This window comes from Hylobates moloch, unplaced genomic scaffold (genome assembly GCF_009828535.3).
Source record: "Hylobates moloch isolate HMO894 unplaced genomic scaffold, HMol_V3 SCAFFOLD_12, whole genome shotgun sequence".
NCBI classification, from domain to species: Eukaryota; Metazoa; Chordata; class Mammalia; order Primates; family Hylobatidae; genus Hylobates; species Hylobates moloch.
The window spans coordinates 26,802,577-26,946,755 of record NW_026652287.1 but is presented as its reverse complement, the minus strand read 5'-3'; the positions used below and the strand labels follow the sequence as shown (position 1 = coordinate 26,946,755).

Genomic DNA, 144,179 nt, shown 5'->3' with positions numbered 1-144,179 from the left:
TTGGTGTTTGGTCTTCTACTTAGAAAAAGTTTATCTTGTAGTATTCATCTTCATATTCTGAAGATAATAAGGTTTGAATTAAATTGATATACACAGAGGGGGACCAATTTTTTTGATCCAATATGAATTATAAATGAGATAATCAACAGTTATTCATTGTGGAGCTGTTGAGACTATGAAAGACTCATTGTCTTTGTATTCAGCTCTTCCTTAAATAGTGTAACCATACCCCCACCTCTGCTTGCTTTCTTTCCCTCCCCTCCAGTGATAAAGAAAATGATAAATTTTCTGTTGTGCAAAAAAATACTCTGGGAATTTCCTGAGTGATAGGAAAGTCTTTGTTATGCTAATGAGGTGGCTCCTGGCAGTTTCCCTAGATAGATTCAGGATGGGAGCTGCTCACCAGTAAGGCCAATCCTGTGATTATAGAGCTGGAACTTTCAGCACTCTCTTCCCCAACCTCTGGAGAGGAGAGAGGCACTGGAGACAGAGTTCAATCCCCAATCCCTTGACCACTGATTCAATCAATCATGCCTACAGAATTGAGACTTCAATAAAAACTTTGAACAACGAGGCTCTAGGAGCTTCCTGGTTGGTGAACATGTTCCCTGGATGCCACAGAGCAGAGGCTTCTGTGGTTTGGACCCTTCCAGACCTTGCCCTATGTGCCACCTCATCTGGCTATTCATTGTGTCCTTTATAATAAAATGGTAATCATAAATATCATGCTTTCCTGAGTTGTGTGTTGTCCTAGTGAATTATCACACCTGAGAAGGGGTCATGAGAGTCCCCACGTTTGTAGCCAAGTTGGACAAAATTGTGAGTCCCTGGGGACCCCAAGTGCAGCTGACATCTGAACTCCAGGTAGTTAGTGTCAGAATTAAATTGAATTGTTGAACACCCAGTTGTGGGATAATTGGTGTTGAAATGCAGTTATGTAATCATATGATAACAGCTTTATCAAGGAGATCATTATTCCCATTTTACAGATGAGAAGCTGAGACTGAGAGTGGTTTTGCATTCCCATGATCACATAGGAGGAAGCAATAGAGCTCAAATTGACAGACATACTTGTTTAACTTGAGAGCCTGAGCTCTTAAGCTAGGGTGACAGTTTAGTAAACATCAGGGAGGAGCACTCACATTTTGTGTAAGTGAATGACACTCCTGTTGTTGTTGTGTAATGCAGAGCCCTATAATCACTTCCTTAGCATTTGCCAAACTTGCCTGATCAGACTCACCTGGGGCATTTATTAAAAAGAGGGATTCCCAGGCCTCTCCCATGAAGATTCTGATCCAGTATGTTTGGGGTGGAGCCTGGGAATTTTTATTTTTAACAAGCTCTCCTGGTGATTCTGACAATCAGACAACTTTTGCAAACGCTGCACTATGCTGCCTCGACCAGCTTCCTTGCTTGAATGTTATCAATCTACCCTATAACCCAGCCCTTCTCTTTCCCAATTTCTTGTAGCATCTGACACACTCCTGTGCAGAGACTCTGAAGAGCTGGATATAACCTTTTCCAATTTCCACACTGTCACTCAGTCCTATACTTGGAAGAGTTTTAATGAATCATGCAATATGAATCCAACTCACCATGTCCAAGGCAAAATCCATTAACAGCCACACTCCTGCTTCCTTGCTCTTCCTCCTACATTCTCTAACTTAGTGAATGACCCACCATCCACCCAAACCACCATGCCAACAATCTTTGGTATATCTGTGTCCATGTTCTCCTTCACTCTTCACATTCTGGTCACCATTTCCTAGTGATTTCTACCTCCTAAATAATACAAACCAGCTTCTCCTCTTCTTTTCCACTGCTTATATAATATCCCATTCCATTTTCACCTAGACCAGCTTTCTAAAAGGCTTTCTGCCTTCATTCTTTGCTCCCCACCCCCAGCCCATATGTATACCACCCCACCAGAGGAGACAGATCATATATTCCAAAGGCGATTGCAACAATATCTCTCATCTCACCTGTTCTTCTAGAATCTTGCTACCTCCATCAAGAAGAGAGATGTATTTCCCCTTCCCTTGAATATGGGTTCACTTTTGTGACTATCTCAACCAATAGAGTATTCAAAGTGATGCTCCATGACTGCTTAGGCCAGTCCCTAGAAGATGACTCGCATACCATCTTGCCTACTAGGACACTCACTCTTGACATCTAAGCCCTCATGTAAACAGTCAGCTTCCCTGAGATTGCCATGCTAGGAGGAAATCCAAGCTAGCCTATACAGAGAGACAACATGGAACAGCCCTGAGACTACACAAAGAGAGAGATGTCCAATCAGCCCCCTACTTCCCCAGCCCTGCATTAGTCCAACTCCAGCCACTGGGTGCAACCATATGACAGATCCCAAACCAGAATTGACCAGATGAGCCTTTTTCTAATTCCTGACCCAAATACATTATCTGAGATAATAAAATAGTTGTTGTTTGAAGCGAGAAAGTTTTGTGACTCATTTTTTTTTAATGCAGCAATAGCTAAACGAACCATATTCAATACATACAAATGGCCAGAATTGTACCAAGCAATACTATTCAAAGTGTAGTCCCTGGGGAGAATGAACTGTGTTACCAATGTTAAGTGGAAAACTTTAGAAAAAATAAATTTAACAATGTTTATCTGAGCATAGAACAAGTCATGAATGGGACAGCACTCAGAACCAAAAGAGGTTTTGAGAGCTGCGCTCTGCAGCATAGGGAGGGAGCTTTTATAGGATGAACACAGAAGTAAAGTGCAGAAATAACTTGATTCATTACAGATAGGCATTTGCCTTACAGGGGCATGGTCTGATCAGTTGGATGTCTGTGATTGGCTGAAATTCAGCTATTTGTTACAAAAATATACTCCTAAAATAGGTTTTAGCTTGTTCGAGTACTAAGTTAGGTTGCAGTTTGTTACAGAAACATAGGGACAGCCCCGGGCTGATGGCCTCTGGTTTATTTGCTTTCACAACAGTCAGTATGGAAACTGGGAGTATTTAGAATCTTTCAACAGGGTGAATGTATGCTTCTTGAATCTAATCATTAAAAAATGAACAGACCTGGGTTCAAAGAGCAGTCAACTTTTGACTGGTTGTTCAGACACAGCCGCACTGAAGGGATGAAAAGGGGCTGTAGGAGGAGAAAGAACACCAGACAGAGGCAAGAGTATGAAAGGGGTCCCTGCCTAATGCAAAAAACAGGCAGCATGTCCACAGGACTGAAAGAAAGTAAGGTGTCCTTAGACGAGAGCTCGTCTTAGGAATCCCTTTAACTGCAAGCAACAGAAAACCCTACTCCAGTGGCTTAAACAAACTGTGATTTATTTTTCTCATTGTATAAGAATAGCGTCAGTGACATTCTCATAGCCACTTGGCACTGGGCAGTTCTGTGCACATTAGCCAGTTTTCCAATTGCCAAAACTTGCAACTTTTAGACTGCTTTCTCCAAAGTCACAGAAGACCTACCTGCCCTCAGGTGGCATGACTCTGACGTGTGTGTCCTACACTGGCCCTGGAGTCCCCAGCAGGACTAAGCTGCAGTTGCCCACAAGAGATTGTACTTAATAACTGACTTGATATTGGCTTACTTCCCCCCTTTGTCTCATGTTCTCTCTCCCTTATCAGTGTTTCCTGAGAACACTTACCAAATAAACTAATTGCATCCTGTGAAGCTAATGCAGCATGAGCGAGATAGAAAGTGGTAGGTGATAATGCTGGAGAAAGAAACAGTGAACGGAGAGGCAGAGAGGCAGGGACTTGTCCGAAGAAAACACAAACTCCCATGGCAGAGCTGGAATGAGACCCTGCTCTTGGGATAGCAAAAACAGTCTTGGTGACTCTTCCTACAATGGCTTTACCTGAATTCTTACTTCTCAGGACTTCCTCTCATCAGGCAGCACCCACCAGAGAGCAGTTCTGAAACTGAGATTACCAGATCAAAAACAAACAAGCAAACGAATAAAGACCCATGGGAGCTGGGAGTGCCCATACAAGTACATCCACATCATCCAGTAAAAGAAACAGAACCCTTGAAGTCAAACAGACTGGTTAGCACACACCTCCTCCATTTGCTAGTTGTGTGACTAAGGGCAGTTTCTTAACTACTCTGTGCCTCCTCTGTAAATATCAATGTGCTAATAATCCCACCTCACTGGATCATTTCAAAATAAAATGCATAACATTGATAAGTGCCTCGGTCTTGCCTGACACACAGTAAGTGTTCAATAATGGCCAGTCTACCCTGCAATTGCTCCACACACTCTCTCTTTCACAACCAAATGGAAGATCAAGCAAAGATGTATTGGCCAAATAATTGACTCCATTTGTCTGGCATGCCTCAGCCACTTGCTTCACATGACTATTTCTATGAGGCTAATACCTCATTACAATAACATTGTACTCTAATACCAGTGGGCCCATAAACAGAGGCCCAGCTAAAATAAAACCATTGTAATCATGGCCCAGATTTAATCACTGGCTAGTGGGCTCCCCAGTGGTTTCACCAAGAGCCGGGCAATAGTCAAATAATCACACTGCAGATGCTGGGATAGCAAATCGGCTTAAATTTAAACAGTGGCAGAAACCCAAACTACAGCAGGGAGAAAAGAGAGATGAAGAGGGGGAGATGTAGACTTGCACAATGTTGGAATTTCCCTTCCATGGCCTCCCTAGTTAATTGGCCCATAAAATAACCAGGCTTGTTAATGAATAATAGCCTCATTCCCAAGAGGCACCTAGGTTAGGTGGTCGCTCTGGGCCTGCTTACTGTGGACCCTGCTGTAAGAGCTGAAAGAGATCCCAAGGGCAACGTGAAGGCAGAGGCATTATGATCTCCATCCTACTGAGAGCTCACAGGCACTCAGCTACTTAGAAAGAGGATCCTGAGTCACAGAATTAACAGTGAGAGGGAAGCAGAGGCAGGTCCCTTCTAGAGGGTTGAGGAAGCTGAAGCTTATACAACTGGGGGACCGTCTTTGAGAAAAACCAAACAAAGCTGCATAGAAAATATGCTCAACCATCCAGCACCACCTCGTATGAAAGCATGGTCAAACCTTCAGACGAGACCTCAGACCTGGCTGACATGTTGATGACAGCCTTGTGAGAGACACAAGCAGAGAACCCAGCTAAACCATGCCCAGATTCCTGACCTCAAAAACTGTGAATAATAAATGTGTGTTTAAGCCACTGTTTGCTGTAATTTGTTACGTTGCAGCAGATGACTGGTAGAAGGAAGAGGATAAAAAAGGAAGATACCAAGGTCATTTTGCTAACTGGGTGGGGCAAACCTAGAAATGTTATTTTATTATGCACTCAAATTTTTATAGAATTATTGGAAAGGTACCTTGGAGGTCATTTCATCAAATTCTTTGAATTTTAACTAAAATTGTAACTAGACTAAACCAATCTGCTTCAATTTTTATGTAACAAAGTTGTGAGGTTTTTTACATGCCATGGACTCCCAGGTGGAAGGTCATATAACCACAGCATGGCCAGATGAACCAAGTGTACAACCATGAGGGGAACCTAAGTGCTTGGGCAGAGGAGCAGGGACTGAATTAAGAGGTAGACACCAATGGCAGGATTCAATCACATCAAACCCTGGCATTACCCCATGGCAGGATCCAGTCAGATCATGTCTCCTGGCATCACCTCATTGCAAGATCCAATCAGATCATACCTAATTACCCTATGCTTATAAAACCCACCCAAGCCCTTAGCTCAAGGAGACAGATTTGAGCATTTCCCCCTGTCTCCTTGCCAGTTATCTCAAAATAAAGCTTTTCTTTTCGCAAAAGCTGGTGCCATGGTATTGTCTTCTATGCACATCTGGAAGCCCATCCATTGATTGCTCAGTAACAAAATGAAAGCTTAGGAGACCTGCTTTGATCAGTAGATGAGATTATTTTCTACTTTGTCTACCAACTATTCTTGAGTCCGTGACTCCTTGAGTTGTGCTTGAAAATGTTTTTCTTTCAAAATATTAATCATCTCACTACATTCTAACTTCTCCTTTGCTTACGAAAGAAGTTTATTTCATTTCTGCTCCTGCCTAAAATTATCACAAGTTTTGAGTCAGTGATGTTAAAACGGAGTCTGTATCATGAGTCAATAATCAGACCCTCACAGTGAGTCCTCCATTCACTCTTAGGAGGCATAATAGAACTGTAGACTTGGAAGTCACTTTGGCAGTCATTTAATCCAAGTTAGCTCAGTGTAGGAGTTCTGGCAAAGGAGACATAAAAGGAAATTACATGCGCAACATCCAGAAAAAATACTTAAATAAAATAGGCATACTCTTCTTCATCTTTGTCCTCTTTCTTGATGGCTGAAACGTTTTGGGCATGGAACTCAAACTGCCGTCTTGGATTATGAAGTAGACGTTGCGCATTGAAGATAGAACAATAAAATGAAGAACCTGGCTGGACGCAGTGGTTCACACCTGTAATCCCAGCACTTTGGGAGGCTGAGGAGGGTAGATCACCTGAGGTCAGGAGTTCAAGACCAGCCTGGTCAACATGGCAAAACCTTGTCTCTACTAAAAACACAAAAATTAGGTGGGTGTGGTGGCACACAACTGTAGTCCCAGCTACTTGGGAGGCTGAGGTGGGAGAATTGCTTGAATCAGGGAGGTAGAAGATGCAGTGAGCTGAGATAGCACCACTGCACTCTAGCCTGGGTGACAGAACGAGACTCTGTCTCAAAAAAAAAAAAAAAAGAAGAAGAAGAAGAATCTGGAATTCCTTATAATCATAGAGCTGCCGAACTACCCCTCCCTGCTCCCTTCTAGACTTCTTTGTATTAGAAAGAATTAAACTTCTATCTTGTTTAAGCAACTATTAATTTAAATTTGAATTTTGGGTCACTCAAAGCTGAGCTAATCTTAATATATTCTTTTTCTCCATTTTTAAGATCAGGAAAACGAGCTTCACACCAGGATTAAGAATAAATCTACTGTTCCTTCCTATTATAAACTAAACGCCCTCCCCCACCAAATTCATATGTTGAAACCCCAATCCCCAATGTGACTGTATTTACAGACAGGACCTTTATGTAATAAGAAGTACTTGAGGTTAAATGAAATCATAAGTAGGGGTAGCTGGGGAGACCTGATCCAATAGGATGAGTGTTCTTATAAGAAGAGACACCAGGGAGCTCGCTTGCTCTCTCTTCACCATGTGAGGACACAGCAAGAAGGCAGCCACCTGCAAGCCAGGAAGGGAGCCCTCACCAGAAACCAGCCCTGCCAGACTTTGATCTGGGACTTCTAGCCTCCAGAACTGTGAGAAAATAAATTTCTGTTGCTTAAGTCATTCAGTCTATGGTATTTTGTTGAGCAGACTAATATACTTGCACAGATTAGTCCTCCCTATGATAAAATTACTGGCCAGAATCTACTGTCAGTAATTTTGTCTACAGGGAGGACTAATCTGTGGAAATATACTAGGGTCTATAAGGATCCTAAACATTGACCCATGACACAGACTCATTTTAACATCACTGACTCAAAACTTGTGATAATTTCAGGCAATTTAATAACAGTATGTCTTCTATTTTTCAAGATAAATAATACCTCTAGTTTTCTTAATGATTCTTCATAAGAATAAAATGTCTAGGACTTATACCAGCTGGGTGGGTCTCTCCAGAATCTAATGAAATAGATTGGCTCTACTACATTTATAAACTATATCAATGATCCTCTCAGGCATTTTCTCCAAACATTGAACTTCCTCTTCCCAAAAATGATCAGAGCAGAAGGAAGGTAACATCCACGGAATCTTTAGGCTCGTATTTCCAATCTGGGTTCTCGAGATTTCAGGAAAGAGATAGACATGCATAAATAACTTCCAATGATGACACTGCAAGCAGCCTTAGAAATGTAAGATGTTGGGGGAAATCACCATACTCTTAATAAACAGTAAGGACAATAACCCCATGTTATTCCTTTTACTATCAGATGGTTTGAAAGCAATGGAAAATGTTGCCTACAAAGACTCAGGAAGTAACTTAAGTCAAGGAACCCATCTTCTCTCAATTGAACCAGCATTTGTTCTTTCTGTAGGAAAGAAAATTTTGATTGTCCAGCATCCCTTCCATTTGGGGATGCATGGATCCCCCACTCCAAGCGCTATCATGGAACTGTTAATCCCCCTACTCCAGCCACAGGGGTGGGCCAGTGATCCACAATAGCCAGTCAGATTTTGTCTCTCCAGCCACAGTGATTGGACCACAATAGACATATGACCCAAGTCAGGCAAATTAGTCTTCACTGAGACTTTTCTGCTAAAGCGGTCTGGGAAGATTATCTGTTTGGGGGGGTCTTGGGAAGATGTGAAGTCAGAACTTCTAGTGGCCATCTTCCTCCATCACAGAGAGTTAACCTGTCTATAGGAGGAGGGAATGCAGAGGGGAAAAGAGCAAAGAGATGGAGAGAGAGAGAGAGAGAGAGTATACTCTGAAGATGGTTGATTCCTGGATTCAGCTATGCCTGAAACTTACATTTTGACTTCCCAGTTACTTAAGCCAATAAATTTTGCCTTTTCCTTAAGTTAATTTGGTATGGGTGTTTTGTTTTGCTTTTCTGTCATTTGTATCAGAAAGAGTGCTAATACACTCCCCATAAAATATGATCTGACTGGATGTTTTGGTACCATTTGTTCAGGTGGGCCACTGTAAGGCAGCACTCTCCCACATTACCCCACACTCACATGTGACAGGTCTTCCTTGCTGCCCTCATCTTCTGGCTGCCTGACCCTCAGCTGCCAGACAGCGTGGGTGACCTCACTCCTGCAGACCCCTGCAGAGCACAATGACCATGCCATAGCGTTTAAGGCAGGAGAACCACAGTTGGGACCACTTTGCTGAAGTCTAGCCCAGGCACCTTTAAACTGACAAATACAGTTATCTAAGGGAAAGTGAGCAGACAGTGCAGGGCAGGTTCAGCAAGAGGGAGTTGTTGAAGTTTTCCTGTTGCCCTGACAGGCAGCTTCCAAAGCTGGTTCTGCATGTCTAGCATTTGCTCCAGAGAGAGATGCAGCTTGTCTGTCTTGGCTCATCTGTGTGTCAAGGGGAGGGTTGGGAAGGAAGAATAAGCACTGATATCCACAGACAAAGAGAAGTGAAGCTGGCTTGCATTTGAAGTATCCAAGCCCTGTGACATGCCACTGAGGGTACCGGCTCCTGGGGGAATGCACATTCCTACGTGTTTGTTTGACAGCCCAGCACTAGGGTCACCATGTCACTGCCCCAGCCTTGTTAGTGACAGCACATCTGGGGAAAAAAAAAAAAAAAAAAAAACACAGACCTTGATGGCATTTCCTTCCGCTTTGACCTGTGAGGGGCTTTCACAGATGTCAACTCATCTGAGTCGCACACCGAGCATGAGGGCAGGAGGGGACAGGGCAGGGTGAGTCTCTCCTAGTTTATGTGAGGAGACTGAGGTTGAGAGAAATTAAATCACTTTTGCAAAGCCATATTGGAAGCCCTGGGCCTTACTTCCCCTGCTTTGGCTTTTCCCAGTTGTATCTCACCTTCACCATTTGATCCACCCACTCCCAAAATCCATGAAGGCCAAAGCAATCCCTGCATTATCTTGCCCAGCCCTGGAATGAGGCAGGAACTTCATCAATACACACACAAGCAAGCCACCCCAACACACAGGTATTCATACACACATACATCTACTCACAGGCATGCAGACTCATTCACATGTTCACATATTATACCTACATATATACGCTATACATTCATGCATATAGGCTTAACACAAACACATATGCAAATACTCATGCATACACATAGCATGAAGACACAAGACACACACACACACACGGTGGAGTTAATACCCTGCCACCCTCCTTAGGCAAGTTCACAATACTCTTAGAACTGATGCCTGGATTCCTCCACTAAGCCAAGCCATCCAGTCTGCAACACCCCCCAGATTCCAGCAATCTTATCCAAGATCAAGATCTGAGTTTTTCTTTAGTTATATTCTCTCGCGGATGCTCCAGAGCTATAGTACTGTCACAACAGCTGAAATAAAATCTGTCACTAACATATGTAGAAATTCAATAAAAAGGAGTTGTGATCCGGTGAAAGACCATGGGACTCGTTCACTGCTACCAAAGCCAGACAAGGAGAGCACGCAAATAAAAAAACATAGTCCAGCTTCACCAAACCAGTGCAAAATAGTCCACTGTTACCAAACCAATGCAAAACTCCAAATAAATATTGACAGGTCAGATTAGAACACTATAGTCCAATGCCACAAATCCAATGCAAAATTCCAAATAAATATTGACAGGTTAGATTTAGAAAACTACAGTCCATCTTTACCAAACTAATGCAAAATTCCAAATAAATATTAACAGATAAGATTTAGAAAACCATAGTCCATCTTCACCAAACTAACGCAAAATTCAACATAAATATTGACAGGTCGATTTAGAAAACCATAGTCCATCTTCACCAAATTAACGCAGAACTCCAAATAAATATTAACAGGTCAGATTTAGAAAACTATAGTTCATCTTTATCAAACTAATGCAAAATTCCAAATAAATATTTGCAGATAAGATTTCAGAAACCATAGTCCATCTTCACCAAACTAATGAAAATCCCAAATAAATATTAACAGATCAGATTTAGGAGCATAATCAAAGAAATACGAGAATCATGAAGTAAGGCATCTATTTAATTCACTACATTAATTCAGTCAAAAATATTTAGCATTATTTGAACACTTATTTTCTGCCAATATAGTATTGGCTCAAGTATAGAACAATGGAACAGAATAAATGATTAATATAACTAAGCCTATACATATACATATATATAAATGGATATACATATAAATGGAAGAGATTTCAGAAATAGACCCATAATAATGGTGACCATTTAAATTAGAAGAGAAAGGAAAGACTATCCAATACATGGTATTGACAAAACTGCCCTCTTACAAAAGAAAAAATAAAATTAGATCCTACACCACACCATTCAAAACAATAAATCCTAGATGCACTAGAGTTCAACATAGAAACCAAAACTACGAAGTATGCTCCATAACAAATGAATTCAGACACAACATGACCAGTGGCTGGCAATTAGTTCTCATCTTCAACAGCTCGATAACACTGACCCCACACTTTAAGTGACAAAGTATGTTTTGGGTTTCACTTCTAGCATTATGGTGTGATTTTTAGCATTCTAGAAGAAAACATAGGAGAACGTTTTTACAACCTCGAGATGGGGAGAAGACCTTCCTAAGTAAGACACAAAATGCAGTAGCTGTAACAAGAAAGATTGACAGATGTGAACTACATCAGAATCAAGTCCTGTCAAATTAAAGCCAGCAAGTGAAGTTAAAAAGTAAAACACTGCACACAATCCAAACATTTTTCAATAGATAAATCATTAACACCTGATTACAATAATTAAACTTGATTACATAATTTATCATACAATCATTTTACAGACTCTTAAATAGTGGTTACAAAGAATGATGCAAAGTTACATGTACTGGTATGAAAAAGTCTCCACGACATAGAGCTACATGTCAAAAATGAGACACAAAACTGGTTAAATAGATAGGTAGATAGATTAGATAGGTAGATAGATAGGTATGTAGACAAACAGAGAAAGAGTGAAAGAGAGAGAGAGATGATAGATATAGATCCCATTCCTTTTTAAAAAGTGTTTAAAAATTATGAAGCGTCATAGAAAAGGAACTATACTCATAATGAACTGTTAATGGTGATTATATTTAAGGAGGAGAATGGAGTCAATAGATGAGGGATGAATTTAACTTTTCACTCTATATTCTTATGAATTGTTGAGTTTTGACAAAGAGAATGTATTCATGGATTTCTTTTTGTGATATATAAAAGGCAAAACCATAACATTTGGAATTAGACTGTTCAGCTGCCATCCAGGCTCAAATGTTTATTAGCTTCCTAACCTGCAGCAATTTGCCTATCAAGAATACCTACCTCGTAAACATTGTATGAGCAATGAATAAAGTAAGTTAAAACTACTGCTTATTGAGCATCCACTGTATACCAAGTTTTTAAAATGCACTATTGCCTTTTAAATACACTATCCTACTGAACTACAGTGTAGTAAAAGCCTCGTAAGGTTGCTATAGTGTTTTGCATGTCAGGAAACTGAGACCAAGAGAAGTGAAGTAAATTGCCCAAGATCGCAGAGTTGGTAAGTAGCAGAGCTAGCATGAGACCTGTGTCTTTTCTGCTCCAAGACTGGTGCCAGTTCCTCCCATGTTCACCACTCCAGGTCCTTTTTTTTTTTTCCTAAGAGGAGTGGTGCTTACACTGGGCTTAGGCAACACCCCAGAATAAACTTCAGATCAGCTGCATTACAGCCCCCAGCCTAGACCCTGCAGAGAGGGGACCAGGAATTACTGACTCAAAGCCGCAGCCGATTACTCACAGACGACGTATGCAATCTCCCATCTCCCACTTCCTCTGAAATAGATAACAACAGCTATTTTAGCCTGAAATGCCACTGGCATAAACGCATGAAAAGTCATAAATCTGGAATGATAAAAACTCATTGTAAAATAGCAGTCAGGGATTTGGATGATAAAACCCCATACCCTGCTCCGGCCAGCTGGGACCTCCACTCTGGAGACGCCCAGCCAAAGAAGGGAGAAGAAGATAAAAGGGGGACATAGGGGAGATCAGTACCACATACAGTAGGAGGCTAATCAGAACTTTCCTTGCCGGAAGCTGAACAGACATTTAACACCAGGAATGGCTAACTGCATATTTCGAATTGTTTACAGCAGTGTACACAGTCTGATTTCTCTCTGTCGACTCCAAATTTTCAGTGAAATCCGATATACCTACAAATATTGACTAACCCTTTTTAAAGGGTTATTATGTGCTAGGAACTGTTCTAGGATTTTCCACAAATTAATCCATCTAATTCTTACAATAACTCAATTATTATTCCAATTTCCCAGATGAGGAAACTGAGGCACAGAGAAGTTTGGTAAGTTGCCCAAGGTCCCAAAGCTAGTAGTAAGTGACAGGCCCAGGCAGTGTGACTTCAGAGTCCTCACTGTTCACCATCATTCCATATTTCCTCTCAAATATTTGGCATGGGGGATAGGAGGGGGGGTGAATCAAAATCAAAGAAGGGGCTGAAAGTCAGGTCTGGGTTGATGTAGTGCAGATAGAGGTCAGTCTCAAGCAGAAAAGGACCCTGAGAATGTCAAGAATACTCAGAAATCTGGAGAAGAGTTCAGGCACAGTCGCTCGCGCCTATAATCCCAGCACTTTGGGAAGCCAAGGCTGGTGGATCACCTGAGGTCACAAGTTGGAGACCAACCTGGCCAACATGGTAAAATCCCAGCTCTACTAAAAAAACACAAAAATTAGCTGGGCAGATGACATGCACCTGTAGTCCCAGATACTTGGGAGGCTGAGGCAGGAGAATCACTGGAACCCTGGAGGCAGAGGTTGCAGTGAGCTGGGATCACACCACTGCACTCCAGCATGGGCAACAGAGCGAGACGCCATCTCCAGAAACCTGGAGAAAAGAGTCAAAATGCTGAGGGGATGGAATGAGCTTTCAAGACAATCTGATCTGGATCTCAAGGGTTCTGGAGCTGTTGTCTGGGTTATGTTTCCGAAAGACTTTACCACTTTCCCTCCCTCAGATCTGTCTTGGTGGTCAGTCCTAACGTGTGCTGGGTATGGCATCCTCAAGTCCCTTGGCAGCTGGGCCCCTCCCTTTCAGTGCCTGTTTTAGGGCTCAGTTCTATTATACCTTTGTCCTTACTTGGTTGTGTTAGGGTTTAAAGGGATTAATCTTACCTCTGCCTCACTGCCCCCAGGGCAAAATACATCTAGAATTATAAATACAGAAGTGCGACGGAGGATAAACTATCACCTGTAATCTTGGTACTGCTTAATTAGAGAACACAGCTGATTTCCCCTGGTTAAATAGGTTCTTGCAACTTTCCCCTAAATCTAGCCCAAAGTTCTTCAGTGGAAATTTCTGTGATGATGAAAATGTCCCACATCTGATCCTGAGGTGTTTACACCTTGGCAGGAGGCTGAAGTTGCAGGAGAATACAGGGCCTGCACTCTGCACTCTAGAGGGTGCCATTTGCTCCCTGTCTGCAAATGGCAACTCATGGAGTTTTGCAGTGTACCACCTGAGCAGTTGTCTATGGGAGCTCGGGAAGAAAGCCTGCATCTTGCAGACAGGCCACTATGAAAGGAGAAAGAGAGGAAGAGGTGAACATCAATCAGATTAAGCTCTCCTCATCTCTTGATGGAAGATTCAGCAAGAAAAAAGTAGGAAGTGCCTTACTTCCAAATTCTTTACCTCCTGGAAAGTGGGGCAAAATTTCCTCATGAAAACATGAGAATAGGGGAAGAAATTTCTCCTAAAGAACTGTCTGGGTCAAAGCATCCAGCTACTAGTGGGCTGGAGGGAAGATTCCTCTCCACACCACAACATACCCAACACCCCCACCCCGCCACCACCACCACCAAATGCTCTCAGGACTGACGCAGCCAGAAGACTGATAAGACCAAAAGTCTTTCACTGGCTAAGATCACCCTTAGCCCACAAAAATGTTGTATGGGGCTGCTGTGGAAGGCTAAGTGAAATCAGCATTCTTTACCTCTCTCTCTGCCTTAGTCCAGTTAGCCATGCCCCTCCTCCCTTAAAGAAGAAGAGTCATAATTTTAGCCACAATTTTCCACACTACCTAGTGCCTTAAACAGAATTTATCTGGCTTCATCCTCACACAGTAGGGAAGCTCCAACTCCAATCACATTCCTTCCAGTGAATTTGAGGAGTTGGGCGTGGCAGGGGCTCAACAATGCTCACCAATGTCCCCTCCCAGCCAAGAGGCAGCAGCCGCTGCTGCTTTTCTCTCCTGTGCCCGCCGTGACATCTCCTGCCCTCCTCACATCCTACCCAGGTTGGGTGAGCTCACGGCTTGACTTATTCTTCATTCAAGCCCCTCTGAAATGCTACAGAGCTGAGCCACCTGGAGCCACCAGTGTCTGACAAGAGTCACTGGCAGTGTTCCCTTGACTTTCCCACCTACTTTGTGACCATGGCCTCTGCCTGGGGCTCTGCCTTGGACAATAAGCAGTGTTAGGCAGATGGCGAGACACAGAGATGACACGCATGTGGCTTGAGGGCAAGGAGAGGGAAGCTTTGATGGGCTGAGCATGATGTCTTCCCTGAGGAATAAGATTCAATCCAAGACCTGAACAGTGAGAAGAGGCAGCCATGCAAAGGGGTTGAGGCAAGAGCAGTCCAGGCAAAGGGAACTTTGTGCAAACAGCCCGGGGCCAGGACAGGCTGGCTTGTGTCTGAGTAACAGAAAGGAGACCAGTGTGACTGGAGCTAAGTGAGCAAGGACAAGATTGAGATAATGTCTCTAAAGTACCTGAGATTTCTTAAGTGCTTAAATAAATGGCAGCTGCTTGCAAAGGCAAGTAGTGCACAGAGAAACAAATGTTTGTCTCTGTTTAGTATCTTTTGATGAGGGCCTACTCCATGCCAGCCGCTGGGCTAGGGACTGCCTTGAGTAATTGTGGTGATCATATTCTGGTCATGAGAGAGGGATTGCTTTTATTCCCATTGCACAAACGGATTTTGCCAAATTGAGCAAATAAAAACACAAAATGCCTACTTAAATTTGAATTTCAAACAATACTCTTTCAGTTCAAGTATATCCCATGCAATATTTGACATATACTAATGGAGAAATGAAATACAATGAAGAAATTGTGTTTTACATTGAAATATGTATTGCACACTAATAGATGCCAGGTATGGCCCAGTAAACAAAGATAATAAAGCCTGACGTCAGCCCTTAAGGAACACCTACTATCGCTCTAACGGGAAGCATTACAGCTCAGTCTTTCTGGAGGAAATTAGGTGATGAAAATCAAAATCCTTAAAAATATTCTTATTTTTTGGCCTAGAAATTCCACTGTATATGACTTTCTGATACATTAGCTAATTTTGTAAGTTCCTAACATACATCATTATTTTTTTGCAGTGCAGGCTACAATTGCAAAACATCATTTCTTCCATCAAAACAAATAACAAGCCAGGTGTAATGGCTCACTCCCATAATCTTAACACTTTGGGAGGCCAAGGCAGGTAGATCACTTTGAGCTCAGGGGTTTAAGAACAGCCTGGGCAACATGGTGAAACCCCATCTCTACAAAAAATACATAAATTACCAGAGTGTAGTGGCCTGTGTCTGCAATCCCAGCTATTCAGGTGGCTGAGGCATGAGAATCATTTGAACCCAGGAGGCAGAGGTTGCAGAGAGCCAAGATTGCACCATTGCACTCCAGCTGGAGCAACAGAGTGAGACCATCTCAAAAACAAAACAAAACAAAAACACAAACACACAAATCATGTGGACTAATATCCTCTTTTTAAAAAATGTTTTATTTCCATTGGTTTTGGGGAACAGGTGGTATTTGGTTTCATGAGTAAGTTCTTTAGTGGTGATTTGTGAGATTTTGGTGCACCCATCACCGGAGCAGTATACACTGCACCAAATTTGTACTTTTTTATCCCTTACCCGCTCCCACCCTTTCCCCCAAGTCCCCAAAGTCCATTGTATCATTCCTATGCCTTTGCATCTTCATAGCTTAGCTCCCACTTATGAGTGAGAACATACGATGTTTGGTTGTTTTCCATTCCTGAGTTACTTCACTTAGAATAATAGTCTCCAGTTCCATCCAGGTTGTGGCAAAGGCCATCAATTCATTCCTTTTTATGGCTGAGTAGTATTCGATGGTGTATGTATACACCAGAATTTCCTTATCCACTCATTGATTGATGGGCATTTGGGCTGGTTCGATATTTTTGCAACTGCGAATTGTGCTGCTATAAACATGTGTGTGCAAGTATCTTTTTCATATAATGACTTTTCTTCCTCTGGGTAGATACCCAGTAGTGGGATTGCTGGATCAAATGGTATTTCTAATTTAGTGTGGAGATTCCTAATGTCTTTTTGGTCATGATTAGGAACTGTTATGGTTTGACTTGTGTCCTCCCTCAAAAGAAATTATGTTAAAGGCCTAACCCTCAGTACAACCAGCTGAGATGAAGCCAGACATTTGAGGATGAAAAGCAATTCCAGTCCCACAAAACTCAAGCGTTCCCTTTTTTTTTGATGCAGGTATACTCCTGCCAGTTTAATAACTAATCGTTAATTTTTTTTAAGTTTGTAATGTTCTTTGCAAATTTGATTAAAGGATTGTAAAAGATCCTGGCCAACATTGAATGACATGTAAATGTCCCATAACAAACAATCGTAACTGGCTAGCATTCTATAAACTCACTGCGGTGTCTCAGGCCACAGGCCAAGAAAACTCTGCTGTTTCACGTCTCTCTCTTTAATGGGCCCTGTCTTCCTCCCAAAGGCTGTGTCGTCTCCTCATCCCATGGGCTCTGTTCTTTACAGCCGGCACTGCCTGTGACCCACCAAACTCCTGTGAGACACAGGGAGAAGCTCTGAAGCTGAGGCAGGTTAGAAAAGAAAAAATTTCAGCCGGGCGCGGTGGCTCACGCCTGTAATCTCAGCACTTTGGGAGGTCGAGGTGGGTGGATCACAAGGTCAGGAGATCGAGACCATCCTGGCTAACATGGTGAAACCCCGTCTCTACTAAAAATACAAAATTAGCCAGGCGTGGTGGCGGGTGCCTGTAGTCCCAGCTACTGGGGAGACTGAGGCAGGTGAATGGCGTGAACCTGGGAGGCGGAGTTTGCAGTGAGCCGAGATCGCGCCACTGCACTCCAGCCTGGGCGACAGAGCGAGACACTGTCTCAAAAAAAAAAAAAAAGAAAAGAAAAGAAAAAATTTCTGAAGGCTGGGAAAGAGGAGATTATTGAGTCCACATAGTCAATGTCACTATCACCATCACCATGGTCATTGTCTCCTTCAGAAGAGTTTATTGAGCATCTACTAGGCCCTGATACTGGAAATACAGCATGAGAAGCACAGTGGAAGTTTCTGTCCTCCTGGAAGTTCCATCCTAGTGGAAGAGAGACCATCAAAAAACCCCAAGCCATTTCAGACAATGATACATGTTGTAAGAGATGCAACAGGGTGGTGTGGTAGGGAGGAACTTCAATGAATTAAGGAGATAAGATAAGGAAATGAGAGAAAGCACCATTGCAGGTGAGATAAGGAAGAGCTGTGAGGCTGGAGATTCATGAGGAGAGTTCTCCAGGCAAAGGGAACAGCACAGGCCAAGGCCTGACATGAGAATGGGCTTGGCGTGTTTGAGGGGCTAAAAGATTAGTGCGTTTGTGCTGTGTGCAACGTACAGCAGGGAAAGGGTGGGAGACGGGGTGGGAGAGAAAGGAGGGGCTTGTAGACCTTGAGGAGGAGGTAGGATTTTGCTCATAGCTATTATTTATTGAGCACCTATTATGTTCCAGGCATTTTACACTTTAAATTATCTTTATAACCACACAAGGTTGATAAAATGACTGCCATTCTATGCATAAGTACAGTAACATACAGAGAGGTTCCAGCATGTGTTTATGTCCCACAGTAAATGGCAGAGCTGGAATTTACAGCCATATTCATCCAACTCCAAAGCCATGCACCTCACCACGACAGCACACTTGGTGAAAGGTTAGGAGTTTAGTAGTTATGGTGCCTCTGCAGGCTCCCCTTTCCTCCTTCCTCTGCCTACCCCCAACTGCTTGTGCCTCCTCATTTGCTCTGTTCTTTCTCTCAAACACCTGTGGTATGTGAACAATCTGAGCGCCAGGGCAAGACAGCCTCCCTAGAACGTGAGTCTCAGAGCCCGGGACTGTGTCAGCAAGCAATGTTGGAAGGGAAACCTTTGTTCTCCTCTTGATGTGTCTTTCCATGCAGTAGCAGGAGCTCTCCTGGGGTGACACTCTTAGCTTCTTTCTGCCCCCTTTCTCACCCCCTTTATTAGTCCATTTTCATACTGCTATCAAGAATTGCCCAAGACTGGGTGATTTATAAAGGAAAGAGGTTTTTAATTAATTCAGATCAGCATGGCTGGGGAGGCCTTGGGAAACTTACGGTGGAAGGTGAAGGGAAGGAAGGAAGACACCTTCTTCGCAAAGCAGCAGGAAGGAGAAGTGCCGAGAGAAGGGGGCAGAGCCCCTTACAAGACCATCAGATCTTGTGGAAACTCACTCTCTATCATGAGAACAGCATGGGGGAAACTGCCCCCAAGATGTGATCAACTCCACCTGCTCTCTCCCTTGACACATGGGGATTATGGGGATTACAATTCAGGAAGAGATTTAGTTCAGGACACAAAGCCTAACCATACCATCCCCCAGGGAAGAGGGAAGACTTAACCTGATTGGTGAAGTTGAAAAGCAAGTTCTTTTGCCTTCCCTTACTTCCTATCCCCTCTCCTCCCCACCCCTTCTGTCCCAACCTCTTTCTTTCCCTCCTCTCCCCTCCTTTTCCTTTCTCTTTCTTTCTTTTCCTCCCCTCTTGTCCTCTCCCTTCCCCTTTCCTCCCCTCTCCTTCTCTTCCTTTCCTTCCCCTCCCTTCCCCTCCTCTCCCCTCTCTTTCTCTTTCTTTGCCTCCCCTCCCTTCCTCTTCTCTCCCCTTCCCTTCACTTCCTTTCCCTCCCCTCTCCTTCTCTTCCTTCCCCTCCCCCACTCCCCACTCTTTATCTTCCTTTCTCTCTTCTCCCCTCCTCTCTCCTCCCCTCCTATCTCTTTCTCTTCCTTTTCTCCCCTCCCTTTCCCCCCTCTCCCCTTCCCTTCTCTTTCTGTCGTCTCCCCTCCCATCTCTTTCCTTTCCTCCCCTCCCCTTCTTTCTCACCTCCCTTCCCCTCCTCTCCCCTTCCCTTCTCTTCCTTTCCCTCCTCTCCCCTCCTATCTCTTCCCTTTCCTACCCTCTCCTCCCCTGCCCTCCTCTCTCCTTCTCTTTCACCTCCTCCCCTCTCCTCCTCTCTCCTTCTCTTTCACCTCCTCCCCTCTCCTCCCTTTTTCTGCTCTTCCTTTCCCTCCCCTTTCTTTCCTTTTTCTTCTTCTTGGCACCTTGCTGCCCACATGCTCTGCTCTGCTCCCTACCTCACACTAAGGGTGTCCTAGGGGCAGGCTTTAACCTCACTGGCACAGGAGGTCCAGAGCTGCCTACTGCCTAGTCAGCAAGTCCATCTGTTCCAGGGTTAGTATTAACACATCCACTAGCCCACAATATGATCCACAGCTAACTCACCTCCTGCTGTTTTTTGAGGAACTAACAGTGGGAGAAACACTTGTAGGGGAACAATTTATGTTCAAGTGTGTGTCACCATTATTAGGCACCCACTGCATACCACCATAAAGCTGTAGTTTTTATTCTACTAACAGGCAATAGTCTTAGCCCAGTGTAACGCCCTAGATTACTATGAGAACCAGCTGAGATAAGGCAGTGAATGACAAGGTGGTCCAAAGCCATAAAATCCTGTTAATTAGAATGGAGGGTGGAGGACATGATTAAGACAGAGATGGAGACACCCTGATAGTACAAGTAGGATCTCAGAACCAGGAAGAGCCAGAGAGTGTGAGGTCACAGAAAGGGACATAAGCCACAGCCTGCCCTCAGCAGTACACAGCAGAAGAAGCGGGGGCCGTGGAGTTAGAACTGGGTCAGAATCTTGGCAGCCCCATTTACTGGCTGTGACGTGAGCCTGTTCCTAGCTTTTGGGCCTAAATTCACCTCAGTTTTCCCATCTGTGAAATGGACGGGGCATCTGCTCCTCTGCATGCCAGCATCCATGCCCCTCTTCTGGCCATGGCCTCCCAGTTTTCCTTGAGGAGCCGCCTTCCCCCACTGTCAGGTGATGTTGTGAAACAGACCCCTCCCCCAGGTCCAGCATAGGCATTTGACATAGATCTGTGCAGTCTGAGCATCAAACTCCCGCAGCCCGGTGGGTTGTTCTGAAATGGACAGATAAATCTCTCCTCATTCTGACACTTCTATTGAAACTCTCAGGAAAAGAGAATCTCTTCTATTCAGATTGTGAAGTGGGTAAATTATAAAACTGGAGTTGTCATGAGAAAAGTTGCCACAACAAGCAGCCTGATTGAGGAGGAAATACAAGAAGATAGGACTAGGACTTGATATCTTCTGAACCCTGGATCCAGCCAGACCTGAAATCCTAGACTTTTGGGATATAAATAAATAAGTTACTTTAATTTTGATGAAGCTAATTTAAGGTGCCACCTGTAAACAAAAGTAATAGAGCATTTAATTTAATAACAAATTCCAAGTGCTTATATCACAGGATCCTTGGGGTGTCACTTCGCCAGCCGGAAACCTCTGCAGCCAGCAGTGCCTTCTGCCTGAGTATTGTTTGTGCCCACTGGACTCAATTCCACCCACTCGGCCCAGCAGGCTGCACTTGGCTTGCACTACTAGCCCAGATTCCACACCTGCCAAGGGCGAGCCAGGCATGAAGCAGCAAGGGGTGTGTGAGCAAGCAAGGGCAGGGGCTGGCCACTGCACACAGCCAGGCACACCAGTTGCTGCAGTGGGGCAGGCAGCTCCAGGCACTGGCACAGGCACCGGCTCCATGCCAGGCTGCAGCTGGACCAGACATACCGCAAGTGGCTTCTGCTGCAGGCACCAGTGTCTGGGCAGGGGGAACATGATAGTGCCTGAAAGCTCAAAGATGCCAGAAACCGCAGAGCCCCAAAGAGAGTGTTACAGCTCTGGCTTGGGGAGCCCCTCAGTCTAGGCTCCCTGAAGGGCCACAGCTCTACTCTCCTTCTTGTCACCTGCAATGTGGCAAGCAGGGGAATGTGTTTCAGCCCTGTTTGTGTTACAGGTCTTTCAGTCCCACCATTCAGCAGGTCCTGAGTTCTTGTCCCACATTCAGGAAGGATGAGGTATGCGGACAACTAGAGGGTGAACAAGGCAAAGAGGTCCTTTATTGAGCAATAGTACAGCTCTCAGGAGATCCAAAGTGGTTAGCTCCTATCTGCAGGCAGGTCATCCCAATGAAGGTGAAACCCTCAGCAGAGAGAAGACCTGCAGTGGGTAGCTCCTATCTGCAGGCAGGTTGTTCACACATCCCAACATCTGTGTGAGTCTGGCTGAATCTGGGGGTTTTATGGGCTCAGAAGGGAGGAAGTGCATGCTGATTGGCCCATGGGCAGCCCAGAAAAAGCACCATCTGGGCCACAGACTCCACCCAGAACTGGCAGCCCAGCCCCCAGGCTTCAGGCCCTCCCTGGCTTGAAGGTGTTTCACCGAAGACCCACCCCTTTCTGCCCAGGAACCTGTCTGCCTCCTGCCATCAACATGCTGTCCAAAGCACCCAGGCTGTTCCTGCCAAGGGGCACCTGCAGGCCCACACAGAGCTGCCCTCAGTCCCCCACCTCAGCCTCCCTCCCATGCTCATCGGTGCCCAAAGTCCACAAGGGGCCAAGGCAGCAGAGGGTTGGTGTATCAGCTCCACCCCTAGTATGCACACACCCAGCAGGGTTGTGACAGCACTCGGGCTTGGCCACAACTTTGCTTCACCCCAGGGTGGGCACCAGGAGCAGGGAGAGGCCAGGCAGTGGGAGCAGGCACTTTCAACCCTGTGGGGGCAAGAAGCTTCCTGGGCCCCCAAGAGCACAGGGATGCCCAGGTCTGTAGCATGCACCCAGGGAGCACGGGGCTCCCACCCCACCCACTCAGCAGGGGGGCAGGGCTCCCACCAGTTCCCGGCTCCTGCTGGCTCTTTCGCACGGACTCTTTCACACAGAGTCCACAGCCCGAGCCGCACCTCCCCCACTGCAGCTGGTGTCTTCACAGCGGCCACTACAGATAGGCCACTGCTGCCATCACTTTAGAGCCATGCCTGGCACACAGTAGTTACTCGGTACCTGAAAGCAAGAGCCATATCTGGGATCGAACATAGGCAATCTGACCTCACAGCCCATACGTTTAACACAATGTAAGATTTTTTTCTGAGATTCCATCAATGGAGTGCTGAACTCATTGGATGATAATCATAGGTGACATCAGAGGAATTCCTGAGATGCAATTCTCTCACTCTCTCTGTATGTATACACACTCACACAAACACATACATATACAGAGAGAGATAATCAGAGATATGGAGCCCAAAACTGGGTGATTTATAAAGAGAAGAGGTTTAATTGACTCACAGTTTCACATGGCTGGGGAGGCCTCAGAAAATTTATAATCATGGTGGAAGGTGAAGGAGAAGCAAGCACCTTCTTCATAAGGCAGCAGGAGAGAGAGCATGCAGGGGAAACTGCCCTTTTTAAAACCATCAGATCTCGTGAGAACTCTCTCACTATCATGAGAACAGCATGGAGGAAACCACCCTCATGATCCAATTACCTCCCACCAGGTCCCTCCCTTGACATGAGGGTATTACAATTTGAGATGAGATTTGAGTGGGGACACAGAGCCAAACCATATGACCAGGCGCCAATTAGAAGCTCTGATTGGCTATCGGGGCCATCATAAGAAATTCTAAAATGTAATTTTATTGCATAATCAAACATATCTGAATCATAAATAGCAGAAAAATAACAGTAGTCATTAGCAAATGATATATTCAGAAGATAATGTCTTTGAAAACATGGATAGAAAAGGAATAAGAGGTCGGGCATGCTGGCTCATGCTTGTAATCCCAGCACTTTGGGAGACCGAGGCAGGAGGATCACTTGAGGCCAGGAGTTTGAGACCAGCCTGGGCAACATAGAAAAATCTCATCTCTACTAAAAATAAAAGATAAAAATTTTAAAATTAGCCCAGCATGGTGGTGCATGCCTGTAGTCCCGCCTACTTTAAGGCTGAAGTGGGATAATTGCTTGAGCCCAGGAGTTTGAGGTTACGGTGAGCTATGATTACACCACTGTACTCAGCCTAGGCAGCAGAGCAAGAATCTGTCTCAAGAAAATAAAGGCCCAGGCATTGAAAAGTGTGGGACACTGCTGCAGCCCAAACTAGTTGCTTTTAACAGACGTGAGAAATGACGGGAGCCTAATTAGATAAAACCACAAAAGGAGAAACTCGATTTCTCTAAATTCTCATCAGAAATTCATAGTCCTGAGGACAAAACCAGAGGATGATGTACCCATCCAAATATATTTCTTTTGCTCTAACTGCATGTGATTGAGCTTTCCAAAGAACTTATTAACATGGCAGACTAGTTGGCCAACATTTCTAGATGTGGAAACATTCCCACAAAGCCTTATAAAATGAGCCTGTGACCAGCAGAGGAATCTGGTGAAGCAAAAGAGCAAAATTACTCTTCATCCTGTTCAGACTTGGCCAAGAGTCAGAAGAAAGGCTGGCTTGGCCACTTCACACAGACCACCCACGTGACATATGCACACTTGCAGATGGAGATACACAAATCTTGACTGTTGCTATTTGATTATTTACTGACCTCCCCGCTCCACACCTTAAGACTATAATCTCCTCCTTATATCTCCAGTACCCAGAACCTTTCTTGCTGTACAGTGAGCACTCCATAAATGTTTGTTGAATTAATTCATTTTTATTGAATATGACATTAGTCAACAATGATTAATGTAGACTGAAGGATCAAGGTTCAAATCTTGGCTCTTACTGGCTAAATTTATGATCCATCTAGGCCACACTGCCTTATCTGTAACATGAGTAAATTTGAAGTAAAAATTCTTATGCCATGTTGGTGGAAGGGTAGACGGTTACAGACATTTCAGAAACATCTGTCAGCCCTGAGTGAAATTAAATGTGCATATGTCCTCCTAGATGCATATCCCAGAGAAATTATCTCTCCCCATGCTTTATGGTAATGGTTTATGGTAATGGAAGATGCTAGGAAAAATAACCAACTTAAAGTTATATGTAATGAATGTAGTCTATGGAATGCAATGGAGCAAAAGGCAAAACAAACCATATATCCACAGAGCAATGTGGATAGATTTCAAAGGTGCAGTATTAACATGCAAAACAAGCAAGCAATCCAGAAACACATGAAAAGATGTACAACCTCTCTTGTAATGAGAAAAAAATGCAAATTAAATCTGTACTGAAATACTATTTCTCACCTATTCAATTGTTAAAAATATAAAAGTTCAACTTCACTGTTGGCAGAACTATGGATTAACAGGCATCTTATACATTGCTGAGGAGATGCAAATGACACATCCCCTATAGAGGGGAATTTGAAAATATCTCTGTATTAGTCCATTCTCATGCTGCTATGAAGAAATATCCAAGACTGGGTAATTTATAAAGAAAGGAGGTTTAATTGACTCACAGTTCCATATGGCTGGGGAGGCCTCAGGAAACTTACAGGCGGAAGATACCTCTTCACAGGGCAGCAGGAGAGAGAATGAGTGCCAGCAGGGGAAATGCCAGATGCCTATAAAACCATCAGATCTTGTGAGAACTCACTCACTATCATGAGAACAGCACAGGGGAAACATCCCCATGATTCAGTTGCCTCCCACCATGGCCCTCCCACAACACGTGGGGATTACAGGGATTAAGATTCAAGATGAAATTGGAAGGGGACACAACAAAACCATATTAATTTCATAAAGTGAGGTAGCATTTGTGCTTTGACCCTGCAAGTCCATCACCAGGAATCCACCCTGGAAATGCATCTCCACAAATACAACATGCATCCAGGGTTATCCACAATGGTATTGTCTGTAATAAAAGAATGGAAGCAACTTAAATTTCAAACAATAGGAAATTAGTTGAAGAAACTATTGTACATTGTCACAATGGAGTACTACGCAAATGTAAAAAGAATTTTAAAAATTTCTATTTACTGATTTGGAATAATTTCAGCATATATTCTTGGTAATAATTCCAGCATATATGTTTGGAGTAACTCCAGCATATATATGCCCAGGTATAGAACACTGTTTATATGTGCACTATATTTCATGAAATAAGAAAGAGAAATGAGAATACGAATGTGCTTACTTTTGATCCAAAAAAAGCCAGAAAGATAAACCAGAATCCAGTAATAATGATTATGTTTCTGGTTATGAGGGGAAAGAAATAGGAAGGAGGGGTAGGGATGGGAAGAAGCCATCTCTGAGTAGAATTTTTAATTTAGTTTTGTGTTTTGAACTATGTTTATTTACGTTTATTTATTTAAAATAAATTAAACCAAAAAGAGGGGAGAAAAGACTAACTCCAAAATTAAAAACAAATGTTTGAACACAATATCCTAACTATTCATCCTTAGTGGGATATACTCTACAAACCAACACAACAAAAATTTTTGCAGAGAAATCTTAAACTTCATTCAGTAGTTTTATTGTTAGTAATATATTTGTATTAGAAAAATAGTATTAAGTGAAAAAAATTAAAAAGAATTAGGTTTATAGCATATCATTTGTGAAAATTACAGACTTATAGACTCTTAATATTTTACAAGAACACAACTTATTGTTTATATGTGTGTGTGTGTATATATATATGTACATATATACACTTTAGGGTTAGTACTTATTGAAGGGAGAGAGGGACACAGAAGTCAGAAAAAAGGGAAAAAATAAAATGAGGAAGAGCCTTTACAGGGACTAATGATGACTATGTGCTATGAGCTGAGAAAAATGACTTACGAAATTTTCTGAGGCAAAAAGCAGTACAGATATTAAATATATAAAATGAATGAATTGATTTGAGAAGTTGCTGAGGTTGCTCCTGGCTCTGATCTAAATTTTAAATAAAGAAAGTTTGAAAAGACCTTGAGCTACATAATGGCATTCTTTTACTTCCACAATCCATTACAATGTCTGGCTTATAATAGGTACACATGAAATATTTACTGGATAATGCATATCAGTTATGAATTACATTTGACTGCTACTAACAGAGATCAGACTTCATAAGAAGAAGGCTGTTTCTGTCATGCACAAAAGATATCTAGAGATAGGCAGTCCCTGGCAAGGATAGTGGCTCCATGGTCATTAGGAAGGGATACAGGCATCTGTCTTTCTGCTTCACTGACCTCATGCAATGGCTTCATCCTCAAGGTCAACTTATGGTCCAAGATGACTGGCCAGATGCCAGTCATTCCATGTACATTACATTACAGGCAAGATAAAGGGAGAAATGGGAAAGACCAAAAGAAGGAAGACAAGTTTGTCCCCTCCCTTTTAAGGAAACTTTCTAACTTTCTAAAAGCTTTCTGAACTTTCTAAAACTCTAAGTCACACTTGTGATTGCATTTCATTTAAAATAACTTAGTCACTTGGCTGCACCTAGTTATAAGGAAGCAATAAGGGAGGCTGGTAAACATAATCAAAGGATGTACCCGGCTGGAAATAAGGATTTTATACTGAAGAGTCATAGATATCGGAGTTGGGTAGGAATTAGCAGTCTGACATAAGAGAAGGAAATGAGGCTTTTTGAACACCAACTATATGCCTGGTGTTTAACAGACTCTACACACATTATCACATGGCCATGTCTCATGGGAGACTCTTATACTAAAAAAATTACTTGTCATTTATGTAAATCCAAGTTTAATTAGGCATTCTATACTTTTATGAGTGAAGTCTAGCAATCCTACACATTTGCTGAAATGTGACTAAGGCTGGTGGTAGAGCAATGAGCTCATTGGCTTAGTGATAAAGCCAGCAGGCTCCGAAGTCTGCCAGGGTGCAAATCTCCATTGACTATATGAACTTGAACAACTGCCTACTGTTTTTCTCCAGGTCAATTTCTTCCGTTGTAAAAGAAGAATGATTGTCTCTATCTCTTATGGCAGTTGTAGGATCAGATGAGTTATATGAGCAAAATACCTAGGACTGAGTGTGCCTAAATAGATACAGGGAGTGAGTTTTGGTCTCACTTGGACAGGAATGACCCTGTCCTTCAACTTTCAGTCCCTCCTGACTGACACCCTGGTTGGCTGTGGCCTAGTAACATGGGTTAACATCAACCCTCTCTATTTCAGTAATTATTAAAACTAATAATAATGATTAATCATAATAGCAGTAATTGTAGTCAACCATCCCACTGTACTTTATAATGTATGAAAACAATCTCCCTTACATTATCTCTGCTATTATTTTCCATTTTGCTACCTGTAAAATATCAGTGATATTCACAATGATATCCTCTTCGGAGAATGATGTGAACACTAAGTGAGATCATGTGTGTCAGATGCCTAGCACACAGTAGGTGATCAAGAGTTCACGTGCCTAATTCCTAAACTCTACTGCATAGGCCTACATGTGTGCAAAACTAGTGACTATTTATATATCGAATATTTATTTTCTATATTTGAATATTGAATGTATATCTATATTGAGTATACGTATATACTGCATATTTATCATAAATAATGTCTAAATGAACCAATTCTTGTCAGTGCTCATAAGTCACCCTCACAGATGGTTTTTGTTGGAGGTCATCCCAGGGAACTTTTGAATTGGGGTTTCCTCTCTGTGGAGCCTGAGCTTGGCTTGTTTCCATTGAGCCTGGTCCTCACACCAGTGACAGTAACTAAACCACTTTTAATCAGTGGCCTATGACTGGACCTGCTCCAGATATCTCAAATCAGGAAATAGATTACAAACGAGGTCTTCTTTTTGTTCTTTCTGTCACTGGCCTGGCTCAGAGCTGGGAGGATAACGGGGCAGGAGAAGGAAGAGAGCTGTGTCAAGGATGCTAGATAGGGCTCAGAGTACTGGGTGCACTGGGTGGAGCCCCTAACCCACAGACTGATCTCTATGATTAGCGTCCATAATACCCAGGCAGAGTCCCCGGTGGGTGGGATTCCGTCTCATTTCTTTTGCAATGCTTGGTGGAGGAGGACAGTAAAGAGGGCAAGGAGAGGCAAGACAGAAGATGAGGTTCCCCAGTGGTGGTCTCATCAGCAGAGCCTCAACGTCCCTTGTCTAAATTTCAAGTTGAGAGAGAGTAGGCCATGCCACACAATATATACTAACAAAAGGGGACCAACTCAGAACAGATGTCTGAAAGCATATTTCACTAAATAGGGAAAAATAATTAAAGTTCTGCCATGCCCAAGCCTCAAAAGCAAATGGGTCAGAGCTGTTTGGCCAGCTACTGCTCCCATTGAACCTGTCTCCCCAGAGTTCTCTGAACCACGCACCAGATAGAATCCACCTGCCTCTTCTTTCCTCAGAAAGGATCTGAACCTTGACTGTCACTGCAAGAAGAGGCCACAGGATGTGCATATAAAGTAGGTGACCTGAGTTCAAATTTTAGCTCTGCCCTGTACAAGCTCAGGATCTTGGGAAAGGAGTTTCACCTCCCTGGCGGCCTTGGTTTCCTTATCTATTAAGTGGGGATAATAGTAGTTCCCTGCTGGGTTGTTATTGGATTAAATGAGATGGTACAGGATGATTTGCCATTTTCTGTGAGTCATTTTTTGGCTGCACAGCAGTTGAACCTTCTGAGCCTGTGACCCAGCCAGACTCACCTGCTCAGAGTGTCAAAGTAACGATCCACAGACACAGGGACGAGGCAGGATCCATTTTGGCAATACTGTATTCACCAGAACCATCCCATTTTCTAGAGCAGTGGTACCCCTAGCAATGCCCAATGGCCAAAGGCCAGAGCTGGCTGTGGTAGCAAAGCAGCCACAATGCCAGGGGACAGCCAGGGTAGCTGTGATCTACCCAACACCCTGGCTCTATGGTCCAATTTTGGCTGAGTTCTGACCACCTTGCTTCCTTTATATTCCCAACTATTTCCCAAGCCTTGTTTTCCAGCCTTCTTGGAGTTTCTGGGAGATGCCTTATATTCTTTCATAAATTTTCTTTCTGGCTTAGATTAGCCAAAGACCCTTTCTATTCCTTACAACTCAGATCCCGGTCTGGTATACCAGTCAAAGGACTTGGCATGGTGTCTGGTCCGCAGCAAATGTTCAGTGTATGCTAATTTCCCTGTGTGTCAGTGATGTCTCTTTCCTATTTCTGTCCCCTCATAACCATAAACATAATCATTATTATTGGTTTCTGATTTATCTTTCTGGCTTTTTTGTGTGTGTTAGTTTTCTATTTGTATTAGTTTGTATTGGGGCTGCCACAACAAAGTACCACAAATTTAGGGGCTTACAAACAAAAACCATTCATTATATCAGGGTTCTGTAGCTCAGATGTCTGGCATGGCATGGCTGAACTCTGCTCAGGATCTAACAAGGCTGAAAAGGTGCCTGCAGAGCTGCATTCTCTTCCAGAGGCTCTAGGCTGAAGCCCCTTCCAAGCTCATTCGGGTTGCTGAAAGAATTCAGCTCCTTCCAGCTGTAGCACTGAGGTTCCCATTTCCTTGACCTGGGACCCCCTCCATCTTCAAGCCAGCAACAGAGCTTTGAATCCTTCCCATTCTTAAAATCTCTCTGACTTTCCCTTCTGCATTCCCCTTCTGCAATTAAGGGCTTGCGTGATTACACTGAGCCTACCTGGCTAATCCAGGATAATGTCCCTATCTTAAGTCAACTCATTGCTAACCTAGATTTCCTCTGCAAAGTCCCTTTTGCCATGGAAGTAACTAACATGCAATGCCCCCAGAATTAGGGCTGGAGTCTTGTGGGGGCTGTGAGCCTGCCCACTACACCCTCCTTCCCAAATGCACCTGGAAAATGCCTCCATTTTCTCTTCTTGCTAAAACTGTTAGTATCACCTGGACAATGTTTTCAAGTGATATTGTGGCAATGTGCTGGAGGAAGCAGAGAAGAGACCAAGCAGTCGGCGCTCGGCTCCAAAAATATCTAAAGAGCTTCGGTGAAAGATGAAGAGGGTGGAAACCAGGCAGAGGAAGCAGAAGGGGCACCAAGAGCGATGGGGAAACCAACTGGAGATGGAGGGAGGGAAAGGAGAGGGGAGGCAGGAAGCAAAGCTGGCTCTTCCCAGCTTTCCGTCCGGGCATCCGGTGCCAGAAGGCAAAATGCAAAACCAGCAATGAGGAGAGGCAGATTTGCTAAGTGAGAAGAAAGGGATCTTTACTTGAACACATTGAATTTGAGAGGCCTGAAGAACAAAGTGAAGATGTGTCTCCATGTCCAGGAAAGAGGCAGAGGAAACTTGAGAAAACTCAAGCTAAAATAAAATAAAAAAATATACAAAATAAAATTTTAATAGTGAAAGCAAAAGAGAGAGAGGGAGGAGAAACTCAGAGTGGAAAGGACAGGCAGGGGAGGAAGGACGAGAAGCAGTGTCTCAGACATACTGACAGCGCCGCATGGGAGTCAGAGCTCCTGGCTCTGGCTGCTCACAACACGTGATTTCAAATTCCCATCTGCTGCAGAATGCCTTTATGCTTTCATGTGAGTCTGCGGCCCAGCACAGGCCTGCAGATAGAAAGGCTGCTTAGGGATGTTCTGGAACTCCAGATGGCACTCTGGGATTCCTGCCTACATGCCTTATGCTTCCTGGGCCCAAGAAAGATGCTGCCACCTGAATTCTCCCCCGTTCCTACCCACCGTCTTGAAATGACTCGCACGACAGCCTCTCCCTCCCTCCCTCTCCTTTCCCCTTTCTGCTCCTTAGGTCTCTGCCCCAGGATATAATGGAAAGATCATGCATTCTGGAATCTGACCTCTGGAACCTAGGTCAGTATCTTCACCAGCTGTGTACCCTTGAGCAAGTTACTTAACCTCTCTGAGGCTCAGATTGTCCACATATGGAATGGAATCAGCAACACCTATCTCAGTAGGCCTGTTGTGGGTTAAATGCCTAGCACTGTGCCTGGCAAGAAGGAGAAGCCCAATTAATGTCCGTCCCCATCCTCCAGCCTGGCACACAGGCCTGTGGGTCTCTTTTCAGAGGCAAACAGGTCCAGCCAAAAGCCCCAGGGCCAGGATGACTGCAGTGAGCACAGCTTTATGGTCAGGGGAACTGAGTTGCCGTCTGTCTTTGCCACTGATTGATACAATCTTTGGCCCGTTATCACTGTGGCCTCACTGAGGCCTGATTTCCTCATCTATAATATAGGGACAGTGACAGCATGCACCTCCACTGAGGATCTCTTATTTGCCCTCTATTAGTCTGTTCTCATGCTGCTAATAAGGACATACCCATGACTGTTTAATTTATAAAGGAAAGAGGTTTAATTGACTCACAGTTCCATATGGCCGGGGAGGTCTCACAATCATGGCAGAAGGCAAGGAGGAGTAAGGTCTCATCTCACATGGTGGCAGGCAAGAAGAGAGCGTACGCAGGGGAACTCCCCTTTATAAAACCATCAGCTCAGCTCTCGTGAGACTTACTCACTATCACCAGAACATCATGGGAAAAACCTGTGCCCATTATTCAATTACCTTCCACCAAGTTCCTCCCAGACATGTGAGAACTATAAGAGCTACAATTCAAGATGAGATTTGGGTGGAGACACAGCCAAACCATATCATGCCCCTTCAGGTGCATTCTCCACCTGCTCTGAGCCTTGGAAGCTGACCCCTGTCAACTACAGGAAGGGATATCCTCCCTCTGACTTCAGCAGAGGTTCAGCAGTCATTTCCCAGGCTCCCTCCCTGCAAGGTCACCTCTGGCTGGCTGCTTTCCCTGGTGACAGCTCCTCTTGACAGAGCTCTCTCCTTCTAGAGTCCAGCAACTGCTGCCTTCATCACACTGTCATTACTATCTGTGTAGGGAAAAACTCTCTCAAACTTTGCTTTTCTTCTGCTTTCACACCACCACAACAATCATCAACACAGAAGACTTTTGTAACAAAGATGTGGAGATTTGTCCCCACACACCAAGCAGCAGACACCAGTTGGGCATCCCCCAATTCAATTCCAACACTATCTACCTGGAGATAGGGTCAGTCCCCAAGACTCCCTTTCTCTCCTGCACCAAGACACCAGTCAGAAGTCTGGACCTCTAGAAGTTCTGACCAAGCAGCTTCAAGTTGGGGTTCCCACGACCCCTGTTTTGGGTTTAATTAATTTGTTAAGGCAGCTCCTAGAACTCAGGGAAATAACTTAAGTTGACTGGTTTATTATAAAGGATATTGCAAAGGATACAGATGTAGAGATACTAGGGTGAGGAATGAGGGGAAGGGGTGCAGAGTTTCCATGCTTTCTCCTGCTTGGAACATGTGGAAGTTCCTGGGTGCACCACCCTCTAGGAACTTCCACATGTTCAGGTATCCAGAAGCTGTTCTTCTGTTGCAAGTGACAGAAACCCAAATCAAACTAATTCAGCCCAAAAAAGGAGAGTAACTCTCATCATTGTGAAGTCTCAGGTTAGTGTTTGCTTTGAGGGCAACCTGGCTCAGAAGATCAAATGATGCTACAATACACATTTCACTTACTCTCTTAGTTCTGTGGTGCTCTTTCTTGGCTTCATTCTCAGGCCATCTCTGTTATCACTTGGTGATAAAATTGGCCACCAGTAGTATCTCTAGGTTTACATCATCCTCATGGTGATTCCAGAAGAAAAAAAGAAAAAGAGAAAGAAAGAAAGAGAAGATGATGACAACAGTCATCACAAATCCCTCCCCCTCAACATTCATACTTGATCACCCAAATGGCATTGATTGGTCCTGTCTGGGCTTTAGAATGAACACTGAACCAATTATCAGGTCCAGAAGAAAAAGAAATTGAACTAGTCAGAGTGAGTGAAGAGCTTGTGCCTATAGTGTGAAAGGTAATTACAGCCAGGTGAGGTCCCACTGAATCACATTGGGCCTTGGGAGAAACAGAATCTCAAAAGAAGTGATGCAGAACTGACACAAAGCAGATTTCCATACAGGATCATATAGATTTCCACTACAGGACCATTAGGGGCACAGACTATATAGTCAATAAATGCGATCAGAATGGAAACTAAGAGTTCTATGAGATTAATACTTTCTCCTCTCTCTGCCCCCTCACCCCCATCTCTTTCTCCCTCTCCCCCAAGTTTCTCTGTCTCACATATATATTCACACACACACACAAAGAAGTAGTTTCAAATAGTCCCTGGGGCACTAACAGAGGAAAATGGCCATAAGGATGAATTCCAGTATTACTCACAGGATAAATTCTCTTGTTACATCAAGAGGAAAAGAAAAACCATTAACTGAGGCATAAACTTCCTAATTGTGAAGACCATGATTGGCAGGCAGTGAATACCTCATCGTTATCAAATAGACCATAAGCTTCAGGAAGCCTTCAATAATAACCTATTATATTGACATGAATAAGGTTGAGATGGAGCAGGCTATGCTGAAGTAGTAGAGGCTGAAAGAGAAAGAGAGAAAAAAAGATTGTTCCTGATGTCCCTTTGTATCTCACCCTTATCCAGATACTGAAATTGAACCACCATAATGAGCCAAGTATCATATTCCAAAAAATCTGCCAGACATTCTTGCCATTTCAGCTTTATTGAATTACTATGTAGTGCAGCCTTAGAAATATAAATCATGGAGAAGCAGGAAATGCATTTATTTCATTAACCCATCTAGACTTCATTGAATGCCTGCTAGTGCCTCTCTTGAAAATAGCCTTAGAGTCTCACCCTGCAAATACATTTGAATTCTGTTTACCAGCAGCAGTAAACCTGACGATAGACTATTGTTTAATTCCTGTTTCTCCTCAAAAGCCCTTTCATTCCCATTTAGTTGGCCGCATGTTGTACAGAGCTTTAACGAAGAACATCCTTGTGTCCTTTGTCATTTCTTGGTCTTCCATGAAGTAGCTGGCCAGACTTGCTTTTTTGCTCCCATTCCAATCAACCAGCCACAAAGAGGAAGAAATAGTTCCTGAGGTTGGCAACAGATATCTGGATGCATGCAAAAACCCCAGATCACCTTGGACACCAAACTTGGTGCTCTGTGAAGGAGTTGCACAGGAAAATGCTGAACTGATAGAACCAGTGATGAAGACAGAGATGATTTGGGCACAGCAAGCAGCTTTGCAAGCTTAGATGGCAGAGCAGAATTAGGACCAGAAGCTCTGGAGTTAGATGGCCTGGGTTCAAATTCAGACCAGAGCACTTATCAGCTGAGCAACTTGAGCCAGTGAATTTCCTTCTTCCAATTTCCATTTCATCAACAGTACTAATGTTTACCTCCAAGAGCTATTGAGAGGTGGCTTCAAGAAAAACAAATGAGTGGGCAGGGGGAACCTGTAACCTACAAAGCGTCACTCAACTTTGTTATCATTATGACACTCAGACCAAAGAAGACAAGGGACATATATGTCTCAGCTTGAGACAAAATTTCAGAGTTTATCCTTGCCACCTTTCCTGTGAGAATTCCTTTGCTTTCTCATCCTGTCCCATTTCCCAAGGGGCATATGTTGTTCTCCATGCTTACTCTTAATTAACACTTAATAAATCTCTCCTGAAACATTAATAGCTGGCCAAGGTTTAGCTGACAATGGCTTAATGTATGATACCTCCCAGGGGTGTTGGCATTTATTTTAATTTGAAAGGAGACCCTAACTTCTCTCCTAACCACCCAGAAACTCCACTAGGGTCCAGGGAGACATCCCTAAAATGTCACCGTCTGGGCCTTTCCCACATGATCATATTGAAAGTTTGGGAGAGAGTAAAAGAATGAAGAGGAAGAAAGCAAAGGAAAACCCACTGGAAGCTACATTTCCCTCCCAAAACAACAACAACAAAAACCTAGTGCCTGATACACAGTAGGTTTTCCATTAATAATCTTACATGGAGGAATAAATGATAGAATTAATGAACCAGCAAACAAATAAATGAAGAACTGCCCCATACTTTCTCCATTCACTCACAAGGAAGAAAATAAATAAAAGCTAACTTAGTCAGGGTACCTCTGAGAAGTCGCCGACTATAACAGCAAACTCCCTGCCTAATCCTTCCTACTGGAATTGTAGCACTAACAATAGCCAGTTTGCTTTTTACTGACTGGGTTCTTACCTGCCTTCTTTCTGGAATGTGGTCCAAAAAAGGGAAGAATGGGATCTTGATCATGATGAAGGGCACAGGCTTTGAAGTCTATCATATTTGGATTTTAGACCCAGTTCTGCTAACATCTATTTGTAATTGGGCAAAAGACTTAATCTCAACTTTTGCTTCTACCCATGAAGGAGAAACTCCTATGGGATACACCCTGACCCACTGAAAAAACAATCTACAAACAGAACAAAATATATTCAAGAAGTGTTTTCAGACATTAAACAACAAGTAACACAGGACCATAATCACCAATAAAAGGAAAAAGTAAAGTAAACCAGGCAATTGCACCATCTTAACCTGGAATTAATTTCTGGACTGAATCACCAGGAGGATGAACCCAAACAGAGCAAGTCACAGAGATCAGGGAGGCCAGGGTAAATAGGTTTGGAAGGCACAGAGTACTGGAGTGAAGGGAACTATACAAAGAAAGAGCTCCAGAAATTTGCATAGGGGCACTCTGGATCTTTAGCTAAACACTAATCTCCATGTGCAAATGAGGCTGGGCAAAGAATATTAACAGAAAAAAAAAAAAAATCGCTAGAGAGCTGCAAGCCAAACAATTCTCAGAGCTCACCTAGGGCTGAAAATATTCAACTTCCCACCAGCCAGAGCACAGAGACATTGCTAAATACACAGGAAATTTAGTAACACCACGGAAGCTTTATGCCTTAATAGTGGGACTAAATAAGCCCTTCAGTAAAGGGATTAAATTCACCATTTAAAAATATCAAAATTGAGCCTCAAAAGAATCAAGCTGAATTGCATCCAAGTCACTCGACCCACCAATACAAAGCATAACACTCTTCAAAGGGACATAACAAAATCCAGCAATAACCAATATAAAATACACAATGCCCAGCCTCCAATTAAAAAATTAGTAATTATGATGAGAGAATATGATTTGTAAAAGAAGAAAAGTCAATCAGTAGAAACATCTATACATTTTAAAGATGAATGAATTATCAACAAAGGACTTTAAAATCTTTCAGATATGCAAGCTCAAGTATTTAAAGAAAAACATGAGTATAATGAAAGAATATATATATATATAAAGGAACATATATATACACTATATATGTAGTGTGTGCACATATAGATAGATAGATCTATCTATAGTGTATATAGTGTGTGTGCGTGTGTGTGACACACACCATACACACACACACACACCAAATGGAACTTTCAGAAATGAAAGAAATTCGAGAGGAGCCACAAAGAAAAAGAAAAAGACTGAAAAATATAAACAGAGACTCTCTAAGCTGTAAGACAATATCAAATGGTATAACATATATGTTGCTGGAGTTCCAGAAAGAGAAAGACGAACAGAAAAAATATTGAATTTATAATGACAATTTTAAAATCTAAATTTTTTATGACATCTATAAACTTACAGATGCAAGAAGGTCAATGAGCTCAAGGAAAGATAAACACATAGAAAACCATACCAAGAGAAATCACAATCAATTGCTAAAGAAATAAGTAATAAATGAAAAATATGCAAAGCTGCACAGAAAAACAGACATGATAAACCCAGAGAACAAAGAGAAAAATTATCTTAGATGTCTCAACAGAAGCTATGCAAACCAGAAGACAGGGGACTGATATCTTTGAGGGATAAAGATGTAAAATGTCATGTAAATTTTGCTAACCAGAAAAAATATCTTTCAAAATTAGAGTTGAAATAAAGATTTTTTTTTCAGACAAACAAAAGCTGAGAGAAGTCACTAACTGATCTTCACAAGAAGACATATTCATGGAAGTTCTTCATGAGGAAGAAAACTCATACCAGAGGGAGACTTGGAACACAAAAGAGTGAAAACACAGCAACCATAAGATTATAAGTAAATATGAAAAGAAGAAATCAACAAGGAAATCTGAAAATATTTTGAACCAAATGAAAATGAAAACACACCATGTCAATATTTGTGGGATGCTTCAGCAATTATTAGACAAAACCATACAGCTTTCAATGCTTATATTTGAAAAGAAGAAAGGATCAAAAATAATGACATTAAACCTTTCCACAAAGGAAATTCCAGGTCCAAATACCTTCATTGGTATACTAAATCAAATATTTAATGAAGAAATAATGCCAATTGTACACAAACACTTACAGACAATAGAAAGGAAGACAAGATTTTCTAACACAGTTTAAGGTCACCATTGCCCTGATGACAAAACCAGACAAAGACATTAAAGAGAGAGAGAGAGAAACTATAAACCAATGTCTTGCATGAAAAGAACATCTTTTACAAAATATCAGCAAAACGAATTTGGCAATATATTTAAAGAACAATACAACATGAAGTGAAAATTATCCCAGGAAGGCAAGGTTGGTTTAATATTCAAAATTCATTCAATACAATCACCATATTAACATAGTAAAGAAGAAAAAACATAATTATCTTAATAAATTTAAGAAAAGTATTTAACAAATTTCTTTACCCATTTATAACTTTAAAGAAATCTCTCAGCAAACTAGGAATGTAAAGAAACTACTGGCCCGGCACAGTGGCTTATGCCTGTAATCCCAGCATTTTGGGAGGCCAAGAGGTGGGTGGATAACCTGAGGTCAGGAGTTCGAGATCAGCCTGGCCATCATGGTGAAACCCCATCTCTACTAAAAATACAAAAAAAAGCTGGGCATACTGGTGGGCCCCTGTAATCCCAGCTGCTTGGGAGCCTGATGCAGGAGAATCCCTTGACCCTGGGAGGTGGAGGTTTCAGTGAGCCAAGAGCTCACCACTGCACTCCAGCCTGGGTGACAGAGCCAGACTCCGTTTCGAAAAGAAAAGAAACTTCCTCTACTTGGTAGAAGACATTTATAACTAACATTATACATAATCGTGAAAGACTGAATATTTCTCACTAAGTTCAGAATGAGGAAAGACATTTGCCCATTCTATGTCTATTCAACATCATACTGGATATCCTAGCGCTAGGTGTGTTTTGTTGTAATGAGGCGAGGAAAAGAAATGCAAACATACAAATTAAAAAGGAAGAAGTAGAACAGATTTTATACACAGAGAACCTAAAATGGAAAATCCACACACATGGAAAATCCTACTAGATCTTTAAAAACAACTACTAGGTAGGACTACTAAGTGAATTTAACCAATTCATAAAATTCAACTATATTTCTAAATACTAGCCACAAAAAAACTCAGAAAATAAATTTGTAAAGAATTCCATTTATAATAGTTCTAAAGTATAACATACATAGGAATAAATTTAACAAAAACTGTGTAATTCCTGCATACTGAAAATAAAAAATAGTGCTGAGAGAAATAAAAGAAGACCTAAATAAATACATACACTCTGTCCATGAGTTGGGAGACTTAGTATTGTTAACATGTCAGTTCTCCCCAGATGATTTATAGATTTATTGTAATTGCAATCAAAATCTTAGCAGTCTGCTTTGTTGAAATGCACAACTGATTCTAAAATTTATTTGGAAATGCAAAGGACCCAAAATATCCAAAATAATTTTTAAAATAGGAACAAAGTTATATGATTTCAAAAGTTACTAAAAGCTACAATAATCAAGGCAGTGCGATTTTGGCAAAATGATTGACCAATTAATGGGAAGGAATACAGGGTCAGAAATAGATCCACACATCCATAATTAATTTTTTTACAAGAGTGCTATGTCAATTTAACAGAGAAAGAATGATGTTTTCAACAAATAGCATTCCAACAACTAACATCTCATATAGAAAAAAATAAGTAAAATTCAATCTTTCCCCACATAGTAAACAAAAATTACCTTAAAATAGATCATACACCTAAATGCAAAAACTTAAACATAAAGCTTTTAAAAGACAACATAAAGAAAATATTTGCAATGCAAATGTAGGCAGAAATTTCTGAGATAGGACACAAAAAGCTTAACCATTAAAAAATGTATAAAATTGACTTTATCAAAATTCAAAGCCTCTGCTTTTCAAAGCACTCTATTAATCAAAAATAAAAGGCAAATTAAACAACTGGGGAAATATTTATAAAAATGTATCTCACGAAATCCCTGTGTCTGGTATATACAAAAAACTCTTAGAACTCAATAATGTGAAGATGACTATCTTAGTCCATTTTCTGTTGCTATAATTGAATACAGCAACACTATATTCAATGAGTGAATATATTATATTACCCAGTCTCAGTGTAATTCAATATTACACTGAGACTGGGTAACTTACAACAAAAATAAATGTATTTCTTACTCTTCTGGGGCAAGAATAGCAAAAATCTCAGATGAAACTAGTCAAAGCACTGACATGCCATGACTGCACTGCAAACTTGAAGGATAACTCACCTCTTTCAATCTGTTTCTTCACTTTGAAATCCCCTTCTCAATAGGGAGCACTCCTATTAGCTCCAACGCAGCTTCATGGGCAACATGATCCCACCACTCTAGATCCCCAAAGGACCTGAGAATGTGATTGTAAGTTATTTCTCTAAAATGGGAGGCAACTTTTCCCCAGCCAGCCATGTCTCTCTCCTTCATCAAAATAGTGCTCAGCTACACGTGTTTATAAGAAGCCAGTCTAAGCAGAGCCCATTTCCAGGGACCATCTGTACTTCGTAGCAACTGAACCCACAACCATGCCTTTGGAGATGACCAGCAGGACTGGGTAAGAGGTCTGCATCTGGCTTTCTGCTCCGCACACATGCTTTTGTCCGGACTCCAAAGCCTGACAGCTGAAACTTCTGGAACGCCCTAGGCACTGCTGAATCAGATGTTTTTCAGCTTCAGTGATTCACAACTTCCAACTTGCAGAACATTCTCAAGCTAGCTATTTGTTGGAGTCCCTTTTCTCCAGCTGCCTCCAAAATGAACTGTCCCCAACCCTGAATTTCACTGACACTGAGGTGTTTCTCTGAAAGTCTGGTTGGGGGCCATGCCAGCGTCATCGCCCTGTACTGGGCTTTGAAGACATGATGACCCACAGATTTTTATGTGATGAAGTTGCTCTTGCGGTGCCTGACCCCAGGCAAGTCCTTGCAACATAGCCTGGCATCCTGTGTTTCAATATAGCCCCAACCAGGTTGCTTTGAGCTCTCAGTCCTCTAGAAGCAGGGTCCCCTGAGGCACCACAACACAGAAGAGACCATATTGAGCCCTGTTGGAATATGTGTATGCACAGTTTTGGACAGCCACTGGAGGTCTGCTGTCTCCTTTACTGAATTCTGAGCCATTGCACGTGCTCAAGATGGAGTCACCTCCATCCCATCCCACAGTAGAGTAGTCAAGAAACATGAATCATTCTATTAATCACATCTGCTGAGACTGGAGCTTCTAGAACTTCACATCAATGGGGAATTGGGGACAGCTGCTCTCTTCTCCATGTTTGTTTGGAGAATGCATTGATTTGGGAAACTGTCTTTGTTCCTGATATCTGCTCAGCTCCTACAGGAAAATGCTGTTTGTATCAACAGAGATGGCAATAGACTGGGCTTACTGTCAAGGAGACTGAGTTGCAGAATCATCATCCCTGATTCCCAACAGAGCAACTAAGAGCTTGGGCTTGAAAGTCAGTCACCCACACCCATATCTGAATCCAGATGCATATTTAGCAGTTGGTTGACTTGGGCAAGTTACTGCACTTTTCCAAAAGTGTTTCCTCATCTGTAAAAATGGAGATAAAGGAACATGAGGAACATTCAAAGAGATATGCAAAGGGTAGGCACACAGACTGCTGCCTGGTAAGCACTTGGTTAATACTAACAATAATTATTTTTCTTAATGATGAGAGTTCCCCCGGGGAAGCAAAAATAAGCTGTGGCAAAAACATTGCTGAGTGTTCATCTGATTCCATCTTACTTTTCACTTTTTATAGACTTGAGGACTGTCTATGATTAGGTCGAGGTCAGATGGCTGAATTTTGACCAACGGGAGGTGGGCACAAATGATTCACACCACATCTAGGCCTGATCTTTAAAAGGTTCCAACTTCTGCTCTCTCCTTCATTTGCACAGCTAGAAATGAAGAACCTGAAGATGTCAGAACCACAGAATAGAAGAAGCTCAGGTGTTTGAGCACCTGCTTGAAGGTGACATGAAAAGAGAACAGCCCTGTACTGGACTTAGTGGGAGTGAGAAATTGTTGTTTATTATATTGAGCCATTGACATTTCAGGGTTTATTTGTTACTTCAGCATAACATAGTATCTCCAGACTAATTCACAAACAAACACTAGTACAGGGAGTGGATGGGGAACCAGCTGGTCAAGATACAATGGATATTCCCAGTCAGGTAGAGAAGCGCAGTGTAAATTTTTCATCAGGACGAAAATAACTCACAACTTTACAACAAAGTTGATTGCAAATTTCCCAGGCAACCCCCCCATTGGAACCAGACAGTCAGACAGTTGTGCCAGAAGGAGACAAGGCTTGTGACGTGAAAACCCTTTCGTCTGCACTTTCTGGTCTTCATATAGCAACACTGCTGTTCCACTTCCATACCCCAAACTTTGCATGATTCTGTAGATTAAAAACATCCTCTCCATAAATTTCAATAAATTGGCAGTGAATTTCTGCAGCAGAAACACATTCTTATTTAAAACTGCACATCATGGCATGTATATTTGTCTAGGAACCACCTGTTGAAGGAAGCAGCCATCTGTACACAAAGTCACAAATGATCACATTCAGTCCATGTTAGAATGTGGCCACACATGTTTAACAAAACATCACGTTCCCTGGATCGTGGCTGTCCTATGCCAATGGAACCAGAAACTAATCCTGTAAAGCTCTCATGTGAAGACCCCAGGGCCTTTGCAGATACTGTTCTTTCTGCCCAGAATGCTCACTTTACATATGGCTAGTCTTCGTCTTCAGATCTCTGCCCAAAAGTCACCTCTTTAGAGATGCCTTCCCTGAATGCTCTTTCTGCAGGAGGTAGCTCCCACCCTTACTTCTCTATCTCTGCACCATATCCATTTCTTCCACAGAACTTACTATATGTAATTGTGGGGGGTGTATATGTAACTTCTTTCACTAGACCCAAGTAACTGGGAAACTCCCCAACCTCTAGAATTCCAAGTGTATGAGCTGATCAAGCCCTTGTAGTGTTTAAGCCAATTTCAGCTGAATTTTCTGATATTATAGCTGATTTTACATCTAAAATCTTCATAACAAATATATCTGCTCTCTAATGTATTACTATTGTTGTCTTTCCTGAGATTATCTGTATAAATTAAAAATCCACTATGTGCCAGGCACCGCATTAGGTACTTTATTTCATTTAATCTTCACAATAACTCTGAAAATTAGCGATTATTTAATGCTGTTATATGGGTGAGGGAATTGAAGCCCAAAAAGTGTAACTAACATCGTTGGCTCTGCATTCCTTCCTTTGGGGAGCTGTCCTCCCACATTCTGTGTGATTCCGTGTCATTCAAATGTACCACAAGGTGCATACATGATTCCAGGCTGGCCAATCAGAGCACATCTCCACCCAGACTCTTTGATGGGCCAGAAGGAGACACATGATCTAAACAAAGCCAATCACAGTCCTTCCTTGTTACATAAATGCTAGGACATTAAGAACCTCTCTGGTTCGAGGATCACACTCTAAAATAACGTCATAACCCTGCTTTGGCCAGGAGCTATCTTGCTGCCATGTGGAGAGGGCCTGCCTAAGAATAAAGCCTCATCCAGGGAGAGTGAGTGAAAAAGAGGCCAATGAGATCCCTTGAACTCCTGGATCCTACTGTGCCTGAGACACACACTCGGGCTTCTCAGTTCCATGAAGCAGTAGATTAATCATTACTTAACATGGTCTGAGTGGATTTCTGCCATTTGCTACTGAATAAAGATGGAGCGGGCATTATGTAGAAGTTAAATACGTGTTAGTTCTCTCAGCTTTCCTCCTTAAAGTGACCACTGCCCATTAACCCCACAATAGTTGACAACATGTCAATTGCTGCCACTACAGGCACCCCTATTTTTTCGCTACCCTTACTATGTCACATTTGGTCCAGCCTCTAGGCCACGCACAGGCTATTCTTTCTGCCTGGATACAGAATTATGTCTTTTCCAAGGGCCACACTTCTAAGCAAATGCACTCCACAAATGACCTACAGCCCCTCTAACTGCAACTTACTGCCCATTTGCTAGCGGTGGCAGGGGCTGTAGCAAGAATTAAAAGCCCACGGGCCTTTAAATGTCCTACTTTAAGTCAGTGAATATTGCCCTGCACAGAAAGAACTATTGTTTCTCATTCATATTGAGTTTTATACTTAAGGTAACTTCACAGAATTTCTCTCATTCCTTCTTTTTCGTAGCCGTGTTAGAGTTGGATAAGAGAGCAATTAATGTACCCATTAGACAGCTGAGAAAGCTGAGTTCCAAAAAGGTGTAGCAACTTAATTGCAATTATCAAGTCCAGACTGAACTTGGAATTCTTCCCACCTCAGCCCAACCTGAGAGGCACCAACATGTTCTAATTTGGCAAGCCACAATTATAAGCATCCATTCCCCAACCTCCTACTTTAGTGAGCACCTGGTCAATTTGGACAACTAAGCCCTATCAGATTAGGTTGCCAGATAGTATACAGTATGCCTAGCTCAATTTGAATTTCAAATTTTTTTTTTTAGTATAAGCATGACCCAAATATTGTCTGGAACACACTTATATTGAAAAATTATTCATAGTATATGTGAAGTTCAAATGTAACTAGGCATTCTACAGTTTTATTTGCTAAATGTGACAGTGCTACATCAGATGTTCTTCCTGTAAACTAGAAAAGCAGTGCAAGTTGTAATTTCTTTGGAAAGTCATACTTTCTGGCATGGATCCTGTAACACTACTATTCTGTGCATAGCATCACTCTCTAATGTTTGATACTAGGGTAGGGTTTGATGTCACTTGATATTATGGCCAGGATCCAGGAACTCTTCAATCTTGCTCTATGATGCACCTCTCCTTCCAAGAGCTTTCTGGAGGGTCTATTCGTACAAGAAACAGTGGCAAAATGGGACTCAAGATACTGTCATTCTAGGCAGAGCCGTGAGTGGCCTTCCCCATTAGGAAATCATGACCCACGGATTTCGGACTCAGATTAATCCCAATCAGATTAGCAACTTCCTGCCCTTGGGATAGAGGGGAGTGCCTAGGGAAACGGCAGGCACAGGAAACTGCAATGTGGGGAAAGAGCGTGGCTGAGTGTTAGCCTTTGATGACGTCTCCAGTTCAGAACTAAGGAACCTGGTGTGTAGCCTTTTTTGGAAACCAAGACCGAAAACATGTAAATTTGGAAGCTACGGGATAAGCCAAGGTGGGTTCCACAATCAGGGAGTGGAAGCCAGGCTATGAAAGGAGAAGAAAGCTGATATGCAAAGAGAAGCAGAAAAGAGGGTATACTGTCCTCTTCAATCCACCACTCCAATTCTTAATTCCAGCTGCACTGCAAGCTGCATTTCCTCTTCTGAGAACTTCGAATAAATTCCTTTTGTGCTTAAGCTCATTTGGGTAGGTCTCTGTTAACTTACATTGATTCTGTCACTTACTTGACTCAGAAAAACCACCAAATAAAGAAGCAAGGTCTCTGGTTCAGTTCATTGCAATTTATTTAATTTAAAAATAAAAACAGAAACAAAAACCAAAATGAAACAAAAATCAGTTTCCAACAAAAATACAAACACTTTGGGTGGTTATCCAGCTTGTTTTTCCCCTGTAGGCTGTTCTGGGCTCAAACCAATCAAATGAGTGAAAACCAATTTTGACAGGAGCCATAAAGCATGTTGCACCAATTAAATTACACCAATATATTATTATAATACCTTTGAAATGCCTTTCAGACCAATAAATAAAAAAGACAAATTCAAATAAAAAAGTCAACTTTTTATTACCAAAAAAAAAAAAAAATAGAAATTAAATAAAAGTCACAACATGGATTTTTTTTTTTTTTTAAATGTGCAGTCAAGTTTCTCTCTTTTTTTCTTCTAGGAATGATACCATGCCAGTAAATCCCTACAGAACATTTCCAGTTTGGCAACAAGCAGTTAGTCGATCATTCACATTTGTACTCAAGACAGCAGGCCTGGGCAAAACTCACCTGAATTTCACCCTGAAAAGTGCTCCCCATCATCTGAAGAAGCAGCACCTGGTAACAGGGATGGCAATTCAGAGGGTACTTAGCATTTTCATTTCACCTGGGGTCTTGAAGCACTTCCTGAAAACTGATTGTGCCTTGAAATTTACCTGTAAAAAGAAATGTAATTCTACCCCTTTGGCAGATGTGTAAACTAAGACGGTGCAAGGCCCACAGAAGCAAGGAGAGGACCAGGAAAACTGACAGTGAATCTCCTGCTTTGTCGATCAGGTCCTAAAAGTGTCTCTCACTTGTAATTCCACAGAAGCGAATAAAGCATAACTTCTTTGACTGGGATTGGCTGGTAGGGATGACAGGACTTAATGATGAAGCAGGGAGCTGCTTTAATGGCTTTTCCCTCTATTGCAAGTTTTTCCTTGAAAGGACAGTCAACATCACACCTAGAATCAGAGGATGTTGGCAGAGTGTCAGAGCTAAGCACGGCTTCAGTCACCAGCTAATTCATCCCTCCAGCCCTCACTGGAAGGAAAACTTAATCCCATAATGCAGATGCCTAAGGCCACCTATGACTTAACTCAGTCTCTGCCTCTGAGTGGAGGACTTTCTCTGCCACAGTCCACTGGCTGAGTTTCCTGACAAAAGAAAACACATGTTTGGGGGGAGGAAGAAGGGAGTAGACTGACTTTCCTCAATAGTGTCATTTTTACTTAAAGGCTAGAACGATGGAAACTACTAAACAGACTCAATCACTTGGCAAAAGGAAAAAACACATCAACCAGTAGGTAGGAGCTAGATCTAAGTCATACTGACAGCTACGGACACGGCCAGCTGCCATGTGCAAGGGGCCAGCAGGGCAGCAGCATAGGCTGTTCAGAAAAGACTGCGTGAAATGAGGCAGGAAGTAGGGAGCTCAGAGTTGCAGGTTGCCCTCCATGCACCCACACCCCCACCCCCCCACACACACAATTTGCTATCTACAGATTTTTTTTTTTTTCCCTTTTAACCTCTATTAGAGTTCAGGAAGGAGGTGGAATTGAATGAAAGGAAATTGAGCAGCTTCCCATAACACACTGCTCAGCTCAACCTGAAGGAATGCATAAGCCAAAACACCAGAGCCGGTGGCAAGGGGAGAAACCAAACTGTCTCCTTAAGGAAAGGGCAATTCCATTCTAATGCACTTTCTTAGCACTGTAAGGTTAACTTTTTCTCATCTCCCTAGAACTATTGTTTATTGGTTTTTCCAAAGATGTTCCCAAGACCAGTCCTCCTTTCTATCTACACGGCTACCAGTGGTGGCCATCTTGAAATGAGTTCAATTTGCCTTGGCCAGCAGAATCTGAAGTCATCCCAAAGAGACCAGGAAGTCCAAACCTAGTATCCTGAAGGTGTCCCATGGTTGGAGTGGCATCTTGTCATTGTGATCTGGGTGTTTAGAAATTACATATCTAGTGTGTGTGTGTGTTTTTGTTTTGTTTTGTTTTGTTTTGTTTTGTTTTTTACTTTTTAAGAGTCCTGCTGCACCTCTTTTCTGCCTCCCCCAGAACCATCTGGGTGACATCTAAGGAAATGTTCCCCCTCTCTTACATGCTTCCTCCCAACCCCCTGCACTCTTTCAACACCTTATTCATTTAAATGAATGAAACTTTCTTTTCCCCCAAAGCCCAGGAGTTCATGTCAAAGTTTAAAACCATGACACAGAATACTTAGATTTGGGGGAAAAAACACCATCTACCTGATTTTCCTTTCCTCATCCCAATATCCCATCTATGTGCTAACTCCCTAGAAGCAAACTTGTCTACCTCTGAGGATGCTACACTCAGTGGTTGGGGAAACCATTTGTCACTGGTGAACAGAGCCAATGGTTGAGCCAGGTAATCCTCTGGAGAATATGGACAGTATCACGTCCAACTCAAAGCATCCATGCAGGTGAGAACCCAAGAGGCAGCATTCCAGTTAATATTGAGAAAGAAAGTGACAAGTTGCCTCTTGTTGGTGCGCATCAACTTCCATTCATCTGCGCAAAGATCACAGACCATCTTGTGCCCTGTCATATATAATAGTTTTGACCTCTGACACCATCATCTTTCTCCCTGTCCACCCTCAAGAGGTTGTGCTGTAGAGCAAGGCAGACATCAGGAAAGAGGAGGTGAACAGCAAGGAGCTAAATCACCATGAGCTGACTCTATGTCCTTAGCAGAGTTCAGAGCATTCTCTCTCTGACCAAGGCCCTGTCTTTCCTCAAAGTTGAGTAGCAAATTAACAAATGCCTCACCAGTGGCATGAAAGAGTTAACACAGATCCCACAGGATGACTAAACCCAATTCCCAGGGCCTAGCCAGATCAAAGATGACAACTACATAGCATTAGTGCTACTGCTTCCCCTTCCCTTTCCTGTGGTAGCCATTACTAGTCAATCACAGGACTCCTTCCCCATGAGTTGGGCCACTTACACCAGCACAACTGGCAGCCACTATTAATTGATCATCAACTCAAGCTCAAGTTGCTGAAATCTACTTGCCAGCTCCATGCAGCCAGACCTAGCTTGCTAATGCAAGGATAAAAGGGGCAAGTTCTTTGGGCTCACCCAAGGCAAACAGGCCAAGTGTCTCCTGCCCCTCCTCCAGAAGCATTTGGATGACTTCTAAGGAAATGCTCCTTCCCCATACGCTTCCTCTCCACCCACTGAGTGCCAGTCAACACCACCTCCCCTGGGCAGCTGGTCCTCTAGGAGGTGCCATAAAGCAAATGCCAAATAGGGCCCAAATTCTGACTGACAATTGGCAGAACTGGCAGAAGAGCCCACCTCTCCCTTTTAGGTGTTGGCTCAAGGCTGCAAACTTGGCCAAGTGAGACAGTGCCAATCCTTTTTCAGTCTGTTGTCATGGCCAGCAAAGAGGTAACCAGCCTGTGAGTTCAAGTCTTGCTCCCCTTCCTCCCTCGTACCCCTGCCCGCCCCCAGCACCCTGGAGTGCTAGTTAAGCTTGCTGCAGATCTCCAGCGCTTGCTTGTAGACCTGAGTCACATCATCCATGTCTGTGAGGAGGGAGAAGCTGCTGTCTGCCAGCCGGTTCCGGTACCGCTTCAGGTACTGGGGCCGGGGTCGGTTCTGGAGCCCCTCAAAGTCCTGGATCTGGAGGAAGTTTTCTGCAGAGACACAGCTGCGGATGCGCTGGCGGGCAGGGCGATTCTCCTGTAAATCCAGCAAGTCGAAAGAGTCGCTGGACAGCACGCTGTCATCGCTGATGACACTGGAAGGACGGCTGTAGCTCCGGGAGAGGCCCTCGGCAGGGACACCAGGCTCTGACAGGGATTCCAGTGTGGGCATTTCAGGGCTGACCAGGGCCGGGTCCATGGCACCCCCTGAGTATTTGCTGCTGTGTTTCAAGATGCCCTTCCTCCGGCAGGAGAGGCTGTGGGAGGTCACCCTAGCTGGGTCCGGGGGGCTGGGGGAGGGGATGCTGCTGCCCATCACATCATTACTGTCCAATAGCTCTGAAGACTCACTGCGCTCTGGGGAAGAGTAGTAACCTGATTCTCTCTGCTGGGTCTTTTTCAAGATGCCTTTCTTGGGCATCGTGGCCGACTGCTTGGGGCTGAGTTTTCCCGGCACCTCTGCCTCTGGTGAGCTTGGGAGGAGCACACCAGTCCTGCACAAGTCCTGTTCCATCTTGAAAGTAGAGGGTAAGGCAGGACCAACTACACCTTCAATGAAGCCAGTGCTGTGAGAGCGATGCTCGCTGTTGCTTCGCTTCTTCAGGATCCCCTTGGGCCTCTTAGAACTCAACTTGGATGGGCTTTCAGGCACTGAGTCCTGACCAGACTGAGCAAAGTCATTCTCTTTCTTGGATTTCTTCAGTGACCGCTGCCGCTCTAGCATGACCTCAGAGGTCGTGGGTTTGGCCAGGCCCTTCATTTTGGCTTCAGTGTCAGTCTGCAGCCCTGTGGAACGGTGGTGCCAGTCAATGATCCGAGCCAGGAGTGGGGACTCAGAGTCATGGAGGGCATCGCAGTCACACACGCTGCTCTTATAGCCCCAGTTCACCCACCAGTGGTTGGCAATGTCCTCAATAGTGGCCCGGCGATCGGGGTTCACCATCAGCATCCACCGTATGAGTCCTCGAGCATCTAAGGGACAAGGGACAAAAAGAATCGGGCATTATGTGGGAGCTTCTGGCTTTGCGATAGTGGGACCCTCCAGGAGTGATGAAAGACACACACTCCCTCTAGGAAAAATCCATCTGGAGACCTGGTCCAGCCACATTATGGAGCAGGAAGCCCCAGCCTTTCAGACCATCCATCAAAAGCATAATCAAGACTTGGAACCACAGGCCAGGGTGCCATCGCATCATGGCATGTTTTCCCTGTAAGTGGGGAAACGTCATAGAACTACTAAGCTTTTCATCATCTTGAATCTTTAGAAAATGTGGAAGGTCAGGTAACCAAGAAAAAATCCAGACTTGACCCTAAGAGGTACCCCAGCATTCCTTTGGCGAATATCATTTTACCAGAGGAAAAACAGGTGTAGATGACCGTGGCTTTCTTTATTCCTCCAAAGGTGGGCTTGTATAAACACACAGCACCTGCAGTCACTGGGAAAGCATGCCAGAGGCAGAACATGGAGTGTGGCTCGGAGGCACTTACCTGACACACCTGGGCAGTAAGCGTGGCTGTCTCCGAAGCTGGCCTCGCCCCAAGGTCCTGGCCAGGTTCTGAGACCAACACTCAGTGAGCTTGCCTCCTTTCCCTCTCTGACATAAGCCACCTTCTACTGAGCTGTCAGATCAGAGAAGTGATCTATATCTGCTTCCCATTCACAGCCTGTCTGAAAATTCTACTTGCAAATTTCTGCTGCCAGAGAATTACGGAAAACCCCTAAAGGGATGCTGAGAAGGCCACAGGAACCAACTGACTCTCAAAGCTTATAAACTGACTTTTAGATTCAAACTGTGTTCCCCCAATTGGGGTGAATTATATTCTTGGAAGCTGCCACCTCCCCTCAGCTGCTTATGTAGGCGAATGAGAAGCTGGCAAAGGCCTGGTAATAGGGACTGGGGCAAGAAACACCCCTGAAAAGTACCAAGATGATCATCCTCAGTCATTCAGTAAATATTTCTTGAACGCCTACAATGTGCCAGGAACCGCATTGGCATCAGTTAGCTGGTGAGGCAAAGAAGACCACTTTAGAGGTCACTCTGAATTTCTCCAAAAAGAACAGGCTGGCTTGTTGAATAAATTATATATATAGAGAGAGATAATGCATATCTATATATATATATATATACATACAACAGTCTAGCCTCATTATCCATAGAGTCTGTATTTGCAAATTTGCCTACTTGCTAAAATTTATTGGTAACCTCAAAATCAATATTCACAGCTCTTTTGCAGTCATTTTTGCATATACACAGAGCAGCAAAAAATTTGAGTCACCCCAACACACATATGTATTCACAGCTGAGGTCAAACAAGGCAACACTCTGCCTTCTTATTTCAGTTCTCATACTATTATACAAATTGTCCTTTTCTCAGTCTATTTAGTGCTGTATTTCTCACATTTTTTGGAATTTTTATTGGTGATTCCTCTTTTTAAATACCCCCCCAAAACAGTGCTGAAGCACTGTTCAGTGTTCCTAAGCTCAAGAAGGCTGTGATGTGCCTTATGGAGAAGATAATTGTGTTAGATCAGTTTTGTTCAGGCATGAGTTACAGTGCTGTTGGCTGTTGAGTTTGATGTTAATGAATTAATAATACAGATTAAATAAGGTGTCTTTAAACAGAGACACACATAAAACAAAGTTATCTATCAATCAGTTAACAAAAATATTGTGAGCAGAGGCTCTCAGGAACCTAACCCTCTATTTCCCCTAGGAGCAATAGTTCAGTATTCACAAATTCAGTGTTTGTAGCAACTTTGTAAAACATAACTACTATGAATGGGAATCAACTGTGTATGTGTAGGTATACAGATAAACATATATATATATATATATATATATATAGTATGTATATAAATGAAGTGCCAATGTTAACTTTATTTGTTAACAAAAATGACCAATGATGGCCAGCTGTACAGACTCTCTATACACGCATGATGTTCCCCATCAAGAGATGAAGCTCATGACCGTGGTTGTCTTGACCAATAGAACACAGCAGATGTGACACAATCTGGGTACAAGCATGGACATGGCACTGGCACTCCAGCCTGGGCAACAGAGCGAGACATTCTCTCAAGAAAAATTTTAAAAAAAGAAAGAAAGCTTGGCAACTTTTTATTCCTCCTTCTTAGAACCCCAAGCTGCCACTGTGGGGTGGCACCTCAGAGAGCACCAAGGAAGGTCCACTGTTCAGCCCCAGCAGCAGCCCCAGCTGCCAGCTGCTTACAACTGTAGGAGAGGAAGGCCATAAGAGCACTTCCCAACCCACAGAGGTGAAAGAGATGATTTCATGGTTGTGTAAGCCACTGAGTTTGTTTTGTAGGGGCAGATGGGGTAGAGTTGTTATGCAGAAATCAATAATGAGACAGTACCCATGAGCCGTGTCCCATGCCAGTGGCACAGTAATGAGAGACACAGCAGTGGCCACCCTCACAGTATTTACATTCTCAGGTGGGTGGTTTCTATGTCTACTCAGACTGGGAGAGACCTCATCTAATACCTTTTCCAAAGTATTTATGGTGGGAATCTGAATCCAAAGAGATTAAGTGACTTGCCCAGATCCACACAGCAAGCAAACAGGACTCCTAGAACGTGTGCTCTGAAAATTTCCTTTGGGAAGGTTTGGGGAAAGCAGCCTAATAAGCCAGCTTTGCCAAGGATGACACTTCTGGAAAGAAGGAAGAGGAAAACCCGGTGACTCCAGATAGACATACTAAAACAAAAGCAGAAAATCAGAGCTGGGTAAACAGATCTCTCTCCCCTCCACCTCTGACCCTCCCTCCACAGGGCACTCACCTGAGGGCTGCGTGGGCTCCCGGTACTCTCCGCTGCTGATCTGCCGAATGAGGTTTTTGTGATCGAAACCATCGAAGGGCATTGTTCCATAAACAAGAGTGTAAAGCAACACACCCAGGGCCCAGCTGTCCACCTAGAGCAGAGAGACAGCACATATAGGAGAGCTGGGAAACAGATCCCAAGATGCCTTCCAAACCATTAGCATCACAGCCCGTGAGCAGCCACCCCCAACACCCCCAGGAACTGACTTTAGCACCTGGAAGACAGGTTCCCAGTGCAGCCTGACACCTGATAGCAATGCAGCTGGGACCTGCTATAGGGCCTGACCTTTCCATTCTGAACAGAGGCCAGTGGTCCCAACTAGTAAAGAACTTTCTTAAACAGATTATCTTCTTTAATTCTCACTACAATTTTGTGAAGCAGTTAGGGCCAGGACTATTTTCAGCTCCATTTAACAGATGAGAATACTGAGGCAGGAAGAACCTAAATGGTTTCTCCAGGGCCCCTGCCCCAGTGACAGAGGTTAAAACTGGGATGTGGGGCTCATCATTCCTAATCCAGGAATCAATTCCTTCCTGCACTTTCTTCAAATGAATCAGGAATTACAAACTGAAATCTTGTGAGAGCCAAGCAAACAACAGATATACACAAAGCAAGAAAGAATTGGGGTTATGACATAGAGTGTTGGGGATGGAGACAAACTGTACAGTACATTCACCCATCTTAGGCAGACAGCCTCTCCTTAGCCAATTGCTGCCATGTAGTAATGTGGGCCCAGCACTGCTCAATTCTTTGGTTTTACAAGATAAGTCAGAAACCAAATTTTTACATGAAATCTCCCAATTAATACATGTTTGTTCAATTTTTTTAATAAAAACTAAGGTGGCCAAATAAAGGAGTTTGCTGACCAGATCACAGACTGCCAGCCTGGAACCTCAAAAACAGGTCATCAAAGACCAAAATATTCATTATCTATGAGAAATTTAGTGTCGAGTTTCTACAAGTTTGTAAATTGAGTTCTAGGCTCCTCCCTCACATTCTTATTTTAGAAAGACTTTCTCTTCATTGCAGTTAATAGATGGTCTTGGCATCCTTCTCTTTAGCCTTCAGCCCTGCCCCCAAACACTCTCAAACACATAAATATTTGAAAGAAAACATTTCAACACACTGAGCAGCTGCTATTTAAAGGATACTGAGTGGATGAACTTCTCTGAAAAGAGAACCATCTTTCAAAAAGAGAATCATCACTCACAACTCACTCATTTTCAAAATAAAATTTCCACATACCCATATCTTACAGTGGCCCTTGAAAGCGCTAGCATGTAAGGAAGTGTATTTCTCATGAATTAGAAGATGTCATTAAAATGTATTTCCTTAGTCAGATATGCATGCTGCCACAAATATATACCAAAAAGATATTTACTCCAGAGCGAGGCAATTTTTTGTTTGTTTGTTTTGTCTGTTTTGATATAATAGGGAAAAAACTAAATGTTCACATCTAGACATTATTAAACAAATTTTGGTGTATTCATCGATAAAATGTCATTAAAATCATGTTTTTAATAACGAATTTGGAAATTGTCACAAGATAGTTTTGACGGTAAAGGGCAAGATATACGTGTGTGTCACATACATATGTATATCTTGCCTTTTATTAACTTGATCTCAATTATTTTCAAAATGCAGAGATCTACACTGGGAAAAGTTTAAAAGTCACAGAAGTATTAAGTGATTACCTTTTCTAGGGGGATGGTGGGTACCTTTATTTTCTCTTTTAGGCTTTTCTGGGTTTCCCAAATTTCCTCCCAGGAGTATATATTACTGCTTTTATAATTGTACGAGGAAACGTTTTCCTTGCTTGCTTTTTTAGGCTCTGTTTTTTTAAGCATTTCTCGAATCCAGTTTTTGCCCTTCCTCCCTCTTCTCCCTCCCCTCCCCTGCCCTATACACATTGGGCAAGTTGCTCACCTCTGGCCCTCGGTAAGGTCTCCCATTGACAATCTCAGGAGATGCATAGAGTGGACTCCCACAAAACGTCTGTAAGAACTTATCCTTCTGGTACAGGTTGGAAAGCCCAAAGTCAGCAATCTACAAAGAGAAGCAAGACCCAGGGAGACTTGTTAGCATTCCGGATTATGTCTGTATTGGTTCAATTCACACCACACAGCACACAGAGTGGATGAAGGGCACCTGGGTGGGTCTGCTGGCTGGATCGCCATTTTCTCTCCAGCCCTGAGTCTTCATAAAGGACCACTCAGCCCAAGCAGGTCAGTGTTTCCTAGCTGCAGTCCTTGGCATCCATCACAAGTTCTACCAAATCTGCAGACTACAAGCTCTGTGACTTACTTAGAAATTACTCTTTAAATGGACGCTCTATTTAAACTTTAATTTAGACTTGCTCTGAGAAATAACATTCACAAAATCACTGGCTTGATGTTTCTGATGAACATTAAAGTGTGTAACTATTAATTTAAGAATTCTCCCTCTGTGCTCTACCCAATTATACTGCATCTGCGGTGGTGTGCATATCACACTGCAGAAAAACCCTGACCTACGCAACTGGTGATACCACCTCTGTATCCACTCACACACTGATCGGAACTGTATTTTGCCTGTCTCGTGACTCAAGATGAAAAGGACTAATTGACTCACAGCATTGGGTTTTGAGTCATCATATTTCAGCCCCAACTCTGCTCCTATCTGTTACTTAATGACCTTGAGCCTCAGTTTACCCACGAGAAAATGGAAATCCATGATCCCTTTCCTGTTCTAGCTCACAGGATTATCATGAGAATAATAAGAAAAAGAAATCAATCGACATCAGACCTTGGCTGGGCGGATCATTTGAGGTCAAGAATTCGAGACCAGCCTGGCCAACATGGAGAAACCCTGTCTCTACTAAAAATATAAAAATTAGCCGGGCGTGGTGGTGCGTGCCTGTAATCTCAGCTACTCAGGAGGCTGCAGCATGAGAATCACTTGAACCCGAGAGGCGGAGATTGCAGTGAGCCAAAATCACACCACTGCACTCCAGCCTGGGCGACAGAGCGAGACTCAATCTCAAAAAAAAAAAAAAAAAAGATGAGACCATGAGTGTAACAGTGCTTCATAACCTTCAAGTCTGATGCAAGTGTTTCACCTAGCCTTGTTTCCATTGTACTCCACACTCCTTGGAATCATTCTCTTCTCCTTTGGTTTCTTGAAGTGTTTTATGTGTTATCTTTTATGACAGCACTTTTACATATATATGTATATGTACACATATGTACATATATACACATATACACATATATACATGCATATACATATATATATTTGCTTTCCCTACCAGACTCTGAGTTTCCTGAGGCAGTTGGCAGGTTCCACATCCTCCCCTTATCTTTGTATCATCCACTGCTTAGCACCTGCCTACACCCAAGAAACACTTGTCACTGGAACAGGCATTATATTTTGAAAAGCACAAGATAATTAATATATAATGCAAAATAATATTAAGAATAATAAACTTAGTTGCCACTTTTTGAACAACTTCCAATTATCAGGTACTGCTCCAAACATTTTACGTTCTTTAATCTAATCTTAACAAAAACCTGGTTTACACAGCAATGTGAATGCATTTCATGCCTAAAAAAGGTTAAAATAGTCCGTTTTATGTTATGTCCACTTTACCACAAATTTTTTGAAAAACTCATTTAACAGATGAGGAAATTGAGGTTTAAAGAGTTGAGGTTACTCATTTAAGGAGATGAGTAACTAATATGCAGCAATATAAACCCCCGTGTCTCTAAAGCTTCAAACCACAGTGCCACCCTGCCCCTGGGTCACCTGCATATTTCACTCCACTCTAAGTCAGCCTTGCAAGCTGAGCCCCTGTAGGTTTCCGTCATTCTCCAAGCTGATTTCCATTTGAGGCTTGGAAATGAGCTGCATGATTCGCATGCCCAGAGAGAGCCCAGCCTGAATACCACTGAGGCTCTGTGGTGGTCACAGCCCCTAGAAGCAGCCTATTTTGTAAAAGTCATCCCTGAATGAATGGAATGTCATTGAAAGCAGCTGGTGTACAACCAGCCTCAGAAAATGCATTCTCCGGGCTCAGACTGCACTTCATTGCCCTGAATTCCATTTTCTTATCAAGGCCCCTGACTTGCTTGCAGGAAGTTGGTTGGAAGCTTTATGAAGTGTGCCCTGTCAATCAGAAGAGGCATGGAATGGCTACACACAGGAAAATGCATTCTCTTCCCTCCTGGCAGTGCCTGGGGCCCCATATGAGCTTCCAAATACATGTGCATGTGAGAGGCACCCACTGCACATGCGCACACTTATGCCAGGAGTTTTCACTCTGAGTCTGGGCAGCCTCGTTTGCTCTGTAGCCATTCTGGAGAAGTGTGTTTATGTTATGGCCCACTCCTATCCTCGCAGACTGATGTTTATCAGCCTCTCCCAGTAAAACTGTCATTGCCACTGACACAAGATTAATAGAAATCTAGATTAGCCTGTGTTCTTGGCACTTCGATGGGAAAGCAGTATTAACACACACACACACACACACACACACACACACACAGAGAGAGAGAGAGAGAGAAAGAGAGAGAGAGCGTTCTCAAATCTTGAGCCATTCAAACTTAGGCTTCAGCTCTAAGATTTAATGCCATATGGAACTTATATCAACTATTGATAAGAGGGGAAATGGCCACTGGTTATGAAACCTCTCTGAAGCTTCAGTTTTCTTATCTGTAAAATAGCGTTAGGAAGAGTGTCTATCCCTACTGTGTCATGGTGGAGATTAAATGACATAAAGTATGTAAAGTCCTTACAACAGTAATTGGCCCAGAGTTGGAGCTCAATATATATTTGCTTTCCAACTTTAAATCCAGGGAGTTAATTACCTTCATTAGACTAGAAGCAGAGTTTATCCCAATGCCAGGGACTCTTGACGGTGAAGAAATGGAGAAATTTTAGATGCCAAATAATAATGGAATTAAATAACTTTCAATAATAAAATGCAAAATTCATTCCTTTCTGGATTCACCTTCAGTTCTTTGGATTAAGTCAAGAAGAAGGTCTCAGTTGGGCACTGGCGTGTCTTCAGTATCTCTTTAGTATTTACCAAAGAGAGCAGGCCTCGGGCCTAGCCTGCAGCAGCAACCAACATCAAGCTGGAACTTCATAATGCTATTTGGTTTCCATTATACTTAGTTTTGAGCTTATCTTCTATTCATGGTAAGTGATACTGGTTTTCCACACAAGGTAATTATTTAGGGCTTCTTTTTCAAATAGACAGAACTTTAAAAAGTGACCTGAACTCAACAAAAATATTAAGTAAAATAGCAGTGAGGATACTGCGGAAAGGCAAAAACCCATGAAAAGGATGACAAACTGAAATTTGAGAAATATTGATTTTAAACACCATAAAACAAAAATAATCGCATCTCAGAATTACTTTGACCTGAAAGAGCCCCGAGAGATGTTAATCCTGCCCCCTCACTCTAAAAGTGAAGCAGCTGAAGGTTCCAGGGCATAAGAAGTTTTGCTGAAGGTTGCAAAGAACGGCAGCAAGTACATGAAGGAGCACATGGGTCTTCCCAAGCCATACAGTTTCTCCAACGGAACATCAGCTGCAAATGGAGAGGATGACTCTCCAGCAAGGAGGCAACTGGGCTGCAGAATTTTACTGACACACTAGCAGGCAAGCTTTGGAGGAAGGTACCTAGCTGGCATTTTTGCTCGATGTTTTGACTGCTCCCCTGCCCCGTACTGATTCAGAACCACCTTCTGCCCCTGCCCTGTGCTCTTCAGTTCAGCCTCAGTTCTCGAAAGAAGCCCTGGAACTCAAGGCTCGGGTCTTTAATATTTGGAGTTTTTATTGTTATCAAGCCTTTCCAGAGGTGTTCCCCACTGCATGAAAACTGGGGTTAGAAAGACAAATGAGGAAGTAATTATTCATTCACATTTCAAAAGGATTAACCTCACTACAACACGGATGAACCCTGAAGATGTTATGCTAAGTGAAATAAGCCAGACACAAAAGGACATACATGATTCCATGTACATGAGGTTCCTAGAGTAGTCGAATTCACAGAGATGGAAAATAGAATGGAGGTTGCCAGTGGCTGGGAGGAGAGGGAAAGGGGAGTTACTGTTCAGTGGGGACAGAGTTTCAGCTGGGGAAGGTGAAAACATTCTAGAGATGGATGATGGTAATGCTTACACAATATAAGTATACTCAATGCCACTGAACGGTGTACCTAAAACTGGTAAGTTTGATGTTACATATATTTTACCACCATAAAAGGATTAACTCCAGAACACTGTTTATAATGAGCTCATCTGGTGAAAACTGAAGTGTCACCTTGCTGACATTAACTGATAGGAAAGGATGCTGATGGCAATGATAATAATTAGTGATGGTCTAACAGTCATCTGCAGTGTTTAAGAGAAGTGTGGTGCACTCCACAGATCAGACATTTTGGGTCCAGGAGAACCTGGGGCTAACCGTGGCTTTGTCGTTGCTAGGTGATGGGTGGGACCTGCCAAATCACTCGAGTTTCTCATCTGCAAAATGGAACTCAGACTAGAACCCACCTCACGTAGGTAAGAAGAGTAGAGAATACGTATGTAAAGCTCCTGGAATAGTCCTGGGACCAGCTGACGCTATAAATTACAGCCATTATGGTAAGGCTGATGGTTTGGCCGACTTAACAGTCGTTTGTTAGACCAGGCAAACAGGGAACCAAAAGCATTAAAGCCACTGCCCATTAAAGAGCCAGGAGATCTTATCACTCATTTATAATACAGGCATGTTCAGAGTGAGAAGCTGCATCACAGGATGGGAAAAGGAAAGGATTCAGGGTTTGAGTACTTGAGTTCAAATCTCAGCCTCACCTCTTAACCACCATCTAACCCAAGGCACTTTAGTTAATCCCACCCCACTCCAATCTGGCCCACGGACCAGCAGCATTAGCATCACCTGGGAACATTTCAGAACCTGAAGAACTCAGGCCCTGCCCCAGATCCACTAAAACTGCATTTTCACAAGAGCCCCAGTGTATAATACGCACTTGCACATTAGCCATTCAGAGCCTGCATTTCTTCATCTGTAAAGTGGGGTTGATGATAATAACGTCACCTACCTGGAAGTGCTGGTATCAAACCAAATAAACTGCTTCATAGAAGTGCTTACACCATGCCTACCTAGCACACAGTAGGCCTTCAGTAAATGTTAGCTATGACTACTTTATTTAACCTCTCTGAGTCTCAGATTCCTTTGTTGGAAAATGGAATTGCAATACCGCCAATCACTTGGCGCTGTGAACATCAAAGCCAGATTAAACAAGAAAAGAATTAAAATAGGCCGGGTGTGGTGGCTCATGCCTGCAATCCCAGTGTTTTTCAACGTTAAGGCAGGGGGACTGCTTGAGGCCAGGAGTTTAAGGCTGCTGTGAGCTATGATGGTGCCACTGCACTCCAGTCTATGCGACAGAGCAAGACCCTGTCTCTAAAAATAAAAGTAACAGTAGCAGCATTGCTATGTGCCAGACACGGTTCTGTGAGTGCTACATATATTGATGTAGTAAATTCTCACAACCACCCTATCTGGAAGATTGCAGATAGTGGAATTCTAAAATTATCCTTATTTTGCAGGTAAGAAAACTGAGGCACAGGGTGGTGAAGTGGCTTGCCTGAGACATTGGTGAACAGCTGCCTTAGCTGTAAAGTGCTACATAAAGGGGAGTTATTGCTGTCAGGTGGCTGACGAGGAAATGCACTTTCTGCGTAACTCTTCGGGAAGACAGCAATTCCATCCAGGAGGGTACACTCCATAACTCCTTTCCGGCCTTGGAGTTGATCACTGTGGCTTCACTCAAGATGGCCTCACTCCTGAGTTACCAGGAAGTGAAGGCAGGGAGTGGAACAAGGAGCAGAAGTGAGTGGGGTCGGCTTCTGTCTTCAGAGGATCTAAGCTCATGCTGCCTCTCTTAAAAGAAAAGAAATTCCCACCAGGAACAATGTGAGGAGGCTCTTAAAAGAGGGCGCGTCCAAGCAGCAGCTCCCATGGATGCTAATGAGCAGCCAGTGCCAGCTCACAGCACACAGCCCTGGCATCCCCGCATGGCTACTCTGGCCACCATGACTCAGCCTGGCCATCAGCCACCATTAGCACTTGGAGAGTCTCCCACAGGGATAGCTGTCCGCAAGCTTGCCTGCAGACAAGGTAAGGCTGACCAAAGCATGGACCAAACAGTGCCCTCATTTGATGTGCTCTTAGAGGTAGGGCAAATTTGGATAGTAAGAGTAGAGGGTAGAATTCATCAGGTGTCTGGTCTTTAGAGTCAAATAGCCATAGGTTTGTAGCCAGTCCCATCACTTATTAGCTGCAAGAGCTTCCTCGTCTGTAAAATGATGTAATCACACCCACCCCGGTGGAGACATTCTGAGGACCAAATGAAATAGGTGTGGAAGGTCTGGCATGGGGCTCTAGCTTCTAGCAGGGGCTCAGTAAGCATTACTTTCCTTTTCTAGTCGTCATGCTGTGTTCCTGTGCTTGCTGTTTCTTCCTCTTGAAAAGCCGTCATCATGTTCCTTACTATCAAACTCCTACCCATCCCTCAAAACCCAATTCAATCCCTCTTCCTCCATGAAAGCTTTCTGGTCCATCCAGCCAGACAGACCCACTGCTTCCTGCTCAGCACTTCCAGAATACATTACACAGGGCCATTTGGCCCTGCCAAGGGAGGAGGATCAGGGAAGGCTTCCTGGAAGAAGAGGCATTCAAGCAGAGACCCCAAAGAAGGAGCGGGCAAAAAGGAATGAGCAGAGCATTCCAGACAGTGTGAACCATGTGTGCCAAGGTCAAGAAGCCAGAGAGAGCTTGGTGGATGACAGGAATTCAAGTCCTATACCAGGGGCCTTCCCTGACCACTCTAGCTAAAAGAGTAACTCTATTCTTCATTCTCATCCTGCATGGATTTTCTTCACTACCAGCCAATCACAGTATGTGTTTATTTATTTACTGCTGTGTCTCCAACTGGAATTTTAAGCTTATTAGAGCAGGTACCTTCTCTTCTTCACTGACTTCTGTATCCTCCTCACGGCTCATTATCACTGCTAGTTTAACAACTGCTAGATCCTGAGTTCCAAGACAGAAATTTGGCCAGCTAGTTCACTGTTAAATCCCCAGCACAGGGCCAAGTACACAGTAGGACCTTAATGAATATTTCTGATCAAATAAATATTGCCCAGAAAAGATGTTCAATTCCTCAGTGAATAAATGCAGGAATGGATGAGCGACTGCAGGTATGCATGGATATATACACACAACACATGAATTGATTAATTCATGCATGAACACAGAGCTCTCCCATTCATATCATCAAAGCCCAGAGGCTGACTCTCAGCTGCCCCACTTGGTCTTGTTAAGCTTCAGAGGTTTCTATCTCATCTTGGCCCTGGCCATTCAAAGCTTCTTTTCTTATCCACAGCAGCTGCGTTTCCATTGTCATAAGGGGCAGCAGGCCATTTCCCCTATGCCCCTCTACTCTGAGCCCTGGGAGCTCACCAGATTCCCAGCCCTCTTGGAGGAGGTCAGCTGACCCTGGTGCCTGGACCTCTTCTCATTGTAAGACATTTTTACAGGAGCCTTCTATGGGAATTGTCAGCATTCCATTCTCCCAGAGAGTGGGCTGTGAATTTGGCCCGTTTTGTATTAATTGCAAATTAGTGCTGTTCTGGGTGTCTATTTTAGTAGACATGCTTCCAGAGTACGGAATGCAGCCCAAAGCAGCACATTGCTCTCATTCTTTCTGCTGACCGACTGTGTGAATATTTTTAGAAGCCACACCCTCTCGCAGTGGCCAGATAAATAATTTCCAATGCCAGATGTGCTCTCTGCAAATCAACATCAGGCAGGGAAGGGGAGAGGAATGAGCTACATGGCTCTCCCCACCACTGCAGCGACATGTGACAAGTTTAAATCAGTAGCATTTATATAGGCTTCCTAGGCCAAAGTCCTCCACCCTTGAAACGTGGAAAATGGATCCACATTTAGAGAGGCACCAGAGGGGGCTCCAACAGAGGACCTTGCTGCTCATGTCCCGCTGGTTGGTGGCTCTTGTGTCCGTGGTCCCCCAGGTCCAGACACGGATGGCAGGGGCTCTCTTGAGCACAGAGGCCAGCTTGTGGCCATGTGTCTGCCTGCCTTTGTCAGCAAGGGTCCTTTCTAAATATGTTTCAGCAAAATGCTGAGTCAGGAAGAGTTGAGAATATACCAGAAGACAAATCAAGACCAGCTGAATCACATTTTTTTAAAACCTTGCAAGTGGATGGGAGATGATGAAAAGATAATTTGCCTGGAAGTCAAACACATGAGTTCTAATCCTGGCTCGTCATTCCTTTATTCCAAAGTCAAACCATTTTGAAGTACCTACTGTGTGCCAAGCACTAGTCTACACTCTGGGGATGCAAAGACACAGTAATTTAGTCTAGACTGATTCACTGTGTGATCGTAGGCATTATTCTCTAGACTTTCTGGGTCTAATCATTAAAACAAGGGGTTGGAAAATGACCCCCAAAGTTCTTTAAAGATGTAGGATTCTCAGATCTGAGTAAGGATTCCTTGAACAAAGAGGAAAGGAATTTAAAAGTGTTGATAATGGGAAGATCTGGTTTCTCTTTGGGACGTATGTGTGCATGCGCATCCGTGCTTTACCTTGGGAAATGCCAGGATTAGAAATTCTTAAGGAAAGGTATATGCCTAAGCCTTAATTGATAATACTGTTTTGTGTGTGTGCTGTTCCCCTCCATCATGCACAGGGACCCTAGGCTGAAGAACTTGGTGCAGGGGAACTGTCAGGCCCAACATCATTGCCCTTTTGCTTACACAAATGAAGCCATTCTCCTGGGCTCCTGCCTCACTGTTGCCCTGCACAATTGCTTTCAGAATTCTAATCATTCTGTTCCTCCATTAGGGAATTCTATGATTTCATAGAAAGCTATGTGTCTTATCACTTCTGGGAATACATCATGGGACCAAGAGGTCACACTGCACCATAGAACCCAACCCCTAGGCAAGAGGCTCACATTCCAGGCCTTGTAAAGGCGACATTTAGTTTTGAGCTCTGAGGGCAGGTGGCAGGAAGAATCTGGAGAGGAAGTCAATAAGGTTGATGACACAAACCCTTAGAAAAACGTGGCGGCCCTCAAACCAGGACCAATTTTTCAGCCATGGCCTGACCACCACTCCCCAGGACCTAGGTAGGCACCTTCAGAGCAGCTGACTTCCAGTTCAATTCCCTCTCCAGTGGCCAGCCACTTAAGAAGGTTCCCAGTATAGTAATAGTTAAGCATGAATTGCTTTGATTGTAGTATTGTCTAAAATCTTCACATTTATTATTGACTCCCCAGGACTGGGCACAGGGCATTGCACACAGTAACAGTTCAGAAAATACTCATTGAAAAAGAAATGAACAAATAAACAATAATCTGCAGAGACAGGAACCAGCATCCCTACTTGACAGATGAGGAAACTAAAGCCTAAGTCATCAAGAAACTTACCCCAAATCCTGCCATTACTAAGGGGCAGGGTTGCAATATCTAACTCCAAAGCCACTGCTTTTAACTTTGACTCATTTGGACATGAGTGCTTAGCAGTTTACAAAACTAAACACAGAGTGTCTCATTCACTACTCTAAGCAGGCCTATGAGTAGTACTGTTACCCCATTTTACAGTTGGGGAAACAGGGTTAAGTGGTTTTCCCAGTGTCAAGAAGCTAGTAAGCCATACAGCCCAGAATTTCCTAACTGTACAACCAGTGCTCCTTCTAGAATAATCCAACCACTTTGCCAGAAATAGACCCTAAGGTTCCACTTCCTATTCCCATGGAGAACTACTTTGACCAACTATTTCCTGCTTATTCTATGGACTACATGTGACTACAGTCAACCACTCTGCAAGAGCAAGAGGTCACTGGGTCATGGCTTCCAGGGGCCTCTCAAAGGATGATGGTGACTAACAGTTGCCGCCATGATCTGTACAGAGAATCCCAACACCAAAGCAACTCCATCCTTCCAAGCAAGGAAACAAGTCTCATCATACGCTCCTCCACTGATAGCAGCGACAACAAAAAAATCATTCCCATGCTTTGTCCAGGGACCAGGGATAAGCCACTAACGTCACCAGCGGCCAATTGGAGGGCTCCTGCTGGTGCCGGGAGTACTAAGGCTGTTTCATAATGAAACCCATGCAGCGAGCTCCGTTTATTTTGAAACCGTATTTGCTTATTTTGTAGACGTGGTCAAAAGGACATTCAGAGGGCTCCCCTGGAGGCACTTGAACCCTGTGGGCCAGGAGAGCTTTCTCCAGCTCCAGCAGCAGCCAGCAATAATACTCTCCGTGCGAGTAAACTCCAGCACTTGCTATTTCCCAACAGCAAGCACCATCCCCATTTTGGTCAGCTTCCCAGGTCCATGGCTGGTTTCAGGGGTGGGAAGGTAGAGAGGGAGAAGTAGGAGACAGGGTGGAGAGTGACAAAGAAATATCCAGGAAAAGAGTTCCAGCTCTAAAATAATTTAGGATCCTGCTAGCAAATCAAGCAAAGCAACTTGAATTTGGGCTCGTGAAATCAGACAGACATGGGTTCAAATCCCAACTCCACTCCTTACCACTGGATTACCTTGGGCAAATTACTTAGTTTTTCTGTGCCTCAGTTTCCCTATCTGTGAAATTATGTAACTAACAGTACCTACCTTGTAGGGTTGTTGTAAAGATTGAATTCAAGTGATATCAGGCAAAAATACAAAATACATATGAAATTTGTATTGGTTGCTGAAAGTATTGTTATGGTGATGATTTTAGACTATGAGCTTCCTGAGGAGAGACACTGTATCTTAGTCATCTCATCTTACCCAGGGAGGAAGAACAATGCCCAGCATATAATAGGAGGTCAATAACTGCTTGTCGAATTTAATTGTTTGAACTGGACTTAGAGCTCAAGCAAAGAGACTCTTCCCCACCGGCCTGCCAGGTAGGAAGTGGCTGCCTTATTTCCAGGCTGCGGCTTGGAGCAGGTTAAGCCTCCATCCAGCTGCAAGACCCAGGCCCTGCATATCAATCAATGAGGCAAGAGCTTTACCTTAATATTGCAGTTGTCATCGAGCAGTATATTTTCCAGCTTCAAGTCCCGGTGGACCACACCATTCTGAAATGAGAAGACAAAGAGGGAATTGAATGGAACGGCTGGGATGAGAACAAGAAAGAAAGAGGAAGGAGGAGGGTGCGCAAAGGGAAATGTCTGGCAGATTAAAGAAATGCACCAGCCCGGTGGTCTTCGCCTCCATCCTTCAGGCTGCTCTCACTGTCTTGACGCTCCCCCGCCAGCGACCGACCAGCGACAGCAGAGCATTAGTCACTTGCTGTGTGGTTAAGGGAAAAATGACTGGAATCTGTTCTCCCCCAGAGCCTGTAAAACAGCAGGGGGATTCTTTGTCGGAATGTAATTCCACTGTGTGAAAGCAATATCATCCCAGGCAGCGGCAAACAATGTCTGTCTGGATGGGATTCCCAGGGAAGAAGCAGATTTCTCTGCCGGGGACTCAAGACTTGTGGGGCTCACAGGCACTCCTCATCTGTCTGTCTGTGTGCCTGCCTGCCTACCCAATGCTGGAAAGACATCTGGCTCAATCTATTCCGACCCGTTTTGATCTGTCCTGAGGATAACATTTCCTAAGCAACCTGGAGAGAAGACTCAGAAAGTCCCTCTCTGCTCAGCAGGACTCAGGGCTGGGTGAAAGGTGAAGCATGAGAGCAGACCAATGAGACCGGGACCACTGGCCTGACCAAAGCAGGTGGCTGCCATCCTGCCTGACCTTTCCATTCAGGCAAACTCTGGCAAGGCTGGAGGCTGAACTTCAACGACCAGCAGCAAGCCAGCTGAAACGTGAAAAGCAGTCATCAGCCAATAGGCTGTTGGTCTACACAGCAGTAAACACTAGCCTTCTTCATTCTTTTTTAAGACCCAATTATCTTTTTAGGGGGTGGGTGGGCATGGGAAGAGCAGTGGGCCCGAAAGAACTGGCTATTTCGGGGTGAGTGGACAAGTAGCGGGGGACATTGAATGATTCTGAACATCATTCAGCATAAACGACAACTGCAATCAAAGCTGCTCTTTTGAGCAAACCAACAGGCATGTTTATGGGTGGTTCTTTCTTGTTTATTTTCCTTTTCATTTGACCATTCTTAATATCTCCAAAAGCACTGCTCAGAGGGAGAAATGAAAACATGTATTTCTACTAATCTTTTTCTAATTCAAGCCTGCAAGGAGGCCTTCTGAATTCAGAAATGCACAAAACCAAGTCTGTTAGAAGAAAGATGTGGACTACAAGGCACCTGATTCCATTAATTTTAAACATCAAGAGCAGTTTGGTTTGGTTTACATTGCTGCATTCCTGGTTTTCATAATAAGATGGAATGAGTCTAATAAAGCCTCATTCATACAGAATCCAAGTGTTCATACACTTCAAATAACAAAAATATCATCTCTGTGGTGATTTACAATGATAACTCATGAGGAAATACAAAATATTATACGATTCAAATCATGAGCACATTTTGAGTCAACAAAGAGAGGTCAAATAATGTTCACATGGGTTAAGGGTTTTAGATTTGAGTAACTGTTCTCTAATTACTTACAGAGCCACTCTCAATTAAACACAATATTTAACAAACCAGGAGGCCCCATGTTGCGATCATTTATATGAAGAAGTTGACTCTGTTTTGGATGCCCTGTTGGACTCAAGTCACATTATCCTCAAAGTAAATGACTGTTCAGGGTGTGACAGATCTGGAGAAAGTCTGAATGAGATGAAAACCATGGCCAAAATGATTAATAACAATAATGGCTGAGACATGCCTTGTAATTATCTGTGTACTTTATGCCTTTTCTAGAAACCAAGAGTGGCTCTACTGTGACTATATTCTTATTCTTCTTCTTATTATTATTATTATGGAGATGGGGTCTCACTTTGTCACCCAGGCTGGAGAGCAGTAGCACCATCATAGCTCACTACAGCCCCAAACTGCTGTGCTCAAGGGATCCTCCTGTCTCAGCCTCCCAAACAGCTGGGACTACAGGTGTGCAACCTCATGCCTGGTTACTTTTAAAACAAATTTTTAAAGATGGATCTTGCTCTGTTGCCCTGGCTGGTCTTGAACTCCTGGGCTCAAGCAATCCTCCCCCCTCAGCCTCCCAACTAGCTTGGATTATAGGCATGAGCCTGGCTGTGGCTATCTTCTGAGCACATGCCATCGAGGTGTGCTGCAATAAGATGTACGTGCATGTTGGTAACCTATGCAAGAAAAGGTACCAAGAGCATAGAAAGGTTTCAAGAACATTTCTCCCAGTAATTCTACTTCTGGAATCTCTCTTAATTATTCACATGAGAGGAAAATATTCATATATAAAGACACTGATCACTATTTGTAATAATCAGAAACTAGAAACAGCCTCAATGTCCAACAATCAAGAATTACAAAGAATTTTTAATAATATAGGAAAACATTTAAAGTATTAAGTAAAAAAGCATGACACAAACGATGTAAAAATGAATCCATTGTGGTACCCTAGATTGGATGCTGGAACAGAAAAAGATCATTGGTGTCTCCATTTTGACAAATGTACCACAGAAATGTAAGATGTTAATATTAGGGTAAACTAAGTAAGGCATAGATAGGAACTCTCTGTGCTACCTTTGAAACTTTCCTGTAAATCTAAAATTATTCAAAATTAAAAGTTTACATAAAAAAATAAATGTGAGAAGGAGGAAGAAGAAGACTGAAAGGAAACAAGCAAAAATGTCAAAAATGGATTATCCCTGGATTCCAGAATCGTGGGTGATGGCAATTTTCTTCTTTCTAGTTCATAAATTCTCCACACATGCTCCCATGAACAGATATCACTTTTATAATAAGAAAAAAAATCATGCAGTGCCATAAAAACCATCTACGGCCAAAGCTGCGGGCCAGGCGCAGCCATACCTTGTGACAATAGTGCACAGCGGAGACGATCTGCCGGAAGAAGTGCCGGGTCTCCCTCTCACTGAGGCGTCGCCGCTCACTGATGTAATCGTACAGCTCCCCTTTGCTGGCATATTCCATGATGATCACAATCTTATCTTTGTTCTCAAACACTGCAGAGGGAAAACAGCAACACACAAACACCCTGTTTAGCCAACAAGCTCACTTGTGCTGCAGAGAATGCGAGAGAGGACAACGGAGATGTCGCCAGGCAGAGGACCCACTGATGGGTCAGAACACAAATCAGCCAATTCAGCATCACGAGGCGTGGGGCGTGCTGTCCCGCCAGGTGGGAAATGGTGTGTGTCACCACCATTGTTCCTGGACACGCCTTTGCCATGCTAAGGGAAATACGCATCCCTTTTCTGAGGACCCCATTCTCCTTGTCAAGATCATTTCTCACACCCTCTCCCAGAATGGCTTTCCTGTAGACAGGATGATGGGTAACAACAAACACAACCAATAATTTATTACCCATTGGATACAGACCAGGTACCCGGCCCTGACAGAGCTACTCTGACCCCAAAATGGGTGCTCAACGTTGTCATATCTTTATAACTTCCCATCTCAGGCAAATAAAACCCAAAGCTTTTAATGTGGCCCACCAAGTCGTGCACGATCCCGTGGGCCCCTCTCAGCCCTACTACACACCCATTTCATGTATTTATTTATTCTGTCTCCCCCAATCGAATGTAAAAGGGGGTTGTCCTGTTTCACTCGCTGGTGTATCCTCGGCACCCAGAACAGTATTTGGCACATAGTAACATAGTAGGAGCTCAGCTAATATTTATTAAACGAGTCAACTCAAACTACATAAAGGCATTTTTGAGCATTAATAATAAATAACAATATAGCACTTACTATGCACTAAGTTTGTGTGTAAGGTTTTAAGTACCTCACATGCACTGACTCATTTAAACCCTACAACAAATGATCAGGGAAATATCTGTAATTTTACCATTCGAAAGATGAAAACACTGAGGCCTAGGGAGGTTAAGAAACTGGCACAGCCTGCACTCAGGCAGTTTGGCTTCAAAGATCAAGTGCAGAACTACTAGATGAGACGGCCTCCCAAAGAGCTGGCTGGAATCAGCAGGGCTCCAGTCCCCAGCATGGATGGGGAACTAACGCCGCAGGCTGCAGGGCTGCTGCTACTATGATCTCAAGCCAGTTCCCTGCCACCAGGTCCAGCCCCTTCTCACTCAACCTCCACACCACCAAGGAAACAGTCTTCCCAAATGCTTGTAAATGCTTCTTTCTCCCCAGTGCTGATGCTCTCTAGCCGTCATGTTCAAAGTCAGGGTTCCAGGTAGATGGCCAGGGACCCATGCATGGAGGCAGGGAGAAGGGAGGCCACAAATGACAGGCTGTCCAAAGCCACTCCATTGCCACCTGTTTCATACTTTGGACTTTCACATAAGATGTCCTCTGAGCATGGATAAAATAAGCAACATTTGTTTTGAAATCCATCATCACTCTTGAGGGATATAGTACAAAAACCTTTGTAGGGTACCCAAGACCCTCCCTGAAGGTCCCCTGCCTACCTCCCTCCATCTCATCCACTTTTCTAACATTTCCATCAGGCCCCCTATGCCCAGCACCCTAATTCATTAGCCAAGACTGTGCTCATATGTGGTTTCCACAGCACCCCTCCCACTGCACTAGTCAATACTTGCCTCACAGCACGTGCAAACTGTGTGGGTTTATTTCCTGATTTACATATCCATGTCCTCTGCCTAGACGGACAGAGCTAAAAACTATAGTGTTGAAATGAGATACTCCTAGGGCTGTGTGATTCTAGGGATGTTGCTTGCCCTCTCTGGGCCTCAGTTTAGTCAACTACAAAACATGAATAATATTAGCAAGTACTTAGAACTGCTGGGAGGACTTATTGATACCAGGTATGTTCAGTGTTTACAAGGCCTTCCCCTTACAGCATACACTCAATAATGTTAGCTATTATTGTTGCTATCAATACTAACTCATCCCCAGAGCCTAGCACCAAGGCAGACACACATTCAATGAAGAACTGAGCTGACCTGGAACCTACCCTAGGCCTGGGTCCCCTGTCCTCCCATACCTTGTTGCTGGCTGCTAGAAGCTCAGACTCCTCCAGTTCCTTTTTGGCTCCTTCAAGTCCAGCCAAACCTCCCTGATAAAATGAAGGGGGAAGGAGGAGGGTAGGGAGGAGAAGGAGGAGAGAACATCCAGATAAAATTGGCTGCTCCAGTGTCTGCTGGCCTCGGTGTACCCTGCAGCTTTGGCTCCTGCCAGGGACTTCAGCCTGTTGTGCACTTTTCATTAACAATAAACCTTGGAAACTGGAAACACCCCGACTGCCTCAGGATGCATGGCTCAGGCCCCAAAAATGAAAGAGTGACAGGCCCTGAAGAGGGCAGCGGGTTTTCTAATTTTAAAAAGGAGGGATGTAGGAAGAAGGAAAGTACTTTGACAGGTAAATAAACAAGAAGCCTCACACCCCAAAGAGTCTGGCACGTCTTTAAGGGAGCCAAAGCCTCTGGCCCTTCAGCGACAATCGGGAGGTGTGGGCCACTTGCCTCACACAGACAGAAGGGCTGTTTCAGTGGCTGGATTCTTCCCTCTCCAACTGGCTGATTTGGTATCAAGGAGACATAAACACGATTCGGTTCAATACAGTCCAATACACCAAATATTTTACTAAGCAGGTTCCATCAATCAGTCCTACTGATCCTGTCTCTACGATATATCCCGAGTCTGGCCAGGCACGGTGGCTCACGCCTGTAATCCCAGCCCTTTGGGAGGCTGAAGCAGGTGGATCACTTGAGGCCTTAAGTTACCAGACTGGCCAACATGGTGAAACCCCACCTCTACCAAAAATATAAAAAATTAGCCGGGTGTGATGGCAGGTGCCTGTAATCCCAGTTACTAGGGAGGCTGAGGCAGGACAATAGCTTGAACCCAGGAGGTGGAGGTTGCAGTGAGCCGAGATCGCACCACCGCACTCCAGCCTGGGCAACTGAGTGAGACTTCATCTCAAAAATAAAATAAAATATATCGCAGATCTGTCCACCTGTCTCACCTCCAAGGACACGCCTTACCCCCATCCTTACTGGTTGCCAGCCTTCACACCTGCCTCCCTGCTGACTGCATTTGGAGGGGTCAAGAAATAGTTCCAAATGCATATTCCATGGAGTACTCATTCTGCAAACTATCTTGAAGAAGAGAAAATTCCATGGTCAAACCCAAGCCAAACATTAATACTTGATGGTCCTCGGAGAGCCTGGTTTCCTTAACTCAGTTCTGCCAGTTGATTGGGCCATTTCAATCCTCCTATTGGCATCCAGAAGAACTCATATGGATCCAGTTTGGGAAACACTGGATGAATGAGATGATACCCGAGGGATAAAACTGGCCCCTCATTCTCTCAGGCAGGGCCAGTGAGCAGTCTGGTCAGAGAACTGTCCGAGCGGCCAGGCCTGGCTCTGGGACACCATCCCCCAGTCCCCCATAGGGAGAAGCCCAAGTCTCACGATCAAGGCCCTGACTGTCACCTTAAATTAATTGAGAGCAAACAAGATTTCTAGACTTCAAGCCTCAGTGTTTCATCGAGGAGGCCAGGGCTGTTACAGATGAAGCTTCTTGAAGCCTTTCTTAATAACAGCAAAATTTGCTGTAGGCTTACCATGTTAATAAGCATTCTGCATGAATTACATCATAAGGATTCGGTACTATGAGGATCCCCGTTTTACAGATGAGAACACCTGGGGACAAGGTGAATAATAATTCCTGTAACTACAAAGAGTACGAGGCCCAGCCAGCACTGGGCCCAGCAGTCTGACTGCTGCCCCCAAGCTCTCAGCCATTCCATTACTACTAATATACATCAACCCCTCTGACCCTCGGCCTCCTCATCAGTCCAATGAGACTAGTAATTTCCTCACAGGTCTATCGCCCTCAGCACGGTGCCTCGGCCAGTGCTCAACAAATGAAAGCTGTTCTCATAATTACTTCATCAGCCACTTAGGCAGCTCTAGCAAAACAAAACCCTAAGACTTTCCTCTGCCTGCTGGCATCGCTCTTTAAAACATGTTGTGGCTGCCGCAGAATCACAGGATTTTCGAGCAGGAAAGGACTTTAGAGATCGGGTGTTATTTTTCCAGAATAGTCCAGGATTTATAATGTATAAGAGCAAGGCCTTGGGAATTAATACTGAAGAATGAGCAGCTTCCGCACCATTGGCCCAACGCTCCTTTGCCCGTGCTTAAGGTCACTATCTACAAGGTGACAGGGATACTCTTGGCCATTCTTCTAGCAAAAAAAGGCTGCTTCCCTTGGGCACTTTTACAACTGGTTATTTATAAGCCCAGAAATCTTGTCTGTGTTTATGTTATTAGTCACTAAGCAAAAGCTTATTTTCCACCAGTTGGGAAGGGTTTCCTTTCTGAAAAATGAAAGCCTGTGTCTCTTGGCCAGACAGTTTTACCCAGAAGCCCGGTGGCTCCAGAATGGTAAGGAAAACTATGGCCCTTGACATGCCAGGCCTACCAGGAAAATTAAATCCCTGAATAGAAACTTAGCTCAGCCTGAATCAGCCCACAGCACTGGGGCCATGGCCAGGTGGTGCAGAGCCTAGTTTTTAGCACAGCAGAAAGCACCTACTATGCAGATGGCACTGGGGATACTGAAAGAAGACTTTTCCCAGTTTGGAGGGGAAGGAAAGGCAGGCCAGGTAGAATGGTCAGCATGAGGAAGGGAACACAGCAGAAACAGAACCACCAGCAGCTGGCAGGGCCAGGGACTAGGAGGAGAGAAAGAAGAGGGCGATGAATAAAACACAAGACCTTGAAGGCCCACAAGGAGCTGCAGGTGAGTCACACAGGCAACCAAACATCGCTGAGAACAATCCAAGAGACAGGAGCAAGGCACAGGACAGCATCCAGGATCCTGGACCTATGAAATTGTTCGGGGCTCAATTTTCTCCAGGAGACTTCCCAGACAGGGATCTCTCCTTCCCTAGAAAGCTTGTAATAAGAATAGTTAACATTTATTGAACAGTTACTACATGTCATGGATTAAAATATTTATTCCTCACAACAATCTTATGAGACAGGGATCCATATTATCCCTACTTTATAAATAGGGAACCAAGCCAGGCATGGTGGCTCACACCTGTAATCTCAGCACTTTGGAAGGCTGAGATGGGAGGATTGCTTGAGGCTGGGAGTTTGAGACCAACCTGGTCAACATAGCGAGACCTCATCTCTAAAACAAAAAATAAAATAAATAAATAAATAAATAAATAGGGCACCAGCACTCACATCAAGAAACAATATTGCCAGCCCCCTGCAAGCACCCCTGCCATGTCCTCTTTCTGTCATTACTCATCTCCCCAAAGATACAGATACACCAATACTATGAATATGAGGAATATGAACCAAAATCATAAATGAGTTTTGAAGTTCTAAAAAATGGAGTCATAGCCGGGCGCGGTGGCTCATGCCTGTAATCCCAGCACTTTGGGAGGCCGAGGCGGGTGGATCACGAGGTCAGGAAAGCGAGACCAGCCTGGTCAACATGGTGAAACCCCGTCTCTACTAAATATACAAAAAATTAGCTGGGCGTGGTAGTGGGCACCTGTAATCCCAGCTACTCAGGAGGTTGAGGGACAAGAATCGCTTGAACCCAGAAGAAGGAGGTTGCAGTGAGCCAGCCTGGTGACAGAGTGAGACTCTGTCTCAAAAAAAAAAAAAAATTGAATCATGTAGTATACTTTCTTTTGTCATTAATTCAACATGTTTGTGAGAATAATCTACATTGCTCAATGTCGTCAAAGGTTGTTCATTCTCACTGCTCTAGAGTACTCCATCATGTGAATGTATCACGTGGTTTATCCATTCTACTGTTGATAGACATTTGGGCTGTTTCCAGTTGAGGGTTGTTATGAATCGTATTACTGTGGATATCCTTGTGCATGTCTTTTGATGCATATCTGTATGCATTTTTGTTGGGTAGACACCCAGTAAGATTGGATGGCAAATTTGTGCAACTCAAAAGCGCATGTTCTTGCCACGACTCTCCACCCGCTTCCTCCATCATCCAGTTCTGCTTTTTGCATTACATCCAGTAAAGGTTCTCCTTCATTAAATGGAGCCAACCTCACCGATTTTTCTGAAATGGCTTTATTATCGGCCTATTTGAGGCATTTATCTGAGCATTTTGGTACGTGTTAAAGGGAATACAAAAGAGGAGAAGGCACAGCATTAACCCCAAGGAGTTGCTTTCGAGTTGGAAATGACCAGTACTTAAAAAATAATTCAAGAGCTAACCTGTACAGTACAGACTTTAAGTACCTGGACAGTCAGAAAGATCAGTGAGGTCAGCCAGAAAGGACCTGAAAAGATTTCTAGAAAAAGCAGGCATGGAACTGAACCACCCCAAATGACTCGGGTTTTGCTTTTGAGATAGTTTCACCATTGTTTCAACATATCCTAAAATACCCGAACTCTCCTTTTTCTTCGACTGTTCCACTGGCAGCCCTTCCTTCTTCCCAGACACCAACTTAAATTATTTTTCTTGTTTGCTGTTTATTTTCCATTTCAAAGGATAGTAGGGATTGGTTGCTATAGCAACAGCTACTTCTCCACATTACTCCTGAATTTCATCAGATGTTCAGTTTGACAGTCCCGTTCTGCCCTCTGATCATCTGGCTTTCACAACCAGGCTAATGACCCAGCTCCCAGAGATTGCCTCCTGCAGCTCTCGAGGTTAATAACACAACTTGTAGAACTTGAGAAAATGTGTATTATAAAAACAGTGCTCTGGTCTGAGGGAAACACTGATGAGTGAGGAGATCCTGGGGTTTTAAGCATCCACTGGCCACGTGACAGCCGAATATACTGGGCTGTTTTGGAAGAAAGAGGCCTGGAAAGCAGAGAGGATGAGGACCAATTTACAGGATGCCCCAGGAAGGGTCAGTTTTTAAAAAGGGAGAATTTCTTTCTGTAACCTCCAGGGAGGAAGAGTCCTTTGTTGAATTTTTTGGTTTGTTTGTTTGTTTGTTGAGACAGGGTCTTGCTCTGTCACACAGGTGGGAGGGCAGTGGCAAGATCTCAGCTCACTGCAACCTCCACCTCCCAGGCTTAAGTGATCCTCTTGCCTCAGTCTCCCAAGTAGCTGGGACTACAGGCACGTGCCACCACTCCTGGCTAATCTTTGTAATTTTTTTTTTCTTGGTAGAGACAGGGTTTCGCCATGTTGCCCAGGCTGGTCTCAAACTCCTGAACTTAAGCCATCCACCCACCTCGGCCTCCCAAAGTGCTGGGATTACAGGTGTGAGCCTCTGCACCCAGCCCATCTGTTGATTTTAATAAAAAAGGCCCAGGGCCTAGGAGTGGCCCCATGAGAATTCTCTCCACACCTTTGCCTTCTATCAGCTCCGTCTCCTAGGTGACATCCAGGGTGCTGTCATTTCTTCCACAGCATTGCCTCCCTAAGCAGCAGCATTTTTGTCATTTTCCCAAAATCTCGGACCAAAGTACCTTTCCACTCCTCAAGGGTTCTCTTTTATTAAAGGTCAGTACAATCCTCAAAGAAAGTAGCTTATCACTTCAAAAATGAAGTGATCTTTCCTTTGAAAGGACTGTTTGCAAACCAATTGAGTCACTTAGTCAACACAAGATTCGTTCTTCAAAACTTTCCTCCCTAGAAGTCAATTTCAAACACCTCGTGGGCTCACGGCTTCACTAAATCGTCCTCTGATCTCCTGAATCTGAAAGCCCAGAGCAGTGAAGATGAGAAATTTAAACTGGCATCTCCCTGTCAATAAATTGGTCCAAGTTGATTCAGTGCAGTTCCTGGTTTGCACAACAAAAGGCTTTTTTGTTCACTCACTGTCTTTTCTTGAACCAAAACTCTTTCTGGATGTTGGCTGGCATGCCCGAAGAAAACCACACCCAACGAGGCCACCCACTGCCAGAAGTGGACTCCACGGAAGGCAGAAGAAATGGTAAGAAAGTGTAGAAGCCACCTGCAGAAGAGGGGATGCAGAAGCCTTGACAAGACCCATCCGTGCCTGCCAGGATTAATAGTGCCAATGGGGCCCAATATCCAATTCTAGGAAGGCAGGGGATGTGGCCAGGATAGAGAGAGAAGTTGTGTGGGAGAGGAGACTTGACAATACCACACTGGATGAGCCACTGGACTCCACCCTCCTTCCACAACCATCCCTGGGGAGTATTTCTAGAAATGAAGCAGGGCCCTAAAGTGGAAATGGGCTCTATCAGCCATCACCACAGGCTCATGATACACACTCCATATCACACACACTCCACAGCCTCCCTGATCATTCCCTCTATGCTCTGTCTCAGCCTTTGTGTCATACACAACACACACACACCACTCTCTCTCTCTCTCTCTCTCAAAAAAAACACACTCACTCACACAATCCTGAATGTGAGAAAGCCCCGGCAATTCATCAGAACCTCTCACAACTACCCCCAGAAAGAAGCAAGGGTTCTTGTGCTTGATGCCGTGAACTTCTGAAAAAGCATGCTCCCCAATTCTGGCAGTGATGGGGGTAGAAATACCTCTGTGAAGACAGCCTTAGTCTTCCACCCCTGGAAACCCTGGTAGAGGGCTTTGGTACAGGGGTTCATCTCACCGTCACCACCTCACCAAGGTGGAAAGGCCAGGCCCATGGTCATCACACCTCTGGCTCCAGCCACTTCCCAGTTGGGTGGCCTTGGCAAGTTACTTAGCCTTTCCACACCCGTAGGCTCTTCCTCTGCTAAAACGAAGACTCTACCTTACATCTCATTGTGAATATTATCACAGCACACAGCAGCACGTGTAAGCAGAAGTGTTAGCTGTTCCGATTCAGCAGCAAAGGGGAACTAAGGAAGACATCAACTCCAGAATTATGGGTGTGCGCTGGCAGAGTCCACACCCAAGGCTGCATTCGAGCCCTTGAGGTATGTGTGTGATGGGTTGGAGGTGGAGGAATGGCAGAAATAGTGAATGAACACTTAAAGACATCAGAGGATTCGAGTGACCCCCAGTAAAAGCCGAGGTGAAGACAAGCCTAGTTCTCTTTCATTCTTTTGGTCCCTAGGGCTGTTCCAAGCATGGGTGTCAATCTCTGAGCCATATCCTACCAGAGGCACCTGCTGTCAGAAGTCATGGTGGGGAGCACAATCAAAAAAAAATCCCAGACTTTGCAGGTTAAAAGTTACGGTTCATCTAATCTGACCCCCCTTTCAATATCCAAATCCCCGCTGTTGTACATTTTCTTTAAAAATTAGTGTCAAGTATAAGTGTCATTATTTAAGGCACTAGAAAATACTGAATTCCAGGAAACCCAGGAGGGCGAGGCAGGACAGCCTGGGAGTAGCGTTAGTTTGTAGCTATTTTGTTTCTGATCTCCAGCCTCTAGAAAAATGACTTGGGTGTAATCAAAAGAAAACAATGAAAATAATAACTTGAAGGTCAAATAGTTAACTTAATAGGAAACTTATTAGAAACGTGGCTGGACAGGCTCACAGCTGAAGCACTCGTTCACATGATTACACGTGAAGAGAACTCTCCGGTGCTGTGTTACGAATAAGGGCGAGTCCTCAGTTTGGATCCAGTCTGCAGGGACTTCATGTGGAACGTGTGAATCTGGCGGCAGAGGGAGTGTGTTAAAATGCTCAACTATTTGCCATGGGTTCAAAAGAGTAAACACAAGCATAATACACTACTTTGCCAAGTTCAACAAACTGTTTCACGGGGCTCTGGGTCTCTGATGAGGGCAGCAACCCAACGGCTAAGTAAGTAAACCCAAGCCCGAAGGTATCACTCACTGCTCACTGGTGACCGCAGCCAGACACACGTTCTTCCCTGGAATTCACTGATGACAAACGATCAGACCAAGACAAGTTTCCAGAGCAGGGCTCGTTTTCTCTTTGTTGCAGGATTAAGCCTGTATTTCTCAGCCTGGTCAATTAAACTGGAATCTTTGTGGGTGAGACCGAGGCATCAGCATTTTTTACAAACTCCTCATGAGATTTTAATGTGCCTCCGTCATTCAGAATCACTGATAGGCAAGCTGGCCTCAATCTTCTCTTCTCCAATCTCCCGACAGAAGTTTCTACTCCAGCCAGAAAGGACATCACACTGATCCCTAGACATCACATCAGGAATAATCAATTCCATTTCTTGAGCATGGCCCTGGCACGGTGCTTAGCAATTTTATTCATTAGCTCGTTTAATCCTACATTATCTATAAAGCAGCTAGCTACTGGCCCCATTTTCTAGACAGGGAAACAGCCTCAGAGAGCTTAGTCACTAGCCCAAGGTCACACAGCAGTAACTGGCAGTGCGATTGGCTCACTCAAATCTCAGCCTACATGGATGACAAATTTATACTCTTGCCCTACTATTAGGTTGGTGCAAAAGTGATTGTGGTTTTCACCATTACTTTAATGAATGGTACCTGAAACAAAAGTGGTAACAGAACAGTTCCTGGAACAAAAGTGCTCAATACATTTTTGTCAAACACATGAATGATTCAATGACTAAATAAGCAAATGAATGAATGAGAACAGTGGGTAATGCTAAGGACCACTGATCTTGTTAGATCAGTTCAGCCATTCCCTGCCTTCAAAAGAACCTAAATCAGGACCTGCTTGCAAATCTTCCTGCCTGAGAACCCTGGAGTAGCACAGTTGTGTCTGAGAAGAGAAACATAAACTGTTTGTAGATATTTCCAAGTAACTGATGCTAGAAATACAGCCCTGCTTTTGTTTCTAAGGAAACAAGAATCAATTATTTGGAAGGTTTTGCTCTAACCTTCTATGGAGGGGTTTTTCTAGTACAGTGGGGTTGTCAAATTTGGGTGTACATCAGAGCCACGTGGAGGCTAATGATTACTCTGGGTACTGTAGCCCACCCCAAGAGTTTCCAATTCAGCAGGTCTGGGGCTACCCTTTGAGAACTGCTGCTCAAATGCATTATTAAGCAGTTTACCAGGGTCCTGCCATTCTCAAGAGGTGATTTTCCAGGGGCACAGGATGGAGCAGCAACACTTGCTGATTCCAGGACCTCTGCTGGGTTCTGCGGAAACATCTTACACAAGCCCCACTGACCCTGGCCACGAGCTGGGGGTCAGGGTGGGGGCTGGGGGCGATGCCGTGTACAATAAGGAATACAGGCTTTTCCACAGCCCCTGTCTCTTGATTTCTCTTCTGCTTCTCTGGATTTTTAAGCAGTGATTTTCGCCAAGAGTGGTATCTCCTCCCAGAAAGACCTGTCCAGATCTCAGGGAGCACAGGTAGCTTGCAAAAGCATATTGTAGTGCAATTTCTCTAGTAAGATGAGAGGAGCTTTTAACTGATAGTGCACTCATACCAAGTGTCTTCATGGTGGGAATTCAGAGAATATTTGAGAATACAGACTTATTATCACTTATCTTCTCGTGGGCAGCATGCTTAAGGCTCACAGGGTGGGGGCATGAGATTCAAATGCTTATCAAGGAACGTGTTTGTCTATTTCGTTTCTTTTCAAGTTGAAGAAACACTTCCAACGGATGAGAGATCACAGCTAACAAATGCCAAAGAGGCTTCCTACTTTGTCCCAGAAAGCCAGGATCACCCTTACCTAAAATAGGAGAAGTGATGAAAGGGTTGGCCAGTTCCAGCGTATCACAATGCAAAGAACCCATAAAGAGATGCAATCTTGCATAGCCAGGAGGAGAGATTTCCAGAAACCAAAACCAAGGGTGTCAAAGGGAAGTCACGGGCCGAATCTCCCCCACCCCTCCACCCACCTTTTCAATTTTATGTGCCGGACTGTTACCAGATGGGATGCTAAAGATGTTTGTTCTCAGTGGTTTTGCAGATCGGCTCTCCTAGGCTTTCAAAGGGGAAGTGGGGGTGAGACAGTGCGCCTTTGATGTTTGAACTTCGGTCCTGAAATCAGAACCTCAGGCAAAAACTGTTTTTATCTCTTCCATCCTAGGCAACCCAGTTGAAAGCTCCAGTGGGCACTTCCTTTTCAGCTGTTTTTTCCATATTGTCAATTACCTCCCTGCTGAGAGAATGGAATTCCTTTGACTGGAAACAGGGGTCCCTCTTTGAGATGGTGCCAGAGATTTCTTTCTTTTCTCTTGATTAGGCTCTCCTTAGTATCACACACTGAAAAGCGTATGTCTATCCTCTTTTATTTACTTAGCATTAGAAGCCAGTTACGTTTGTATTTACACAGAGTTGACAAATTTGAGGGTTAATCACCTTCACCCACAGGTCAATAGGAGAGTTAACCCCAGGGTTTGGTTCAAGAAAGACACATTTGAAAGGAATTATTTTAGAGATTTGGCAAACAGCAGCATCGCTTCAGTGAAGTCACAGATTTTATGGGCCTGGGAGTATTGTGATTATATAAAAATCAAATTTTCATGGTGTTCTGCAGTTTAGAAAACATTTGACCTATGAGCTTAACAGATTTGAACCCCAACCTTCTTCCTCGGATGCTGGCAGAAGTATTTTCTAAAATGCCTGCAAAGCTAGGATTGAATGCTGTCAGATATGTAAGACAGTAACCTCTATGAAGACTGGGAATTCTCCATATCGCAGGGCTTAGAACAATACTTCCCTCCAATTAGGGGTCTCTGCAGACCACCAAATGACCTGGTTAGTATTGGGGTCACCGAGTTCTGAGTGTTGCTGCCTGGGTTCAACTCTTGGATCCACCACTTATTAGTTGGTAACCTTAGAAAATGGACTTTGCCTCTAAAGCGGAATTTTCCTTACCATAAAATAGGGATCTTAACATTTCATATTTCCCAGATACAAGGGTTAAGTGAGATAGTACATGCACACCTCCTAACCTAAGGTAAACACTCAATAACTCCTAGCTGTTATTAGTACTATTTTATTTTATTTATTTTTGTGAAATGGGGTCTCACTCTGTCATCCAGGCTGGAGTGCAGTGGCACAAACTTGGCTCATTGCAACCTCCACCTTCCGGTGATTCTCCCACCTTAGCCTGAGTAGCTGGGACCACAGGCATGCACCATCACGTCCAGCTTATTTTTTGTATTTTTGGTAGAGATGGGGTTTCACCATGTTGCCCAAGCTGGTCTCGAACTCTTGAGCTCAAGTGAGGCCAGAGGAACTACCAAAAATACCTCACTTGAGCTCTACCAACATGACCTCCCAGAGTGCTGGGATTATAGGCGTGAGCCACCACGCCCGGCCCTAGTATTATTTTAAAGGTATAAATCAAAAAGTGCTACTTCCTCCTTTTAGCAGTTTCCCATCATTCCTGATAGAGAATCCACACTCCTTCCTCTGGCCAGTGTGGTCCAGATCTAGCCCTCTCCATCTCCTTCTCCTGCTACCTTTCTCCTCACCCCTGCCAACCTCCCAGATCCTTTGTCTCTTCTACCCATACAAGCTCCTTCTCTCCTCTGAGCATTTGCGCATGCTGTTCCCTTTGTATGGAATTCCCAGGACTCTGAAGGGTTTAGTCTCTGCTTCATTCAGGTCTTTACTCAATAACCACTTACTCAAAAGTCCTTCAGCTCAAGGCTCAGTCCTAAAGGGACCGCCTGGTCTGTTCACTTTGTTGACTCTCTGTCTCCTCTCTCTAATGGCAGCTCCAAGAGGGACAGGAGCTTGTTTTATTGGCCCTTGTATTCCTAGTGCCTAGAATAGGGCCTGGCACATAGTAAGCACTTTATTAGCATTTTTGTTAATGAATAAATCGCTTTTTCTCTAGAACTAGTATTTCAATATCACCGGTTAGTAGAGCTCAAGATGATGGCTTCCTTTCATTAAAACCTACACTTTCTAAACATACAGGGTTAGGCACATCATTGCATTGTCATGTTGCTATTGTTGTTTTGTTGATGTTGTTGTTGTTGCTGTCACTATGTGTGTGAGCATTTGGCTCTTTATTTTAATCATAAAGATCTTTGCTAAAGAAGACATTGGCAAGTTCTTTAACAGCTTCTACTCATTTGGCTAGTATCCAAATAGCCACTTTGGTGCCTTAGCATCAATTTCTTTCTAAGCAAATTAATGCATTTCTGCACCGAGCTAAGGCTCTTGATTGGCCTGTCGACCAATTGGCTTCCAGAGAGAAGGTTCCCCTGTCATTCTGTGAGTAGCAGGGAGACCAGCAGATGGGCTCACAGACTGGGGTCCCACCACCACTGCTGCCACACTCCTTGCCCCCACCACGCCCCCAGGTTGCAGCAGGGGCAGGCAGGGGCAGGATGGAAAAGGCCAGGTTGAGGTGGCCTGCAGAGCCAGCAAGAGAAGACACAGGATCAGAAATACAGGGATGAGGCACGACAGAGCAAGAAAACAAAGGGGACCAGGAGACCCATATGTCAGGGTCACCACGTAGTCGTGACACCCAGTGTGATGAGCTGAACTGCATCCCCGCAAAAACTCAGGCGTTGAAGCCCTAACACCAAGTACTTCAGAATGTGACCCCATTTGGAGACAGGGTCTTTACGGGGATAAGTTAAAATGAGGTCCTTAGCACAGGCCCTAATCCAATATGACTGGTGTTCTCATGAGAAGAGGAAATTTGGACACAGACACATGTGGCAGGAAGACGTATGAAGACACAGTTAAAAGTCGGCCATCTATAAGCCAAGGAGAGAAGCCTGGAACAGACCCTTCCCTCACCACGCTCAGACCAGAATTGTAAGAATATACATTTCTGTTGCTTAAGTCACCAGTCTATGGTATTTTCTTACGACAGCCCTAACAAACTAATACATCCAGCAAGTCGTTAAACCTTCTAGAGCCTCGGTTTCCACAACTGCAAAATGGGAATCCCTGGCCTGCCCACCTCACAGGTTTGCTGTGGGGATAAAAGGAGACCAGATGTGGGAGACCTTTGTAAACTATGAAGAGTTCTACAGATGGCAGGATGTCTAACTTCACTTTCAGCGCTGGATCTTTGGGTCCTGCTGGGCAGGAAAGCAGATAAAAAGTCATGGGATCCTGGGACTGTGGCTCCCAGTGAGAGGTGTAGGAGCTGGAATACAGCCTTGGCAATCTCCTGCTCCCAACCCCCAGGGAAGGGAGGGGAGCTGCCCTCCTCCACAGTTATTTAGTGGATGTGGGAGAAACAGAACTTGCGTGGGAGAAGGGAAAGGGAACAGAACAGAAACTGGAGAGCTCTAAGAAATTAAAAGAAAGAAAAAGGACACATGTAAGACCCCGGGAGTTTTCTGGATAAAAACAATACCTTTTATTTGCATGATACCCTGTAGGTCACAAAACATTTGGAGGCACTGGGTTCTCGTTAACCTACTTGAGCTCAGGAATGCCTTTGAGAGTCTGATGAAAGCTACGTACCCTCTGTCAGAAAAAAGTAACTCATGCGCACAACACATAAAACATTATATAACAGCACTGTCCAGCAGAACTTTCTACGAGGATGAAAATGTTCTGTAGCTATGCTGTCCCATATGGTAGCCACTAGCCTCATGTGGCTACTGAGCACATGAAATGTGGCTGGTGTGACTGGGGAACTGAATTTTAAATTATTTTGTTTTAATTATTTTCCATTTAAGTATCCACCTGTGGCTAGTGGCTTCTGTGTTGGACAGCACAGTTACATACTATTCCAAGGGATTCACAGATCCCTGCAGCTCATCCATGAAATACCTTGTCAATGGACCCCATGTTATGAACTATTTGTGATGATTACAGTGTCCTCATAATAATTATCTTTTTTGAGCTTACCAGATACATGTATCATGCCATTTAATCCTATTGAAAACCCCATGACAGAGCTAGAATGGTCATCCCCATTTTATAGATGTGATTACTGAGGCACTGAGAAGCCTACCATCTTACCCCAAGTGTTGTGTCTAGGTCACAGTGGAGGACTGGGGGCTGAAGCTCAAGACCTCCTGATGTGAGACCTCAAGTCTTCCCTAACTCCCTAAAACCTGTCCTAAGGGTTTCACCAATTGAAGCCCCAGATCCCTCCTGAGGCCTTGATAGAAATTATTTCTAGTAACCTAAAGACCTTCCTCACACTGCTATGCATCTTTAAAGTGACAAGCAAGAGCTTTGGGGGCTTCTCTTCTCCTTAAAGCCTCCAGCCCGGTCTCTACTGAGGCCAACTTCACGTTGGTAACTAAATATTCTTCCATTAAGGTTTGTCTCTGATCTTCTCTGTGCCAGGGGGATGGTTTCCTGTTCTCCATTCGTCCTGTCTGATTCCCAAGGCCAGAGAAGGCATGGTGCTGGTGAAGAAGTCGGGTTTCTCCACGTGGGATACCAGCAACCACAGACTGCCTCTAAACTAAAGAATCTGGAACCTTCATGCTGGGAATGCACTCTCTTTGCCTTCCTGATAAAGAAGGCTCCTGCTCTGGGCCAAGAAATCCCAAAAACACAATAGTGTTCACAGGGCACAGGACCAGATGGGTCCACACCCTACAGGTCAATCCTTCACCATGGCCTATGGAGCTTAACGAAACTCACTTCCACATTGTGTCTTTGTCTCTACTCACTTCCAACTTCTAGAAATTCCCCTCATTCACCGGGCATATTCAGATTTTATGTTATCAGCCTGGAATTCTATTTTCCACAATTCTTCCCCCATCAAAAAATTCCTTCAAGGCCCAGCCCAAATGCCATACATCTCCATGAAAACTTCCAATCTCCAAGCTTCCAGAACATGGTCCCAGAATATACTGCATACTTGTCTACTGATATGGTTTGGCTGTCTCCCCACCCAAATCTCATCTTGAATTGTAGTTCCCATAATCCCTACATGTTGTGGGAGGGACCCGGTGGGAGGTAATTTAATCATGGGGACAGTTACCCTCATGCTGTTCTCGTGATAGTGTGTGAGTTCTCACAAGATCTGATCATTCTATAAGGGGCTTTTCCCCCTTTTACTCGGCACTTATCCTTCCTCTGTCCATGTGAAGAAGGACATGTTTGCTTCCCCTTCCACCATGATTGTAAGTTTCCTGAGGCCTCCCCAGCCTTGCAGAACTGTGAGTCAATTAAATCTCTTTCCTTTATAAATTACCACTCTTGGGCAGTTCCTTATAGCAGCATGAGAACTACATCTACATAGCACTCTTTCCATACTGCCTTGTATTGCTTCTTTTTTTGTTTGTTTTGTTTTTTTTTTGTTGTTTTTAGGACAGAGTCTCACTTGGTTGCCCAGGCTGGAATGCAATGGCACAATCTCAACTCACTGAAACCTCTGCCTCCTGGGTTCAAGCTATTGTCCGGCCTCAGCCTTCCAAATAGCTGGAATTACAGGCGCATGCCACCACACCCAGGTAATTTTTGTATTTTTAGGAGAGATGGGGTTTCACCATGTTGGCCAGGCTGGTCTCAAACTCCTGACCTCAAGTGATCCTCCTGCCTCGGCCTCTCAAACTGCTGGGATTACAGGCGTGAGCCATCGAGTCCGGCCTGTATTGCTTCTTGAGTGTGGGATCTATGTTGCTTCTTGAATGTGGGGTCCATATCACATTCAGCTTCAAATTTCTAACCTCATTGAACAGAGTGCTTAACATGAAGTAGACACTCAGTAGACTAGTGGTTCTCAAACTTGTTAAAACACAGATTGCCAAGCCCCACCCAGAGAATTTCAGATTTAGCAGGTCCTGGGTGAGGCCTGAGAATCTGCATTTCTAATCATCTCAAGTGACGCTGATGCCACTAGCCTAGGCACTTTGAGAAGCACTGTAAGAGGTGTTTGTGACATAAATAAAAGATGGAATGGATAAAAATTTCCCTTAAAAATCCTATCACCAAGGGCTCCAAAAATGAGCCTTCAAATGACCAGGATAAAAGAAGTATATTACCAACATTTACCTCTAGATAAGAGGCAAAAATAGAAGCAGCAGAAGAAAAGAATGGCAAAAAAAGATCAGGGAACCAGATGAAAAACGAAAACTATCAGAAAAACTTTAGGGGCACCACTGGTTGGTTTCCTTTTAGCCCAACCTGATAACTTCCTATAATCTGACCAGAAATTAAAAATAAGTTCATTTTTCTTTTCTTTTTTTTTTTTTAAACAGAGTCTCACTCTGTCACCCAGGCTGGAATGCAGTGGCACCATCTCAGCTCACTGCAACCTCCATCTCCCTAGCTCAAGTGATTCTCATGCCTCAGCCTCCTGAATAGCTGGGACTACAGGCACGCGCCACTACACCTGACTACTTTTTGTATTTTTAGTAGAGATGGGTTTCGCCATGTTGGCCAGGCTGGTCTCGAACTCCTGACTTCAAGCCATCTGCCCGCCTCAGCCTCCCAAAGTGCCAGGATCACAGGCATAAGCCACCGCACCTGGCAATAAGTTCATTTTTCAGCCATATATTTTTAAATATTCTAGGGAAACACTCTGACTCAGAAAACCAAAATTGGGAAATATTTTCATAAGAAAATAATCAGAAATGAATGTCAAAATGATGCACAAGGAGAGTTGTGAAGCCCTGTTTATAATAACCAGAAATTTGGAACAACTTAAATGTTTGGCAAAAGAAATTAAATTCAATAAATTATGGTATGTCCATAAACAGAATGCTATAAAACCTTTTCAAATGTCCTTACAGGGGAATATTTATTGATACAGAAAAGATGCATTAGACAACAAATGAAAAAAGAATCAAGCTAAAAAATAGTTTAAATAGCAAGATCTAACTGGACAAAAACCACAAACAGATATAGAGAAATAGATACAAATAGAGATATGGATAGAGAGCTATTTATCAAATTGGGAGTTAGAACAGAAATTATTTAATTTTAACATTTCTATTTCAATCATTTCTACAATAAACACATACTGCTTGTAATTTATTTACAGGGTCTTAAAAGATAAATGATAGTCTGTGGGCGGTTTATTCTCTCCATTTCTTCTCATGAAGGACCAAGGAGTTGAACTGAAGCCTGAGCGGTTGTATAAGCTTTTCCCCATGCTGCTCTTTTGCAAACACCAACACAATTTGGGCTCCACGTATAAGGCATCTGCTGCACCAACCCTCTTTCTTGGTGCTTACTGGACCTGCTCAGGGTTAATTTCTAACTCAAAGAACCTAACTTGGAATAACTCCGTACCACCAGCAAAGCGACTGGCTTTGGAGAATGACATTTACAATGTATCCACTGTTATTTGGTCACCCAGCAAACTGTCATTTTTCAGAAACCAGGGCTGTCTCACAGACTGGCTTTCAATAAGGTGGGTTGCTTAGCAACTGCCAAGGAATTAAGAAGACAGAATAAGGGGTCTGCCAGAGATATTTTATGACCAAAATGAGCTGCACTCATGTGTCTGGTTGTGTTCAAGGTAACCAAGTAAGAGATAACACCCGACTATTTTTGCATCATGAGGAAAAATACTTGGCTTCTGCCCAGAAGGGCAATTATCTCAAAGTCTTGGCAAGCCCCATGGTATGAGAAATGGTAACTGATACAGGGGTGAAAAACAAAAAATCACTGACCTTCATAAATACTGATGATATGAGGATGGTTGAGAGATGACATGATCTCAATCTCTCGTCTGATGTGAACCATGTCTTGTTCATCCTTAATTTTGTCCTTACGAATGGATTTTATAGCAACCTATAAAGTCAGGAAATGAAATGTTATTCAGAGAACTAAACAGATGCAAATCAGCCATTGGGGGAGTTTGGAAAATAAATACAGATGTTACTTGTTGGCAGAACCGACAATAACCAAAACAAAGCTTGGAAATATCCCCTTGTCATGTCTTTCATACATAGCAAAAACACCCTTCTCCCGGCAACAGAAGACATCAAGTTTTGACAGCCTGGGATTTGTGATGGTGCTATTGTTTTTGTTTTTGTTTTGTTTTGTTTTTGTTTTCTCATAAAGCAGAGGCTGCTTAACATGGCCAGAGTCATTTACTCGAGGAACCCTGATGCTTTGAAAAAAGAAAAAAAGGCAAGTTCAGTTTACAGGGTATTGTGGTTCGGTGAAATCGGTACCACTCAGTTCCACTGTGCAGCTGCCACAGCAGTGGCTATAAAAAATCATTACTGCCTGGCCAACCTCGAGGCCAGCTCTGCCTCAAGCCTTGGCTTTTAAGACTCCAGGCTATGCTGTGTTTACGCAAGGGCTCAGAAGCGAATTCCTCCCTACATCCTTCCTCTTGCCCAAGGCACCTTCAATAGCACATGGTATGACCAGAGGGCTCTTCTGGAGACAGATCAGGGTAAAACAAAGGTAGCGACAGCTCATCTCCCTGCCCGGCGCCTGTCAATTCCCAAAGCTCAGTGCCAGTGTTGCAAATCCAAACTGCAGAGACCTGCCAGGGTCAACACGCGGAGCAATTACTCAAAAGAAACACACCGAGAAAAAGGCAATGAATGACAGTAGGAACCTAATAAGGAAAAGTGTGTTTGCCAGTGGGTTCGTCTTTGCTCATAAACGAGCTGGTCAGTAACTTAATCAGATTCGCTCTAAGGGGGCCAAAAACTACTTCAGGAAGGGAGTATCCACGGGTAACAAAGAAGCCCACCAATCAATTTGCTGCCGGACCAGAAAGCCTGCCTAGTTCCCTTCCAGGCTGGTCCTCTTGTGACCTCAACTCTCATCTGTGGAGGTCAGGTAAACTTTCCTAGGGGAAAGGCAGCTAAACCATCCTTCTGGATTATAAAGGCATAGAGTTATCTGGAGCAAAGAAAGTCCTTGTTATCAGCAGCCCATGGCCACACCTTGCCTATCACACAGTCAACCCCAGCCAGCCTCAGCAGGGATATATTCACTTTTAGGAGAACATGCTACTTCTGACTTGTACCAACAGCTCTCCACCAAGCACTACAAACGGAAACATTTCTAAAATACATCAGTCCATCTATGACTCAACAAGAATTGGGTAGCTGTTATGACTGTTTTTGCTATGTGCTGACCTCCCAAAAGACAGGTTATGCCTGACTAGCAGCTCCCAGGATTTCTCCTTTGCAGTCCTTAGCCCAGTTGTGATTAAATCAGCATTTGTGTCTTTACTTGACTCTACACTGGTAGGGATCTTATTCACTGCTTTATTTAACCTCCAGTCCTTAACACCATGCTTGGCATATGGTAGACCTGAGAAAACATTTAGTGTAGGCAGGTAGGCGAGGCAGGTAGATAAAAAAGGAAGGAAAGACGAAGGGAAGGAGGAAAGGAGGGAAGCTAGAGGGAGGGGAGGGTTGATGTTATTAATTGATGCAAGCTCAGACCAGAGAAGTGGTAGCAGAACTGGGGCAAAAAAGGGGGGAACCACCCCAGTTAAATAATACTGCCAAGACAAGCATAATAGTAAGAAGATTAAGAATTTCTTTAACGTCTGTCTACACAGGCAATAGAGGAATAGATAAACAAATATAAAACACAGGAGGCCCTGCTGTAAACCCAGGGGCAGGCTCCACCTCCCTTCGACCCTGGGTGGACCCATGGCTGGACAGAAGGAGGCTGCATGGAGATGAATGAGCCTTCCAGCTTAAAGGCCCCTTTTCAGCAGAGAGCCAGACTCAGAGCTACCCCAAGTCCTCACGACAGCCCCATTCAGTATAGGGCAAGAAAAACTTCCCTTTGCTTACGTCAAATGTAAAGATATGACTGGATGGCTTTATTTTATCTGAGGAAGGGCTGTAATCCTGGGACCTTGTTCTGGGAGGAAGCAGACAGTGAACACACACAGGCTGTGGAGGGTGTGGGTGGCTGCTGGAACAACTCCTACATTCCTCCATAAGCTAACGATGGCCAGGGTAGAAACCACCCCTTGATTATGCAGCAAGCCGAACTTGGCCTCAAGGAGGCTCTATTGTCAAGTTACAATAGGCATAAATTCTTCAGCACACAGGGTCAGAGGAGGGTAGCAACATTCTAAAGGGTAAGAAAATAAGCCCACTTGCTGATTCCCCCTAACAGTCCAGCGAGGCGGAGGGTCCCACGGTGCAATCACCGGGGGATGCTTCCAGCTGGGTGTGAAAAGGAAAGTGCCCACATTCTCATCAAGCCTTGCCCAGCACTGAGGAAACTAAAAGGGCTCCATAAATGTTAATAAGCATAGTGGCTGTCTCTCCACAAAAATTTTCCCTTTTCCTACAATGACTTTTCCAGTGAAAATGTAAAAGAGGGTGCATTCTGCTCCCCTATTTCAAAGGGGTGACAGGAAGTCAGGAGGAGACAAATGCTAGAAATCACTCTCATCTGTGCACCTGCCAAGGCTGGAGGGAAGACATTCAGCTCTACTCCCAGAGTGGTGGCAGACCGATCCAAGGTTCAGACAGCCGGTTAATGACAAAACAAAAAAGCAGTACTACTACTAATAATAATGGCCAGCATTCATTAGCCACTTAATATATGGAGCAGAAACCCTGCTGAATGCTTTACACGCCAGGATCTTTGCACCCTTCTCATTCAAGCCTCAGCTTCACACCACCCTCTTAGGGAGATCCTTCCTGATCCCTCTAGCTGATAAGGCCACCCTTATGGCCACCTCCCTCTCTCTATACCCTTCCCATTTTATCTTCTCTGGAGCATTTCACATCAACTACTTTATTAGCTGCATATTGAACCTGTTTTTATAGGACCCAGGGAGCTAAGAATGATTGTCATATTGTTTGAGGGTTGTTAAGGAAAAAAAAAAAAAGAAAAGAAAATCTCTAAACGCAGCTCCTGCAAAAGTGTCTGCTTCAGGAAGTTGAAGGATACACTGAGCCAGTGCACAGACAGTATTGCATAATGCTTAGGAACATAGCTTTAAGTCCAGGCTAAAACCACTCTCTAGCTGTGTGACCCTGGGCAGGTTACATAACCTCTCCGTGTGCCAGTTTTCTCATTCATCTAGTAGAGAAATAATAGTACCTGCCTCATAGGTCCTGGTGAGGATTACATGTCAGGTGCTCAAGAATACGCCTGGGCTAGGGGGTAACTGCTCAATAAGTGTCAGTCTTTTTTAACCCAGAGTGAGTGTTCTATAAGTAGAACCTTCCTTTCTTCCTTTCTTTTTCAGAGCAAACTTGAATTCCTCCTGGCTCCTCAAGAGATGGTGAGTGGAGGTTTTAGGGACATGTTTCCAAAGTACATAAAGGACAAGAGCATCTCCATCCTGGGTCTTTACATTGCAACCTCATCTGAAATCAGGAAGATCTGATCAGCTGGTCACACACCATTATCAGCAGGGCTCCTGAGTCCAAACCAGACAGGAGGATTAACACCTTGAACCCAAAAAGCAATCCCAGGAGCATTTCTCCATCCGGCGACATCCCACACTGTCTCCTTTGATCATTCAGCTGAACAGGGCACAAATATCTTCCTACTTAAAATCAAAACTCAGCCTCAAGATATTCACACTTCAGCCTTTATGAAATTTGATTGTTCATCCACTTGTTCTTTTTGAAAACCTACCATGTACCAGGCTACACAGGAGGGAGCCAGCGCGACTGCTCAGCCCTCAAGGTGGGAGGTGGGGTGGGGAGGGTACGGGCAATAAGCAAAACTCACACCAGTAATTACATAATTACCCTCATGGCCAGGGCTACCAAAGAAATGCACAGACATGCCCAGCATTGCAGAGGAAACCTCCTCTCCAGTTTTCCTCAATTCTCACATCTACAAAGAAACACAGAGGTAAGGAAGGGGCCCAGCAGGAAGAGATTACCAAATGTCTGAAATCGCACACCCTCCACCCCCAAAAATCCCATTTGTTCCTGCACAAGTTAGAGAGCCTGCAAGGAGGAGGGAACTCAGGTGTTTGAGCCCGACTCACAGTACAGCCACGTTCATAAATGTTCCCAAGTCTAGACAGTACCGTGTGCCTTATAAAATGGTCTGCTTTTAAATAAGGCCACCCTATGGCTTAATGTTTAAACCTTCTGCAGCAGCAGGTTTGGTGGTGCAGAGAACCTGTGAATCCCGCCCTGCAGTGCCTGCCTGTTTCAGAGGCAAACTCAGCCCAGCCAATTCTGTTACATGCAACAGGCACAGCCTCCTCTTGAGGGCTGGAGGTTTTTCCTTTTTTGAATGATCCCCAAAAACCACTTGCTCTGCGGCCTGCTGGGCATCCTCTCCCACACTGGCTGCTGTGGGTGTTCAGAGCTTGGTGACCTAGGAAAGGCTGGGGGACGCAGAGTAGAAGAGTAATTGCTCAGACTGTCACCGGCTGGGTGACCTCAGGCAAGCCCAAATTTCCCAGGTCTCAGTTTCCTCACCTGTAAAATGGGGTTACAAAATCCTGTTTCTTGGGGTTGTTGTGAGGAGTGGAAACTAGGTAAGTAAAGGCCCCAGCACACAGTATTCACCGAATGGCAGTGATTATAAACCACACTTAAGAGGTAATGAGCCCACAGCAAATCATATCATAGGTCTCTTGGCTCCTCTCCACCCCCACACATATCCTCCCCTCCCCACATTTGCACAGTGGCAAAAGCAGGTTAAAATTAATATCCGGCCAGCCCCAGGGTGTCCTGGTGTCTTATGGAGAGGACACCTGTGTAGTGTAGGACCAGCCTTGGGGGCGTGGCAGAGAGTCTGGGCAGGTTGTATGTCGTCGAGGCTCTAACCACGAGAACCCCTGCCCTCCTCCTTCTGCAACCATCTCCCTGCATGCTCATTCATTGATATAAGCTGGCCTTCGAGGAGTATTCTTGAAGTGCCTCTCAAATAGGAGTCACCTGTGCATCTTGTAAAAGTGCAGATTCTGAATCCATAGGTGTGGGTATCCAGCCTGGGATTCTGCATTTCCAGCAAGGTCCCAGGTGATGCCAGGCCCAGGGACCACACTTGGAGTAGCCAGGTCTTAGTGCTTTGTCTTTGACCCTCAACATTTTTAAATCAGTGGCAATATTCTTAATAATAACAATAATTAATATTTCTTAGGTGTTAATCATGTGCCAGTGGACCTTATCGCATTTAAGCCTACCTACAATCCCATTTTACAGATGAGAACATTGAGGCCAGGAAAGATAAATATTTCCCAAAGTTACATAGCCTGTAAAAAAAAAAAAAAAGAAAAAAAAAAGTGGAGCTGGAATTTGAGCCCAGAGGCTGCTGATTTTTAAGCCTATGAATAAAGTTGGGATGAATAGAAAACATCACAGGGAACAGAATCTCCTGTAGGATCCGAAAGGGTCCCTAAAGCCTAGTGAGATGGACCCCCATCCAAGCAGATGAAGTTTTACAGGGTCATATGTGAGGTCCCAAAAGGAGGGACTGGAGGGCTGAGCAGCAGGGAAGAAACACAGTCATAAATATGGCATTAGCATCACTTAGTGAGAACAAGTTTGCATCCTAATCCCAGCAACACGAGCTGGCAACTTCCCCGCCATTCACAAGGTGTGATCTCATACCCAGGCATGTTCCACGGGAGCTGCAGGGCACGAAGTCAGAGGCAGCTCAGGGGATCTCTCCTTACCTAGGAGCCCAAAGGCCACCTGCAGCAGGAGCAGGCAGCCAAGCCCAGCTGGAGGCCGTAAAGTGCTCCTGCTCTTGCCTGGGAGATGGACAGAGTGTGGGGCAAGGCAGCCCCACTGAGGCCACACCGGCCCAAAGCTCCCACGATCACCAAGTGGCTTTCACTCAGAAAGCCTCTGGCCGAGGACAGTCACCACGGTGATGCCACCCATCTTGCAAACAAAGCCCCTAATTAATTAAATGACCCCCGGCTCTTTATGGAGGGGCCTGGCCAACTCAGAACAACATCCCAGCAAGTTGCTGTGATGCAACGGGCCCCATGGGAACCAAGCCAGCTCTGCCTGGGGGCTCATGGGCCTCTTCTTCCCTTCCTCTTTGGCCTGTTGGTTCATGTCCTACATGAATGTATTTCAGAAAGAAATGGATTGGAAGCCAAGAGTTGTATCAACAGGCTCTGAGGCGAGGCACTGAAGCCAGGGAGCGCGGCATGTGTAGCTAGGAGCTTTTCCTTCAAAGAGTGGCATCCCCTCACTGGCCCTCATCAGCCCTTTAATCTTGTAAGAGGTTCTGAAAATTTAATCCTCTGTAACTTGGTTCTCAAACCTCTATTTCTCAAAATTCTACATAAAAGAGACGATGATGCCTGTGATGATACTGATTTCTCTCCTGCTATGAAAAATGCATTCTATTTTCAGAACATAAAAAACAAAGCAGATTCGTGCTTGACTGGGCCTGGACCAGCTCAGGAGGACCTCAGGGCTGGGGCATTTTTATCTACAGGGACAGTCATTCCTTGGTCTCTAAGACTCACCCCCACTTCTCTCCCCTTCAAAGACTGAGCTAAGAATGTCATTATTGCAAGTGGTGATGCCACAAGGGAAGTGGAATTAATGACTAAGAAATCGTAGGCAGATTTACACTCCTTGTTGAGGTTTGTAAACATAAGATACAAACCGTGGCTGACCAGGCAAGAACCAAAGAAATAGCAAAAAGGCCACCGGAAGTTCGTGCTGGGTGGGCACGCCAAAAGTGAGCCACAAACCAGCCTGAAAAGGACAGTCAGAGACTCTAGAGCACTATCTGTCCAAGGGTGGTGAGCAGATCACCTGCCTCCGATCCCCTGGTTAGGGGGAAAGGGGAAACTGATTGCTAAAATGCAGATTCCTGGGCCCGTCCCAGAGCTAGTGAATGAAGGTGGTGGTGTTCAGGGTAGGAGGCAGACCTGGTATCAGCATTCTTTACAGCCTCCCAGGTGATTCTGCTGCACTCTGAGGTTTGAGAGTAGTCACATTTAAAGTGGGGTAAATGTGGTCCTGACGACACCTATTGTTCTGTAGCTGAAACAGGAAGCAGTTATATTACATACTAGATGACTGATGAAAATTAATGAACCTTCCATTTATACAGAGAGGAATTAAACACAGGCTTCCTTGAGGGGGCCCAGTGAATTCAATACATTGAATTAATTTACTCCTGGTAAATGGAAAGTTTGCTTCCAACGGGTATCTCCCTAGTTCCAGCCCAAGGAGGGCCTGTGGATGAAGCGAGGCCAGGGAAGCTGGGTGTGGATGGGTTACTTCACAGTCTACACACACAACCCGGAGCACGAAAAAGCCTCTGGTAACATAAGAGACGCTAACACAGGCAATATCAGATTCAAAGAAAGACTGAAAATGCCAGGCTGTTTAGCTGAGACTGGAGTTGCCAAGCAGCTGTTTATTTTCGGACTTTCACGTCTCTGAAGCCAAATGCAACACCAAATCAGAATTCTAAAGTGCAACTGTTTTTCTTCCAGGTTACAACTGCCCTGGGGAGGGAGAGAAAGGGCTGGGCCAGAGGGCTGAGGCTGCTTACAACTTGGACAGCCTCAACTAGTAGCATCTGATCACTCTGACACTGTTTATAACAAGGCTTGGATAAGCTTAAGGTTGTGCAACTTTTATTTATCAACCTCCAAACCCAGAAGAACCCGAGCCAGCACTGCTAAGAAATCCAGCATCTGCACCTTGGGCTTGTCATCAGTCACAGCAACTCAGCCAAGGCGACTCCTATAAGCAGAGGGACTTGGATAATCACGCCACCAGCTCAGTTTCCTCACCTGCAAATGAGGATGATGATGGTACCAACCTCACAAGGTTGCTGTGGCAACATGGCAGATTGTGTATATGATGGAAGGCAGAGAAGGCAAATAGCACCTATGGCAGAAGCCAAAATGAGCACTGTTATCATGAGTACATGTTAGAGCTGTAAGGACTTAGAATGCTCTACGCCAGTCTCCTCATGTTACAGATGGGGAAATTGAGTCCCAGGGAGGTTAAAGTACATACAGGCCCCAAGTTCATGAAGTTATCAGCAGCACTGGAATTGCAATAAGAGAGTCCTGATTCCCACTCCAGGAGGGATAAACACTCTGAGCAAGGGGTCCTTCCTAACCAAATACTAAGCCACAGTGAGCAGCAGGGCTGAAATTGCCACAAAAAAATTCAACATTTACATGGGAGGCTGGCTCCAGTCACAGCCAAGTCCCCAGAACTGTTGCATCATTAATAAACCGAGATGGGAGTGGCAGATACTCTTCAGGGTGCTGACAAATCATGACTTGTGTTGCAGCGTGGTGCATTTCACTTCCATCTGATGTCTGTCCTCACATAGCTATACCAGAAACGCTGTTTTCAGTTCAGTTCTATCCAAACCTTCCTCCAATTTCTGAAGACTGATTTAGTATCACCCATGAATATGCATACTTGGGAAGTTTTCATCCCATTATTTCTTAATTCATTGCAAACACTGCTTTTAAATGATAACTTCAGGCCACTACTGAATCACCAACCTTGGGGACAATGAGCTAGGAACACAAGGACCTAAGAAGCAAAATTAGTTTTTCAAAGGGAAAGGAAATTAGTCAGTTGAGTTTAGCTGATCCAGGTGAGCAGAACTAAAAAAACTTTTCTTCATTTCTTAATATGGTAAAATACAACAAGCAAAAAAGAGGCATGACTTTCTATCTTATATTTTAATCATGAATGGTTTTATAAATAAGTGAAAGAGAAGATTCTGCAGAAGTTATTTTTATCCAGACAGAATCTATTCTGTTTAGAAAACTGATTTATAGCAATGTACGAGACCTATCGGATAGGGCAGGAGCAACCGTGCAGGCTGCAGTCCGTCCCCCAAAGCCTCCGGAGAGCACTCAGGAGCCCCCGAGGCCTCTCTCATTATCTCCTCACAAGCATCTTTTTCCTTCCAAAAGAAGCTCTCATTGTCCATTATTTCTAGAGTTAAAAGGCTGGTCCCTGCTCCCCAGCCCATTGCAAGATCCATCGGGAGGCTTGTCATCTCCCTCATGAGTGCTCCACAAGCCTGCCTGCCGGGATGCTCTTGCTCATTGCACATGCGCAGCCCCAAGAAACCGCAGGCTGAGCTCAGAGGAGTGTGTTCGGCCCCAGACGAGCATTTCCTGCCATCCTATCATGGGGATGAGCCTCGTCCAGTACTCAACTCTCAGTTCCTACCCTGAAGGAAGCTGGGGCAGGAGTCTGTGGTCATCTCGGAGACCCAAGTTGTGCCCTGGGTTGGGGAGTGTGCTCATGCCCCTGCCATCCCAGACATGGCACCTGCCATTTTCTCTGCCAGGATCCTCCACATCCTGTCCTCACCATTAACATTTTCGGTTGACCAACTCCTCTGCATCCATCTGCTGCAGACGTGGCCGATCCCCTGCAATGACCCCTTTGCAGATATGGGTCCCCTTTTATAACCTCGCTCACCATTGCTCATAAGCTTCGTTTGCACGAAAACCATTTCTGTTTTATGCACCACGGCATCTCCAGTACGGAGCATGTGCCTAATGTATAGTATATACAAAAAAGCTGTTGCTAAAATGGAGCCCAAGTATTAAGAAGGACCCTTGACAAACAGAAAACCATAGTGGGACGTCTCATCATTCCAGCCAACCTAAACCCCAGCCATCTGCCGCTGAGCCTTCTTTTACTTGCTCACCTTTCAAATGTGGAATCCCTTCTTGTCCCAAAATCACTGAGCCTGAACTTCCTCATCTTCCAAATGGAGACAATAACAGTGCCCACTCCAGAGGGGTTGGGGGTGATTCACAATAACAGCTAGCAGTCATAATAATTACCAGTTATCAAGCCCTCACTATGTGCCAGGCCCTCAGTACCTTTCTGTTAAGCCTCTCAACCTCTCACTCAGGAAATTCTTACAAAAACGTTATTATTTCTGCCTTCTCAATGAATATAAACTGAGTCTGAGGGAAGTTAAGTAATGTGCCCTAAGGGACATAAATAAATAGGAGATCTGGGTCTCCATATGCTGAAAGACCATACTCTTAACCTCTGAAGCACACTGACAAAGCAATCAGCACAGTGCCTGGCACATAGTAGGTGTTACATAAATATGAGCTGAATCAGAACCTCTGGACATGAAGGCCCCATCAAGGCCACACTGCCTTGTCCCCACTAGAAGTCCTTTTGTTAGCTAATATTTAAACCACTTCCATCTTCAAAAGCACATCTATCATTCAGCGTTCCTGCTGCTTTCTGTGGGACCAGGTGGGCAAAAGGCAGAATTGTACGGGAGGGGCTGGCAGGCATGTCCCTAAAACGATGTGGGAATGAGTCAATTCCACAGCAAGCAATTTTGGAAAATCTGTTCTGGATAAGGCATTGATCCAGTCCTAGAGAACAAGACCTAGAGCTACCCTTCAAGTTGCCTACCATCCAACTGGAGAGGCCAGTAGACACAGGGGCTCCTCCCTGCCCAGCCCCTATTCACCCTCCTTTTGGGAGGAGCACCCTGACTTCATTGTGAGGACTATTCCTACCCCCCAGATGCCTTTTGAAAGAGACCAAGATACTTCACCCTCCCCCATGCCGACAGTCAGGCACATGACTCTAGAGCTGGCCCTGGAGATGCTCTTTCTAAGGTTTCAAGAACTGTCCCAGCAAAGTGTTCTTTTGGGAGCCCACAGGCACATGATGTGTATGCACAGAGATGGGGCCTCCTGAGAAGTCATTCCATGCATGGCTTCCCCATTTCTATCCCTGTGTCTTTCTCATGCTCCTAAATAAGAATCAACTCAAACCAGAAAACCAAGTCTCACTTTGCTCAGCTATTCATTTTCCCATATCCAAAAAGAGCCAAGGCAGTGTTGCTGCTGCCTCTCTCTCATACTGCGTGCCTTACACTCAGTCATCTCCTCCATAAAATGAGCCTATTTCACTTGACCGGTACTAGTTGAAATGCAGTCTTCAGGACCCACCACAAAAATGCAATATTAAATTATTGTGGAGCTTCGTCCCATTTTGGGGGAGGGATTCAGTAAGGATAACACTGACCTACTTTGCACAAAGGTGCAGGAAGTCCAGCCTCATTCTCTGCCAAATAATGTTCACACCTACAATATTTACCTGTCACTGTCCATGCTACATAATGACAGTCAGTATATAGCCTAACAAAAGGGAAGGTCATTCATTGTCAATGCCCCAGACATAGCAAGCAGAGACTGCAAGCCAGGAACTGCCGTGTTCCCCTCTGTGTCCTCAATATCTAGGAAAGAATCTGGCCAGTAGTAGACTTCCAATAAATATTTATTGAGCTTAATTTTATCAAAAATGATGACTATCATAAGTCTTAATTTGTATAAGAATTATTCCTTTCTTACCCATCCACCCACTACCACCAACCTGGCCCAATATCTACAAGTTGCCGAAGTCGGGCAATCTACCCAGATTCCACTCTGGTCCAAGTTGCCTCTGTACTTGTGGCTAAGACCACAAATCCATGGAGGCAATACCATGTTGTATGAGTGGCCTCCCACCTGTAGACACAAGGTCATCCCACTTTATTTTATTGCCCCCCACCACCACCCCATGAGATAAGCTAGAAATTTTGCAGGAGAGGAAAACAGAAACCAGCAAGAACTCCCCAAGTTTCCACAGGTCACAAAGGCCCCACCCAAGTTTCAACCCAAGTACTTGGACCCAGTGGCCAATGCTGCTTCCACTGGACCACGCCTGTTTCCACATTTGTCAAATCTATGGAAATGTGTGGTAAGGAAGAAAACACTCTTAGCCCTGGCATTGTGATGCTTCCTTTCTCTGGAGTGTAAAGCCTTGGGGGGAAACTAGCTCAGATAGCAGATTGCTCAAATGTTGTGGAAGGTCTGGTTGGGGAGCTAATCAGAACAATTTGAATGTGCAGCTAAGCAAGGACACTCCTTCCTGGATCAAGCGTTGCTTTGATGGCAATACTTTATAAGAACCATTCCCTTACAACAAAACTGTCAAATCCAGCAACCACAGGCCAGAAACATCCCTGCGGAACCCCGCCAAGCTGCTTTCTGATGTACTGTACACACAAATACCAATATTCCCCAGATGTTCTCCATGTAAAACATTTGGTTTGAGACACTGCTCTTCTTTCCCAAAAACCCTTACATTTGTTTAATGGACTCATACAGTTCAGCTAAAATATCCTGGGGCAGACATCTGAAGCCAGCCCAGCTCTAATGTGAGCATCCCATCTGCAGAAAAGACGAACAAGTAAATAAGACCGTCCTTCCCAAAATTTATGCTCCTTGCATCTTTAAGCAGGTCATAAAATGTAAGCTATGTAAGGATAATAATGCAAGTTGCTTTCAAGTGTGTTTCTGAGTCCATCTCAGTATTAATCTAAGACTGATGTTCCAACAGAGACTGGGTCTGGCATGCTAACAAGGGGACTAAATTCTACTTCTTACTCCCTCAAAAAAGAAATCTAAAAATCTGTCACTTGAGCAACATAGATGGCTGAGATAAAGGTAGGTCTTTCCTGGTTTTAATTATCCAAATATAGCAATAGCTTCTTTTTGCCAAAACCACTATCCCTTAACCTGTAGTGTAAAACACAGGTAAGAGGTAGCAAAACAGGAAATGCACTTGACCTTGAGTCAAGAGACCCAGCTCAGCCACATCCTAACTGAGTGACCCCGACCAGCCCTATTTACTCCAAGGTGCCTCATCTTGTTACCCAGAAAACACGACTTTATGCTTGGAGCACCATTCAGCCCTGAAGACTTTGGGGAAGGGAAATAAGCCCTTAGAAACGCCACTTAGAGAAATGCCATGGATTCCACACACAGAGCCCCTGCAGATGGTCACCCATAGTTTTCCTACTACCACAATTACGAGGAAAGCTTAGTCACAGAAAATCTGTAGGGAAGCTGGAAAAATGGAACTAGAAAGCTGCTAGACACAGCCTCACTGACAGAAGCAAGACATGACAACTCACTTTCTCCTTAATCTTTAACTTTTCTGTATCTGGCGAGTTTTCGGTATTGAGCATGCACTATTTTCGCTAAGGGAAAAGAAGAATTTTATTTTTTAAAAAGGTCACAAAGAGGAATGAAAGTTAATAAGGGAGATGACAGACACAAACTATAAATAGCAGACATGAGAACTCCAAAACACAGTACAGAGGACCATTGAGGAGAATTTTCTCAAACTCATCAAGAAAAAGTTTTCACTACCTTCAAGGAACTTTGTTTTAAGAAGGCAGGAAAGTGTGCATCCCGATGAGAAAGATTTCCTGAAGAAATGCCTACAATGTTTAAGAGGATTGGCTCTTAAATGGGTGAGCTTCGATTATCTGGAGAAAAATATATTTAGAGCTCTCTATTATAACTTGTTAGTATTTCCACTTAACCAAAGCATCCGATTAACCAGCATTCTCCATTCCCTTAACTGAGGCTCATGGCAGGCTGAACACTAGGGGCTGTTGGGCTACTCTCTGCTTTTCCCACACCGGTCCACACAATGAGCCAACTACCCACCCTCACCTCAGTCAAGTCTACCGCTTCCAATATGGCAGTCTCTACAGACCATGGCCTCCAACAGGACCAGAAACTTACAGCACCACTGCAACTGGCCCTTTGCTAAGGATAAGAAGTCCAATTTCAGACTTAGATTTGCCCTCATCATTGCCAGGAAAGGCAAAGTGATGTGAGATGGCACAGAGAAAATGCCCAATATTGTGCCCAACATCCAGTATATGCTCCAAAAATGCTGGCTGTTCTTATTTTTATTATTATAATAATAACAAATAGACCTTATGCAGAGGCGTGTGCAAATACAAACACCACAATGAGAACTTCAAACTCTGAGACTCAGAGGACGATGTCGGGGGCAAAGCGAGAAGGGGGCTGGGAGAAAAGGAGCAGCTGTCACCTCTTCTGAGAAGCCATTTCAGGTCACCCCAGTAACAGAAGTCCCTCCAAATGTACTTCTGTAGCCCCCAGGGAATTGATTTCGCAGGATGGAATTATTTCCCTGAAATAAACAGACAGTCAAAGGTCACTACAACTGGGGCCTAAAAGGAAAACAAGCCAGCTGCCGATTTACAGGCAGCCTGTGATGCAAGATAGCAAGAGGTCTCGGCCCAGGTCCAGTGCAACGGCTTCGGACACACCAGTCCCACAGGGGCGAGGATGGAGGAGGGGGCACGCTCTAGCCAGTGGCTCTCAGCCCTGGCAGTGCATTACAGTGACCTATGGGTCTGTTTAAAAATACTGATACCTGAGTTCCTTCCCCAGACAGCCTCCTTTAGTTAGCCTGGGGTAAAGTCCAGACATCAGTGTTTTGAAAAGATCCCAGGTGATTCTCACGCTCAGCCAGGCCTGAGAACTAGCCACATAGTGGAAAGAACCCACAGCAGGATCAGGCAGACCCAAGCTTTTAACTCCAATGCTCTCTTGCTTCTTGAGCAGATCAGCCATTCTGTCTGAGCATTGGTTTCTTTAACCCTAAAGTGAGGACGATCATCACTCCCCGTCACAGAGTTGCTGTGAAGACCGTACAAGATAATGTACGTAAACTACCTCATTTAGTGTATCTTGCAGAAGGCACACACAAGGTGGTTTCTAAATGTTAACCCCTCCTCATTTCAGGCTTCTCTTTTCAAGATTCTCCCATGTGGGTCAGGAGTTCGAAGCAGCTCTCAGTTCTAAGGGGTCTCTTGTCTTTCTAAGTGATTAAAAAAGGGTGGGAGGCTGTGCGTGGTAGCCCACACCTGTAATTCCAGCACTTTGGGAGGCCAAGGCCAGCAGATCACTTGAGGCCAGGCATTCAAGACCAGCCTGGCCAACAAGGCAAAACCCCATCTCTACTAAAAATACAAAAATTAGCCGGGCATGGTGGCGGGTGCCTGCAATCCCAGCTACTTGGGTGGCTGAGGCACTGGAATCACTTGAACCCGGGAGGCAGAGGTTACAGTGAGCCGAGATTGTGCCACTGCATTCCAGCCTGGGGTACAGAGCGACACCCTGTCTTGGGAAAAAAAAAAGGTGGAGGGGTGTGGGGAGGGAGGAATATCCCTCCTGAAAAGCATGAATGAACAAGAGTGCTGACAGAACGGGTTGGTGGATCCCTACACACGCAAAACACACACACACGCACACACCCCTATTGGGTGAAACAGCAAAACTATGTAAAAACTGAGTCACAAGCAGCAAAAGTGAGGAAAACCCAATCTTATAGATTTGCTTTGCTTTTCCCATCTAGAAGAAAACCTATCTTGTGTGACACTTTCTCAGAAATTCTTTGCCTGTGCCTCTGTCTCCTCCATTAGACCAGGTGCAAGTCTTATGCCTGGGTGTACTACACAGGGCTGGCGCACAGTAGGCCCAAGGGAATGTCCATTGAACAGTTAACCTCCTTGGGGGCAGGGGTGGATATTTGTAGACCAACAGTGCTCATAACATCCATACGTGGTAATCCCCTAAACAGGCATTTCGTAAGTATACCGGAACTTTGATTCCAAGCAACTAGCAGAAAAGGATAAAAAGGCACACTGGGCATTCAGGAGGCAGCTGCCCCAAGTCCAGTGGCCACGAGCGGCAGTATCACAGCAGTTCAGGATTTTCAGATCTTACAAGGAGTGTAAACATGGGCAAGTGACTTAGTTTTCTGTGCCTGTTTATCCACCTGAAAAATGGGGATGATAACGGTGTTCACCTCTTAGGGTTACCATGGGGATGAATTCAGGTCAGTGACTGACATGCTTAGACTATCGCCTGGCATGTAATTCCTGCTATGTAATTGTTTGCCATTATTATTACTCCATGACTGGATAACAAGAAAAGAAACCTCAAGTTTCAGGCCCAAATAGGAGCCCTCCATTTATCACAAGAGAAGGTATAGACGAGAGAAAATGGTGTGGTGTATCCCCAAATGAATACAGCAACTAGCTTCCCATTGTCCAGAGCTGTGTTCTTAAAATAAAGACCATGGACTCGAGGCCGGGCGCGGTGGCTCACACCTGTAATCCCAGCACTTTGGGAGGCAGAGGCAGGCGGATCACGAGGTCAGGAGATCGAGACCATCCTGGCTAACACAGTGAAACCCCGTCTCTACTAAAAACACAAAAAATTAGCCGGGCGTGGTGGCGGGCGCCTGTAGTCCCAGCTACTCCGGAGGCTGGGGCAGGAGAATGGCGTGAACCCGGGAGGCGGAGCTTGCAGTGAGCCGAGATTGCGCCACTGCGCTCCAGCCTGGGTGACAGAGCGAGACTCCATCTCAAAAAAAAAAAAAAAAAAGACCATGGACTTCCCCCATCACATTCACTTGAGTTGCTTGGTTAAAATGCAGAAGATACTCAGGTGTCCCTAAGTCCCACTCCAACCCTGTTGAATCAGAATCAGACTCTCTGAAGTCAGTGCCAAGGATGGTATATTTTAACAGGTGCACCTAGGAGATTCCCACATCCCTGAAAACTTAAGAGCCACTGGATTGAATAAGCTCCTTACCCAGAGGATCTATGTCTGTTTGCTCATCACTATATACCCAGAGCCTCGCATAACACCCAACCTGTAGTCCATGCTCGACAAATATCAGATGAATCCATTCCATGTGAAACCTCTAGAAGTATTTGTTCCATTTGTTTGAAGACTCACTATGTGTTAGTCTCATGCAAAGCAATGCTGATTCAGGCAACTTCATTCATTCTGAAAATCGTTACTGGGTGCTTAGTGCATACCAGGAACTGTTCTAGACACTGGAGATACAAAAAATGTGATGAACGAGGTTGTCAGAGACACAATACTTTATAGATCATAATGCGTGCTATGGAGCTAGTAAAGCAAGGTAAGGGGCCAAGTGTGTGCCACGTCCTCATTCAACCCAGTGTCTAGAGAAGCACTAGTCCTGCCCAGCAGAACTTGCTATGATAGTGGAAATGATCTATTCTGCAACATCCCATGATAGCCACTAGCCACATGGGGCTACCGGGCACTTGAAATGTGGCTGGTGCCACTGAGGAACTGAATGTTTTATTTTATTTAATTATAATTAATTTTAACTTTAATAGCCATATGTGCCCATATTAGACCGTGTAGGTCGAGAGGCAAAGAGGCAGATATGTGAGCTGGAAATTACAACACAAGGCAATATGAGCTATGAGGAGGGGAAGACAGAGCACCACGCGCTATATCAAATGCCTCTCACCCAATTACCAGATGCCCTAATGTTCTCTGGCTCTAGGAATTGAAAGAACAAGGTCAGGTACAAGGCATTGTGCTTGGGCTGGAATTTTTATAGCCCATGATCAGTTGAAAATGGTATGCAGCCCGGCCAAGCCCCAGAGACTGCAGCTCAGGATCACACCATCATCTGCAAAGCCAGGCCACAGCTGCCAAAGAGACCTCTTTCCTCCCCGTCATTCTGCTGATGGTCATTTTGTCCTTGGCTACAACGTCCCACTGGGCCCGAGACACTGCAAGGATTTTATGAGATTTCTTCGCTTCAAGCGTAAGTACGAGTACAAGCCTCTTAAATTCCACCGGAAAATTGGTGGCTAATCCAAACATTTCATAAAATTAGAACTCATTGTGGGGCTGAATGGAATTCAGACTGTGCCGCCACCAGAGAAATGCAAAATATTCGTTATAATTTTTTCCTTCATGAGCTGTTTTAAGAAGCAAGTGCTTTTTCTGCTTGAAGCAAAGGGGTTGGGGGAAAGGAAGAGTTTTTGTTTTTGTTTTGTTTTCTCTGTGGTTTGCAAAAAGCATCACTAGATGAAAAAGTAAGGAATCCTGCCTGACTCCCTAATCCCTCAACTAGCAGGAATAATAATAAACCATCCCAATCTTAACTGTTCTTGCCTTTATAAAGACAGTGTTTTTCCTGGAAAATGGGACTTTTTCCTGGAAAATTTGATTTCTGCTCCTTAATTTTTTTCTCAGGCTTCAGCCCTAGAATTTTTATATCCTGGGATCTCATTAGCAGAGGAGATATTGCAATCATTCATGCATGCATGCATGTCAGCAATATTTACTTGCCAAGCACTGTTTTAGGCACTTGGGGTACATCAGTAGGCAAAACTGATGAAAACCTCTGCCCTGGCTTGCCTTTTAGTAGGGGAAGGGAAACAGAAGAGAATCCAGCAACTGCCACTTTGAAACAATTTTGGGGCAAGACATGAAGATTCACAAAATGCAGTTTCTAGAAGCGGCTGGAATGTAAGCTGCAAGTAAGGGAGCAGAAACATCATCTGTCTCACCATGGCTGTCTCCCTACCATCCAGAGCGGTATCTCACACAGAGAACGCAATCAATAAATATCTGTTAAATGGCCAGGTGTGGTGGCTTATGACTGTAACCCCAGCACTATAGGAGGCTGAGGCAGGAGAATCGCTTGAACCCGGGAGGTGGAGGTGCAATGAGCTGAGATCACGCCACCGCACTTCAGCCTGAGCGACAGAGCCAGACTCCATCTAAATAAATAAATAAATAAGTATCTGTTGAATGAATAATAAATTGTAAAACAAAAGTCCGACCCAGAGCGCTCATCTTACAGATAAGTTAGCTGAAGCCATGGAGGGGCATGTCTTGCCCAAGGTCACATAGCTTAAGTTGTGGCAGTGACAGAACCAGCAGCCAAGTCTCCCAACATACCCAGACTCTTAACACTCTACAGCCATTCGACAAATATTTATTGCATTCTGACTGCGTGCCAGGCACTGAACTAGGCACTGGGAGGATACAAATGAGTAAGACATAGAACAACTGGCATCATGAAATTAAGTTCTTCATATTGCTATTTTCCCAAGCATGGAGGCAACTTCTCTGTGCTTTAAGTCCGGCTCCAACAGTGGTTGTAATCATGAACCCTGAAGTCAGACGGTCCAGCCCTACATCCTGTGATCCCAGCTCTCTGACTTTGGGCAAGTTGTTGGACTTCCTCTAAGCCTCTGCTTTCTCATCGACGAAATGCATGTGATAATAATACAGGTTTGAAGGTGAAAAAGCACGTAAATAGTTAGAATAGTGTCTGGCACACACTGATCACTGATTCCTGCTATTAGGGTTGTTAAGGGAAAAATGGTCCCTCTGCTCTGGACCTCTCTACACAACCGAATAAGCGGAGATTTCCACTTCATTTTTCTCCTCTCCAGGATCTCTGCTACCTGCTTCACTCCCACACACTCATTCGTTTCCTCCCTCAGTGTTCCATTTGGTCTTGCCTGAAAAACAGATACCCACTAACCACGAGGATGATGCAAAATGAGGTTCTCCCCAGGGCAGCAAGCACATCACTGCCCTGTCTTTCCAGGCAAACCCATTCACAGCTGGGCTTTGAGCTCACCAGAGAAACAGACCATTAGCCTCCTCCCTGCATGGCTTCTGCTAATGGAAGAAAGAGTTCACTTTCAAATCTACTAAGAATCACACAAGGTAATTATCTTGCCTCAAGGACCACTGAGAGCTTCTAAGGTTTGCTGGCATCTGTCTTAATTGATACTGAGAAAGCTGAGGCTGCCTAACGTATGTGTTTGATAGAAAGTAATAAAATCCTGAGAGATTAAAGAAGAAAAAAAATACAAGAAGAAATCAGTCTCCTTAAAAGGACCAGCAAGGAGGGATAAATGTGGACCACAAAGACTGAGGATCTTCAAATGTCAGGGTTAGATGCATATTCTAGAATCAAGAGGTGGGTGAACTCAATGGGGCAATATCTTACTCCCTGTTGCCTCCCCCAGTGCCTAGCACAGTGCTATTTGAATAAATATTTTTAAACCAGCTACCTGGGAGAGGCAGAAGGGAACACCTGCCACAAGGAAAAATGACAGAGATATTTCTACTCTTTCTTGGGAAGCAGTCTAGGCTCATAATTTCGAGCTCAGACAGACATGGGTTGCCTTCCTGCCATGATCCCCAAGTTACAAACAGTGGGGCCCTGGGCCTCAGTTACCTCTGGGCAAAGTCAGGTGACAGCATCTATCTCATAGAATGGTTCTAAGAGTTCAGTGAGATGACATAGGCAACGCACTCAGCACAGAGCCTGGCAAAGTGCTCAGTAAAGGTTAGCTTTATTTGTTCATCTTCAAGGATGAAATAGTAGTAAACATATGAGTCAAGTTTTCCCTCTAAGTGAGATTGCAAAAACATCCCTTCCCCTGGGGACAGAGCTCTCTTAGGTCTTTTCCTCAACCCTGGAATCTTGCCTCTAGCCTACCTGTCACCCAGGATCAAGAAGCCAAGCTCTCCTGGGTGCTCAATGTGCCCAATCACTGCTAAAGCCTTGGGAAGAATAAGTGGTGTCCACAGGGAGATCCTGAGAGCAGAGGCAGCCACGAGCCTCTGGCCTCATTGGGACCAAAAGCAAAGCCCCTTTAAAGTCTAAGCATCTAAGGAATGAGCAAAGATTCCTCTGAGCAGCCCAGCAGAACATGAGCTCACCCTCCTCTGAATCGCAAATAATAACAAATAACACTGCTTGACAACTGGCTTCATGTCAGGCACTGTTCTCAGTGTGTGTGTGGTCCATGAGTCCTTGTAACAACCTAGAAGTTAAGTTCTATTACCAACCCATTTTACAGATGAGAAAACTGAGAGGTTCTTTGAGGACAAGCACTTTCTTTTTATTTTCTTTTATTTGAGACAAGTCCTCGCTCTGTTGCCCAGGCTGGAGTGCAGTGGTGTGATCGTAGATCACTGTGGCCTCCAACTCCTGGGCTCAAGCAATCCTCCCATCTTGGCCCCCCAAGTAGCCAGGACTACAGGTGCAGGCCACTATGCCCGGCTAACTTTTTAATTTTTTTGTAGAGACGGGGGAGTCTTACTGCGTTGACCAGGCTGATCTAGAGCTCCTGGCCTCAAGTGATCCCCCTGCCTCCCAAAGTGTGGGATTACAGGCAGAAGCAACCACACCCAGCATGGGTGAACATTTTCTGTCTCACATATAGTCTAGTTCAGAAGCCACCTCATATACATGTTTAAGAAAGCCTCGGCTGCCTTGAGCTGAACAGAATGCATTCACATCCCACAGAACCAGAAAGCAGGGAAGGTGAGCAGACCTCCCTAAACATAGGCTGACAGTCTACATGGGGAGACTCACCGTACACTTGCAAAGTGGGTATGAGAATTGAAGATACTTCCCGCTTTCCCCAGCAAGGAGTCCTTCTGCCAAAAAACAAGCAATAGGAAATGAAGCCTTTCAGTGAATCCTAGGATTCTCTTCCTATGAGCTGGAAGGGACCCTTAAGGACAGTTTTGTCTCAGCCCCTCAATTTACAAGTGAAGCAAGTGCACTCGACACAGCAGCACCTACTGTGTGCAATGCCCTATGCCCAGGATGCTGCAGGGACAGACATGGCCGAGACCCCATCCTGCCTTTCCAAAGAGGCCTCCTTCCAAAACTTAGATTTACAGACCATTCACTGTGGGCGACACACTTTTCTAAGAACTCGACATACAGTTTGTTAACACTGCAACTCCCATTCCATAGATGAAGAAACCGAGTCACAGCTGATTATCTCAAGGTTACATTGGAGGTTCATGTTCTTTCAAACCCAGGAAGCCTAGCTCCAAATTCTCTCGTTTCTTCTTTTTTTTTTTTTTTTTTTGACACAGAGACTCATTCTGTCGCCTAGGCTGAAGTGCAATTGTGCAATCTCAGCTCACTGCAACCTCCGCCTCCCAGGTTCAAGTGATTCTCCTGCCTCAGCCTACTGAGTAGTTGGGATTACAGGTGTGCACCACCGTGCCCGGCCAATTTTGTATTTTTAGTAGAGACAGGGTTTCGCCATGTTGGTCAGGCTGGTCTCGAACTTCTGACCTCAAGTAATCCACCCACCTCGGCCTCTCAAAGTGCTGGGATTTACAGGAATGAGCCACCACTCCCGCTTCCCTTTTCAATGTGTAGATTGGACGGTCCACTTCCCTTCCATGATCCTGCAGAAGACTGGGACATGATTGACCTTTGGCAGTTGGGGTGAACCACACGTGAGCTGAGCCCAGTTCATAGTGAAATGGCAGCAGCCAGCAAGGCTTCGTTTGAACCTGCTGCAATCAAGCACTTTTGTGGCCCGTCAGCCACATGAATAATGGGATCCTGACACAGACAGAATTGAATGGGGTCCCGCTGGAGATACTAAGAGAAGCAGCCGCTACCTTTTTCAAACAGAGAAATTGTCCTTCAGCCAAATAGATGAAAGTTGAGCCCTAAGCCACTCACCATTCCCCGCCCTTGCAGGGAAGGAGCTAACACCTACCACAGCCTCCTCTTAGCACCTTCCCCCTGGAAATCTCAGTATCTCTAATGAAAGTAAGGGAAGTGGAATTCTTTTCTCAAATTTAAAAGGCAAATCATGATGGTGTTTTTTCAAGACATACATTAACTCCGCACCCCAGCCGGTTTACAATTCTTAAAGTACTTGATTTACAACCCAGAAAGAAATGTTTCAAAAACCTTGTAGATGTATTTTGCATCTAAACCTTGCACGCTCTGCAGAGCTGATTACCTGGGCTTCTCAGATGGAGGGCTGGACTCTCTGAAGGAAGCCAGGCCAGTGTGAGCAGCCCGAGGAGGCTGCTGAGCTCTGAAAAACTACCCGCCTGGAGCAGCCTCCAAGGGTGGGAAATGGGTTTGGGATGGGCTTGAGCCGCCTCTCCGGCTGCTGTGGGGCAGAGCTGTCACTGAGACGCACCCAGCAATGCTGTGCATACAATGCTAAGGGGAGGAGTGACCCAGAGAAGGAGGAGGATGGAGCCCCAGGGCCTTCCCTGCTGACTCCCGCCCTCACAGAACTCTATCTTCTCAGGATTGCGGGTGCTTCTTCCGGCAATTGTTCATTCGATCATTCATTCATTCATTCTTACTGAGCACCCACTAGATGCCTAGCACTGGGCTACAGGCTGGGCTGCAGTGATGAGTGAGGCAGACAGCAGCCCTGCTGCCTTTCTAATAGACAAGGAAGAATGGAGTCTACAAATAGTCCAACACACACTCTCCATGTGCTCACAAGGACACGAGACACAGGGCTGAAACAAAGGAGTAAGGAAGTGGTGGTCTGAACATCCATGCATGAGCCTTGAAGGACATGGTAAATTCAGACTTTGGGTCCCATGCAACCATGGGAGGATTTTAAGCATGGAGAGCCATGAGCCAAGATAAGAAGGTCACTGGGTACTCCACCCTAGTACTTCTCCCTGAAACAGTAATATTAGCTCTAGCTTTCAAGAGCCTACTATGCACCAGGCTCTGTGCTGGAAGCTTCCAAATCCTATTTCTGATGGCAATCTCACTTGGTAGGATATTTCGCACTTGGTAGGATATTTCATAGCTGCATTTTCCAGATGAGTAAACAGAAGCCAGAGAAAATGAGCAGCTTGCCTGGGACCATCTAGCTCCTGGGTAGCAGGACAGAATTTGAACCCAAGTCTGTCTGATTCGACAGCTGGGATTTCTTCCTCCATACCTCATTCTTTTTTTTTTTTTTTTTTTTTCTTTTTGAGACACAGTCTGCCTCTGTCTCCCAGACTGGAGTGCAGTGGCGCGATCCTGACTCACTGCAACCTCCGCCTGGCAGGTTCAAGTGATTCTCCTGCCTCAGCCTCCCGAGTAGCTGGGATTACAGGTGTGCGCCATCACGCCTGGCTAATTTTTGGACTTTTAGTAGAGATGGGGTTTCACCACATTGTCCAGGCTAGTCTCAAACTCCTGACCTCCAGTGATCCACCCGCTTTGGCCTCCCCAAGTCCTGGGATTGCAGGCGTGAACCACCACGCCCAGCCTTGACACCTCATTTCTATACTCAGATTATTGCATTGTTCTCAGATTATTCCAGATGTCTGAATCTAACAGCCTCAACTAAATTCTAGGTATCTCAACGGTAGAACTTGTAATATCCTCCTCTGAAAGTCCCTATGGACTTAGAGTGCTGGACACATTGTTAAGCACACATTAAATACATCTATCTGGTTTATGGCTAGATTGAAAAGAAGAGCAGGTGTGTTGAGCCCCAATGTGGTGATGTCAGGTCTTTCTAATGGGGAAGCTTCAGCCACAGAGTATTGACAAGTGGTAGCTAAGAAGAAGAAGAAAGCAAGCTACCACCAGGGCTGCCAAGCAGGGATGTGCAGATCATACACACACAAGGCACCAGCCGATGGGCAGGTAAATGGGCCCCAGCCCGCGTCGTTCTCACAGAGCCACTGGTCAGAGAGGGGCTGCTTCTGGCCAGGATAGAAGCCTTTTTATATGTATCCACCTAGAGGAGGCCTTTTTTTAATTTGCACAAAGGTGCCTCGTAGACTAGCAATGGCCCTGGCTGCATCTATTGTGCACCTACTGTGTGCCAGGCACCAGGCAAAAGGCTTAGCTATGTCACCTTGGTGCTTCCTCTCAACAATCCGTAAAAGAACTATTGTGAGCCCCAGCAAAGAATCCAAAGGTTAAAAACTAGTCACTACTCCAAGGTCACACAGCTATCAAGGGGTGGGCTGGCATATGGACACGGGCAGCCTGGCCCTGGGGCTCTCTATGTTGACCATGGTTGGCAGGATATTGTCTTCGCTTCTTTCACAAAATGAGCATGAGATTTCTGTGGAACCAGAGGTTGGAATCTTAGAGGCCTGAGAGATACAGGCTTCCACCCCTTTCCCACTCTCCACCCTGAGCTCCCCCCCTTTTTAAGTTATTACCAGCTTTATTGAGATGTAATTCACATATCATATAATTCACCAATTTAAAGTGCACAATTCAGGGGTTTTTAGTATATTCAGAGTGGTGCAACCATCATCACAATTTTAGAACATTTTCAGCACCCCCAAAAAAACTCCATACCCATTAGCAGCTACTCCCTATTTACTCCCAACCCCACCCGCAGGCCCACTCATCTAAGCTCTGTCTCTATGGATTTGTCTCTTGTGGACATTACATACAAATGGAATCATACAATCTGTGGTCTTTTGTGTCTGGCTTCTTTCACTGAGCATAATGTTTTCAAGGTTCATCCATGCTGTCACATGTATTAAGTACTTCATTTCTTTTTACTGCTGAATAACAGTCCAAAAATATTCCATAAATAAAATGATGGAATAGATCATAAATAATATTCCACAAATGAAATGGATGTGCCACATTTTATTTATCCATTCATAAGTTCCTTCCACTTTGGGGCTCTTATTAATAATAATGCTGTATGGACATTTGTGTATAAGTTTCTGTGCGGACATATGTTTACATTTCTCCTGGGTAAACCTAGAAGTGGAACTGCCCAGCCCTGGTTTTCACATGCAGTTAAAAGTTTACCGAAGAGTTTCGCTGTAAAGCCAACATCTGGCTGCTCCTGGGCTGTTTCCAGGGAATTTTATCAATTCAGCCAGACTCCATTCACGGTGGGTCATCCGGCCCGGCCCCTCCTACTCTGAGGCCTGGGATCCTCTCATTCCTGCGCTCTACAATGTCGTCTGGGCCAGTACGATGATAAATGCATTCTGCTTTAAAGCAGATACTTCACAAATCATAACTTACAGATGCTCCAGGACTTTCATGTGGGAAAGACAAATGAGACTTCTGCTGTCTGACTCTGGAGCCACTGAGGACAGGAAGCCACGGCCAGAAACCTGACAAACCCTGGATATACGTCTCTCCCTAACAAATGCATGTGCAAACGTAACAGAAGGGGAATTCGTGCAGAAAAGGGTCTGCCTGTCTTTTCAGACTTTGCTCTGTAACCTGCCATTCATTTCCAACCATTGTCTTTCCTTCCCTACAAATCTGAAGTTCCTTGAGGTCAGGAAAGATAACGTACAACTTCTACACCTCCCAAGATACTCTCTCGTTCAATGTATTCACTTCAGTTCCATCCTACAAGCCTCTGTTGAGGACCTACTATGTGCTTGGCACCATGTGAGGCATTGACAATAAGTATCTATGCAGGATGGATTCAAGACACACAGGACACAGCGACAGACAAGATACCTTGACTCAAACCCTTATCTCCTGCTGCTTCCCAGGAGGAAGCAAGATCAACACATACTGGCATGGTGTGGGGGCATTTTTGTCTGCAGGCAGGGAAGTGAACCAGCTTACCCCTCAAAGCCCCCTAAGGACTCCAGGGTCTGAGGCTGCTTGGGAAGCAAAGGACTCTGTGTGTGTCCAGGTGAAGAGCTCCCTGACCTGATTCATTAAAAAACAAACTCCTCGAGGTCCAACAAACAGACCAACAAACAGATGGCTCACCAGAAGCAGGCACATCTCTTCTCCCTAACTTGGCTCTGATTCTTATCTTCCCAACCTCAACTCTTGCAAAAACTCCCTGCTCCATGCCAGCACACCAAACTGATGGGCTCAATGCACCACTGTGATCAGAACCCAGCTCAGACACCTCTAGAGAGAGAGTTAAGGTCAAGGTTTCTGCATTCACATTGCCTGGGTCCAGACCTGGCTCTGCTGCTGCCTGTGACCTTGAGCAAGCTAGTTAACCTCTCTGTGACTCAGGTTCTTCATCTGGAAAACGGAATGATAGCAGAATTGTTATCAAGATTAAATCAGTTAACATGCACCTAGCATGTTATAAGCACTCAAGAAGTATTAGTTGCTATTATTCGCATTAGCATCAATTAGTATTATTACCCCCATCCTACCTTACCAATCCTGCCCTCCCATTGTGTCCCAGCACAAACCCTGCATTCCAAGCCACCTGGAATATTCACCTTCCCCCAAACACAAGTGAATGAATGCCTTGGAATGCCCCACATTCCAATCCTCTGAAACCCAAATCAAGGGTCATTTTCAACAGTACTTGTCCTCCCATTAACCAGAGAACATTTTCTAATCCCACAGTATGCCCTGGCCCCCTCCTCTAGATCCCCTTCCGGAAGGGTGGGCGATCACCCCATGGCTGCTCTTCTGGCACCATTAGCAAAGAACCACACCCAAATCCAGAGGTCACCAGCTGTGCAACATTAAGGAAGGTTCTCAATTCCTCTAGCAGCATTGGGTTTCCAAACAAACTCGTTTGGAAACTGGTCAGACACCATCCAGCTGTCTGACCCTTGGCAAGTTACCTAACCTCCCTATGCGTCATTTTCCCCATCTGTAAAATGGGTCTCACTATTTTACACCTCACAGGGTTGCTGTGAAGATTAAGTGAGGGAAAATGTCTCTAAAGTACTTAGCACAGCGGGATGCACCACAAGCTCTCAAAAATACCAGCTGGTAGTAAATAATGGTAGCAGTAGAAATATGATTCTGTCCAGGATCAAACTCAGTTTCATGAGCTAAGCTTCAATGAGCTGTTGTCCAACTTGAAAATCACCTGAAACAATCAAATCCTCTATGGAAGAGTTACTCCTGCCTAGTAACTACTTCCGCCTTCTCTTTCACCAGGCTGGAAGCTCCCTGGGTCTTACTCATTTCTATGTCTCAGCATTTAACATAGTGAGTAGCACATGGCAGATGGCAATAAATCTTCATCGAACTGAATAGAATTAGTTTGTAAGTACATTTCATCTTTGCTACTAGATTATAAGTTCTTTAACAGTGAGGCCCATGTCTTTCTCTAGTAAAGATTTATTAAACGAGTGATGGAAAAATGCCAAATCAAGAATCAGGTTTCTGAGATCCAGTTCCGTCATTCAAGAGCTGTGCAATCTCAACAAAGTCACTTAACATTTCTGCGCCTTATTGGTCCCACCTCGAAGATGAGAAGTTTGAACCACATGTTTGCCATGGTCCCTTACACTCTAAAACTGGGTTTGGGCCTTAGCTGCAACATGGTACTTCTGTCACCGTGCATGTGATGCCAACACACCCCCTGGCTTGGCAGGCCAGCTTGCTAATTTGCCTCCCTGATTTGCAGTTTTCCAGCAGGAGGCTATGAATAGCTTTGGGTGCTTAAAACACCCATTTTTGGTCAAAACACTTGGCTTGCTAGGTGAGGATGCCCCATCCTCTGCTGCCAGGGGCACCAGAGCAGACTGTAGGGGAGGGGCACACACTGCCCACCAGTCCTGCCGCTCCCATCCCAGACTCCCCCCCAGGGACCCTGCCTCCAGTTCACACCACACCACCTACTGCTCGATAGAGATAACCTAGTGAGGAAGTTGAACTTGGCCCCTTGACATCGAGGTGATCACAGGACATAAAATTGTGTGGTTTTGGTTTTGGGTTTTTTGGCAATGCTTTGTGTGGCCTGTAGGTCCAGGGAGCTTAGCTCAAAGAAAATGCATGCCGAATTATGACACAGAGGCTCACCCAATAGGCCTACCCAAAACTGTATCAAAACAAAAGTTGTGCAATAAACAAGGCCCAAATTCAAGACTTGAGAAATGCATTCAGATCCTATCTGAATCTGGCTAATTATCTCATCTTCCTATGGACACACCTCCCTAATTAATTTGGTATTTATTTTATTACTCTGAAAAGTTGATTATTTCTTCCATCTCTCTCTGCATAATACAATGCATCGTGTCTCTCTGATGGTCTTAAAATCTAATGAAATCCTAAAATGAGATGAGAAAAAAAAAATCTGCTAAAAGGAGGAACTAAACTGATTAATGTCCCCTTTTGAGGTTTTATATAGATCACTGTATTCAGTTCTCACAAGTCCATGAAGTTGGTACTCTTAGTAGCTCATTTTACCGATGAAGAAGCTGAGGTTTCAAAAAGTCGCTTAGCTTGCCAAAAGACACAAAGCTAGTAGGGGATAGATCAAGGATTTGAATGTAAGCCAGGGCTCTTTGCCTTTCTGCAAGAGTGCCTCATTATTGAGCTTGTTCATCTCTGGAACAAGCCACTCTGAGTCCTAGTCTCATGGACATGCTTTAGCAGAGGCTGCAAGACTGCAGGAGGATGCCTGGACGGCGCACAGGGTTGCACCAGCTGACTCCAAGCATCTCATTCTGCACTTCTCTTCAGAACGGCCTTTCGCGGCACATAGAACATGATGCTGTGTTGTGTTTTGTCTTATTCAGAAGGTCCTTCCAGGCATGCAATTAAAAACCACCACATCCTCATTTTTTAGAAACTTCTCTCCTCTCTGAGAAGAGCCCCTGCTTTCAACAGGGATGTTGATTTCACAGCATTTCATACAGCCCCATACCCGGCACCTGTCTTGGGCCACTCACATTAGTAAAACACGTTAGAACCACTGCTCCTCTTGAGAGATGCTGTAAAAGGCACTGGTGCAAATGAAAATAAAGCATCACTTCAAAATCCTACCCAAAGATCAAAGGGCTAAATTAAGATAGTGCCCTTTCAGTTCTCCTCAACTGCACCTTCAAAGCAAGTTGTGAATGTTTAGCACATCACTGGTACCAGAAGAAAACTCCAAGTTCATATTTTAGATGAAAATTTCTTGCTGCTCTTAACAGGTTCTGAGTCACCAGACACTGTATGGGCAAGAACAACTCGTTGACCAATTTTTTGTTTGCTGTTATTTTCTGTTCAGCCAGTCACAGGAAATTTTCCACTTGACAATTCCTGTTTCTCACTTAAGTTCTTAACACCATCTGTGAGCAGTGTGCTCAGCACGGGGAGGACAGGGGGGCCAAGGAGGACTTTCCTTCCCCAAACCTCAGTTTTCCCATCTGTTTTATGCAAGGTTTTCACCCAGGGATCTGGCTAACATTCTATAAGCTTAGCTATCAAGGAGAAGGCAGCCCCGTGAACAAACGAAGCATTTTAGAGACTGTCAGTTTCTGGGCATGGGTCTGCTGCCAGATTTAAAAGCTTTACATAATTTGGGGGTAAAACAAGAGATTTAGCTGAAATTAATAGCACAATGGGAAAATGAACTAGGGCTGAACAATAACACAGCAGGACTTCAGACTTGAGGCTGGTAAAGAAGCCTCTCTCGTTCTCAGGGCGCCCCCTCGTGGCCGCCTTACTAAATCCTCACGGAATGTTCAGTTTCTGCAAATACAGAGAGAGACATCCCCCAAAAGAGAAAGGCGGACTCCTGCCTACTGATGCAAATCCCTTTCACTCTAACCTAGTCTGTGGATCTGGCAGCTCCAAGAACGCCTGACAGGAAGTCCCACTGACGCTCAGAAAGGCGTCTGCCATAAGACAAGGGTTCGTTCTTTAGAAAGGTCTGAAGCAGTGCCCCAGCATTTAGACTTTGGGATCCCTTCACACACCCCAGACATACCCTTACCACTTCAACAACCCCTCATAGTCTCACATTCTCAACCTGCAGCTCGAACTGCGTCTGTTTTTCATTATTCTGCTTCCCACCTTCCCAGTGCGATTCTTCAGCAGCTATTAAGACAACATGAGCAGGGAGCTAAGCTTAGTTTTTGCTTATTCAACATCCAGCCTGGGGAATACCACCTCAGAAGAAAAGCATGAATGAAGTGCACGTTTCCCAGCCTCTTCTTCCACAAACCTGAAAGTGCCTTCATCAGAGGCCACCCCTACAACTCTCCCCTTTAACAATTTCATCCTACAAAAATGGCACCTGCCCAGAGTGAATTCTCAACTACTTGCTTGCTGTAGAATTTATTACAGAGCCAGCTCTAAAAAGAAATGTACGACATCTCAAATTTCCACCTAATTGATAACAGATTTTTTTAAAAATAACGTTATGGGATGAAGTTATATAGACTCAAACATCGAATCTGAGAAATGGGTTGGGAGGGCGTTATCCAGGTATCCAGATATTTGAGAATTTGGGGACTGAACTTTGCTGACTGGCACTCCCATTTTTTTTCACAGAACTGTCCCTGCCCAAATGCAAAAGAAACATGTCAATACTAAGCTGCTATTTTATTTGACAGCTCACTTTCCTTTTTCCCTGCAGTCATTTGTTGTTTATAAGCAAAGCTGAGCCCCCAAAACACCCCCAAAAATGCACACAAGGAGTCCCATAATTAGTTTCTGACTTTGGCCCTAAATCGATTAGAATACAACTGATCTGCTTCAAATCAAAGAACCATGTTAATTTTCTGCCACACACCACACAAAATCTTTCTGCAACAGTCAGTCACTTTGAACCCAACTCTCTAGCCACAAGCAGTGTGGATTTCAAGGGCCTGTTCTGCAGAAGTGAAAATAACAACAAACCAAGGCTAGGACAAGACAGACAGACCCCAAGGCACTCAAAGCACTCCTTGGAGCTGTGCAAATGGTGCCAGGACCCTGGCAGGGTGTCAGCTGTCACAAGAGCAGGGGGGCCAGACCCCTTCAGCAGTTTGGTAGCCCTGCAACCAGGAGCTGAAACACAATTGAGCCTGCTGCAACTAAGCACAGCTACCTCTGTAGCTACCCATGCCCTGGACATTTCAGTCCTCCCAAAGCCACGATGCAAACTGTTAGAATCCTCAGGCTTGCAGTAGTCTTTATTTTTGCTCCCTAACCTTGTCTCAGAAACAGGCAAGAGTCGCCCTCCCTTGCAGCCACAGCAGCATCAGGGCGATGCAGAGTCTGAGTGGGAGGATGCAGAGCAAGGAGCTGCGGGCCGATGGGTGGAAGGGGGTAGGGACACCTACAAAACACAGGACTTGAGGGGCTAGCTCCCAGCTGGGAATGTGGTTCTTTGGAGAGTTGTGGAAATAAGGCGTTTCGGGGCATGGTCTAAATGTGTGTCTACGAGGGAGACCCCGGCCGTCCCAACGCTGCAAAGTGTTTGCAAATCTAAAACATTCCTTTGCTGCTAGGATTAAATTTTTAAAAACAAACCAAAATAAAATAAAATATGTGCAGACAGGATGTAACAAGTGTTTCAGGACAGAGACACGCCTGAGTCACGGGGTGCTGGGGAAAGAGTGAGGAGTCTGTCTCGGGGCTTCCCAATGAGCCCCCTCTCTGTCAAGAGAGCCCCAAGGCGCACAGACCCCCGCCTCACACGCCCTCAGTCCCCGGCCGCGTCCACCCAGTGCCCCCCGCACCCTCCAGGATTGCCCCACTCACCACTCGGCCCGAAAACCTCTCGGTGGCCCTCTTGACTTTGCCGTAGGTGCCTTTGCCCAGGGTCTCCTGCAGCTCGTAGCGGTGCTTCAAGTTGTGCTTGTGGTGATGCCGCTTCACCCCGTGCGGCTTCCTGGGCTCCGGAGCTGCCGCCGCCGCAGGGGCTGCAGTCGCCCCCGCCACTGCCTCTCGGGGAGAGCCCGGCGCCCCCAGCCCCAAGTCGGGGCGGTCCCCCGCCACGGGCGCGGCGGCCCCTTCCATGTCCAAGCGCGGGGCGAGCCGGGCTGCAGAGGGCAAGACCGGGCACAGCGCTGGGGTGTCGGGGTCCCCACCAAGGGAAGCCGCTGTACGCTCAAGGTCGCCCCCGCAGCATTAGGGAGGCGGCCCGATACCGCGCGGGCTGCGGCTCGGTCACTGGCGGCGGCGGGGACAGCACATCTGGCGCCCGCGGCGCGCACGGTCCGCGCACCGCCCCCCGGCCGCGGCGAGCTGTGGAGCGTCGGGCGAGGTGGCGGCGGTGGCAGGGGAGGCGGTGATGTTTGCAGGAGGGAGGGGAGAGGGTGGCTCGCAGCGCAGGACGGGGAGTGTTATGTGGGGCGCCGCGCCCCCCAACCCCTCCCCGGCAGGACGCGCAGACGGGGCGGGGGCGGTGCTCGCGCGGCCCCAGGGGAGGGGGAGCGAGGGGCGGCGCAGCCAGGGCTTCCCCCACCTCCCTGCAGCCACCCGGGGCCGGGGCCGCCGTGAGCTGGGAGGGGGATGGGAGCGTGTCGCGACTCGCTCTTTGTGCGGCGCGGCGTAGGCCACGGCGGCGGCGGCGGCGGGGGCCAGGGGTGCTTTGTCCTCGCTGGGCCAGAAGGGACCGGGAAATTCCAAGCCGGGCGCCCCCTCCCCGGGCGCTCTCGGGCTCGCCAGTCGCAGCTACCGCGGGCCCTCCGCCGCCTCGGGCTCCGGGGCCGGCCCCTCGGCCTGGATTCCTGCTCGCTCTGGGGCGGCGGTTGCGGCTGGCCGAGTCCCGGGGCCGGGGAAGCGAGAGCGCCGCGAGCCGGGGGCCGCCGGGACCTGCTAGCGATACGGCCGGGGGCGCCGCGGGCCCGGGCGCCCCTTCATTTTCTTGTAGGTGTCGCCGCGGCCTGGTGGCCGAAGCTGGGGGAGGGGGCAGGGAGGCCTGGTGTTGGGTTACAGGCGGTGACTCACGGACCTTGCCCGCCGAGGCTGGCACCCCGCGGGGCAGAGCTGCGCCCGCCTGGGGCAACTCCGAGTCCAGGAGAACCCCAAGAGCGGCGTTTTGGCCCCGGCCCCCGCGCCCTCTCCGAAGAAAGGAGAGTCAGGGACGGAGGGAGGCCGGGAGGCTGAACCCCGGGCCCGCCGTCGAACCGCCGGCCCTCAGACACCATCTGGACCCCGGCGGGGACAGCAGACTGGAAGGGGAGGAAGGCCGGGGACGTGGAAGAGATGGGGCTCTAAAGGCGCCGGGACGGAGCTGGCTCCCCAGAGGCGCCCACCCTGCCAGCGAAGGCCGCCATCGGAGGTGGGCAAACCAGGGACCTGGGGTGGACCAGGACCCCGGGCCTGCTGAGCAGCCCGTTTGCTGAGCAGGAGGCGATTTGCAGGCCTCTTGCCTTCTTAGGCCTTGGGAGATTTCCTTTCACTAGAAGGGCCAGATCCTGGCGATGGTGACAGGAACGGTACCCCGCACGGTAAGGGTCAGGCAGGAAGGGCCTCCCACCGCGGCGTGGCTGCCCCCGTTCTAAGAAGAGACCCTGAAAAATAAGGAGGAAGGCTAGAGAAAAAGAGGTCTTAGGGAAATTTTTTTGTTTTTTTTTTTTTTGAACAAGTGGTGCAATGTACCAGACTGGGGTGGGAAGAGTGAAGGTTGAAGAAGGTCTGGTGTTCTGCAAATCGCATGGCGGTTCTTTTCCACCAGTGGACCTCACTGGAGCCTCCTCTGCAGCTCTCAGATCCAGCCCTTCCTCTACGTTCCCGCCGCCTTCATTCCTGTCTACCCCTGGTCACCTTACCCCGGACTCCTGCAACAGCCCGCCGTCCCCAACCCTTCCCCGGGAAACACTTCACTGCTGCCAGAGTAATGGCCTGAAACACTGCCCTCATCCTCCACACATGTGTCTCTGCTGCACTCTGACGCGTGATATTCTTACCTGTCCAAACTTATCTTCTACTGATATTTCACACAAACTCCCCTGCCCCTTCTTCCCTTCCCCAGGAGAAATCACAGAACACAAACACAACGGTGCATCATGCCTATTCAATTCCTGTTCTGTCCACCGCATTTGCAGGGCCTCTCTGCCCCCCATCCTGAAACTGTTCTGCTTCTGTACAAAGTTTGTGGACGTTGTGCCTATAGATCCAACAGTCAGGATGAATGGCATGCGGGTTGAGTCCTGGCTTCCCAGAGGACTGGCTTTGTGACCTTGGTCAAATGACATAACCTCTCAGAGCTTCGGTTTCCTCTTAAGATATGGATTAGCAGATCTATTGTAGAGATAAACACATTGTGTCTACGGTAGTATTTTAAAATATTTTCTACTTCTTCCCCTCCCCTGGGATGTGGTAGAAATCTACTTACCCCATCCTCTTGAAGTTAGATGTGACCATAGGACTTGCTTAGGCCAGTGGAATGAGAGCAGAAGTGATTGTGTTGCTTTCACTTGGAACCTTTAGGAGCCAGTGAGCAAATCCCCATGTCTTCTTTTTCCTACCTTGACAATCATGGTGGTACAAAGTTGGAGCCTCCCCAAGCCAGCCTGAGTCTCTGTGTAAAGATGGCAGAAAATCCCAGCCAATCTGCATTGGAAAAGTAGTGTCAGCAAATATTAAACTTTATTTAAGTCAGTGGGATTTGTTAAAGCAGCATAACCTGGCTAATTCTGGCTGATAGTGTTACTTCCAGATATGTGGGACTTCATCAGTATCTATTGAATCAACAGCATCTACCATAGGCTGGTACTGTTTTATGACAGCAAACCCTCCTCTGTAAAGTAGCTGTTTACAATCCCTATTTTCAGTTGAAGAAACCGTATCAGAAAGGTTAAGTAATTTCCCAGAGTTTACGCAGTTTGTAAATGGCAGCACCAGGATTTAAACCCTACCTGTCCAGTTCCAAAGCTCCCCCTCTTCTCCTTCCATATATGCCATGCTCCATCTCCTTAAATGGGAAGGATGAAAAACACACACAGTCATGCCCAGGCACTGGGAGTTCCTCTCCAGACTGAATTCCTACCACGTTTATAATTGGAACCACACTTCAGCACAATGCTATCAGGCATTGTGTGTGAATGTTTTCACATCGATAAAGCATTTTCTTCAACAAGAGCCCAGGCTCCTTGATTAAGAGCTTCAGATCTAGAGGCAGAGTGACTGGGTTCAAATCCCTGTTCCACCACTTATGATCATCTTGGATAATTGTTTTCCCCCTTTATGCCTCAATTCTCTAATCTGCAAAGTGGTGATGGTAACTTTCATGCATGTCCGTGTGAAGAGACCACCAAACAGGCTTTGTGTGAGCAATAAAGCTTCTAATCACCTGGGTGCAGGCCGGCTGAGTCCATAAAGAGAGTCAGCAAAGGGAGATGGGGTGGGGCCGTTTTATAAGATTTGGGTCGGTAAAGGAAAATTACAGTCAAACGGGAGTTCTCTGGCGGGCAGGAGTGGGGGTCGCAAGGAGCTCAGTGGGGGAGCTTTCTGAGCCAGGATGAGCCAGGAAAAGGACTTTCACAAGGTATTGTCATCACTTAAGGCAAGGACTGGCCATTTTCACTTCTTTTGTGGTGGAATGTCATCAGTTAAGGCAAGGACCGGCCATTTTCACTTCTTTTGTGGTGGAATGTCATCAGTTAAGGCAGGGCAGGGCATTTTCAGGCCATCTGGGCGTATACGTGCAAGTCACAGGGGATGCGATGGCTTAGCTTGGGCTCAGAGGCCTGACAGTAACAATGTATGTGGTATTAGCAATTACACCAATAACACATCCCACAGGGTGGGTATGAGGATTAAGGGCTAGACTATATCCACTCAATAAATCGTGGATATTATTAACAAGATGTTTTTCATCTTCCATGGCTCTTACTAGAATTTGGAGCCTTTTTTTTTTTTTTTTTTTTGAGATGGAATTTCACTCTTGTCACCCAGGCTGGAGTGCAATGGCACAATCTTGGCTCACTGCAACCTCCGCCTCCCTAGTTCAAGCAATTCCCCTGCTTCAGCCTCCCAAGTAGCTGGAATTACAGGCATGTGCCACCACATCCAGCTAATTTTTTTGGATTTTTAGTAGAGACGAGGTTTCACCATGTCAGTCAGGCTGGTCTCAAACTCCTGACCACAGGTGACCCACCCGCCTAGGCCTCCCAAAGTGCTGGGATTACAGGAATGAGCCACCGTGCCTGGCCTGGGGCAATTTTAAGCAGTTTAATCATACTGCTTGGTTAGACTCTGATTTCTGGTTTTGTTCTTGGATACAGGACAGATGTAATAACATTGGCACTTGAAAGTGTGACATCCACACTATCCCACATCTTTTATTTACATAAGGCTCATTACTGGTCCTTCACTGCACTTTCTATTTTCAAAGCAATTTAAAAGAAAGAAGGTATGTTCGCTTTCTCTAGAAATCGTTGTTCACGAATTCTGTCATTCAGGCAGCATAGATGAGCTTGGAGGACATTATGTTGAGTGAAATAAGCCAGGCACAGCAAGACAAATACCACATGTTCTCACTCATATGTGGAAGCTAAAAAAGTTAATCTCATTGAAGTAGAGAGTAGAATTGTGGTTACTAGAGGTTGGGGGTGGGGACGGGGATAGCCAGAGATTGGTTAACGAGTACAAAATTACAGCTAGATAAGACAAATAAGTGCTCATGTTTGATAGCACTGCAGGGTGACTACAATTAATAATTTAATTGGGAGGATACAATAAATTAGTAATTTATATTGTGTATTTAAGAATATACAGTAGAATATTGTATATATTCATTTATTATATGTATTTATAATTTATTGTATATAAATTATATACAATATATTATATATATTAATAATTTGTTGTATATATTCAGATAGCTAGAAGAGCAGATTTTGAATGTTCCCAACACAACAAAGTGATATGTGTTTGCTATGCAAATAACCCTGATTTGATCATTACACGTTGTATGCATGTATCGAAATATCACACTGTGCCCCATAAATATGTACAATGATGTGTCAGTTAAAAATAAAAGAAAAAAAAAGAGACATTTGTTCAGAAAACATCGTAATAGCAGTCATTATGTATTTACTACCTACTACATTATTTATTTACTACCTAGGACCCTTACATATGCATATCGCCCTGCTAAAACTGCAAGGTGGGTGTTATGTTGCCCATTTCGCTACTGAGAAATCTGAGTCTCAAAGAGGCTAAGTTGCCTGTGATCAAACAGTAACTGCAGTCAGGATTTGAACGCGAGCCTCCGACTCTAAGGCTTTGCTCCAACCCCTATCCCAAGCTCATGTCAATTAATGCCTGTGCTTTGGCTGATAACTGTTCTTCCACTTTGCTAGATGAAGTTTTGAAAAGTTACCTAAGACTGTGACATTTCTAACTTAAACATGTGGTCTGGTGGACAATTTACATTAAATAGCAAGCTAAGTAAGTGCTTAGTCTTCACTGTAGTGGAAGGAAGATAATTACAACCAAAAATTCATGCTGCTTCATCCATAGAGCTGACAGACGGCTGTTCAGCCAGGGACACGTTGCCCAGCCTCCCATACATCCAAGTGCAGCCATGAGACTAGGTCTCTCTAATGGAACATGAGCAAAGGTGATGTTTTTTGCTTCCAATTCAGGGTGTTTAAAAAGTGGGTGTGCCTTCTCCGCATTGCCTAGCTGGAAACAGAGGACTTGGAGGCCCTAAGTGAATGGTGAAGCCACAAGATAAAAGAAACCTGGGCCACTACTTCACCTTGAAAAATAAAGTCAGTCTCTGACCAGGACATTGGACTGGTGCATCAGTGAATAATAAACTTAACTGTGTTGTGTTAAGCCCATGCAATTTGAAGGTTGATATGTCATGACAGCTAGTACTACCCTAAATAATACATACGATTTACACCAAATCTGTATTTACACAGAGAAAGCAAAATGCAGGATTATAACAAGTACCTGAATAGTTGGAACCCAAAATGACATTTTTATTCTCTCTCTATCTGTTTATTCAAGGAGATAGCAGATTATTTAGGGTCTTGAGTTTTTCTTTTATTTTTCCTGCATTGCTTGTGTCACAGATTAAATAAGAGTAGTATTCAACAGTCATAAAACAGGAAGAAACAAATTTATTCACTCCACAGTTTTTTCCCATACATGCCAGGCACCTGGGGCTGAGAATGGGCTAGGACAAGACAGGTCTGATCTCATCTTCATGCAGCTTCCAGCCTACGAGTAGTAAGTACAGTTGATAGCATTCAACTGACCTCTAGCCATCAAACTTCTTGGGAGAACCCAGGCTACTTGAGTGTGGACTAGATAACTAAAATAAAACTAAAGCTTACAAGTCCAACAGAAAGCTATGTTTCTTCCCCCTGCTAAGTGGCTAGAGAAACAATAAGAATGATGACTAAGGGCAGAGACTCCAGAATCAGAACAATCCCGAGTACAAATGCTGACTCTCCCACTTTCTAGCTGTGTTCTCTTGATCAGCTTCCTCTTTTTTTCTCAGTTTTCTCAGCTTTAAGATGGGGGCATTAGTAATACCTGTCTCAAAGGGTTTTTTGTTGTTGTTGTTGTTGTTGAGGATTAGATGAGTTAATTAAAAAAAAAAAACCACAAGATCAGCAAGATACGAGTAGTAGCACCCAATAAATGTAGGCTGTTTTTTTGGTTTTGTTTGTTTGTTTGTTTGTTTGTTTGTTTGCCACCTGCCCACTGGCATTCTATTCTGTGTATAAAAGGATGTAAGAGAAGGCATTTCCATGGGGGTTGACGGGTGACATCAGGAAACAGAAGTATAAATAGAATCAGTGGATATTTACAAGGGTCAACAGAAATAGCCCAGATGGAGTTTTAGTTTTAATTTACCTCATGCATTTGATGGTTGAGCGGGCCCACTGAACCTGTTGGGAAGAGTGTCAGTTTGGGGAGCCACCTCAGCGGGTAGCCGATGGAGCAGGAGATGACTGATGACACCCTCCGACACTGACATTCTTGATTCCTTTTTTTTTTTTTTGAGACAGAGTCTCGCTCTGTCGCCCAGGCTGGAGTGCAGTGGCGCAATCTCGGCTCACTGCAAGCTCCGCCCCCCGGGTTCACGCCATTCTCGTGCCTCAGCCTCTCCGAGTAGCTGGGACTACAGGCGCCCGCCACCACGCCCGGCTAATTTTTTGTATTTTTTTTTTTTTTAGTAGAGACGGGGTTTCACCGTGGTCTCGATCTCCTGACCTCGTGATCCGCCCACCTCGGCCTCCCAAAGTGCTGGGATTACAAGCGTGAGCCACCGCGCCCGGCCGACATTCTTGATTCCTTTTGGAGATGTCAGGCTTCCGTTCCTTGCACATTCCTTCTTCCCTTCCTCCTGCACATGTGAATGGGATGGAGCACGTGGACAGCTGGCAGCAGTCCCATTTGCCTTGTTTTCTCCGTTCTAAACCCTGTACTGAAAAATAAGATAGCTTCTTCCTGGGGAATAAAACGGCAGGGATTTGTTGGAAGTTTCTGTTATCAAAAAAAGAAACTGAAAGGTGATAAATTCCTGTCAACAGAGAAGGCACTGGCAGGACTCCAGAGCAGAAACAACACCGTGCCACCCTGGAAAGAGTGGCTGCCAGAAAGTCGCAAGAGTAAAAATGTCACGTGCAGGGACGTACTGGGGTCAGGAAGGAGAAAAAGTCTAATTGGCTACAATGGAAGAGGCTTAGGCTTTCACTGAGGTTAAATAGGGTTCTGGGCAGGGTGGGGTCCTTTCTCTCACTGAATAATGCACATTCCTTTCCCTTCATGGTTCTCAGGGTTTCGTGTCTCTTGGCCTTTGCACATGCTATACCCAATTCCTGGGACACCTCATTTCCTGGCCTCCAGATGACAAACATCTACCGTCTCAGAGACCTAGCTGAGGACATCACCTCTCCCCTGATCCTGGGCTGGGCAGAACTGAAGACTCAGTTCTCTGTCCCCAGAGCACTCGGTTCCTGGGTCTATTATAGCACTTGCCACATGGTATTACAATTACTCAATTGTGTGCCCAGCTCCCTGCAGTTGCCTGGAAGCTCCGGAATGGCAAGGTCTAGAACAGCACTATCCAATAGAAATATAATGCGAGCCACATAAATAATTTTAACTCTTCTGGCAGCCGTGTTAAAAACAAGTCAAAAACAAGAGAAATTAACTTTAATCATATAATATTCGGAATAGTAATAATAAACATATTATTATATTACTATAAAATAAATAGTAATAAAATATTTGGAATAGTACCATTTCAATATGTAATTAATATAAACAACTCACTGATAAGATATTTTACATTTTTCTGTGCTCAATCTTCAAAATTCATTATGCATTTCACACTTAGAGTATTCTCAATTCAGAGATAAATTTTCAATGATTAAACTGAAATGCAACCCTAACAAAACAATAAAGTTGTATTTAATAAAATTTTCATTTGAAAATTTAAATTTAAAAAATCTGAAGCAGTGTAAAATATATTTACGATTGATTATATAAAATTATATAAAATTTATATATTATTTATATTTATTTTATACATATATATTTTATATATATTTTATATATCCAACAGTATAGAGCTAGATCTTATTCTTCTAAGAGAAGCATAGTCCTGGCTTCTGGTGGGTGCTTTAGAAATGTTGAACAGATGTATGGATGGGTGGGTGGATGGATGGATGGATGGATGGATGGATGAATTTATTTGATACCTTTACTTTCTCCCTAGTTTACCATTCAATTTCCTATTCTGGAAATGCATAGCCCAGAAAAGAGAGTGAGAATGAACTTAAGAAAAAAAGTGAATTCACAGAAATCTTCCTTGGACTTCAATTTGCCTGTTCTACTTTCTGATCCACACAGTTCAGCAACCCAGTACCTTCAACTCTGCTCAGATGTCACCCTGTCACCCTCTCCATGGGGCCTTTCCTGACCATCCTGTCTACAATTGCAGCCCACCTTCTCCACCTCCCATTCCACTACTGGCACTGCTTTCCTTCCCTGGATGCTTTATTTTTCACCATTGCATTTACTACCATATAATATATTATAAAATTTCTTTATTTGTTGTGTTTGTTCCCACATAGCAGGAGTTTTTATTGGTATTATTCACACATGAATCTCTAGTACCTGCTATATAGTAAGTGCTCAATCATTATGTAATGAATGAATGGGTGGATGAATGGTTTGAGTTGAGTTCTAGCAGCTCTTCCACCGTTCAGCTCTGTGACCCCAGGAAGTGACTGAACTTCAATCCCTCCATACGTAAAATAGGTATAGTAATAATACTTAGTTCATAGGATTGACAGGATACAATCCTACAGAGTTAATGCTTACCTCGTAGAACTATGAAAATGTCTATGAAGTGTTTAACATAGTACTACATAGGCACGTGGTAAACACAGACAAAACAGTAGCTGCTATTATTATTGTTTAAATAATATTATTATGAGATTTATTCTATCAGGTCTATAGCAAACATGTAAAATAATTACCATCTCCCAAGTAATTATGTCCCAAACAAACAAACAAAAAAACTAGGTCAGCAAAAAATAGCCCTGGGACCTAGATTTCCTATATAACTGCCTACATTGATCTGCGCTGTGTTTATTTGTATTCTTTTAACTCTGGAAAACAAGTCTCTCAGACCCACCCTGCCAAGACCCAGGGTAGCTCAGTGTCAGGCCCTGCGTCCGTTCTGTTTACTGTCACCGGGGACTAAGGCTCTAAAAGCAGGCACGAGAGGGAAGGCATTCCAGGCGGGTCACCAGCCCGCCTGTGACGACAGACACTCCTGGCCCACCTGCTCTGGGACACTCACACAAGCCTTAGATGGCCTGGGGTCTGGCAGCTTGCCCAGTGGAGCCAGCCTGCCCGGCAGCCGGCTAGCTGGCAACGGATGCATTAGCTGCCTTCCTGGCAGACAAGCCACGTGCCCTGGATTCCTCTTAAGGGCCTGCTTCTCCTGCTCCTCCCAGCCTCATCCTTTGAAACCCTTAATTTAACAGGCATATTTCCAGTCTGCCAACCCCTTCATGATGCTCTTCATTCACCTGTTCACTCATTCATTCAACAGATGTTAATTGAGCATCTATGATGCTGTAGTCATTCTGCAGATAAATAGTAATACAAGATGGTCCTCTGCCCTCAAGGAATTTCTAATACCTCCCATCAGCATGATTCTTTACAGTTTACAAAACACTTTCCCACAAGTGGTCTTTTTTAATTCTCAAAATGATACTTTACTTGGGATTAGATATTTTTATTTCCCGCGTTTTTCATGGGATATGCTAAGAGATCGAGAGACTACCCTGTGGTCTCGCAACTTACAAACTCAGGTAATTTGGCTACATAATAGCTAATACCTGAACAACCAAAAACTTCTCCAAGAAAGGGAGAAGAAATCACATCTCACCAATAGTTGTTACATAAAAGTCACAAAAAGTCAGCTCCTTGAAAGATAAAGTCTATTTGATTGTACATCTAATGGCTCCAAAAAGAAATTGCATGTTTTACATACATAAAAGTCACAAAAAGTCAGCTCCTTGAAAGATAAAGGCTATTTGATCATACATCTAATGGCTCCAAAAAGAAAGTGCATGTTTTACATGGTGAGGAGAGAGACTGATTTCCTCCATGACAGAACCAGGGACAACTGGGAAACTTCCAGGAATTTGGATTGGGAACCTCGCCAGATCTAGGATCTATCTGTCCCTGGCCTCTCCCATACAAATGCCCCACTCAGGACTCTTGAAACATCTGAACTCAAAAGCCTGACTGCCCAAATTAACTGGATGTGGACAGATGATGGAAACATGCACACAGGTATGAGCAACACCTCTTTCCCCCAGAAGCACCATTTCCAGCATCCCCACCTTTAAACCTGAAGTTCTCCAGGGGAAACATCAGGTACCTTTATAAGGAAAAACATCTCCCCACAGCTCCACCAAGTGGCTGGGTCTGCCCACTGAAAACTTCTCCAAGAAATGGAGAAGAAATCTAGTTCACTTCAGTGCAAGCCAAGGTACAAAATAACGACTAGGACCAAGAAAGAGAAGTTGGCCAAATGGAAATGGGGTAGAGAAATTCTGGGGAGACCCAGGAGGCATGGATGTCCTCAGGGCAGGGAGAAGGAAGGCGGTTGAAGCTCTTTAGCAAAAGGTAATTTGGCAAAAATATATAGACTCAGAGCTAGAAGTAGCCAACACCTCCCTTCTAATAGATAAGAGAACTGAAACCCAGAGACGTTCATGCTGTCATCATGTGATAGAAGGGCAATGGTGGACCCTGTGCAAAACATGGTACTGGTGTGATCTTATTTAATCCATGTGAATCTAAGGCAGATGTATTACTACTTCCCAATTTTACAGACAAAGATAGGGCAAGAGTCAGCACTCTATGGCCCCTGCCTGTTTTTGTGCCATACACAAGCTAAGAATGGTTTTTACACTTTTGAGTTGCTTTTGAAAATCAAATAATAATATTTCATGATTCATGAAAATTATATGAAATTCAGATTTCAGGGCCATAAATAGAGATTTATTTGAACATAGTAACATCCATTTTTTTACATACATGTATGGCTGCTTTTGAACTAGAAGGGCAGAATTGAGTAGTTTCAACAGAGATCATATGGCCATCAAAGCCTAAAATATTTACTATCTGGCTCTTTACAGAAAAAAATACCAGCTCCTAGAATAGAGACTCAGAGAAGTCAAGGAACCCAAGAAGAAGTGATACGATGGAAAGAGAACAGAAGGACGGGAAGGAGTTAGAAGGCCAGGTCTGTCACTAACTGATCTGTAAGACCAGGGATAACAATAAAATGTCCTCCTGGGTTTGTTGGATGGATGGATTAAAAAGTTTAAAACACGCAAATACTCTGTCAGCTGCAAAGGGCTCTACATGTTGTGTCTATTATTTATCAGACTAGAGCCAGCTTATAGTCTCAGTTTCCCAACATTTCCCATCACATCACACAGTCTCTCCTGGCCTTAGTTTCCCCATCTAGAAAATGGGGATAATGATACCCTCCAATGTAGAGACATCATCAAAATGAAAAGAAAAAAAAGAGCATGTTTGTGAAAGCCACTTCTAAAATAATTTGCAGATACTTAGTTTCAGGGTTCCAATCTCCTTTTTAAAATGAAACTGAATGCCATGAGTTTTCAGCCTCCAAGGTAGAATATCGTGAGCCAGAGAAAGGACAGGACAAAGAAATCCAGCCTGGCTTCAGCTTGGAGTCCCGCTTTTTCAAAAACAGCAGCTGTCTCACTGTTCTTTCAAAAGGGCAACTGATTGGATTCTCTGCACCTTCATTAAGCTGGAAGGTCGTTTAGAGAAATCAATGTGTCCTCGGGGGATTGCTATCCAGCAGTCCCCTCCAGCCTTGCACTTCGCTCTCACCCCTGGCTTCTCACTTTACCAGCTGGCGAATTCTTCAGAGGTGGTACCAGCCACTCATAGCAGACAGAGAGCAGGTAATGAGTGGACTCTGGCCATAGGGACCAATCTCTGTACTGACAGAGTGAATGAGAGGCCAGGCGGGGTGGCTCACTCCTGTAATCCCAGCACTTTGAGAGGCCAAGGCTGGTGGATCACTTGAGGTGAGGAGTTTGAGACCAGCCTGGCCAATTTGGTGAAACCCCGTCTCTACCAAAAATATAAAAAATTAGCCGGGCGTGGTGGCTTGTGCCTGTAATCCCAGCTACTTGGGAGGCTGAGTCATGAGAATCACTTGAACCCAGGAGGTGGAAGTTGCAGTGAGCTGAGACTGCACCATTGCACTCCAGGCTAGCCTGGGAGACACAGCAGGACTCCCTCTCAAAAAAATAATAAAAATAAAAATAATTTTAAAAAAAAAGAGTGGATGAGTAGTCCCTAGGGCAGTTCTAGAAGAGAAGCAAAGACCTACTGCTGAGGCAGGAGCCAGTGAGCAGCCCACTCGGTCCACACCTGGCCGCAGCACAGATACAGCAAGTTTCCAGAGAAAATTTAGATAAACACCTTTACCTAAATGTCCCAGTAGCTCTCACCAGAATACTTGGGTCATCGGCCTACCTGCTGGCTCAGACTTTAGTATCCAGTGTAGCCCCTTAGAATCCAGCTACATCCGTCTAAAATAAGTCCAGCCAAAGTTGAAGGGAATAAGGCACAGAGAAATTCCAATGCGAGAGAGGCTGTTTATATTGAGAATGAAAGCTCTTATAGTCTGATCTGGGTCAAACTCCAGCTCCCTCCATTTCTAGCTGCATGACTTTAGGCAACTTGCTTAACTTCTCTGGGTCTCAGTTTCTGCATCTACAAGATGGGAAGAATGCCTAACAAATATAGTTATTTGGGGAAGATTATATTAAAATATGCCTGGTATCTGGAAAATAATAAGGGCTCAGTTAAAGGGGAGTTAGGGCAGCAAGTTCTGCTAGGCATCTTGTAGCCCTTTGTCCCTTAGATCAAGACTGCAAAGAACCACTTGCTGAATGTGAATGAATGAATGAATGAGCAAATGAACTAACAAGGAAAAGAGCAGTGTGCCTCATTCTGGCTTCCTAATAATGCCCAGGAGAACCATGATATCACATTCTTGTGTCCAATTTACAGATGAACAATGTGAGTCCCAACAGTCTACATTATCCATAGAAATCTGGAATTCAAGCCAAGAGTTTACATTTTGGCTTCCATTTGGGCCTCTGTTTGCTCATCAGGTAAACAGGTAAAATCGTCAAACCTATATTACTGAGCTATCAAGGGCATCCAATGAGAGGAGGGGATGTAAGAACATCACATTTGTGGCTATTAAGCTTAAAGTCTCACTCTCCAGGTAGAAATGTCCTTGAATAAGACACAGATTTCCTGTTTGGCTTTAGCCAAAAGGATGAAATTCTAATTATGAAATTTGAGGCATCGTCAGATGAGTTTGACAAGTGTCAATGCAGATGAAATGGGAACTTCCCATCACCTTTGCAAAAAAGTGGCATATGGCGGTGTGGCCACGGGTGACCTTGTCCTCTGAGGGTGTTACCCTGAATTTGTAGAGTCCAGCCTCGACTGTGGCTCTGGCCCCTGAGTGAAACCTGCAGGCTGCAGAAGACACTGACATACTCCACAAATCCATCCTTGTTCCTTCAGCAGAAGCATCTGGCATAGTTCCCATTTACGAGCACCTGCCAAAATTTCAGGGGTCAAAGGTTACAGTGAGCTGTGCTTCATGCACTCCACTGGCTCTGTCACAGGTAGAAACCCATTGGAGGAAGCCTTTTCAGATTACACACACGCACATACATGCACATACACACATACACAAAATTAGGAGTATTTAATAATAAAAGAATCATCTAATATAAAATTATCTAAACTGTCTCGACTAAACCTTCCCATTAATGCACACACATAAATTCTTTGGCAATAAAAGGCCTTATCTCTTGGCTCAAATTCCAAATTTCTATTGATAATGTAGGCTGTTGGGACTCACGTTGTTCATCTGTAAATTGGGCACAAAGAATGTGATATCATGGTTCTCCTGGGCATTATTAGGAAGCCAGAATGTCCAAGGAGGTACCTGCAGGAATCACTCACCTGTAGGAATGAATGCTGTGTCACCTCAGTCTTCATCTCAGCCATCACCATAGGTTGGATCTAGGAGAAAAGTTCTTATTGGAGCATGACCCAGAGCCTCTAGACAGAGCTCCACAAGTTACTTAGGAAAGTGGGAAAACAGAATGAGGAAGCACAGTACAGTCCCTGCCATCTAGCCATCCGCCCTCAGGGTCCGTGGGCTTTGTCCTGAGGAACTCCTTTTTGTGATTGGTTTCTTTGGGGTGTTGCTGTTCACCCTCTTGCTCTGATTGGCTACATGCGAATAAGCAAGGCCAAATATGTTGATCCTAGATATGTTAATTAGTGCCTGCTGACTGTATTTCCCCCCCACCTATCTTTCTATTTTGTACAGATGTGTAGATAAGGCTACCTTAAAATGCTGATGATGGTCCTTGCTGGGAGACAGACAGACCTCCTGTGCTGATATATTGGTGCCAGAAGTGAGACTTCTAGTTAAAAATCACATACGCATACACTTAACACACCCATGGTAGGTGCTCAATAAATATTCTCTTTCCTGGTGTGCTTTGCTCCCAACTTTCCCCCCTGCCTTATGGCTGAGTTCCTCTTCTTTGTCCTTCCACAGCATCATAGCTCTTTCCACTGTGTGTTGGGGTCCTCTGTTTATCTGTTTCTTCTTCCCTCTAGACTACAAGCTCTTTGAAGGCAATGCCTGGGTCTCCTCTTTATTGTACGTCATTGGCACTATTACTGTTCTTGATATAGCTGATGATAAGTAAATATTGAACTTAGCTGAGCCGAAGCCCAGAATTGTTAACTATGAAGGAATGAGACTGTTTTTTAAAAAAAATAAATATATCAGAATGCATACATACAAAATGAATGGTGTCCATTTCAGGGAAGTCACCATAAGAGAGGGCGCACTTGCTGTGCCCTTTTGGGGAAACAGCCTTTTTAGTGGGTGGCACATTCTTTTGAACAGCTTTAGTGAGAGAGCATTTTCCTCTCCTAATGGGAGGATTTATAGGAGAATCCTTTTAGCGACAAGAAAGAAAACAACTAATAAAAGTGCCTTAAACAATGAAAATGTGGCCAGGCGCAGTGGCTCACACCTCTAATCCTAGCACTTTGGGAGGCTGGGGCGCATCACCTGAGGTCAGGAGTTCAAGACCAGCCTGGCCAACATGGTGAAACCCCGTCTCTAATAAAAATACAAAAAGCATGGTGGCGCACGCCTGTAGTCCCAGCTACTTGGGAGGCTGAGGCAGGAGAATCGCTTGAACCCAGGAGGCAGAGGTTGCAGTGAGCTGAGATCGTGCCATTGCACTCCAGCCTGGGTGACAGAGTGAGACTTTGTCTCAAAACAACAACAACAAAAAAAAACAGTGAAAATATTATTATCTCACACAACAAGATGACTGGGGTTAATAGTTCCAAGGTTGGCTCAGCAGCTCGACAAAGTCATCAAAGATCCAGGCTCTTTCTATTCTTCTCTACCATTTAGCTTTCTAGAATCCATTGGGTTATGACCCAGTAATCACAGATGGTTGCCTTTGTTCCGATATCACACTCTCATACTATTATTTTTGAAGGAAGTAAGAAGGAATGAAGTGGAGGCTCAGCCAGGGGAAAAGGGCAGCTCCCTTCATGTGTCTTTCTCTCCTTTTATGACAGATGGAAATACCTCCCTAAACACCCCATCACCTAGCTACCCTTAGCTGCAAAGCAGGCTGAGTACCTGGCACATTCAGTCTCTGAAGTGAAAGGCAGGGAGAGAAGAAAGATTGAGGATGGCTGCTGGGAGGCAACCAAGAAGGATTCTCAGAGATTTTATTTCTGATAAAAGCCAAAAGTCAGTTGGAATCTGAGCTCTAACCTCAAGGTGGGACCATAAATCATGATAACATGTTGAACACTAACTATATGCCAGATTAGTAATAAGTACTCAGCATATGTTATCTTAATTAATCTTCCCAACACCCTTGAGGTAGCTACTATTGTTAGCCCTATTTTATCTTTGAGGAAACTGATACCAGAAAGGTGAAATTACTCACCCCAGGGCACACAAATAATAAATGGTAAACCCCTGCCAACTCCAATATAAGGCTTTTAATTCCAAAACTAGACTGAAAACTATTCATAAGAAGGTTTCATGGCTCATAAAACCGAGGAAGGCTGAGGTGAACAGTTATATTGTGCTTTCCATTTTCGCCTGCCCCGACCAGGTCATTTGATCTTCAGAACAATTTGTAGGAAATATTATACTGCAGGAGGATTTTCAGTTGGCCTGCACCATTTAGCCACACCATTTAATCTGCTTCTCCCTTTCTTCGGTAGTAGCAGAACTCCCAATTTTTAACTGAGATTATGGCCACCCAGAATAGAGACTATATTTCCCGGCCTTCCTTATATGTAACTAAGTTCTCTTATACATATAACTAAGTTCTATTATAAACGAAAAGATCTGGCCAACTTCTCTGAGTCATGCCCTTAAAGAGAATGGCCTTCCCTCTCTCTTCCCCTTCCCCTGTCTTGCTACCTGGAAGGTGAATCTGATGGAGAGCCATGGAGAACCATAATGAACATCAGAGATGAGAGCGAAAGCCTAGGGATGGTGGACATCAAAATAGGACTCCACCATCAGTACGGCCCAGTGTGGTGGCATTATGGCTTTAATCTCTCAATCCTACATTTCTGGTTTTTTTTTTTTTTTTTTTGGTTTTTTGTGTTTTGTTTTTGTTTTTGTTTTTGTTTTTTTGAGATAGAGTCTTGCTCTGTCACCCAGGCTGGAGTGCAGGGGCGTGATCTCGGCTCATTACAAACTCCGCCTCCCAGGTTCACGCCATTCTCCTGCCTCAGCCTCCCGAGTAGCTGGGACTACAGGTGCCGGCCACCATGCCCAGCTAATTTTTTTTTTGTATTTTTAGTAGAGATGGGGTTCACCGTGTTAGCCAGGATGGTCTCGATCTCCTGACCTCATGATCCGCCCGTCTCAGCCTCCCAAAGTGCTGGGATTACAGGCATGAGCCACTGCGCCCAGCCTCTCAATCCTACATTTCTTATCACTGGAGTGTTACAAGAGGAATATACTTCCTATTTAAACCACTGTATTTGAAGTCTCTGTTAAACCAGTGAACTTGTGTTCTAAGATACCCCACAGATAAAATTTGGGATAACTACCCAGGCTACAGCAGTGCCCTTGTCCTCCCACTTCACCAATAAGTATGAGCTCCCCTAATTAAATATGTGCCCCCTGACCTTGACCTGATGGCCACCAGAGTGAACAATTAACCCAAAATGGGTCAGAGTCCTTTTTCTATGTCTATTTGCAGTGAGGATTAAGTGATTCTAGTTTGGTCTGAGCTGATGACTTGAGTAGAGGTGATGTAAGCTCCAGAGCTGTGGACCAAGAAGCAGAAAAAGTCAGTCTATAAACAGAGATTGAAGCAGATGAGCAGAGAGAAGCTGTATGGTCCCTAATGGCTTTTACAACCCTGATCCCAGTCTTAGCCAAAGGTTCAGCTTCATCTCTTTCCTTAAATTCTGCAAACCATCTCTATATTTTTACAGCAAATCTCCCACACTGAGCTTCCCTAGCTCAAATAGGTGTTTGTTACACTTACAAGCAGAGTTGCAAATAATATCATGAGATGCAGTGAAGCTAAGCAAGTGGCAGGACCAAGCCACAGGCTCAGATTCTGTCATTCTGTGTCCAGTGGTCTTCTCTCAGTAGACATACTTCACAGCTTGACGGGGAAAGCTGGTCTCACCTCTTTTTTCTTTTTCAATGGACACATCTGGGAAAGACAAGATTCAGGAAGCCAAGCTCCTAAATTCCAATCTGGCCTAGGACCCCTAAGTTCCACCTAATATTTGAAATAGGAGTTGAGTCTCCACCATCTCACTTCTTTTCAGAAAGCCCAAATGTATCTCTGGATCTTCTATAATTATAGTCATGCATCAATTAATGACAGGGGTACATTCTGGGAAATTCATCATTTGGTAATTTCATTGTGTGAACATCAGAGTATGCTTACATAAACCTAGATGGTGTCAGCTACTCCAAACTGAGGCTATACGGTAGAGCAGGGGTGTTCAATCTTTCAGCTTCCCTAGGCCACATTGGAGGAAAAATTGTCTTTGGCCACACATAAAATACAATACACTAACACTAACGATAGCTGATGAGCTAAAAAAAAAAAAAATTGCAAAAAAAATTATCATAATGTTTTAAGAAAGTTTACACATTTGTGTTGGGCAGTATTCAAAGCTGTCCTGGGCCACATGCAGCCTGTGGGCCATGTGTTGACAAGCTTGTGTAGAACCTATTGTTCCTAGATTACAAACCTGTACAGCACGTAACTGTACTGAATACTGTAGGCAATTCTAACACAATGGGAAGTATTCTTGCATCTAAATATATCTAAACATAAAAAAGGTACAGTAAAAATACAGTATATAAGATTAGAAAATGGTACCCCTGTATAGGGCACTTCCCATGAGTGGAGCAGGACTGGAAGTTGCTTTGGGTGAGTCAGTGAGTGAGTGGTGAGTGAAGGTGAAGGTTGAGAACAGTACTGGATACGACTGTAGACTTTAGAAATACTGTACACTTAAGCTACACTAAATTTCTTTTTAAAATGTTTTTCTTTCTTCGATCAATGATCCTTGATAATAAAGCTTACTGTAACCTTTTTACTTTATAAACTTTTTAATGTTTTCAACTTTATGACTCATGTAATAACAGCTTAAAATACAAACATTGTGCAACTGTATATAAATATTTTCTTTCTTTATATCCTTATTCTATAAGCTTTTCCACTTTTTAAATTTTTTATTTTTATTTTTTAAACTTTTTTTGCTAAAAACTATACAAACACACACATTGGCCTAGTCCTACACAGTCAGGATCATCAATATCACCATCTTCCACCTCCACATCTTGCCCCGCTGGAAGGACTTCAGGGGTAGTAACACGCATGGGGCAGTCATCTCTTATGATAACAACGCCTTCTTCTGGAATGACCTCCCTGGGGCTGTTTTACAGCTAACTTCTTCTTTTTATAAGTAGAAGGAATGCACTCTAAAATAACAGAAAGTACAGTATACTAACTGCATGCACCCATAACATGGTCATTTATTATCATTATTAAGCATTATCTACTGTGCATCGTTGTATGTGCCGGACTTCTATATGACTGGCAGTACAGTGCTTTGTTTACACCAGCATCACCACAGATATGTGAGTAATGCATTGTACTACAACAACTCCTGGATGAGTTAAAGTTCACATCTTATTCAAGTCACCCCTATGCTTAAAACTCTTCAATGTCTTCCATTTCTTTGGTGTTAAAGTTCACAGGCCTTGACCATAGGACCCATCCTTCTTAGCCTGTCCCCTGCCTACTCTCCATCTGTCTTCCAGGCCATGGTGATGCTCCAGCAGCCCTGACAGCTTGCAGCTTCTCTCCTTGCCTCTCTGACTTCGCTCATGCCCTTTTCTCATTTAACGGTCAAGGAACATGCCAATTACTCACCTTTAGTATTAGGTTGGTGCAAAAGTAATGCAGTTTTTGCCATTAAAAATAATCTTTGCCGTTAAAAGTTATCTTTCCCTGCAGTAACAACCAACCTCCGAAATCTCAGGGGTTTATGATGAGAAATTATTTCTCAAGTGTGGGTTCACCAGTCTTCTGTGGCTCTGCTGGGTGTAGCTGGGTTTGGCACCAGTTCAAGTGTGAGCCTTTTGTCTACAAATTGCAGGACCCAGGCTGGAAGAGAAGCCACTCTCTGGGGCAGGTTGATCTCATGATGGACGTAGACGCTCAAGAGGCCAAGCCAACCACGAGAGCACATGTCAAGCCTCTGACCAGATCTGGTATACGTCAACTCTGTTCCATTGCATTGCCGAGGGCAAGTCACATTAGGGGGCCAAAGACCAATGAGGCAAGAGTGTATACCCCTTACACTGCAAAGTGGGAGGGACAGTGAATATCTGAAATGCAATAATACAATCTACTCCACTTCTGTTTCCATGGGATCACCATTCAGGAGAAAACAATATTAAGAGATTATTTCCTCTCTCAACAATCTCTCGCTATCCAAGTGGGGAGATGGAAAAGGGGACTGTCCCACTTAAGGTCTCTCCCTAGAAACCTGCCTGCCTATTTTCTCCTTTCCTTGTGCCCTGTGATAAGTTCACCAGGGCAGAACTTAGCCCCCAACAAAAGGTAAGTCAGTCTATTAATAGGGCAAAGGAGCAGGAAGACCATACCAACTTCAGAGAAACCCAAGCTGAGATCCACCTTTACCAGCATGAAGCTGATCAGCAAACTATCACAAGGACAAAAAAACCAAACACCGCATGTTCTCACTCATAGGTGGGAATTGAACAATGAGAACACATGGACACAGGAAGGGGAACATCACACAATGGCGCCTGTTGTGGGGTGGGGGAAGTGGGGAGGGATAGCATTAGGAGATATACCTAATGTTAAATGACGAGTTAATGGGTGCAGCACACCAACATGGCACATGTATACATATGTAACTGAATGTAACTAACCTGAACATTGTGCACATGTACCCTAAAACTTAAAGTATGTAAAAAAAAGACAAAATGAATAAGACCTACTATTCGATCGCAAAAAAGAAACTGAGCCTTTCACCTCCATCTGACTCCTGTGTCCATTTCTCAGTTGGGCTACAGTATGAAGGAGAGGAGAACTGACTAAGGTTTCACCAAACCCCCAATACTTAGAATGCACTAACCTCTGTCAGGCTCCATTTGGCTAACATCTACTCATTCTTGAACAATAGTTACAAATAATAATAATAATAATAACACTCATGTAATGCTTACTATGTGTTAGTCACTGTCATAAGTGTTTTTCAAATATTTGTTAATTTAAAACTCATGCAGCCTGGGCACGGTGGCTTATGTCTGTAATCTCAGTGCATTGGAAGGCTGAGGCAGGAGAATTGCTTGAAGTCAGGAGTTCAAGACCAGCCTGGCCAACATAGCAAGACCTCTAAAAAAAAATTAGCCAGGCATGGTGGCACATGCCTGTAGTCCCAGCTACTCAGGAGGCTGAGGAGGGACGATCCCTTGAGCCCAGGAGTTTGAGGCTACAATGAGCTATGATTGTGCCACTGCACTCCAGCCTGGACAACAGAGTGAGATCCTGTCTCAATCATAATAATAATAATTAATTAATTAAATTCACGTAAACACTATAAGGTAGGCACTACTATTTTTAACATCCACAAATTAAAGATGAAGGAACTGAGGCACAGAGAGCTCAAGCGACTTGACCCAGGTCACATAACTAGTATCAGAGCCAGATTCCAACATGGGCAACATGGTAGGAAACCATGCCCCGAACCACTGTGCTTTACTGCCTCTAGCTCCCCTGCACACTGTCTCCCAGGCTGGATGAGTGGAGTCCTTCTCTTATTGGTGTCTGCAATGCACCATACAAACTCCTATCACAGCACTGACCACTGTTACAGAGTAATCTGTTTACGAGTCTGTCTTCTCCTCTTGGCTCTGAGATTTATTATTTATTTATTTATTTATTTTTTAAGAGATAGGGTCTAGCTCTGTCACCCATGCTGGAGGCCAGGGGCATCATTATAGCTCACTGTATCCTCGAACTCCTGGCTTCAAACAATCCTCCCACCTCAGCCTCCCAATTAGCTTGCCAGGTCTCAAACTCCTCACTTCAAGTGATCCTCCTGCCTTGGCCTCCCAAACTGCTGGGACTATAGGCGTGAGACACCGTGCCCAGCTGGCTCTGAGATTCTTGAGGACATGAAATGCATCTTGTTCTTACTTTATCTCTTCAGCCTAAGAAGATGCTTTTCTTTATTCACTCAATATTACCTGAACATGACTAATGGCAAGCACTGTACTAAGTGCTATTTCATTATTTCTTCAATCCACATGCTGTTCCAGATGACCCCAAACTTGTAAAGTTAGAATAGTAGACTGCAAAAAAAAAAAAAAAAAAAAGCCCTGCAATAATTCCCCTCCATGAATCAATTTCCCCACTCCTTGAATCTAGGCTGGTTTTATTACTTGCTTTGACCAATAAAATGAAGTGGAAATGATGTCCAGCCAGTTCCAAGCTTGGACCTCAAGAGGCCTTGCCCACTGCTGCTCACTCCCTTGAGGCCCTGGGTACTACTACAGGAATAAGCCTGGGCTAGGCCAGCCCACTGGAGAATGGGAGACCATATGCAGTAGAGATAAGCCAGCCTAGCTGAGGCCATCCTAGGTCAGCCTGGCCTTGGGTCATCTTACGACTGACTGCAGACACATGAGCCCAGCAGACATAAGACCCACCTGGCCCAGATAAGAGAAACAGCCAGTCAAAACACAGTCTCATGAGTGAAACAAGTGGCTGTTGTTATAAGCTACTAAGTTCTGGAACCATTTGTTACCCAGCAAAAGCTAACTAATGCAATGGCAACCTGGGTTTGTCCAAGAATGGTGGTGAGAGTTGCAGTGACTGTGCACAGACTCTCCTAAGGATGAAGAAGTGAGACAGCAACCAGCCCACATGCTGCCCTTGTCAATTAAGCCAAAGACCCCAGTTCTGCCTCTTCCTTTTTCCTCTCACTTCAAAGACTAGTCACATGGTCTGCAAAATGAGAAAGGACCATGAATGGTTCAAATACCGAATGTAAATAAGCCAGACAGGCCAACAGACCCCTCATTCCAGTCTCCAAGGGTTTTAACACACCACGGATTTTTGCTTCTTCAGTTTGCGTATTTCATTTTGTTTTAAGCTTTTGTATATTGAGACCCTGGCACCGTGCTAGGCTCAGGGAAGAAAAGTGTGTTAAGAAAATAAACAGGATCTGCTTTCAGAAAGATAATAGTAATTATTGTTAATAACATTGCTATGATA

The 144,179-nt window shown here is 44.4% G+C and overlaps 1 protein-coding gene across 2 annotated transcripts; it reads right to left on the bottom strand.

Annotated features, from left to right (window-relative positions):
* Positions 1 to 45,417: 45,417 nt before the first annotated feature.
* On the bottom strand, positions 45,418 to 121,060 carry NUAK1 (NUAK family kinase 1). 2 transcript variants are annotated; one of them, XM_032168821.2, is made up of 7 exons: positions 120,502 to 121,060; positions 88,393 to 88,513; positions 68,898 to 69,049; positions 65,998 to 66,063; positions 54,839 to 54,958; positions 52,871 to 53,003; positions 45,418 to 50,045 (listed from the first exon to the last, which is right to left on the bottom strand). In XM_032168821.2, the coding sequence occupies exons 1-7, from the start codon at positions 120,757 to 120,759 to the stop codon at positions 48,892 to 48,894; spliced, it is 2,004 nt and encodes a 667-aa protein (XP_032024712.1). In that variant the 5' UTR covers positions 120,760 to 121,060; the 3' UTR covers positions 45,418 to 48,891. The 2 variants fall into 2 exon arrangements, with proteins under 2 accessions (XP_032024712.1, XP_032024713.1); XM_032168822.2 differs by lacking the exon at positions 88,393 to 88,513 and having other exon boundaries at positions 120,502 to 120,607.
* Between the last annotated feature and the right edge of the window lie 23,119 nt (positions 121,061 to 144,179).

What these genes read in the sequence shown, in the direction of transcription:
- NUAK1 (XM_032168821.2), bottom strand. Translation starts at nt 120,759, where the DNA reads ATGGAAGGGGCCGCCGCGCCCGTGGCGGGGGACCGCCCCGACTTGGGG. An exon ending in AGAGGTTTTCGGGCCGAGTG is followed by an intron (nt 88,514 to 120,501) that starts GTGAGTGGGGCA and finishes CTGACTTTATAG; the next exon opens with GTTGCTATAAAATCCATTCG. An exon ending in GACCTTACCGAGGGCCAGAG is followed by an intron (nt 53,004 to 54,838) that starts GTGAGCAACTTG and finishes TCTCTGCTCTAG; the next exon opens with GTGGACAGCTGGGCCCTGGG.